The sequence below is a fragment of the Mobula birostris genome, chromosome 6 (assembly GCF_030028105.1).
Source record: "Mobula birostris isolate sMobBir1 chromosome 6, sMobBir1.hap1, whole genome shotgun sequence".
Taxonomy (NCBI): Eukaryota; Metazoa; Chordata; class Chondrichthyes; order Myliobatiformes; family Myliobatidae; genus Mobula; species Mobula birostris.
This window is the reverse complement of record NC_092375.1, coordinates 158,523,953-158,668,131: the sequence shown is the minus strand read 5'-3', so window position 1 is coordinate 158,668,131 and position 144,179 is coordinate 158,523,953. Positions and strand designations below refer to the sequence as shown.

At 39.7% G+C, this 144,179-nt stretch overlaps 1 protein-coding gene across 2 annotated transcripts; it reads right to left on the bottom strand.

Annotated features, from left to right (window-relative positions):
• Nucleotides 1-41,730: 41,730 nt before the first annotated feature.
• On the bottom strand, nt 41,731-136,006 carry LOC140199509 (calcitonin gene-related peptide type 1 receptor-like). Of its 2 annotated transcripts, none has more exons than XM_072261718.1 (13): nt 135,745-136,006; nt 80,216-80,308; nt 79,238-79,388; nt 76,984-77,100; nt 68,484-68,596; nt 68,302-68,393; nt 63,252-63,378; nt 56,596-56,749; nt 54,334-54,394; nt 54,152-54,218; nt 53,793-54,011; nt 46,985-47,026; nt 41,731-45,917 (listed from the first exon to the last, which is right to left on the bottom strand). In XM_072261718.1, exons 2-13 carry the CDS (start codon nt 80,273-80,275, stop codon nt 45,696-45,698), a joined length of 1,425 nt encoding a protein of 474 aa, XP_072117819.1. In that variant the 5' UTR covers nt 80,276-80,308; nt 135,745-136,006; the 3' UTR covers nt 41,731-45,695. The 2 variants fall into 2 exon arrangements, with proteins under 2 accessions (XP_072117819.1, XP_072117820.1); XM_072261719.1 differs by having other exon boundaries at nt 79,238-79,385.
• Between the last annotated feature and the right edge of the window lie 8,173 nt (nt 136,007-144,179).

Below are 144,179 nucleotides of genomic sequence, written 5' to 3'. Positions count from 1 at the left end.
CTGCTGAATCCATTTTACTACTTCGATATTAATGCCTAACGATTGAACCTTCCTAACTAACCTTCCATGTGGAACCTTGTCAAAGGCCTTACTGAAGTCCATATAGACAACATCCACCGCTTTACCCTCGTCAACTTTCCTAGTAACCTCTTCAAAAAATTCAAAAAGATTTGTCAAACATGACCTTCCACGCACAAATCCATGTTGACTGTTCCAAATTAAACCCTGTCTATCCAGATAATTATATATACCATCTCTAAGAATACTTTCCATCAATTTACCCACCACTGATGTCAAACTCACAGGCCGATAATTGCCAGGTTTACTCTTAGAACCCTTTTTAAACAATGGAACAACATGAGCAATACTCCAATCCTCCGGCAACATCCCCGTTTCTAATGACATTTGAAATATTTCTGTCAGAGCCCCTGCTATTTCCACACTAACTTCCCTCAAGGTCTGAAGGAATATCCTGTTAGGACCTAGAGACTTATCCACTTTTATATTCCTTAAAAGCACCAGTACTTCATCTTCTTTAATCATCATACTTTCCATAACTACCCTTCTTGTTTCCTTTACCTTACACAATTCAATATCCTTCTCCTTAGTGAACACCGAAGAAAAGAAATTGTTTTGAAACTCCCCCATCTCTTTTGGCTCTGCACAAAGCCATCCACTCTGATTACCTAAGGGACCAATTTTATCCCTCACCATCCTTTTGCTATTAATATAACTGTAGAAACCCTTTGGATTTATTTTCACCTTACTTGCCAAAGCAGCCTCATATTTTATTTTAGCTTTTCTAATTTCTTTCTTCAGATTCTTTTTGCATTCTTTATATTCCTCGAGCACCTCAGTTACTCCAAGCTGCCTATATGTATTGTAGATCCCTCTTTTTTTCCGAACCAAGTTTGCAATATCCCTTGAAAACCATGGCTCGTTCAAACTTTTAACCTTTTCTTTCAACCTAACAGGAACATAAAGATCCTGTACCCTCAAAATTTCACCTTTAAATGACCTCCATTTCTCTATGACATCCTTCCCATAAAACAAATTGTCCCAATCCATTCCTTCTAAATCCTTTCGCATCTCCTCAAAGTTAGCCTTTCTCCAATCAAAAATCTCAGACCTGGGTCCAGTCCTATCCTTCTCCATAATTATATGAAACTAATGGCACTGTGATCACTGGACCCGAAGTGCTCCCCAACATATACCTCCATCACCTGCCCTGTCTCATTCCCTAACAGGAGATCCAACACTGCCCCTTCTCCAGTTGGTACCTCTATGTATTGCTGGTAAAAAAAAAACTATCTTGCACACATTTTGCAAACTCCAAACCATCCAGCCCTTTTACAGAATGGGCTTCCCAGTCAATGTGTGGAAAATTAAAATCTCCCACAATCACAACCTTGTGCTTACTACAAATATCTGCTATCTCCTTACAAATTTGCTCCTCCATATTGAATTGTGTAAGGTAAGAGAAACACGTAGGGAAGTTATGGAAACTATGATGATTAAAGAAGAGGAAGTACTGGCACTTTTAAGGAACATAAATGTTTTTAAAGTCTCTGGGTCCTAATAGGATATTCCATAGGACCTTGAGGGAAATTAGTGTAGAAATAGCAGGGGCTCTGACAGAAATATTTCAAACGTCTTTAGAAACGGGGATGGTGCCAGAGGATTGGCGTATTGCTTATGTTGCTCTATTGTTTAAAAAAGGTTCTAAGAGTAAACCAAGCAATTATCGGGCTGTGAGTTTGACGTCAGTGGTGGGTAAATTGGTGGAAAGTATTCTTAGAGATGGTATATATAATCATCTAGATAGACAGGGTCTGATTAGGAACAGTCAACATGGATTTGTGCGTGGAAGGTCATGGTTGACAAATCTTTTTGAATTTTTTTGAAGAGGTTACTAGGAAAGTTGATGAAGGTAAAGCGGTGGATGTTGTCTGTATGGACTTCAGTAAGGCCTTTGACAAGGTTCCACATGGAAGGTTAGTTAAGAAGGTTCAACCGTTAGGTATTAATATTGAAGTAGTAAAATGGATTCAGCAGTGGCTGGATGGGAGACGCCAGAAAGTAGTGGTGGATAATTGTTTGTCAGATTGGAGGCCGGTGACTAATGGTGTGCTTCAGGGATCTGTACTAGGTCCAATGTTGTTTGTCATATATATTAATGATCTGGATGATGGAGTAGTAAATTGGATTAGTAAGTATGCAGATGATACTAAGATAGGTGGCGTTGTGCATAATGAAGTAGGTTTTCAAAGCTTGCAGAGAGATTTAGGCCAGTTAGAAGAGTGGGCTGAAAGATGGCAGATGGAGTTTTATGTTGATAAATATGAGGTGCTACATTTTGGTAGGACTAATCAAAATAGGACATACATGGTAAATGGTAGCGCATTGAAAAATGCAGTAGAACAGAGGGATCTAGGAATAATGGTGCATAGTTCCCTGAAGGTGGAATCTCATGTGGATAGGGTGGTGAAGAAAGCTTTTGGTATGCTGGCCTTTATAAATCAGAGCATTGAGTATAGGAGTTGGGATGTAATGTTAAAATTGTACAAGGCATTGGTAAGGCCAAATTTGGAGTATTGTGTACAGTTCTGGTCACTAAATTATAGGAAGGATGGCAACAAAATAGAGAGAGTGCAGAGAAGATTTACGAGAATGTTACCTGGCTTTCAGCACCTAAGTTACAGAGAAAGGTTGAACAAGTTGGGTCTTTATTCTTTGGAGTGAAGAAGGTTGAGGGGGGACTTAATAGAGGTATTTAAAATTATGAGGGGCATAGATAGAGTTGACTTGGATAAGCTTTTTCTTTTGGGAGTAGGGGAGATTCAAACAGAAGGACATGAGTTGAGAGTTAGGGGGCAAAAGTTTAGGGGTAAAATGAGGGGGAACTTCTTTACTTAGAAACTGGTAGCTGTGTGGAACGAGCTTCTAGCAGAACTGGTAGAGGCAGGTTCGATATTGTCATTTAAAGTAAAATTGGATAGCTATCTGGACAGGAAAGGAATGGAGAGTTATGGGCTGAGTGCAGGTCGGTGGGACAAGGTGAGAGTAAGCGTTCGGCATGGACTAGAAAGGCCGAGATGGCCTGTTTCTGTGCTGTAATTGTTATATGGTTATATAGAGTGACAAATGTCTAGTAACTAGCATCAAAGGACTGGAAAAGATGGACAGATGGCAGGGCAACATGTTCAGCTCCTCTTATACTCCATAGGTAAGACACATTTCATTCAAATTTGTAGATAAGAGTTATCAAATCAGATTGCTCCGCTTCAAATAATACGATACTAAGGAACCAGAGGCAGAACTGTGACCACTAGGGGACATACTGAACAATTGCATATACATCCTGTGATCACTAAGCATTTACATGTACAGAGGTAATTATATAAATTACTAGCAGGCATTAATTGTTAAACTGCAAAGAAAATAACAATTTTATTGTCTAATCCAACATTCCCCCCTTTGATTCTAAATCACAGATTACATCTGAAAATTCAAAGGCAGAAAACTTGTGATTTCTACATTAAGTATAAAATTAATCAAAAATTATGGAAAGTTATGGAAATATCAAAGGGCATATATTCTTCAAACTATTCATAGAATTATGTCATTGTTAAGCAGATTAATAGGCATATTTACATGAGTTTGAACTACTCTATTAATGATCGCCTTTATACAAATGTAAATTATGATAAGGCATATCAAGACTATTAATATGACTTGCAATATTGTGTAACCCCAGCTTCTGAGACTTAAATAAATCCAATCAAAGGAATACTGTCCATCAAATTGATGCATTTTAGCTGCTTCTTTACGAATATGATTAGTCAATTCAGTTATGTCTTCAGACTCATCAGGTATGTAAGTACGACACTCCATGCCTATAACTGCATGTTACTTCCTTAACTGCTAAGGAAAGATCTAATGTCAAACAATTTTGAAGATCTGTCTTACGCATGGCAACTACTTCTGTTGTTACTTTTCCCAGGGCATCATCAGTGACATTGCAGACCCTTTCTAAAGCTACAGCAACATTTTTAATCTCTTTCATACTCCTTGCAACACCATTAAACAGAAATAAAGTTGATGCAAAAGGAGCTCCTTCTGAAATGTCTCACTTATTTCTAGACTCAGGAGGTAAAGATAAAGTCTGACATTCCCCTACGTGGAAGAGAGGTATAACCCCTATTCCACATATAAATTTCGTATTGTTCTTTGACTTTGATCATTTCATATTCATTGACAGGAACTTCGTTGAACTGTAATTTTTTTTTGACAGATATCGCCATTGAAAATGCCAGAGTCATTATGCCATTTAGGACAATATAAAGTATAATTGCATAAAATATACCCTACTGTGATAGTACCTTCTGAACTCAGGCAAAAGGTAGACACTAAACACTAGAATACTACAGCACAGTACAGGCCCTTCGGCCCTTGATGTTGTGCCGACCCATATATTCCTTAAAAAAAAGTACTAAACTCACACTACCCCATAACCCTTTATTTTTCTTTCATCCATGTGCCTGTCCAAGAGGCTCTTAAATACCCCTAATGTTTTAGCCTCCACCACCGTCCCTGGCAAGTTATTCCAGGCACCCACAACCCTCTGTGTAAAAACTTACCCCTGATGTCTCCCCTAAACTTCTCTCCCTTAATTTTGTACATATGCCCTCTGATGTTTGCTATTCGTGCCCTGGGAAACAGGTACTGGCTATCCACCCTATCTATGCCTCTCAAAATCTTGTAGACCTCTATCAAGTCTCCTCTCATCCTTCTATGCTCCAAAGAAAAAAGTCCCAGTTCTGCTAACCTTGCCTCATAAGACTTGTTTTTCAATCCAGGCAACATCTTGGTAAATCTCCTCTGCACCCTCTCCATAGCTTCCACATCCTTCCTATAATGAGGTGACCAGAACTGAACACAATACTCTAAGTGTGGTCTCACCAGAGATTTGTAGAGTTGCAACATGATTTCTCTACTCTTGAACTCAGTCCCCCTATTAATGAAGCCTAGCATCCCATAGGCCTTCTTAACTATCCTATCAACCTGTGCAGCGACCTTGAAGGATGTATGGATTTGAACCTCTGTTCATCCACACTCTTAAGTAACCGACCATTAACCCTGTACTCAGCCTTCTGGTTTGTCCTTCCAAACCAGAAGGCTGAGCACAGAGTTCCTTTATAGTGGACACATGAAAAGATCTAATAGCTTTGCATGAACGTTAGATGCAGGTATAGAGATAGCACAGGATAAGACATAAGCAAGGTCTGATATGATATGATTCCCTTCATCGTGCTGATTAAATTTACATAAATTATCTTGTTCATGATGGTATGTGTGGGGAGGGGCATGATCATTGTATCTTTATATCTCCCTTGAGAATAATGAATCATGGGCAAAATGTCATTATCAACATTGCTGGAATGTTTAAGAAAGAGGGTTAATATTTGTTCTGGATCTGAGGGAATGCTCTAGCATTGGTAAATATTTTGAAGTGTATGGTATATGTTGAAATACACAACAGCTAGAGGCATTAACAGCATCAGCAAATTCATATGATACTCGCAAATACACATTGTCAGTCATCTCAGCTGGAACATTGTGAGTTGGGAAAACTGCAACAATATAACAACAACTAGTAGTATTAGAATAAACTTCATAATGTCCAGTGTCCGCTGTGCTTGAAGTCTTCTGGCTGGTTAGTGATTTGCTCACTGTAGTCCAGCAGTGTAGACACTGGGCCAGAAGTTACTAGTACATTAACCAGGGTACTTGTCCTCATCAGGAAACATTTTAGATTGCTTGCACATATCCACTTACTTTTCCACCAAATTAGAAACTAACAGCGCCTGATCAGGACCTTTCCATCGAGCTCCCAGGAATTCATTATGGGGTTTCTTAATCAGGAGCCACTCACAAGGAATCAAGTGTCCTCCTTCTGCTGAGTCAGTCCAGGCAGCAGAAACCTGTTGAGAAGCAGACTGTACAGTTTGGGTTAATCTCACATGATGGTTAACTAAATTGTCTGCCATTATGCGATCAAGAGCTCCTGGCAGTTCATCGAATACCCTGTCACTACCACAAATGGTCTTAATTTAATTTTCTTGTTTGGTGTTGCTCTAATGCTACATAACTTTATAGGAGAAGCCATAGGCCATAATACACTCCTTCATTATACTTAGACAGTTGTTGTCTGATGGCTCCATTCATTTATTTGACTTGACTTGATGACTCATGACAATCAAATGTGATGTGGACAAGGAAAAGACTTCTCAATGTTCATCAGTCAACGTAATTCCTAACAAATATTCCCAGTTAACTGTGTCTTTTGGTCAGAGTTGATGTTACATGGTAATGCCTATCTAGAAATATGGTCTTTGATCAGAAGTTTTGCTGTGTGTGTTACAGTGCCTTTCCTTGCTGGACTAGATTCCACCCATCTTGAAAATGTGCCCACTATTACTAATATATCTGAGTATCCTTGACAACTTGACAAAGTAATATAGTCCACTTGTAAGTGTCATATGCATATGTATGTAAGTACATACGTGCATAGGTGCAATGATACAATTACATGAAGCAGCATCACATAGCGTCGGGTAAGCACTGTTTACAAGAAAAACATAAACTGAACATAGATTAACTAGTTTTAAAAGGGAAAAGACAATTAGAAAAAAAAAACAAGTCATAGTGTTTAGGTCTGTTCTAGTGACTAGGGCTGAGTTGGTTTGTTCAAGCACTGAATGGTTGATTAGAAGTAGTGGTTCTTGAACCTGTGCATGCTGGTGGTTATGGAAAGAAGGCATGGGCTGGATGGAAGGGAGCTTTGATGATAGCTGTTGCCTATTGAAGCAGTGCCTCCTGTAGATACCACAAGTACTATCCCATCACATAAAGGAAACCAAAGGGCTCTGTACTATATGAGCTGTAAGAAAAAAGTGAGAACAAGGCATTGGCAGTTTCTTCTATGAACCCATGTGATTTTCCCTATTGACATGAGACCAGAATACCATAAAACCTAGGAGCAGTATTAGGCCATTTGGCCCATCAAGTCTGCTCCTTCATTCTATCATTACTGATTTATTTTCCCTTTCAATCCTAGTGTCCTGCTTTCGCCCAGTAACCTTTGATGCCCTTATTAATCAAACCCTGCTTTAAATCTACCCAATGACTTGGCCTCCATAGCTATCTGTGTCAATGAATTCCACAGATTCATTAAGAATTCCTCCTCAACTTTGTTATAAGAGGATATCCTTTATTCTGAGGCTGTACCTTCTGGCTCTCATGTTAGTGGAAACCTCCTCTCTATATGCACACTACTGAGGCCTTTCAATAATTGTGGGTTTCAATGAGATACCCCCTTCTGAGCCCATAACCTTTTAAGGTTTTTAACAGTACCCTTGAGATTTTTGAGAGGTTCCTTGTCATTCTTACCAGTAAAAATGACGTCATTCTGCCTGGACAGCCTTGCAGCTCATGGTCTGCAAGTTTCTGCCAGAGTGCAGGTGCAGATGTTACACCAAAAATAAGTCTATTTCAGCAATAAATCCCTTTGTGAGTGTTTATGATGAGAAGCACATAGGATTCTTCTTCCATCTTCATCTGTAGGTAGGCCTCAGCTAAGTCCGCCTTGCTGAAGCAATTCCCTCCAAAATGGTTTGCAAAGATGTCGTCTATCCTGGGCAGAAGATATTGATCTACATTCAGTACTGGCTTCATGGTGACATTAAAAACACTATAGATCCTGACAAACCTATTCTCCTTGGTTATTTGGACCACTGGCATTGCCATCGGCTGCACTAAACCTTGGAAAGAATTCCTTCAGCCTCCATGCAATCAGGCTCACAGGTTGCGTTATCATAGATGGTATAAAGAACCGGGCAGGCTTTGTAAAACTTGGGTGTGATAGTCTCATTTAACTCTATTTTACCCTTGATGTGATTGAGTTTTCCACTGTCTTCCTTGAACACTGCTGTGGCATCATCTAGTACCTTCCTTAATTTGCTTTCAGTTGACTCTATTGCGATGGTTCTGGCATGCAAATGATGGATGAATCTCCAATCAAATTGTAGTTGTCTCCGCCAATCATAACTCCACAATGCTAGCCCTCCTGTTTAGGCTGCATGCAAGCCCAATGTGGCTTATTTGTTGTTGTATTATGAATGTCATTCCCATAGGAGTTACCATTTCTCCAGTATAAGTTCTTAGTTAGATATCTGTTGGCTTCAGTTTAGTATCCTTGAGATCCGTTCAATGACTGAAACAGCAGAGCAAGTGTCTTATCTCACTCTAATTAATTTACCATTCACTTCTACTGTAAGTCATATTGTTTGCTCATTGTTAGTTTTTACAGTGTAAATCTTAAGGCTTCTCAGTCTTGTAACAATCTACTTATTATCAGATTTTTCATCAATAGCATGCAGATTACTGCACATTTTGAAACTGCAACTTGATTTTTTATCCTTTTTCATCCCCGTGCAGTCCATTTATTTTATCTGCCCGACATGCACTTTGTATGTGCCCTGTACTGTTGCATTTATGTAAGTCTCACCTTTAAATCTGCATTGGTCTGGTATATGTGAACCCCTGCCACAATGGTAACACACTTGTTTGGCCAGGCATATTTCTGTTTAGACGTTGCAATTTTGTTCACACTCACTTTCATTCCTGACTGCAACTCAGTTGCATCTCTCCCTACTGTTTCCATTGATACAGTGATTTCAACTACTATTTTATATGAAAATTCTGCTTCAGTTAGAAGCTGTTTTTGAATGCTTTTTTCTACGATTCCACAAACTAAACACTCTCTCAGTGCATCTTTAACTGACAGTACTCAGATAATCTCTTCAATTCAGCCACATACACTTCCTTTTGATTCCACTTAGGAAACATAAAGTATTCTGAAATCAACAATGATTCTAGTTCTAAATATTCCTGCATCACTTTCAGTAAAGCTCATTTTGGTTGGTTTGTTTAGAGCACTCAGCAAAGAGCTTTTCATTGGCTATTTCATTTGCTTCAAAATACTGCTTAAGTCACTTAGTATACAATATCCAGTTACCCCTTGTTCAATTGATCACGTCTATCTTTCCAATGTAACCAACCATCTCTGCTCTTTTATTTATTTATGATTATTATTACCTGGTACTCATTGTTTATTAACCTGTCTACTTGTCTGTTTTCTGCTTTTTTTAACTTGAATGGCTGTCAAGTGCTGCGTTGTTTTTTAAATTCAGTTGACTCGCCGTGTTTTTTTTTAAATTCAAGTATCTCACAGTGCTTCATCAGGTAGGTAGTCATCTTAGGTTTGTTTAAACCTTCCTTGCTGCCACTGTTATGTTTTGTAACTTCAAAATATAAAACTAATTGTAAGAAAAATATAAAGCCAGGAATATATCTTAGTTTCATTTTTACTTTAAGCATATGACTTGGTGGTGTATTGACATAAGCTAATCACATACTTTTACATATAACCCTTAATGAATTATTTAAATGAACAAGAATGCTTAATCAAACAATATATTTACAATATTACTGAAATATTAAATACACAGCAAAAGGCATTCTGAAAATCCAAGTAAACAACATTTATTAACTCTCCTTTGTTTATCATGACTATTATTTCCTCAAAGAATTCCAAAATATTTGTCAGGCAAGAATACTCCAGATGGAAACAATGCTGACTTCAGCCTGTTTCATTGTATGTCTCCACATGCCCCGACAACTAATACTCTAATGGACTCTAACATCTTGAAAACCACTGAAGTCAGCATAGCTGGCCCATAATTTCCTGCCTTTTGCTTCCTTCCCTTCTTAAAGAGTGGAGTGACATTTGCGATTATCCAGTTCAGAAGAACTGTTTCAGAATCTTGTGATTCTTGAAAGATCACTACTAATGGCTTCACAGTCTTTTCAGCTACCCCTTTCAGAAATCTGGGGAGTAGTACATCTGGTCTAGGTGACTTACCTACTTTCAGATATTTCAGCTTCCTCCTCAGTAATAGCAACTACTCTCATTTCTGCCCCTTGACACTGTCAAGTTTCTGGCATTCTGGTGTCTTCCACAGTGAAGAATGACACAAAATACTTATTCAGTTCATCCACCATGCTCTCCATTACTACTTCACTATCATAATCTTCCAGCGGTCCAATGAACAGTCTTGCCTCCCTTTTTCTCTTCATATATATGAAAAAACTTTCATATCTTTTTTATTATTGACTAGATTACCTTCATATTTCATATTTTCTCTTCTTATTGTTTTTTTGTTACCTTCTGTTGGTCTTAAAAATCCTCCAGCTTCCCACTAATTTTTGTTATATTATATGCCCTCTCTTTTGCTTTTATGCTCTTGTTGACTTCCCTTATCTTGTCTTCCCTTTGGGACATTTCTTCATTGGAATGAACCAATCTTGTTTTCCAAATCACTATCGGAAGCTCCAGCTATTGCTGAACTACCGTCATGCCTGCTAGGGTCCCCTTCCCACAACTTTGGCCAACTCCGCTCTCATGTCTCCATAGTTGCCTCTTTTTCCACTGCAATAATGATACATCTGATTTTAGCTTCTTCTCAAACTGCAGGGTGAACTCTTATCATATTATGATCACTGCCTCCTGAGGTTTCCTTCACTATTAGTTCATTACACAACGTCCAATTCAAATCTGCATTTCCCTTATGGAATCAATCACTAGGTGTTCTACAATTTCCTTCCCTTGGGATCCAACGTTAACCTGAATCCCTAATCTACCTGCATCTTGAAATCCTCCATGACATTTGTAACATGGCCTTTTTCGCATCCTTTTCCATCTCCTGTTGTAATTTGTATCCCACATCCCAGCTTCTGTTCTGAGGCCCATGAGTTGTACAGATATGACTCTGAAATTTATATGGCAGTAACAACCTGCACTCCAGAAAATTTGGATTAATCCCAAACAATTTTGGAAATGCTAATGGTCAGACCATTATTAATATGTAAACCCATTTATCACACCTACAGTAACCGAGTTAGGTCCAGCTAAGCACTCTTGAATGACGGTAAGTTTCTGACTTTAGGACAAGAGACTGGCTAACTTAGGCAATTACAAAAAAAAATAATAAATAAATATGATGGGATAGGATGAGGGAAATGGTGTAAGTGAATTTCACTGCTGAAACATAACCAGCTGAAACTGGGTAATATATTGTTACTGCATTTTTCTTCTTAACATTTGATTTGTTTGTGAATGCTTAAAAAAATAATAATAATGAGGAAGGCTTACATCATCTTCATCTACACATGGGATGGGAGAATATCAGACCAAGTCTGAAGACCTTTGCTAATCTACTCTTACTGGGTCCCCTAAAGTGTCAGATGTCAGACATAGACAACTAGATGGACTGTGCAGTGAGACTGTCAGGAAGGACAGGCAGATGATAGGGTAAAATTGCAGTCAGTGGATGAGTTGCAGTGTAACATGGGCACAAAATTGAAAAGGGTGATGAATACAGTACTGAAGGTGTTATATTTGAATAGACACAGTGTGTGGAATAAGGTAGATGACCTTATAGCACAGTTAGAGATTGGTAGGTATGACACTGTGAGCATCATCGAGACAGGGTTGAAAGATCATAGTTGAGAGCTTAACATTCAAGGATACACATTGTATTAAAGGAAGGGCAGGTAGGTAGAAGGGGTGGGGTGGCTCTGTTGGTAAAAAAAAATGAAATCAAATCCTTAGAAAGAAGTGACATAGAGTTGGAAGATATAGAATCCTTGTGGTAGAGTTAAGAAACTGCAAGGGTAAAATACTCTGATGGGAGTTATATACGGCTTCCGAACAGTAGGCAGGATATGGCCTACAAAAAACAACAGAGGGCAGCACTATGATGGTCATGGGGGATTTCAATATTGAAGTGGATTGGGAAAATCAGGTTGGAGATGATTTTGGATCCCAGGAGGGAGTATTTGTAGAATGCCTATGAGATGTCTGTATAGAGCAGCTTGTAGTTGAGCCGATGAGGGGATCAGCTATTTTGGAATTTAAGGTAAACAAACCCTTTGGAGGCAGTGATAGACTTCACCCTGCAATTTAGAAGCATTAGAGAGGAGATAGTCAAAATTGATTGCAAGGGGACACTAGCAGGATTGATGGGAGAACAGCAATGGCTGAAGCTTCTGGGAGAAATTCAGAAGGTACAGGATAGATACATCCCAAAGATGAAGAGCAAAAGAGAGGGCATATAAAAGAGCAAAAATTACTGGGAAGTTAAGAGACTGTGAAGCTTTTAAAAACCAACAGAAGATGACTATAAAAACCATAAGGATGAAAAGATAAAATATGGTAAGCTAACCAATAATATCAAAGAGGATGCAAAGAGATTTTGCAGACATATAAATAGTAAATGAGAGGTGAGAGTAGATATCAGATTGCTAGGATATGACACTGGAGAGATCATAATGGGGGACAAGGAAATGGCAGATGAATTAAGTAAGTATTTTTGTCTTCATCTTCATTCTGGACAACTCTAACAGTATGACAGGTGTTCGAGCGTGTCAAGGGGCAGAAGTGAGTGTAATTGTAATTTCTAGGGAGAAGGCATTTGAGAAGCTGAAAAGTCTGAAGGTAGGTAAATCATTTAGTCCTGATAGACTAAACCCCAGGGGTTCTAAAACAGGTAGTTGAAGTGATTGAGAAGACATTAGCAATGATCTTCAAGAATTACTAGATTCTGGGATGGTTGCAGTGGAATAGAAAATTGCAAGTGTCACTCCACACATCAAGAAGAGAGGGAGATAGAAGAAAGGAAATTACAGGCCTGTTAGCCTGACCTCAGTGTTTGGGAAGTTGCTGGAATCTATGTCAAGGATAAGGTCTCAGGGTACTTGGGGATACATGATAAAATAGGCCAAAGTCAGCATGGTTTCCTTAAGGGAAAATCTTGTCTGACAAATACGTTCTTATTTTTTAATGAAACAACAAGCAAGATAGATAAAGGTGAATCAGCTGATGTTGCATACTATGATTTTCAGAAGGCCTTTGACAAGGTGCCATATATGAGCCTGCATAACAAGATAAGATCCCATGACGTTACAGGGAAGATACCAACATTGACAGAGGAGTGGCTGATTGGTAAGAAGCAAAGATTGGGAATGAAGAGAGCTTTTTCAGGTTGACTACCCATGACTAGAGGGGTTCCACAGTGATCTTTGTGAGGACCACTTCTTTTTACTTTGTATGTTAATGAATTGGATGACAGAACTGATGGCTTTGTGGCCAAGTTTGCAGATGATACGAACATATGTGGAGGGGCAGATAATATTGAGAAAGCAGAGAGGCTGCAGAAGGACTTAGACAGATTAGGAGAATGGGCAAAGAAGTGCCAGAATAAATAGTGCTGGGAAGTAAATTATCATGAACATTAGTAGAAGGAACAAGCGTATAGACTATGTTCTAAATGGGCAAATAGTCAAAAATTCAAGGTGCAAAGGGACTTGGGAGTCCTTGTGCAGGATTCCCTAAATATTAGCCTGCAGGTTGAGTACGTGGTGAGGAGGGCAATGTTAACATTTACTTTGAGAGGACTAGAGTATAAAAACAAGGATGCAAAGCTGATGCTTTATAAGGCACTGTTGAGGTCTCACATGGAGTAGTTTGAGCAGTTTTTGACCCCTTATCTAAGAAAGGATGTGCCAATGCTGTAGAGATTCAGAGAGTTTCACGAGACTGATTCCAGGAATGAAAGGGTTATCATATGATGAATGTTTGATAGCTCTGGGCCTGTACTCGCTAAAATTTAGAAGAATGATGGATGACTTCATCGAAGCCTATTAAATGTCTAAAAGAGAGGATGTGAAGAGGATGTTTCCTATAGAGGAGTAGTTTAAGACCAGAGGGCACAGCCTCGGAATAGAAGGATAACCATTTAGAACTGAAATGAGGAGGAATCTCTTTAGCCAGAGGGTGTTCAATCTGAGGAACCTCATTGCCACTGGCAGCTGTGGAGGATAGGTCATTGAGTGTAGTTAAGGCGGAGGTTGATAGGTTCTTGATTAGTCAGCATGTGAAAGGTTATGGGGAGAAGGCAGGACCATGCAGTTGAGAGGGAAAATGGATCTGTCATGATGAAATGGCTGGGCATTGGGATGGGCCAAGTGGCCTAATTCTGCTCCATTCCCTTATGGTCTTTTGGTCTTATATTGTCAAATGCCAGCCTTTGAAAATAAAAATAATTGTATGCAAGAATGTAATATTTCCAAGAGCAGCTAACTCTTCAAGATACTACTTTTCTGTCATCCTGTAGCATTTCTTTGGGTGTACTCATTCATCTTACAATCAGGCAGATAATGATCCTGGTTCCATTTGTTAGAGTGATTTTCCAGCCTCTATTTTAAGATATTCTTAATCACTCTGTAAATACTTCCCTCTGGGGCCCAGGAAGTACCTAGCATCCAATAAAGTATTTTAATAGTCCATGTGCAGTACAATTAACACTGAACTCTCTTTAATCAGCATTACATTTATCCCAAACCTATTTTTCTCAGCCTCTGTATAAATAGTTTACTTTAAGCATTTATATTACCAAAGTGAGACTAAGAATATCTTAAAATAGAGGCCAGAAAATCACTCCACCAAATGGAACTAGGATCATATTACCAAAGCCTTTAGATACTTACATTTTTTTGTCAAGTCTGTTAGACATACCTCCAGGGTTAAGCACATTCCTTTACAAAATGCACAATGAGGTGGTTAGCATGTTGTTAGCTCAGCCTGGCCAAATGCATGAGATACAGAGGGCATGGTGGAATCCACCTTCCGCCCCGCCCCTCCCCAGGCCTTTCAGAATTGTGTGCAGAGCCAGGAGGTCATGAAGTCAAGCACATTCTCTTGCAAAGGTTCAACAACAAGCATGTAACACAGTGCCAACTACTTCAGGTGCAACCTATCACAGAGCTACTTCCTAATGGCCCATGCACACTTTTTCTGTGCAATCTGACCAGATCTAGTTAGAGATCCCTGCCACATGGGAATAGCGTGAAGTTCTTCAGGAGCAGCTGTACGCCACCGGGGAGCAGCTTGATATTTTTATGATGGCATTTGTGAGGAGATTACTGCATTCATTGTGTATGGGGCTGCCAACTGTGAGCAGTCTGTGGCTCTGCACAAGCAAAGAAATTTTTTTTTGTGTGTAAGCAGGCAGCTGTTCTCCACGGAACAGAGAGATGCTGCTCTTCAGCGGACTGCTTCCTTTAGAAGTGCAGATGACCTTAGTACTCTCCTTTGGGGCAGAAATGAGGGATATATAAATGTATGCATCAGAAGAAGTTCAAGAAAGGTTTGCTATACTAATACCTGATCTACTCACTTTATGACAGACTGCAGGGCTAAGTACAACTCCAATGCCATATTTAAGTTTGCTGATGTTGGCCAAATCAAAGATGGTAACAAACCTGCAAAGAGGAGGTAGAATGAAAATATGTTTAAATAATATCAAAGCAACAACCTGTCACTCAATGTTAGCAAAACCAAAGAGCTGATTATCGACCACAGGAAGAAGAAACCAGAGCTCCATGAGCCAGTCCTCACTAGGAGGTCGGAGATGGAGCAACTTTAAATTCCTTGGTGTTATCATATCAGTGGATCTGTGCTGGGATCAACATGTAAGTGTCATTACAAAGAAAGCATGAAACGACGCCTCTATGCCCTTAGAAGTTTGTGCAGATTCGGCATGTCATCTGAAAGTTGACAAACTTCAGTGGATGCAAGGTTGTGGGTATTCTGACCGGTTACATCATGATCTGGTACGGAAACACCAATGCCCAAGTAAGGAAAAGCCCGCAAAAAGTGGTGGATACAGCTCAGTCCGTCAGAGGCAAAGCCCTCCACTGAACACAACAACAAAAAGCACCATCACAAGGCAGCGGCATCCATCATCAGGGTCCCCCACCACTAGGTCATGCTCTCTTCATGTTGCTGCCAGCAGGAAGAAGATCCAAAAGCCTTAGAACTCACACCACTAGGTTCAGGAACAGTTATTATCCCTCAACCATCAGTCTCCTGAACCAATATGGATAACTTCATACTCTGAACTTACTCTACAACCTATAGACTCACTTTCAAGGACTCTACAACTTATGTTCTCAATATTATTCATTTATTCTTCACTTTTTTGTATTTGCATAGTTTGTTTTCTTTTCAACATTAACACTGGCTGTTTCACAATCTTTGTATGTAGTTATATCATTGATTCTATTGTGAACGCCAGCAAGAAAATGAATCTCAGGGTAGTATATGGTAACATATGTACTTTGTGAATAAATTTACTTTGAACTTTGAAGATTTGAGCTTTGAAATTTGTAGGTGTTGACGGGGTGAATTTGTGGAGGATATTGAACTGAGGTCATAGTTTAAAAATAATGAGTTGTCTTTATAAGTTACCGATGATGCTAAATCTTTTTCTCTCAGAGGGCCTGGGTCTTCAAGATGCTATCCTTCAAAGGATGGTGAGTCCCAGCATCAACTCAAAGTTTCAGCTTGAAATGCTGACAATTACTTTCCTCATATAAATGCTGCTCCTGCTGAGTTCTTCTAGCAGGATGTTTGCTGCATGTGGTAATGCTGCATCCAGTTTGGTGGTTGGCAAAATTTCACCTATTTCAGTCTCATTTTATGTTGTGCTTAAAAAAAAATGTTAAATAATTGAATCCACATAAACATAATGCTGGAGGAAGTCAGTAGGCCGGGCAGCATCTATGGAAAAGAGTAAACAGTTGACGTTTTGGACTGAAACCCTTCATCAGGACCTGTTTACCTGTTGACTATTTACTCCTTTCCATAGATGCTGCCTGGCTTGCTGAGTTCCTCCAGCATTTTGAGTGTGCTGCTTGGACTTCCAGCATTTGCAGACTTCCTCGTGTTTGTGTTAAATAATTGAATTTCTAGACTTTAATGTTATATTTAGTTCAATTTTACAAACAACATAAAACAAATTTGCAAGTCAAATCATGAACTTCAAACTCAATGATAGATAGATATTTCTTTACTTCTTTTCTGCCCTTTCATAGGTAGTCCACTATTAATTTGCTCACAGAAACTAAGTGGGTGTAAAGATAGTCTGTTTGATGACTCATGTGAGTTCAAACAAACAAGAACGTGAGCCTGCTTAGGGCTATTGTGGAAAAAGGGAATAGTTTGTTTTTACCTGAATAGCATAAATGCAGTTTATTTGGGAGTTCAAACAGGGATGCCAGCGAATATATTACTGATATGAAAGACAGAGGTCCAGATTTCTTAGTAATAGTGTCATCAAAACTGTCAGCTTCACAACCCTCGCCCTGTGAAATTGATAGGAACTTCTGGGGAAATTCAGAAAGCTGCTGTCAGAGAGATTCTGCTCCTTCCGAAAATGCAGATGGAATTACTTTTTGCAGTTATTAAATTGATGAGATCTTGTGTAAGTGCCAGGTGTCCTTCAATTGGCAGCACACCTGACTCATAGACATGGGCATAAAATTCCATTCTGTAACATCAGTGGAATACTGAGGGTGTTCTCCACTGTTCAAGACATTACCTTTTTGTTGAGATATTCACTGGATGTCCTGGCTGCTTTCTGGTGGCATGGAAATATCCTGTGATGTTGATAGAGGCTGAAAGCACCTTTGTGATCATATAGAACATAAAACAGTATAGCTGGTCCTTCAGTCCATAATGCCTGTGCCCGACACAACGCCGAAATAAACAAAATCTCTTCTGCCTGCACATGATCCATATCCCTCCATTCCCTGCAAATTCATGAGACTATCTAAAAACCTCTTAATGCCACTATTGTATCTGCTTCCACCTCTACCCCGGGAGACAATTTCAGGCATCCACCTGATTTTCAGTGTGAAAAACGTATCTCCTTTCTCTCCTCAAATGCATGTTCTCTAGTATTTGATGTTTCTACCTTGGGAAAAGATTCTGGCTAGCTACCTTATCATAATCTTCTTATCTTCTGTAATAATCTTCTAATCTTCTATCAGGTGTCTCTCAATCTCCTAAGATCCTAAGAAAACAACACAAGTTTGTCCAACTTCTCCGTATGGATTATACCCTGTAATCCAGGAAGCATCCAGATAATTCTCTTCTGTACCCTTTCCAAAACTTCCACAGCATTCCTGTAATGGAGTGACCAGGATTGTATGCAAAGCTGTAAGTGCGGTCTACTCAAAGTTTAATATAGCTGCAATGTGAATCTGTTACTTTTATACTCAATACCCCAACCAATGAAAACAACTATATCTACTTGGATGGCCACTTTTAGGGAGCTCTGGACTTGGACTCCAAGATCTAGCTCTATATGAATCCTGTTAAGGATCCTGCCATTATACTTTCCCTTTACATTTGACCTCCCAAAGTGCAACACCTCAGACTTACATGGATTAAACTCCATGTGCCATTTGTCTGCCCATATCTGTAACTCATCAGAATTCTCTTACCGTCTTTGGTTGTGAAAGCTGTTGTTTGGCAGCAGGAGTACAGCAGTTTGAGCTGTGCCTCACCGATGACACCACTGTTGTCACTGACAATCAACACAGGCACACCTCAATGATTCTCAGCCCACTGCTCTACTTCCTGTACAGTCACCATCCTTGAGATACGCCTGTGTCGATTTTCAGCAATAAGAGATGTCATTACTGATCTACATTGACTGTGTTCTCCCAATAAAGAAGTCAAAGGTCCAGTCGCAGAAGAACCCAGGTTTTGAAGGTTTTTATTAGTAATGTAGGGATGATGGTGTTGAATGCTGAGCCAATAAGATACTGCCCACTTTAGACCTAATGTGCAGTGGGCCAGGTCTTTGCTCAGGTAGGAGTTAATTTGAACCATCAGCAACCTCTCAAAGCATTTTATCACAGTGGATATGAATGCTACCAGGCAATTGTCATTGAGGCAGCTCACTTTGTTCTTCTTCAGCACCAGTGTGATTGATGCCATTTTGAAGCAAGTTGGAACCTCCTACTGTGGCAGTCAGAGGTCGAAGATATCCTTGAACACTCCAGCCAGTTGATTGGCACAGGTTTTCAGTACTCTGTCATGTACACCACTGGGGCCTGACACCTTGCAATGGTTCACTCTCTTATAGGATGTTCTGATGTCAGGTTCTAATCTATATCCTGCTAAATTTTTTGGCAACCTTCTTCACTGTCCTCAGCTCCACCAATCTTTTTGTCATTTGCAAACGTAATAACTCACCCATCAACATTTCCATCCAAGCCACAACACAGAGACCCCTGCAGAAAACCACTCATAATGGACCCCTAGCCAGAATAACATATTGTATCACTGCCCTCTGTCTTCTACAGGCAGGCCAAATCTGAATCCAAACTGCTAAATCACCATGCATCTTAATTCTCTACCTTGAGGGATTTTGTCAAATGTCTTAGTAAGATCCATGTAGACAGCATCTACTGCCTTACCCTCATCAATCACATTGGCACCTCCTCAAACAGTCAATCAAGTTATTAAGACATGACCTGCCTCACACAAAACCATGTTGACTGCCCCTAATCATACCATACCTTTCAAAATGCATGTAATTCCTATCTCTAAGAATCTTCTCCAAACTCACCAGTCTATAATTTCCTGGATTATCCCCATTTCACTTTTTGAACAATGGAGAAACATTAGTTATTCTCCGGTCCTCTGGGACCTTGCCTACTGCTAGTGAGGATACAAAATTTTTCATCAAGGCCCCAGCAATATTCTCTGTTGCCTCTTTCAGTAACCTGGGATTTATCCCATCAGGCTTCAAGGACTTATACATCTAAATGCTCTTCAAGAGACCAAGAGACTCAAAATGCTCTGGCACAACAGTACACCCAATGTTGCTCTGCTGGGTGAATATGAAATTACTCAGGTAGTACCTCACCCACAACCTCTGACTCCAGGCATAAATTGCTTCTTTTCTCTTGAGTGGTCCTATCCACACCCCAGTTACCCTCTGGTTTTTACTGCTAGTATAAAATGCTTTGGTATTTTTTTTAACCCTTCTTGCCAAGGACATTTAATGCTCCCTTTTGGACATCCTAATACATTACTTCACTTCTTACCTGCTTGCTTTATATTCCTCAAGTTCAGTTTCCTAAACCTTACATACGCTTCCTTTTTCCTTCTTGACTGCATTTACAACCTTTCTCATCATTCAAGGTTCCCTTACCTTGCCCTACTTGTCCTTACTCCTTACCAGAACATGCCAGCCCTGAACTCTGATCAGCTAGTGTTTGAACAACCCCCACATGTCAGATACCAACTTGCCTGATAACAGCTGTTCCTAATTAAATCTCTCCTGCTCTTGTCTAATAATGTCATAATTTGCCTTCTCCCAATTTAGTACTTTCTCACAAGGTCCAGACTTAGCCTTATTCATAACTATCTTAAAAATTAAGAAGGTGTGATCACTGTTCCCAAAATACTATCTACTTAAAGGCCTGGTTTTAAATAGAAAGTTCCAGGAGATCAGCTTGGCTGGGCTGATCTCCTGGAACAAATTCCAGTATGATCCAAGTATTATCCAAGTACTGTTTCCAGAAACGCTTTTGAATACACCTAAGAAATTCTGCTCCATCTAAGACCCTTGACTCAAGAAGTCCCAGCCAATATTATGGAAGTCACCCACTGAAGCAACTCTATTGCTTTTACATCTTTCCATATTCATCTGCATATCTGTTCTTCTTTCTCCCAGTTGCTATTGGAAGGTTTACACTAAAATCCCATCAATGTGATAGCATCTTTCTTATTTTGGAGCTCAGAGAGGACATACTAGAGGGATCACCCACTGAGATCCACCTATATTACCTCAGTGCATGAGTCGTTCAGTATGTTTACTGGGAGAACAGCAAGGCATTCTTCCAGATTAGCAATGTAACTGCTCCACCTTTTTTACCTCCCTCTGTGTCACATCAAAATGAGGAAAAACACTGCCAGGCCTATTGCTCTTGCCACTTTGTAATGACCACAACGTCATAGATCCATGCAGTGATCCAGGCTCTTAAATCATCTGCTTTATCTATCTCACTCCCTACATTGAAATAAGCACAATTCAATCCATCAGTCCCACTGTGTTCTTTAACCTCTTCTTGCCTGTCCTTCCTTTCAATCTACTGGCTATAATATTGAGCTTCCCCTCAACTCCTCCACTTGTTGACCTGCTGCTCTGGGTCCCAACCCCTGCCACTCTAGTTTAATCCGAAGTCCGAAGTAGCACTAGGCAACCTCCCTGTGAGGATATTGTAGTCCCTTAAATAAAGTACAACTCATCAACCCAAAACATTGTTTCCATTCCAAATTTGAATGTACCCTTCCATTCCTGTTAACCTCCTGCATTTATCTAGTTCAGGGGTCCCCAACCTTTCTTGCACTGCAGACCAGTTTAATATTGACAATATTCTTGCAGACTGGCCGACCCGGCGGGGGTGGGGGGGAGTGGTAGGGTTGCTAACGGATAAGAGTAGCAGTCAAATACGTTGTGTTTACCCCGAGAAAGAATACAACGACCATGAAGCCTTGTGCAGGCACCGGTGCACATGCGTGTACGTGCCAATATTTCTTTCTACAAATCATTTCTGGCAATTCTGTTGGGGGGGTGTTAATCACAACTGGAATATAGATTGTAATTAGCTAATACACTCAATTTCGTTTCTAAAAGGGTTTATCTAACGAATTTAATATTAAACACACAGCGCATATTTTCCTCGCATGAATATAGTGATAAGTCAATTATCAGGGGAGCTTGAAGTAAGTGTTGAACGAACTTCCAGTAGAAGTGGTATAGGCAGGTTCGATATTATCATTTAAAGAAAAATTGGATAGGTATATGGACAGGAAAGGAATGGAGGGTTATTGGCTGAGTGCAGGTCGGTGGGACTAGATGAGAGTAGCATTTGGCACAGACTAGAAGGGCAGAGATGGCCTGTTTCCGTGCTGTAATTGTTATATGGTTATATAAGTAAGTCAATAGCATCATAACATTTTAAGTAACGTTTGGATATTAAACACACAGCATATATTTTCCCCGCATGAACATATAAAATCATTGCAACACACCAATATCGCTGAATCAGTGGGAGCCCTGGGCTTGTTTTCCTGCAACAAGATGGTCCTATCGAGGGGTGATGGGAGACAGCAATACTCGAAGGGGGTTCCTTACGTCCAGTCTACTCCTCAGTTTGGTTTTCGTTGCATTCATTGCACTGATATGTTGGAAATGGAAGCAACGTTTTCAGTGCTTTCGTGGCTATCTCAGGATATTTAGCCTTGACAGTGATCCAGAATGCCAGCAGAGATGTTATTTCAAACATACTTTTCAGCCCACCATCATCTGCAAGCTCCAGGAGTTGATCTCCTTCCGCGCTGACATGGATGACGTGTGGGTAATGACTTCGCGTGCCTTCAAGTTCAACAGAGGGCGTGACAGGGAATGAGGAAAGGTGCAGCTGACTCTCATATTGTTTCCTCGCGGCCCGGTACACATGCTTTGCGGCCTGGTACCAGTCCACGGCCCGGTGGTTGGGGACCGCTGATCTAGTTGCTCCTTAACAAACCTGACATGCTATTCCACTTAGTTACTCTATGTGTATCAATTTGTACATTCTAGATGTCATGTAGGTAGAGAAAGTTCTCCTGAAAATTATTCTGGATCTATTAATATTTATGCCATCTATTTCAGGTCTTTTTTATGTTCACTTTGTCCACTGTTGTAATTGTATAGCTCTCCAGATACTGGGCTGGTGAAAAGGTCATTGCAATAATATTGACATAAGGTATCCAGCCAATTCAATCATTTTTATGTACTTTAGTGCACCAATATCTTTTTTTACATTATGGTCTGTTAGCGGCATCATCTGTTCTCTGATGAAGCTTTTATATGTGTTTGGGAAGGGGGAGCTGAGGGGGTCTTTGGGGTTCTAACATTTAACTGTCATTCATTCTTTGGGGCATTCCTCTGTTTTTGTGGATGTTTGCGAAGAAAAAAAATCTCAGAATGTCTGTTGTATACATTTTTCTGACATTAAATGTACCTATTGAAACTTGTACAACTTTAAGATAACTTCCAAATTGTGATCTATCCCCATAGTAATTTACCCTATTAAACTTTATTCTCATTTTTGCTTGCAAGAATTATTGGCATCTTTGTAAATAACCAAATATCAATTAGGAACTAACAACTGAAATTTGGTAGTAATAAGAATATTAAAGAACAAAATGTGTTATAGTTTTTGAAGTAAATATCTGTGCAAGTATTATAAAGTTTTATTTTGGAAGAAATAAATTTGTTTCCAATCTCTCCCACTCTCACAAATTTTGAGCTGTTATTTAATATTCTCCACAGAAAGCCAATCTCAAAATTTTTTCACATTTAGTACCGCTATCTAAAGACTTCATGATGCAAGTTAAATAGATACTCAGATATATTACATTTCTAGATTAAAACAGTTATTCAGAAGATCAGAAACACAATATGCTCTGTATTAACAACCTTAATTTAAACCACAATCTCCAAGTATAAAACATGCAGGAGAAGACGATTGTTGTGTATTTAATTTTTCAGTAATATTGTAAATATGTTGTTGATTAAGCATTCTTTGTTGTTTATATATTTCTTACAGATTAGTCATAGTCATACTTTATTGATCCCAGGGGGAAATTGGTTTTCGTTACAGTTGCACTATAAATAATAAATAGTCATATAACCATAAATAGTTAAATAGTAATATGTAAATTATGAAATAAGTCCAGGACCAGCCTATCGGCACAGGGTGTCTGACCCTCCAAAGGAGGAGTTGTAAAGTTGATGGCCACAGGCAGGAATGACTTCCTATGATGCTCTGTGCTGCATCTCGAAGGAATGAGTCCCTGGCTGAATGTACTCCTGTGCCCACCCAGTACATTATGTAGTGGATGGGAGACATTGTCCAAGATGGCATGCAACTTAGTCAGCATCTTCTTTTCAGACACGACCGTGAGAGAGTCCAGTTCCATCCCCACAACATCACTGGCCTTACGAATAAGTTTGTTGATTCTGTTGGTGTCTGCTACCCTCAGCCTGCTGCCCCAGCACACAACAGCAAACTTGATAGCACTGGCCACCACAGACTCGTAGAACATCCTCAGCATCGTCTGGCAGATGTTAAAGGACCTCAGTCTCCTCAGGAAGTAGAGACGGCTCTGACCCTTCCTGTAGACAGCCTCAGTGTTCTTTGACCAGTCCAGTTTTAAAAAATCATAGAAGTATGTGAATGGCACACATCATTATGTCATCATGTCACAAATGGGCAGCTCACTTAAAGACAAAGTTTATGAAATCTGTCAGGCTCTCCTGTTTTTCTTTCAAATAGTTTTGGGCTTTGAAGTCCAGAAACATAACAATGGCAATGAGGAAATTTTAAATGAAACTGAGATAATTGCCTACCTGTTGAAGTGTAGTGAGACATTTGAGTTTTTTTTAATGTGTAGCAAGAAACATTTGAGTAAAAAACCAATGCAGCATTTGCTTCTTCAGGAAGGAACAAAGACAGTCAATTTTTTTAAAAGGCAAAAAATGGATGAATTCATAGCTTTGTGAACAGTAAGTACTGGATTTACATAATTTTTTAAAAAAGCAAAAATGGCTAGCTGCATCAGAAGGATAGGTGCACTTGATTGCACATGAGGTAATTGAAATTTCTATACAGAACAAATTGAGCAATATTTTCAAGCAAATGAAATGGCTAATGAAAAGTGAATTTAACCCACTACACTTCAGTTTAGTGGAGAGCTGTGGGTTTAAAGGCATACTGATTGCTTAGATGTTTGACTGTTCCAACAAAACAAGCCAAAATGAGCTTTGTTGATATCATAAAAGTAAACAAAGGAGCTGGTTGTAGACTACAGGAAGAATGGAAACAGGCTACCCCCTATTGACGCTAGCCCCTAGTGACATTAACGGATCTGGGGTTGAGAGGGTGAACAGCTTTACGTTCCTCGGCATAAACATCACCGAGCATTTCATGTGGTCTGTACATACCGGATGTGTGGTGAAAAAAGAACAACAATGTCTCTTTCACCTCAAACGATTGAAGATATTTGATGTGGGTCCCCAAATCCAAAGAACTTTCTACAGGAGTACGATTGAGAGCATCCTGACTAGATGCATCACTGCCTGGTATGGGAGCTGTACATCCCTCAATCGCAGGACTCTGCAGAGAGTAGTGTGGACAGCACAGCGCAGCTGTAGATATGAACTTCCCACTATTCAGGACATTTACAAAGACAGGTGTGTAAGAAGGGCCCAAAGGATTATTGGGGACTCTATCACTCCAATCACAAACTGTTCCAGCTGCTACCATCCGGGAAACGGTACTGCAGCTTAAAAGTCAAGACCAATATGCTCCGGGACAGCTTCTTCCACCAGGCCATCAGACTGCTTAATTCATGCTGACACAATTGTATTTCTATGTTATATTGACTATCCTATTGTACATACTATTTATTATAAATTACTATAAATTGCACATTTCACAATTAGACGGAGGTGTAACATAAAGACCTTTAATCCTCATGTATATAAAGGATCTAAGTATTAAAGTCAATTCAATTCAATTCAATAACATAAGAAAATTTAGAACCAAACCCATTCTTCTGGGCATATTAAGGTGTGGGAACAGCTACACTTTGGTCATCCAGGCATAGTCAAAATGAAAGTGTCAGCTTGAAACTTTGTCTGGAGGCCTGGGGTAGATCAGCAGATGGCATGAACATTAACTTCTCTAACTTCTGCTAATTCCCCATCTCCCCCTTGTACCCCATCCATTATTTATTTATATACACACATTCTTTTTCTCTCTCTCCTTTTTCTCCCTCTGTCCCTCTCACTATACCCCTTGCCTGTCCTCTGGGTTTTTCCCCCCTCCCCCTTTTTCTTTCTCCCTAGGCCTCCTGTCCCATGATCCTCTCATAGCCCTTTTGCCAATCACCTTTCCAACTCTTGGCTCCATCTCTCCCCCTCCTGTCTTCTCCTATCATTTCAGATCTCCCCCTCCCCCTCCCCCTCCCACTTTCAAATCTCTTACCAGCTCTTCTTTCAGTTAGTCCTGACGAAGGGTCTCGGCCGGAAACGTCGATTGTACCTCTTCCTAGAGATGCTGCCTGGCCTGCTGCGTTCACCAGCAACTTTCATGTGTACTGCATGAGCATCTTATCATACGCTGTTCAGGATGACAATGCATCCAGAGGAAATATGTCCAGAGCTGTTAGAAACCACTTCCTGCAGTCCCAGAATCAACTCCTTCAACCACTATGGAAGAGGCCCCAGAAATGAGTTTGCTTCACAGCCACATCTCACCTGCCAAGCACAGTGACCCCTTTTGTCAACAAAGATATTATCCCACAAGAATAAGAAATCCTCCACATAGGTTAAATTTTTAGGCCAGAATGGAACAATTTAAAATTTACTATGCTGTGGATGTCTATATAGTAGTTGTATTATATACGTGTTATATTTAAAAGTATGTGAATGGCATATGCCACAAAGTCATAAGTGCACTTAAAGTAAAAATGAAGTTTACATGCATCTCTTGGGCTCTGTTGTTTTGTTTTTCCTTGAATTAGTTTTATGCTTTGGAGTTACATAACGTAACAATGGTGAATAAAAGTACTACATGATATGCTTGTTTAAGATCATGTAAATCTCATTAGAGCCTTGACCATTCTACTTCTGCCATGTGATTTGATACACTAAGTGGATTCATAATTTGTACTTATGAAATAACTCCCTTACCTACCATTCAATTCATCTCCACTTTATATTTCCTTGAATTCACTGTGCAATATTTTATAGCACTTTAATTTGACTGGGAATACAATAAGCACTTCAACAAATTGATTTTGAAAATAAGCTGAATACAGTAAATATTTGCTGAGTGTCCTGGCTGCAATAGGTACCAACTTGTAGCCAGCATAAAGCATCAGGGAAGAGCAGCAGCACAGCTTCAATAAACAAGTACATTACACCAATTAGCCTTGGAAATTTTGGTCTGTTCTCATCAGTTTTAATGAGTCTAGGAGCCCACTTCCTGGATATCATCAATGTTTGCCAGAAATAGTATAAGATCATGTGCGCAAAATGTCACTTGTGTAGACTTTTGCAAATATGCGTCAAAGCTAAGAAATTGTATACAAAACAATCCCTGTTCAGATTATCTTTAAATTTTCTTAATTTACAATAGATTAAAATGCACATTGTGGGTTAAGTAGCTTGCTCTGTTTACAAATGAACCTTCTCTGGAATGGGGCATGGAAGGGAAGTGGGGTGTTACACAATAGCTCAAAGCAAAATGACCCTTAGGAATCACCTGCAACTTGCTTTATTCAGCAGAATATAAAGCAGAGACTGGAGATCGATCCAAATGTGTTACAGTGAATGCAGAAGCTTATGGCAAATCTGATCATTGTTGCCCTGGTAACATACATAAGAGTAAACTAACTCAACATTAAGTTGAATTAATTTGATGACTTAAAATATATTGTTTTATCTTCCAGTTTATCCTTAACCAATCCTCTCACGAAGGTATTGATTCTCCCTGAACCGTGAATATGTAGATTGCCCTCTGATAGTTTGAACATCCTCCACTTCTTAAGTGAGTCTAGACTCCTTTTATCAAGCACTTAAACCAGAATGTCAGGAGATGTGTGGTGCAGGAGGACTGAAGCAGTTTGAGGTTTCTCTGTTTAGAAGTCAAAGTCAAAGTAATTTTATTGTCGAAGTATGTATATGTTATCATATACCACCTTGAGATTTTTTGCTTACAGGCATTTACAGGAAAATTAAAAAATACAATAGAATTTATGAAAAACTGCAAAAGAAGACAGATTGTGCAAATAAAAAATAAATAACAATGAGGACATGAGTTATGGTGTCCTTGAGAATATGTCTGCAGGCTGTGAAATCATTTGGGAGTTGTGGTGAGTTAAATTATCCATGCTAGTTCATGAGCCTGATCTATGTAGTTTAATGACTGCTGCTGAACCTGGTGATGTGGGGCCTCTACCTCCTGCATGATGGTAGTAACAAGAAGAGAGCATGGCTTGGATGGTGGGAACCGTTGATGATGTATCTGTTTTCTTGTGGTTGTGCTCCATGTAAATCTGCTCAATGGTGGGAAGGGCTTTGCCTGTGATGGATTGGGCTGTATCCAGCACTTTCTACAGACTTTTCCATTCCTGGGCATTGGTGTTCCAGCACCAGGCTATTAGTACACTCTCCACTACGCAACTACAGAAGTCTGTCCAATGAAGAGAAGACAAAAGGTAGAACCCAAAATCAAATACGTGGCCAGCATGCCAGCATGACTTTGTAAAACAAATTATGAAATAGTGTTTATTTTGTTAATAGAAAATTCACTGCCTCATCAAAGCAAAATTGGAGGACAAATGATTTCCTTCTCTTAAAAGGAAAATAGAACTGCACAAACCTGAGGTGTGGTCTCACCAGTACCCTCCACAGTTGTCGCAATACTTCTTCGTTCCTAATTCCCTTGCAATTTGTCAACCTAAAAATTTGCTGCACCTGCCTGCTGATTTTTTGTGATACATACACAATAGCACCTGAATTTCTCTTTACTCTACTCATCTGCACCATCAGTTCACTTAGATAATAATCTTTTCAAACGCACATGCCAATTATTTCCTGAAACACAGACGGCAATCTTCTCTGCAATACACACTCCAGAAGTCTTCACCTCCACCACTAAAACTGCCCAAAACTCTTCCTGCTAGACACTCCAAATGCGTGATACCTCCACAGTCATAGACTTGGCCACCACCTGCTGGTGACCATGTCTGCTTTCTTGCTGTATCCAATATATACTCTCTAAACCTTTTGAGGTAAGGCAGTACTGTCTTGTGGGAGCAAGCCTGATCTCAGAACACTGAGATTGGAATCGACACAGAAAGAGATGTTGCAGTGTCATGAAAAGCTCCTGGACAAGTTATACTGTTGAATGATCAATCTGATGTATTAATAGTGATAGGTTTCAATACTGTTAATATTCTGTAGTGTATATGATAACAGGCCTATTAAAAATCCTAGCAAAATAGTCTTTGTATACTTCTGTGAAATCTTTTGCACGTACTGTGCTGGTTTTGTTGTGCACCAGTTTTACTAGATTAAAGGATTATATATATTGACTCAAGGGATTTCATACAATGGTGTATTATTTCTGTAAACAGAAATAAGCTAATGACAAGGCGGGGCTGTGCGGGAGAGGGCACAAAACATTATTGTACAGACATCTGTGATAGTCATTAACATAAAATGTGCACGATTGTGCATAGGGTGGAAATACCTGCAAATTCCTTGCATATGAGATCAGAAAATCAACCATTAGATTCCAAAAAAACTGAAAGAATTTGTTGGGCTGGTCTGCATGCTGAAAACTTGCACTTAAGAATATCGTCTATGTATGCTATCTCCAAATCATTAATTTTCAAATCTTGAATGAATCAGTGAATGTGTTTAAATGAAAGCTGCAGCCTATTAATATCTGATGTGAACATACTTTATGCCTTAAGTTTAGCCTCAGTTTTAAAACGAATCTGTATAGCTTTATAGAGGGAGGGGAGGGGAGGGAGCATTCGACATTCCCTCCCTTTATAGGGCAAAATGGTCCTGACCACAGAAAAGTCAAGTTCAAATCTTTGGGTAAGTCATGATGACAACAGTTATAAATTGATTTCCATTGTCCTCTGGTAAGATGTATTTTACGCAAGTAGCAGCCTCAAGGATGTTGCACACTGGGTGACTATTTGTCTAATCACTTCTAATGGATTTCAATGTACTGTCTCCTCAAGATGTCAGATAGGATGTTTGAAAATGTATCTCCTTTAAAAAACAGTGTTCTTCAAATTAAGGACCTGTCTTCTTATGCAGACTACACGTCCATTCCATTATACCACACGTTGCACAATTTCAATAAGTACCACTGTTACATAAATTATTTCAGCTTCCGTTGATTCTTGCCTTCACAACTAAAACTTATTTACTTCCTGCCTGTTAGGCCGCTGGCATTTATGGAGATGGAGATGGTTCTCCATCTCTGGTGCAGTCTGGGCTTCCTTCATTATGTCAGTAGCTTCCATTCGGTTTTCACCACTGTCCGTCACACAAGTCCCAGCTGGAGTCTCAGGAATACCGTTGCACTCAGATTTAGAATTCTTCACTGCTGTTTCTGCAGCAATTTTGCTTTAGCACTCAAGGTTGTTAGCCCTGAACTGAACTCCCGAACCTGAAGGACCAGTAGACCACTCTTAGTCTGCCCTCTACCCTTTGACCTGTTTGGCATGACTCTATCAAGAGCCAAAGCATAAAACCCTGACTCCAGCCAACATAGCTCTCCAGGTCTTTTTAAGTATGCAAGTCTCCAAACCACGACAAGATTGTGGTCCACTTGGAGGTTTATCATTAGAAGTTAAACCAAAAAAAAGAACAAAATCAATGTCAAGAAATTGGACCTATTCCTATCTGTTCATATGTGCAAATTATATGCTAGTTTGTGCTAGCAATCTATTTGGATAATTAGTGGATGAGTGATGAAGGACCTGAACTTGGTGAGGTGAATTGTCTCCTAATATGTTATAAGAAATATGGCATTCTCCTTGTAATAAAGGCCAATTGAGAGAATCCAATTAAGAAAGCATTGGACTAATTAAATCCAGGCTTATAAAGGGAAAGACAAGTTTTTCCAGGCAAGGCAGTGTTGGAATATGACCATAAGACCGTCAGCAATAGGAGCAGAATTAGGCCATTTGGCCCATCAATTCTGCTCCATCATTTCATCATTGCTGATCCATTTTCCCTCTTCGCCCCAATTTCCTGCTTTCTCCCTGTACCCCTTCGTACCCTGTCCAATAAAGAACTTATGAACCTTTCCCTTAAATATACCCAATGACTTGGCCTCCACTGCTGCCTGTGGCAATGAATTCCACAGATTCACCACTCTCTGACTAAAGAAATTCCTCCTCTATTCCATTCTAAAAGGAAGCTGCTCTATTTTGAGATCGTGTCCTCTGGTTTTAGATTCTCCCAGTATAGAAAACATCCTCTCAACATCCACTCTATCAAGGCCATTCACCATTCAATAGGGTTCAATGAGGTCACCCCTCATTCAGTGAATAAAGTCCCAGAGCCATCAAACACTCCTCATATGACAAGTTGTTCAAACCTGGAATTATTTTCGGGAAGCCCCTTTGAACCATTTCCAGTTTCAGCACATCTTTTCAAAAATAAGGGGCCCAAAACAGCTCACAGTACTCCGTGTGAGGCCTCACCTGTGACTTATAAAGTCTCAGCATTACATCTTTGCTTTCATATTCTAGTCCTCTTGAAATGAATGCTAACATCACATTTGCCTACCTCACCACAGATTCAACCTGCAAATTAACCTTTAGGGAATCCTGCATAAGGACTCTCAAGTCCCTTTATGCCTCAGTTTTTTTGTATCTTCTTTCCATTTAGAAAATAGTCAACCCTTTCATATCTTCTACCAAAGTGCATGACCATACATTTCCCGACATTGTGTCCCATTTGCCAGTTTTTGCCCATTCTCCTAATCTGTCTAGATCCTTCTGAAGTCTCTCAACTTTCTCAAAACTACCTGCCTCTCCACCTATCATGGTATCACCTGAAAACTTTGCAACAAAGCCTTCAATTCCATCATTCAAATCATTAACATATAACGTAAAAAGAATCGGTCGTAACACCGACCCCTGTGGAATACCACTTGTCACTGGCAGCCAGCTAACAAAGGTACCCTTTATACCCACTCTTTGCTTCCTGCAAATCAGCCACTGTTTTATCCATGCTAGAATATTTCCTGTAATACCTTGGGCTTGTAGCTTGTTAATCAACCTCATGTGTGGCACCTTGTCAAAGGCCTTCTGAAAATCCAAGTGCACAACGTCAACCAATTCTCCTTTGTTTATCCTCTTCAAAGAATCCCAACAGATTTGTCAGGCAAGATTTTTCCTTGCCGAAACCATGCCAATTATAGTCTATTTTATTATGTGTCTCCAAGTACCTCAAAATGTCATCTTTAACAATCGACTCCAATATCATCTCAACCACTGAGGTCAAACTAACTGGCCTATAGTTTCCTTTATTTTGCCTCTCTCCCTTCTTGAAGAGTGGAGTGGCATTTGCAATTTTACAGTCTTCCAGAACCATCCCAGAATCTAGAGATACTTGAAAGTTCATTTCTAATGTCTCCATGATCTCTTCAGCCACGTCTTTCAGAACACTGGGATGTACACCGTCTGGTCCAGGTGACAAAACCAGTGACTAGACCACAGGGGATCTCATAGAAACATTTCGAATGTTGAAAGGGTTGGACAGAGTAGATGTGGAAAGGTTGTTTCCCTTGGTGGGTGAGTCCAGGACAACAGGCCATAGTCTTAGAATTAGAGGGTACCCAGTTAAAACAGAGATGAGGAGAAATTTTTCTAGCTAGAGGGTCGTGGATTTGTGCTATTCGTTGCCACATACAGCTGTGAAGGCCAGATCATTGAGGGTGTTTAAGGAGGAGATTGACAGATATCTAATTAGTCAGGGTATCAAGGGATATGGGAAAAGAGCCGTAAATTGGAACTAGATGGTGAATAGCTTAGCTCATGGGGGAGCTGCGGAGCAGGCTCAATGGGCCGAATGGCCTACTTCTGCTCCTTTGTCTTGTGATCTTGTGACTTATCTACCCTCAGACCTTTCAGTTTTCCAAGAACCTTCTCCCTAATAATGGTAAACACATACTTCATGAGCCCTGACACCTGTAACTTCCACCATACTACTAGTGTCTTCCTCAGTGAAGTCTGATGAAAAATACTTATTCAATTCATCTGCCATTTCCTTGTCCCCATTTACTACCTCTCCTAAATCATTTTCCGGTGGTCTGATATCCACTCTCACCTCTCTTTTACACTTTATGTGTCTGAAGAAACTTTTGGTATCCTCTTTAATATTATTAGTTAGCTTACTTTCATATTCCATTTTTACCTTCTTAATGACTTTTTCAGTTGCCTTCTGTTGGCTCTTAAAAGCTTCCCAATCCTCTGACTTCCCACTAATTTTTGCTGTATTATATGCCCTCTCTTTGGCTTTTATGTTGGCTTTGACTTCCCTTGAAAAAGTATCTAATGTTTAACCAGTATATGTGACAAATAAACTCTTCTCAGGTTTCCAGTCGCATACAGGTATCAATTTTAACCAACTTTCTGATGATAAACTCTGCCATCTTCATCAGAGATGATGCCTGGGCATGCCTAATCTGGTGGTATTTGTACACCTGCAGTCCATTCTTCCTGATTGTTTAGATCTCATCCAGTCAGGTTTCTGCTCTCCCACCTTGCTTCCAATTAAATTCCAGTTCTTACTTAGAGCAAGACCTTCACCTTTATTAAAATTCTTTTCCTCAAGTTTTATTTCAATGGAGGAAAAAAACCAGAGCACCTGGAGGAAACTCAGATGGTCACAGGAAGAATGTACAAAATCCTTGTTGTGCATTTAATACTTCAGTAACATGTGAGTAATCTTGTAAATATGTTGTTGATTAAGTATTCTTTATTTGTTTAAATAATTCCTTACTGGTTATATGTAAAAATACGTGAAATGTATATGTCATGACACTACCACATGATAAGTGCATGCCTCATTTGAAGTATGATCTGAAGTGCACGGCTTATCTCCTGGCTCTCCTGTTTTCCTTTGAACTAGTTTAATGCTTTGAAGTTACAAAACATAACAGTGACAATGAGGTATTTTTAAAACAAACCTGAGATGACTATCTAACCATGGAAGTGCAGCAAGACATTCAAGTTTTAAAAAAGTGACACAGCACATGTCTTCAGAAGGGAGAGAGACAAACAATTGAATTAAAAAAAACAGCAGAAAACTGAAGAATTCATGGATTCATAAATGGTGAGTACTGGCAATAATAACCATACATAAAAGTAAGAGCAGAAATGACTAGCTACATCGGAAATATTGATGTGTTTGAATAAATAAAAGATAACTGGATTTTGTATACTGAACAGATTAAGCAATATTTTAAAGCAAATGAAATAGCTAATGAGAAACAAGTACCAATTTTGATGAGTACATTGGGTTTAAAGGCATACAGTCTGTTTTGAAGTTTGACTGCCCCAACTAAAGCAGCTGAAATTAGCTTTGCTGATATCGTGAAAGTAATGTAGGATCACTTAGAACCAAAACCATTGCTGATTGCAGAACACTTTAGGTTTCATAAAGGAAAGGGATTCCATTTCAACATACATGGGTGAATTGAAGTAGCTGCCTAAGCATTGTCAGTTCAGTAATGAGCTTAATGTTGCAAAGAGAGATTGTTTAGTTTGTGGAATCTTACAAAAAACATTCAAGAATGGCTGCTAACTGAAGTACAACTTACATTGAAAAAAACAGAGCAGTTGAAATAGCTTTGTTAATGGAAACAGCAGTCAGAGACACAACTGAGTTGCAGTCAGAAACAAACGTGTGTGTGAACAAAATTGCAATGTCTGATCAGAAACTAGCCTGGCCACATAAATTTTGTTACAGTTGTGGCATGGGCTCACATACACCAGACTAATGCAGGTTTAAGGGTAAAACTTGCAGAAAATACAACAAAGTAAGACACATACAAACAGCATGTTGAGCAGACAAGAGTAAATGACTGCACAGGAAAGAGAAAAAGATAAAAAGTTAAATTGCAGTTTCAAAAAGAGTATTAATCTGTATGTTGATGATGAAAAATCTGATAATGATGAGAGTGATGCAGGACTGCATAGCCTTAAGATTTACAATGTGAAATCTAATAATAGACAAGCAATATGAGTTACACCAGAGTTGAACGGCAAATTAATTAAAATAGAATTTGACACTGGCACAGCTGTTTCAGTAATTCCACAAAATGAGTTTGAGAGGCATTTCAAAAAATACTCAACTGAAGGCTGCAGATATCCAACTAAGAACATACGAGAGAAAAAATAACTCCTGTGGGAATGACATTAGTAACAGTGAAATACAACAAGCAATAAGCCACATGGGCTCGTATGTGGTAAAAACAGGAGGGCCTGTATTGTGGAGGCATGAATGGCTGAGACAACTACAGCTTAACTGGACATCCATACACCACCTGCATGTCACTTCCCATGCAACAGTCAGCTGAAGGCAAATTAAGAAAGGTACTAGGTGATGCCACAACTGTCTCCATGGTATACACTATGAACCATTGCCCAACAGATGGCAAACATTATATTGGTGCCAATCTCTATGACTCTGTTTGGAAAGCATATTAGACAAAGGACCATGCTGCTCAGAAGAAGTGTGAAAGTGATGAAAGCAGTGGTCCAATTACAACAGTTTTAGAAGGTAACATATCTGAGAAAGCCTTTGATATGCTAATCAGACAGTTACTTGCAAAATGTGGCTTTATTTTAAGCTGCAATAGAGCTCAAGGAGCTTCAAGAAATTTGCAAGTATTCGGCTTTTGTGAGTATAAAGAACTTAAATCCTCTCTGTGTGCATTAAGGTTATTGAATGAACTTCAAGTGGGAGACAAAAAGTTATTTGTCAAAGTAGGTGCAAGGTCCAAAGCCCGGCTAGATGAACGTAAGTTCAAGGAGAAGGAGTCAATAGAGATACAAAAACAGAGGATTCATCAGGTAGATGGATAGATAGATACTTTATTGATCCCAAAGGCAATTACAGCGTCACAGTAGCATTACAAGTGCACAAATATAAATATTAGAGGAGATGTAGAAAGAATAAAAAAATAAATTACCACAAACAGTCTAACAGGAGGGCGGTCATCACATCCCTGGCTATAAATTGACTCATTATGGAGCCTAATGAGCGAGGGTAAGAATGATCTCATCCTGCGCTCTTTGAAGCAGCACGGTTGTCTTAGACTATTACCAAAAGTGCTCCTCTGTTCAGCCAAGGTGGCATGCAGAGGGTGAGAAACATTGTCCAGAATTTCTAGAAGTTTCCATAGGGTCCATTGTTCTACCACAGCCTCCAGTGTGTCCAGTTTGACTCATAAAAACAGAGCCAGCCTTTCTAATCAGTTTAGAGTTGTGAATAAGAAAACCAAGAGGAGAGATCAGATCATTAAAGGAGCAAAAGAAGGATTAATAAGAGAAATAAATACACCTTCTCAAGATCAAGATACACAAACTAGAGGAAGAAAAAGGAAGCAGAAGAAAGTTATCCAGAACTATCAAAACCACTTCCTGCAGTTCCAGAGTCGACTCCTACAACCACCACAGAGGAGGCCCCAGGATCTGAGATTGTTTCCTTGGCCATGTCTCACTGCCAAGCAGAGTGACCTCCTTTGTCAGGAAAGATGCTATCCCACAAGAGTAAGAAATTTTCCACAGCAATTAAATGTTTAGGCCTGATGGAGCAATTTAAAATTTACTACGCTGTGGATGTCAGTATAATAGTTGTATCATTAATGTGCATGCAGTCAGTTGAGATGCATTCTATATTGAGTTGCAGTTTATAGCTAAACTGGGAGTAGTGTTGTTTATTTAATATTTCAGTAATATTTGCGTAATCTTGTATATATGTTGTTGATTAAGCACTCTTTATTTGTTTAAATAATTTATTATGGTTTATGTGTAAAAACGTGAATTGTATATGTCCTGACAGTACCACATGATAAGTGTGTGCCTCATTGAAAGTAAAATTGACGTACATGTCTTATCTCCCAGCTATCTTGTTTTCCATTGAATTAATTTAATGATTTAAAGTTACAAAGCATCACAATTCTCACAGAATCAAACATCAATCAATGCCCACTGGAACCATAATTCGATTGCACTAACCGCTATGCTACCTTGAACCCTGTACTCTACCATACCACCCTAAGTTTTACGTTGTAGCAGCACAAAACTTCAGTAAAGCCACATTAGAATACTGTGTATGGTCCTGGTTGCCACGCTATAGAAGGGATGTTGAGGCTTTAAGAGAGGGTCCGAAGGAGACTCATCAGAATGTTGCCTGGATTAGGGAATGTTTCCTGTAAGGAGAGGTTGGACAAACATGTTTACTCTTCATTGTCAGAGGCTGAGAACAACCTGATAGAAGAATACAAAATTATGAGATGAACAGACAGAATAGACCCTCCAATTTTTCCCCCTAGGATAGAAATGTCAAATAGAAGAAGGCATAAGTTTAACGCAGGGAGGGTAAGTTTGAAGGAGATGTGCAAGGCAAGTTTTTTCTTTACAGAGCAGTAAGTGTCAGGGAAGGGGGTAGCAGATTAATAGTAATGCCTAAGGAGCATTTAGACAGTCATGTGAAAAGGCAGGGAATAGAAGGACATGGACCAGATACAGCCAGAGAATATCAATTTAGATTAGCATCATGCTTGGTACGGACATGGTGGGTTGAAATGCGTGTTACTGTGCTGGACTGTTGTATGATCCATGCACTTTGGCATTTCCATGCATTATTTTCACACAACATTTAATTTTTGATTGAACTTTAAAACTTAGAATCTGAGTATTTCCGGGCAAGGTTTAATGGAGTCCAAAATCACTATATATCAAATCACTAGTGGCTTCCTGTTTAGAATTCTGATGAAAGCACGGAAATTCTTTTCAAAGTTTACCAATTTTTATCGATGTACCATAGAAAGCACTCCATCTGGATGAATGATGGCAACTGCTCTGCCCATGACCACAAGAAACTGCAGAAAGTTGTGGATAAAGCTCAGTACATCACAGGAACCAGCTTTCTCTCTATGGACTCTGTCTATACTTCTCACTGACTCAGTAAAGCGGCCAGCATAATCACATGACCCCACCCACCCTGGACCTTCTTTTTTCTCCCCTCTCCCATCAGGCAGAAGATACAAAAGCCTGAAAGCATGTACCACCAGGCTCAAGGACAGCTTCCATCCCACTGTTATCAAACTCTTGAACAGACCTCTTCTTTCATAGGATGGACTATTGACCTGAAAATCTGCACCATTATGATCTTGCATTTTATAATTTACCTGCACTGCACTTTTTTGGCAGCTTTTATACCTTATCTTGCATTATTATTGTTCCACCTTATTCTAGCTCAATGCATCGTGTAATCACTTGATCTACATGAACAGTCTGCAAGAGAGGCTTTTCACTGTATATGACAATAATAAACCAATTAGCTAATAAATAAATAATGTATTAAAACTGATTCTGTGCCTAATGTTGCCCTTCCAGGCGTGACATGCATAATTGACCCAGCAAGGAGTGAAGCCACTCTTCTTAGCTATTTGTTTGATGAGGATGAAATCCTGTTGCTTGTATGCTGCTGTGTGACAACAGATGTTAGTTTGTTAGAAGACTGGCCTTGTTCAGAAGAGGGAATTTAGCAGTAATTGGTACATGGAAATTAATTGTTCGCTGAAATCAAAATTACAAACTTAAAAAATTAAAATTATTCTAAGTTGAAAACAGATTTTTAAAATTACAGTGGTAATCACCATAAAAAGGTAAGGCAGGTTTTAATAGGGCATTTGTAATCCCTTCATAACTCGTTTCAGCTCTATAATCTTATGTTCTCTCTTCCATTTTCTGTATAAAACTTGCAGAAGTTTACAAAATGGTTTTTGTACCAAAAATGGAAGAGAGAGCATAAAATTATAGCGTTTTGCTGTAATATTGCCCAAGGCTTCCTCCACAATATAACAGAATATGTTCATGTGCTTATATTAAGTGAGGTTTGATATTTCATATTCAGTCTTGAATGAATCTTTCCATGCATAACATGTTTGTTTAATGATTATTAATTAATTTTAATGCCCAACAGTCATTGGTTCATCTAAGTCACTGTTGCTATGGCTGCTGTTGCCTGTGAATGTTGCATTCAATATGCTCACCTCATTACAAGGATGTGCAACTTCCCAACAGAAGGAAGAATAAGCCATATAGCTTCTCAAACATGTCCCATAACTCAATAAGATCATTCATCACACTTCATTTTCTTCCCTGCTCCCAATAAACTTTGATTCCATTATATGCTGGCCTTGGTAATAACTGCCCTAGCTATAACTGTGAAAAAGTTACTGGGTGTGTACTCTTATCTATGCCTTGCATAATTTTATGATCTTCTATCAAGTGTTCCCTTAGCCTCTGCTGTCCTAAAGCAAACAGCCTTTGGTAAACCTCTGCACCCTCTTCAAAACTTGCACATCCATATATTGAGGTAAGCAGATTGAATGCAATACTCTGACTGTGCCCTAACCAGAATTTTGTAATATTGTATCATAATTTTCTGGGTTTGGAACTCAGTGCCTCAACCATAGAGTTCTCCAACTTCCGGTAATTCCCTCCTCCTCCCTTCCCCTATCCCTATGTCACTCTGCCCCCTCCCCCAGCTGCCTACCTCCTCCCTCTTGGTTCCACCTCCTTCTACTATCCATTGTGTTTTCCCCTATTCTTTCTTCACTTTTCCTGCCTATCACCTCCCTGCCTCCTGTCCCCCTCCCCTTTATCTTTCCCCTTACTGTTTTTCCTCCTGGAACCTACCAGCCTTCTCCTTGCCACTCTTCCCCCACCTTCTTTATAGGGCCTCTGCCCCTTCCCCCTACAGTCTTGACGGAGGGTTCTGGCCCAAAGTGTCGACCGATCTTTTCCACTGATGCTGCCCGACCTGCTGAGTTCCTCCAGCGTGTTGTGAGTGTTGGTTTGACCCCAGCATCTGCATGATTATTTTGTGTTGCCTCAACCAATGAAGGCAAACAAGCCGTATGTCTTCTTTACCACCTTATCAAACTATGTAGCCACTTCTCGGGAGACATGTACAGTACCTGGACTTCAGAATCCCTCTGTTCATCAACGCCCTTAAGGATTTTGTCATTTTCTTACACAAAACGATGAGGAGTAGAGATAAGTTTAATGCAAGATGGCTTTTCCACTGGGGTTGGGTAAGACATAGATTAAGGGTGAATGGTGAAATACTTAAAAGGAACCTGAGGAAGATTTTCTTCACTCAGGCAGTGGTACAAGTGTGGAATCAGCTGCCAGAGGAAGTGGTCGATGTGGGCTTAATTTCAATATTTAAGAGCAGCTTGGATATGTAGGGATGCAAGGAATGTGGAGGGCTATGGTTGAGGTGCAGATTGATGAGTCTAGATAGAACAGCTTGGCACAGATTAGATGGGCCAAGTGGCCTGTTTCTGTGCTGCAGAGCTCTATGAATATATTCAGTGATTAGGCCTGTACATAACAATGGTTCATAATTGAAATCCAGAGATTTCAAAGTTCTGTTTTCATTACCTGTCCCCGTTGGAGAAAGTGATCACCACACAATCATATTGACATTTCCCTTCAGGGCTTCTCTGACTGATCAATGATGATGACATCTTATTTTCTAACACTGGTTCTTTATTGGCAAACAAATTTCATTGAAATTTTATTTCATTTCATGTTGCCAAGGCCACTCTTTTGGAACTGGGTCTGCAGATAGCCAAAGAGCCTGCTATGCATTTAAATATAGAACGAAAGAAGTCCTTCAAGTAATTTATAGCGCAGTTCCAAAAATTGAACCATGCTCAGTGTAAATATCTTAATAATACTTTTATCTCATCCTAAGCTTTGGATACTAAAATTAGCAAGTAAAAGTACCCTGAGCTCAGGAATATTTTGTAATGACTGTCAATACGGTCAGGTGTAATGTAGCCATTGCAGTTAAAATTATTTCAATATGCTATGGCAAAAATGTTGGTGAGCATAAATCATGGCCATTTGTTAAATTTAAATATTTTGAACCATATACTATATCTTTTTATACATTCATATTCGAAATGCTTAACATTTAGAAACATAGAAACTTAGAAATCTACAGCCCACCAAGTCGTGCCGACCATGTAACCTACTCTAGAAACTGCCTAGAATTTCCCTAGTGCATAGCCCTCTATTTTTCTAAGCTTCATGTACCTATCTAAGAGTCTCTTAGAAGGCCCTATTTTATCTGCCCTATTGAGTGCAGAGAAAAGTTGAAAGCACGAAGGTCAAGTGCAATCCACAAATATTAGATTATGTAGGGTGATGTCAAGGTGAAATAAGTCATGGTATTGCAAAAAGCATATTTAAGCTTAACACCTTTTATAGAATGGTTTGCAGAACCACAATGAACGTAGCAAATTATTGAACGGCTCATAATTGTTGGTAAAAGCACAATGAAATAATAATGCTTTAACATAATAATAGTTCAGGGTCTTATTTTTAGGAATTACTGTATTTAAGGTTCAACCGTCATGAGTCTAGTGCCAGCACTCACTGGCCTGTTTGCCCATTTTCTGATTGGCATGGTGTTCCAGTGGGATGTTCCAGTCCTTATATTGGCAGTGTGCAACTTTGGCGGACAGTGTCAGTGATGCTGAAATCCAAGTCGTGCTCATTGTCACATGCACAAGTACAAGAATGCACAGGTGCAAAGATTAACTTCTTCGCAGCAGCATCACAGACACAAAGGCATTAATCTGTGCATCAAAATCGCTAAGTGGTGGAAGTCATGTCCATTTCTTTTTACAGCTTTTTGACAATTATAAACTCTGTTAGATAACCTTAAGACTGGTGAAAAATGTAAATAATCTACAGCAATGGATGAGATATTGTTGTACAGAAAATAGCACCTTTCTGCCTAATAAAAGTAAGAAAAATGCACCACTTTAATTTCATGGAGATATAATCCAACACATACACTTTGAATTTCTATGTGAAGAGAATCCTTTACATATGTTATGGAAGAACTGCATTACATGTGACTGTACGCGAAAGGGACAAGGCTTTAAATTCTAAGTAATTTAATAGATTTTTGCCTGCACAAACATCAATAGCACATTGATTAATATATCATGGATTATCATATATAAAATGGATGATGCAATGCTTACAAAATAATTCATTATTGCTATTCTGAACCCATGTGAATAGAGATGCACACAAAAAGAGTTCCAGCTAGATAAACAACATATGTATTGATATATAGATATATGAAGAATGTAGAACACCCTGATTTTGTGAAAGAACTGCCTATTAAACTTGAATATTAACATTTTTAATTGATAAACATGAGATTCTGCAGATGCTGCAAGTCCAGAGTAAAACATTTAAAATGCTGATGGAACTCAGCAAGTCAGGCAGTACCTATGCACAGGAATAAACAGTTAGCATCTTGGACTGAGATCCTACACAATACCATTTTTAATTGATATGTACATTTAATATTTCCATGCAAACCATTCATTTCATTGCACTCGATTCGTGTTTTCTACAAGTCTACACTGAAGTCAGCAGATATAAAAATATGTTCTCTGCTGTCTACAAAGGAGAGAGTAAGCAATTTATGTACATTCACAATGCTTGCTGTTTACAATCATTGAGGAAGTAATTTCTGTAATTTTTTAATCTCAGTTTGCAGTCAAGACATAATTTAGAAGTCATTTCATGCTGCTTACTTGTAGCTTGTGCAATATTAATAAAGATCCGTGATAGTAATATAAATACTGTGACTACAAATCCACCAGGTCAGAGGCTGGTTATACTACAGTATAGACTCACCTCCTGACTCGACAGCTTCTCCTTTCTTCTTGTCTAGAGTAGTGTCAATCCACCATTTAAGATGCTCATCACCATCCAGAACAATATTTTTCACTTGACTGCAAAAATTGATAGTCCTGATTCCCTCCACCAGTGACACCCAGTGGGCAAGGTACTGTTCATGTGACCCATTTCCAAGACTTCTTCATGGCATGTCCAAAATACTTACCTCTACTGCCATGTAAAGTACGGCAGCATGGTATTGAATCATAGCCATATCTATCTTCTTGTCATTGTTCTTTGGTCAGAAATTAGATACACTACTAACAGCATGAGAACATTCTCATTCTGGGGACTGCAGTGGCTTAATAAAGTGTTTCAACATCAACTTTTTGGGGCGATTGTGAATGGATAATTTATCCTAGCCCTGCAGGGATCTTTTATAATTCCCAGTAAAAAAAAAGAATGGAATCGAAAACAATGGCTTTGCTGAAATTTCAGCATTCTATTATATCATTCCAGATACCCTGAGGATAAGCTTACAAGGATCGATTTTTCATTTCCAGCTCTCTCATCTAGGCTATGTTATTCATATGTCAGCCAAAGTGATTGAGCATAGCCAGGCTCAAAGAAAATTTGGCTGCTGAATTTGAAGATGACAGAAGTTGTAGTGTGAGTGTAGGGCATTAAAATGATCAAATTGTAAGTACTGTCACAAAAGATTAGGATACTTTTGCAAACAATCTGTCTCTTCAGTATCCGACTATATCACAGAAAAGATTATGAATATCATTGCATGAGGCAAATTTAAAACATACTGTCGAAGGATCTCAGCCCAAAACGTCAACTGTACTTTTCTCTATAGATGCTGCCTGGCCTGCTGAGTTCCTCCAGCATTTTGAGTGTGGTGCTTGGATTTCCAGCATATGCAGATTTTCTCTTGTTTGCACACTATTGCTACTGTTTTTCTAAAAATATCCTAAATTTCACTAGAAAATTTGGCTTTAATGGTTCATTTTGCAACCCATGAAAATACAACATATTTTCATATGACATGAATAACTTTATCTTAATTTTCTCAAATACTTAAAAAACAACTTTATATCATTCTTTAAAATGTTATGGTCATAGCACCCTGCAAAAACACAGATTTGCCATCACATTTAGACACACATGCATGTCATTTAGATATGTTATACTGAAAGCACTCTTTTATTAAGAACTTGACTGTAATATTCATTATCACACAAGATTAACAAATTATTCTCTTTGTAACTAAATGAAACATTCAGCTGTGGTCACAAGCATTTCAATGAAAACATTAATAAACATGAAAATCAAAACAGCCAAAAGTAAGCTATGACATTCATATAGCATAATAAGTTCAAGAAAAAAGATCCACTTTGATTTGGATGAAAACTGTATTTTAAAGATTTTAGAAACAGAATATGCTTTAAACTGAAACCTTCTCAAAGATTTACAATCTGTCCACTATTGTTTCATTAATTCGATCCCCACAGTTAATCTCTATAGCAGACAAAATTTTTCACAGAAGATCATTTCTATATGGTAACTATTGTGCAACAGTGGAAAAATCTAGTGGTTTGGAAACTGAAGATGCCAACTGTCAAATAGATGAAATTATGACAAATGTGCCACTTATTAATCTGAATTATTTGTTGCCATTAAATATGAAATTTTGCTTTTTAATATTTCTTATAAATCATTTTTTAAAAGTATCCTCCATTTCAATGGAAAATCTGTTATTGCCAGTATAAATATATATGCATTTATATATACCTTCTTTAATGTAACATATTTCACTTTTTTCATATTGTTTGGTTTCTTGAAGTAAAATCTGATAGAGAGGTAATGATGAAAGTGAAGGTATCATCGAAAGAGTCCACGAATCTTCAAGAAAGATTTGAGGGTAAGCAGCAAATGAGTGGGATTAAACAACGTGTGCTAAGAAACACTAATACAGAATTAATGAACCAGGGAACTGCATCTACACTGGATATTGTATCATCTAGTGAGTAGATAGCGGTTTTAGGTGCTACACATTGTTTTGTTATGCTTGGGATTATTTTTAAATGTAAAAAATCTAATAGAATATGTATTTTTAATTAGCGTCAACTTGAAGAAGATCAATCCCTCATTTTCCTCAAAGATTCTCCTCTCTCTCCACCTACAGATGAATTGAAGTGAAAGATTCCAAGTTGAGATGGAATCTGTGAGAAACTTGGCACATGAGAAAGCAAAGGTTTATTCCCTTTTTGGCATATAACCTCAAACACACATTGCACATGTCAAATATGAAATACAGTCGCACTATCAGGAAAGATCAAAATGTGAAAAGAACACTTTGCACATTTTGTTACAACTTTTCTTCACCAGGCAATAAATACACCAAAAATTTCACAAATCATATTTACAGAGAAAAAAAGAGATAATAATTGAAAACTATTCTATTTTCCAGCATCAAGAAATTCAAAAGTTCAATTCTGCAAGATAGCTATGTTATAAGGGGTTCCTTATATGATAATGATAAGAGGCTGTTTTAATATAAAATATAGAAAACATAAAATTAATATATCATTAGGGCAGTGAGCCTCAACCCTGAGGGAATGTTAAGAAGATTTTATTCTTCACCAGTTGAAGTTACACCAGACACAGAGATTGGAATTGATCAGCTATATAATAATGTTGGCACAAGTGAATGATTGTACAGTAATCAGAATATTAATTCACCCATGTGACAAGGATCAACTTTCTGATCAATTAGAATCAACTATTGCACCTACCTTTGCTGCCTGACAGTTTGTGAGATAATATCAGCTGTTAGTGTGAAGCCCAGAATACAAGAATATTTGCGAGTCTCATATTTCAGTGGAAGAGACTTTCTTCCAACAGTGCCACAGGCCATAGTTTTATCTGTTCCGGCTTTTATTTCATGAGGTGAAATAAATAATTGGGAAGTAACAAGAGGATGGTTGATGAGGAAAATAACTTTCAGTGGAGATCGAATTAGCTCTTCCACTGGAATGAAAGGAGAAAGTTTGTAGTCATTGAAATCCACATCAATGGCAAGCACTCTTCATTTTCTTTAGGTATTCATTTCGCCTGATTTCACACCAATGATTTCAATGTCATGAAAATTCTTTCCATTTGCATATTCGCTGCTGGGATCATGATTGTACAAGCTCCCATGGACTTCCGTGATAGATGTTCCAGTGCAAGAGGTAGATCGTAGACCTTCTGAGTGAGTAAGACTGTTTCCAAACTGAATGTTGTACTGCATCCAGTGGCGTCTTAAAATACCTTGAACCTATCACGAGAAGGGAACAACATTTACCAGCTCTATCATGGCAACTTCTGCCCAGAGCTTTCCATTTGCAATTTTGATGGAATAAATCAGGTAGCAATTGGTTAAGTATTTGTTTCAGAACAGAACAGAGCAGTTGAATTCTGTCCACAACATTTCAAAGTATTTCACAATGGGTTCTCTAATATTATGAATTGTTTTAACATGAAAAATAGGGGAGGAATTCATCTTTGCTAAATAGATAAATATTAGTCATAGAATATTTATTGTTATTCTATGAATATGATTCCACTTAACTCTGGCAACCAAAGACTAACTTTTCTCCATTAAATCTCCATAATAATTCATTTTTTTGTCTAATGATGGAAAATTTAGGTTTTGATTTCATGGAAATTAACTTTATATCCTAGATTTAAAAATTCTCCAGGATTTATACAGCCAAATGTTATAATTCATTATAATTAAGGGTGGCAATTTTTTTAAAATTGTCTACAACTGTGCATGATAATTTCATGGCTATTCAGCAAAGCGAGTTGAACTTTATACATGTCTTTTAACTTCATAAAAGCATTTTGTCCAAAGTTTACATAAAAACTGTATTAAATAGTTTATTTGGGTTGTACCTAGTAAGCTGAATGCAAACCATTTTATTATTTTTACAGTGTTTTTTTATCTCCCAATGATAGAATTATCAGAACGCTTTAATATTTCTGTGTTGTAGACCATATCAAATAACCTACAGCAGACATCGCATGAAAAATTAAGTACTACCTAATGAAATAAGCACATCAGAAGATAAAAACTATGCTGTATCTATACAAAATGTTTAGTTACTCCTGACTAATACTGGTTTTCCAAAGGCTCATAATGCCTGGGAAGCGGGATTTCTAAAAATAAGTTTCTCGAAGGATCTCTTCATATAGAACTTGCTTACACTGATTAAAAGGATTAAATGGCATTATAATGGAAATGATATGCAAAATCAGTTGGAAAAATAAGGAAATGGATAGGCACAAAGGTTTCATCTTAATTACTTTTCTAAAGAAGTAGAATATAAAACAATGCAATACCTCTCCATTGAAGAAGCAGAATATTGTAGCCACCAATAAGCCCTAAGAAAAGGAAAATTACAAGAGTATGAAAAAACATAATTTCATTGCTGAGTATTAGCTAAACCAGCTAAATGGTGTAGCCTCAGCATTTTGCTCAGACATTATCCATGCTTTGAACAGCGCGTATCAGATTGACATGATGAACAAGAGGATGTGGTCAGCCTTACATTGCTATATCCTGATCTACTTCCCCAATACACGTAATAGGTGGGACAGAATTTATACAGAAACCGGCTGCAAATGAAGGAAATGTATCTTTCATCACACTTCCCAGTTCTTGCATTATTTGAAAGTTGGACCCAGCAGGCTGAACTGTGTATTCAATGTCACCAGGTGCCCGGAAGCTTTCACAAGCAAGCCTACAAGGGTGGATAGTCTAACGTTGAAAGAAAAGGCAGTTATATGTATAATTGGATAGAGTCTAGCATTCTTGGATCAGTAAGGCAACATGCATCAGTTCCCTGAGGAACACAATGACTGATTGATGTTCCTACTGAATGAAGCTTAGCAGAAGTTTGACCAACGTAAATGTCATGAAGTAAAACTGCCACCAATAAGCCCAACCCCCCCAAAAATGTTACTGATTAAGTTATTTCATTAAACTGAATCAGAGCAAATATTGATGCCTATTAATGCCTTAATAAATTGTGTGTACGCTGTCAAAGTGAAGAGTAGTGTGCTCATGTAGAGCACAAGTTTCAAGTTACATGAACTTGGATCTGAACTTAAATTTTCACAAAACCAGGCTTGTGTTATTTTTGTGCAAACACAGTTAATTATCAGAAACCTGCAGACCACATAATAATGAAAAATTATGGTTGCTCAGCATCTTTACAGAGGATAGATTTTAAAACTATTTATCAAAAATTATGTAAAAAATTAAACTATTTATTCCTTAACACAAACACGAGGAAATCTGCAGATGCTAGAATTTTAAGCAACACACATAAAAGTTGCTGGTGAACGCAGCTGGCCAGGCAGCATCTCTAGGAAGAGGTACAGTCGACGTTTTGGCCTGAGACCCTTCGTCAGGACAAACTGAAAGAAGAGCTAGTAAGAGATTTGAAAGTGGGAGGGGGAGGGGAGATCCGAAATTATAGGAGAAGACAGGAGGGGGAGGGATGGAGCCAAGAGCTGGACAGGTGATTGGCAAAAGGGATATGAGAGGATCATGGGATAGGAGGCCCAGGGAGAAAGAAAAGGGGGAGGAGGGGAAAAACCCAGAGGATGGGCAAGGGGTATAGTGAGAGGGACAGAGGGAGAAAAAGGAAAGAGAGCAAAAAAAATATATATATAAATATAATAAAACATAAATAAATAGCAGATGGGGTACGAGAAGGAGGAGGGGCATTAATGGAAGTTAGAGAAGCCAATGTTCATGTCATCAGGTTGGAGGCTATCCAGGCAGAATATAAGGTGTTGTTCCTCCAACCTGAGTGTGGCTTCATCTTGACAGTAGAGAAGGCCATGGATAGACATATCAGCATGGGAATGGGACGTGGAATTAAAATGTGTGGCCACTGGGAGATCCTGCTTTCTCTGGTGGACAGACACAGCGCAGACTGGGAGACCGTTTCGCTGAACACCTACGCTCTGTCCCTCTCACTATACTCCTTGCCCATCTTCTGAGCTTCCCCCCTCCCCCTTTCTTTCTCCCTGGGCCTCCCATCTCATGATTCTCTCATATCCCTTTTGCCAATCAACTGTCCAGCTCTTGGCTCGGTCCCTCCCCCTCCTGTATTCTCCTATCATTTTGGATCTCCCCCTCCCCCTCCCACTTTCAAATTTCTTACAAGCTCTTCTTTCAGTTAGTCCTGACGAAGGATCTCGGCCTGAAACGTCGACTGTACCTCTGCCTAGAGAAGCTGCCTGGCCAGCTGCGTTCACCAGCAACCCTTATGTGTGTTGCTATTTATTCCTTGCTACTTTTCAGGAAATACAAAAGTCACTGACTAATGCCTTATATTTTTCTTGCACATTACAAAGTTTCCAATCCACATCCTTAAATGGGGAGCTTAACCTTCATCTCTAAAAAGAACAATATTAAAAGTGAAAGCAGTTACCTTAAAACTCAAGTTCTATTAGATAAAAACATAGAAACATAGAAAATCTACAGCACAATATAAGCCCTTCGGCCCACAATGCTGTGCCGAACATGTACTTACTTTAGAAAATACCAAAGATTACCCATAGCCCTCTATTTTTCTACGCTCCATGTACTTCTCCAGGAGTCTCTTAAAAGACCCTATCATATCCGCCGTCACCACCGTTGCTGGCAGTCCATTCCACACACTCATTATTCTCTGCATAAAAAACATACCCCTGACATCTCCTCTGTACCTGCTTCCAAGAATCTTAAAACTGTGCCCTCTCATGGTAGCCATTTCAGCCTTGGGAAAATGCCTCTGACTATCCAAATGACCAATGCCTCTCATCATCTTATACACCTCTATCAGGTCACCTGTCATCCTCTGCCACTCCAAGGAGAAAAGGCCGAGTTCACTCAATCGATTCTCATAAGGCTTGCTCCACAATCCTGGCAACATCCTTGTAATTCTCCTCTGCACCCTTTCTATAGTTTCCACATTCTTCCTGTAGTGAGGTGACCAGAACTGAGCACAGTACTCCAAGTGGGGTCTGACCAGGGTCCTACAGTATATAGCTGTAACATTACCTCTTGGCTCTTAAACTCAATCCCACAGTTCATGAAGGCCAATTTACTGTATGCCTTCTTAACCACAGAGTCAACTCGCACAGCAGCTTTGAGTGTCCTATGGACTCAGACCCCAAGATCATTCTGATCCTCCACACTGCCAAGAGTCTTACCATTAATACTATATTCTACCATCATATTTGACCCTTGCCAAAATGAACCACCTCACACTTATTTGGGTTGAACTCCATCTGCCACTTCTCAGCCCAGTTTTGCATCCTATCGATGTCCCACTGTAACCTCTGACAGCCCTCCAACACTATCCACAATACCCCGAACCTTTGTGTCATCAGCAATTTTACTAACCCATCCCTCCACTTCCTCATCCAGGTCATTTATAAAAATCAGGATGAGAAGGGGTCCCAGGACAGATCCCTGAGGCACACCAATGGTCACCGACCTCCATGCTGAATATGACCTGTCTACAACCACACTTTGCCTTCTGTGGGCAAGCCAATTCTGGATCCACAAAGTAAGGTCCCCTTGGATCTCATACATCCTTACTTTCTCAATAAGCCTTGCATGGGGGACCTTATCAAAGGCCTTACTGAAATCCATATACACTACATCTACTGCTCTACCTTCAATAATGTGTTTTGTCACATCTTCAAAAATCAGGCTTGTAAGGCATGACCTACCTTTGACAAAGCTATGCTGACTATTCCTAATCATATTATGCCTCTCCAAATGTTCATAAATCCTGCCTCCATCAACTTACCAACCACTGAAGTAAGACTCACTGGTCTATAATTTCTGGGCTACCTTTACTCCCTTTCTTGAATAAGGGAATAACAGCTGCAACCCTCCAATCTTCTGGAACCTCTCCCGTCCCCATTGATGATGCAAAGATCATTGCCAGAGGCTCAGCAATCTCCTCCCTCACTTCCCACAGTAGCCTGGGGTACATCTCATCCAGTCCCAGGGAGTTATCCAACTTGATGCTTTCCAAAAGCTCCAGCACATCCTCTTTCTTAATGTCTACATGCTCAAGCTTTTCAATCCTTTGTAAGTCATCCCTATGATCGCCAAGGTCCTTTTCCATAGTGAATACTGAAGCAAAGTATTCATTAAATATCACAGCTATCTCCTCTGCTTCTATATACACTTTTCCACTGTCACACTTGATTGGTCCTATTCTCGTTGCTCTCCGCATACTTGTAGAATGCCTTGGGGTTTTCCTTAATCCTGCTCACCAAGGCCTTCTCATGGCCCCTTCTGGTTCTCCTAATTTCATTCTTAAACTCCTTCCTGCTAGCCTTATAATCTTCCAGATCTCTATCATTACCTAATTTTTTGAACCTTTCGTAAGCTTTTCTTTTCGTCTTGACTAGATTCTCAACAGCCTTTGTACACCATGGTTCCTGTACCCTACCGTCCTTTCCCTGTCTCATTGGAACGTACCTGCCCAGAACGCCACATAAGGAGAAGAAGGGAGGAGAAGGTGGCCGCGCGCCCGCGTGTGCGCAGCTCTCCGGTGAAAAATGATACTGTATCTGTTAAATAGGGGCCATGGACAATTCTGATTTGATGGAGAATGGACGTGAAAGCACAGAGGAACATCTGGAGAAATTTCTGAAACGCCCGTTTGCTGCTGTCCTTACTGTGTGGTTCGGAATCTTTCAGAGGGTAGGCCTCAAAATCTCCGGCCTTGCCTGCTTTTGGTGACCGAGAAGGAGGTCGAATCGTTCGTACAAAGATGGCGCTCAGTACTCGGTGTCGGAGAGCTGATCAGAGCTCGAAGTTTTCGGATGACTCAGAGTCGGATTGTGGTCGGCATAGCAGGGAGAGTTTTTCTTCCTTCTCCCGTCTGCGTGAGATGTGGGACATTTGAGAAACTTTGAACTTTACTGTGCTCACAGACTTCTTAATTAAGTTATGGTATTGTTACACTGTTTGTAACTATATGTTATAATTATGTGGTTTTGTTAGTTTTTTCAGTCTTGGTTTGTCCTGTGTTTTGTGATATCACACCGGAGGAAATAATGTATCATTTCTTAATGCATGCATTACTAAATGACAATAAAAGAGGACTACGTGTCTTCATAATCATCATCATAAATATCCCCTGAACATTTGCCACATTTCTGCCATACATTTCCCTGAGAACATCTGTTCCCAATTTATGCTTCCAAGTTCCTGCCTGATAGCCTCATATTTCCCCTTACTCCAGTTAAACGCCTCCCTAACTGATCTGTTCCTATCCCTCTCCAGTGTTATGGTAAACACTGAGAGACCTGACACCTGACCAGGTTCATTTCCCAATACCAGATCAAGTACAGCCTCTCGTCTTGTAGGCTTATCTACATATTGTGTCAGGAAACCTTCCAGAACACACCTAACAAACTCCACCCCATCTAAACACCTTGCTCTAGGAAGATGCCAATCAATATTTGGGAAATTAAAATCTGCTCCTCAATATCCCTGTTACAATTTGGTGGTCTATAAAAACACACAGTAGAGTTATTAACCCCTTCCTCTTTCTAACTTCCATCCACAAAGACTCAGTAGACAATCCCTCCATGATTTCTTCCTTTTTTTGTAGCAGTTACACTATCTCTGATCAGCAGTGCCATGCCCCACCTCTTTTGCTTCCCTCCCTGTCCTTTCTGAAACATCTAAAGCCCGGCACTTGAAGTAACCATTCCTGCCCCTGAGCCATCCAAGTCTCTGTAATGGCCACCACATCATAGCTCTAAGTACTGATCCACGCTCTAAGCTCATCCACTTTGTTCATGATGCTTCTTGCATTAAAATAGACACATCTCAAACCATCAGTCTGAGTGTGTCCCTTCTATATCACCTGCCTATTCTCCCTCTCACACTGTCTCCAAGCTTTCTCTATTTGTGAGCCAACAGTCCCTTCCTCCGTCTCTTCAGTTTGGTTCCCAACCCCCAGCAATTCTAGTTTAAGCTCTCCCCAACAGCCTTAGCAAACCTCCACACCAGGATATTGGACCCCTTGGGTTCAGGTGCAACCCATCCATTTTGTACAGGTCACACCTGCCCCAAAAGAGGTCCCAATGATCCAGAAATCTGAATCCCTTCCCCCTGCTCCAATCCCTCAGCCACACATTTATCCTCCACCTCACTCTATTCCTATACTCACTGTCACGTGGCACAGGCGGTAATCCCAAGATTACTACCTTTGAGGTCCTGCTTCTCTACTGCCTTCCTAACTCCCTGTAGTCTTTTTTCAGGACCTCTTCCCTTTTCCTACCTATGTCATTGGTATCAATATGTACCACGACCTCTGGCTGTTCACCTTCACACTTCAAGATATCGTGGACGTGATCAGAAACATCCTGGACCCTGGAAACTGGGAGGCAAACTACCATCCACGTTTCTTTCCTGCGTCCACAGAATCGCCTGTCTGACCCCCTAACTATAGAGTCCCCTATTACTGCTGCCATCCCCTTCCCTTCCCTACCCTTCTGAGCCACAGGGCCAGACTCTGTGCCAGAGGTGCGGCCACCGTTGCTTCCCCCAGGTAGGACATACCCCCAACAGTACTCAAACAGGAGTACTTATTGTGAAGGGGAACAGCCACAGGGGTACTCTCTAGTATCTGACTCTTGCCCTTCCATCTTCTGACTGTTACCCACTTATCTGTCTCCTGAGGCCCCATTGTGACCATTTGCCTATAGCTCCTCTCTATCACCTCCTCACTTCCCCTGACCAAACAAAGGTCTTCGAGGTTTACAACATAGATGTTGTAAATATGCAGTATAACCATTACACTGGTCTTCTAAAATATGGTTCCAGTGATTTAATATAGAAGTTGCTAATATATTACATGTTTTGTGCACTTCAGAAAGGATGTGTTTCCCGCTGAGAGAATCATGCATGGGACAAAAATGCTGCCAAGCTCCTCTAACAACGTATCTATTTTTCTCGAAATATGTTTATTCATTGGCCAGGTGTGGGGCAAGCAGGAAAAAATATTAGTAATCAAGAGAAAATCTGCAGATGCTAGAAGTCCTCAGCCACACACGTGCAAAATGCTGAAGGAACTGGGCTGAGACCCTTCAAGTTAAGCTTGGAAATATTCCTTACCTGATAATGCATTAAAATATGCATCAAATAGTCATAGACTTCTTCAGCTATTCGGCCTTCTGGCTTCCATGGGACCAGGACAAACTGGATCCCAAGCAGTGGGACTAATATCAGGGTTGCCCGCACAGCTTTCATATACAGGTTCGATTCTGTTCGGTGTGTCACTTTCAACTTGGTTATAAGGACACGCACGATATTCAGCAAGAAAAACAAGTTTACCTACAGATACAGAAACAGCTGTTAGGATTTTCCAGATGTAAACACTTTCTTTGCAATTGTGCTGTTTGCATAATAGATATTCCGTTGTTCTACCACCTTTTTTGGTAAATAGATTACACTTACTTCTCATGTAAACTTACCAGTAATGCTGCACAAATAGGACCATGAATGATATATAGCAGATGAGTTTCTGAACTAATCCAACAGCTGTGTATAAGAGATTCAGTTCAAAATGTGAGTAGAATCCTATTTTCATCAAAAGATATATATAATCTTTTTTATTGAAATGCAAAAATACATACATATACAAAAAGTTACTTACTTATCATTGTAATATAAGAATCTTGCTATTGCATGTATCATGGCAGGAATGAGTGGGAAACCTGCAGAATACAGAATTAATTAGTTTCAGTGATCAATGTAACTGGTTGTAACCTAGACTATTTTCACTGATCTGTTCTGTAGGGGTTGCAGTAGGGCAGCCTGTAGTTTCCTTTGTGTAATGTAAAGTTAATAGGGCACTGTATACATTAACCTTCAGGAACACCGCTGGATACAATAACAGTGTCTCCATAGAAACCACTAATGACCCATTTCCTTGAATGTTACCAGGATGTCAATAGAGAAAAAAAAATGAATGCATAGATGTGTTTGATTCCTGATACATCAGACATGCAAACTGGTGGTTTCAAACGAGGTAAAAACTCCCACTGAGTGGATTCTGCTGCCTTTGACTCACCAGAAGAAAAACGTTTTCTAACGCTGCAGACATGGAGGGAAATATATGACCACCACCTTTCAAGGGCTCTTCATCTCCTGTGTCTATATTGCTTCATTTCCTATTTGTTTATTATTTTTTTTTATTTCTGTTTGTACTTGCACATTGTGTTGACTTTTGCATATTGGCTGTTTGTCTCTCTTGTTTCTGTATAGTCTTTCATTGTGTTTCTTATGTGAATGCCCGCAAGAAAATTAATCTCAGGGTTGTATATGGTTACATATATATACTTTGATAATAAATATACTTTGAACTTTGAATGGCCATGCCATATCACTGGGCACCTTAAATTCCTGGGAAAGGCCTCTTTAAAATTCAGAATCTTACCTTAATTGTGCATTAATTGTCCATTGTGAAAGAATGCTGAATAACATGTGAAGTATAACTATGTAAGTTGTTTGTGCACTGCACATAATGCTCATCAGCTGCCAGCAGAGAAAGCAAGGCCACTGATGAGCAAATCACTTCTCCTCATGACCTAAGGAGGAACAGCAGCCTTTGGTCCCACAGCACCACATTCAGGAACTGTTATTACCTGTTAAACATCAGTCTCCTGAACCAGTGTTGTTCAGTTCATTCACCTCAACTCTGAACTGATTCCACAACCTATGGATTGGCTTTCAAGGTCTGAGAACTCATGTTCTCAGTATTATTTATTTACTTAATTATTGCTTTATTTGCACTTTGGTTGTTTGTCAATATTTGCTTGTGTGGAGTTTTTCATTGATTCTATTGTGTTTCTCTTTTCTACTGTGAATAACTGCAAGAAAGTAATTCTCAGTGTAGTATATGATGATATATACATTGATAATAAGTTTACTTCGAACCTTCCACTGGTCCCAGAAGCGCTTCTCAATGTATCCTGAATTGTTCTCCCTTCTGGTTACAAATTTCCCAACTTCTCCCTTTGGCCAGCTTACTTGAAGCCTGAGTTTTTTCCCCCAAGACTTTCAAGTCCAGGATTCTCCCAGCATTAAAGCAGAAAATGTTGGGAACATAAAACAGATCAGGTAGCATTTGTGGAGAGAGACACAGTCTACGTTTCAATTAATGACACGATTGGCCGTTCAGCCAAAATATTGACTGTTTCTCTCCACAGATGGTACCTGACATCAGAATTGTCACTAAAATACATCATGAATTGTGTTGTTTTGCAGCAGCAGTATAGTGTAAGTGTCACTTCACTCACCACAACACTGAACTGATTCCACAACCCATGGACTCACTTTTAAGGACCTGATACTTATTGCTTATTACTATCATTATTATTGTTATTATTTCTGGTTCTCTTGTATTTGCAGTTTGTTGTCTTTTGCACATTGGTTGGTAGCCTACCTATGTCATATGTGGTTTTTCATTGATTCCATTGTGGGTGTATTTTGGTATTTACTGTAAATCCCTGCATGAAAATGAACCTCCCGGTGGCATATGGTGACATATATGTACTTTGATAACAAATTTACTTTGAACTACTATCATTGTGTATCTAATTTCAGATAAAGATGATAATTTTCAGAATGGCAAGCTTTTTCTTGATAAAATTAAAAACTGTGTAAGCATTCCACAAACATTAATGCAATGCAATTAAATAGCTAAATACAGGTCAACCTCCACTAATCCAGCACCATTGCGACCTGAGGAGTGCTGGATTAGTGAAAACGCCAAATTACAGAAGGATCACATTAAGCATAATCAGTGCCGGATTATCGAAGGAACCGGATTAGTGAAGGTCGACCTGTACTATGCTGAATTTCAGAATTTCAAGGGTCATATGACGGACAGTACTGAGCTTTGGAAAGTACTTACCCCATCCAAGAAGATAATACCATACCAAGTGTTGTTTCTCAGCAAAGACAGCAACAACAATCAGTGTGTGAAGGTAAATGCCTTCACACAGCATCCAGAAATAATTGCAGCCCATTAAGTACAAATGGATGAATGTACACACTTTACAGCTGACCTGCAAGGTAAAAGGAAGAAAACTTACATTGAGACTGTGCTTGGGGCACCTCACTCAGCACAAGATGAAACTATGGGAACTTTGAGAACCAAAGTCAGATTCACGCCAGCATTAAATATAGTTTAAGTTTGTGGCAAAGATTTTATTCAAGGTTATATGGTTATATGGCATGGAAAGCAGCCTGTGCTACTCAAGCAATAGTTCTTTCCTTATAATTAAGTAATGTAAAGTAGTGGGTGATAGTTAATTACACCAGTCCAAAACTGGGAACTGTTCTGTAATTAGCTGGGAGGATGACCCGAGCAAACAGCAAAGCACATTTCTCCTGCGTTTCCATGCAGCCTAGCAACACTTGGGAACAATTATTACTATGGTCAATAGAAATTGAGCCTGGATAGAAGAAAATAAGGAAGCTAAGGCAATTTAGTTATGTTGATTCTTCTCCTTTAATTAATCTTGTACCAGTAATACAAGGAATAAACTGTTTGTTTATTATAAGAATGAAATAAAATGCAAAGACTTTAAAAAGTACAAAGGAAATATGGTTGTTCAGGATTACAGAACTCTATTAGTCCTTCCTCATATAACAAAAAATTGTCAGTGACTAGAGAAAATTAACCCACTTCAAAGATCTGAAAATTCATTTCCTCACTGCAAAACAAAACACTTAGAAACTATTTTTGAGAAAGTAAATATATTTGAACAGTAACTCTAAAAAAAAGTTTTAAAGTGAATTCTCCATCGAAAAATCGAATCATCTAATTTGAATGCATTGGCCTTCTGTTGTCACATTCTGCATGCCAAGTCTGCTGATTCAGTATTAACTCTGTCAGTGCAAGCCATAAAACTGTTTGTGTTGATTCTTGTGCATGTGTGTAGGTTCTCATTCCAACCGTGTGAGCTGCCAGGAATGCAACAAATCACTATGAGGCATGGAGAGCTACTAAGATATGCCTTGGTATTATTTGCCTTCTCTCCAACTACACTGAACTTGTGAGCACATGTCAAACACAAGAATCATAATCTATACCTCCCCTTTTGAAAAGGATAATTTTCAATACTGTGCAGAAGCCTTAGGCACATAAGCCACAGTGCCTCAGACTTTTGCCCAGCACTGTAGTAATTTTGTGTATTGCACTGTACTGCTGCAACAAAAATAGACAAATTTCATGACATATGTGAGTGATGATAAACCTGACTATGATATGCATCAGCATTGTGAACTGAGGGGGGAGGAGGGCACGGAGAGGGGAATCAACATTGGGAAAAGGGGAGGGAGCAAGAAGCACCAGGGAGGCATTCTTTAATGATCAGTAAACCAGTTGCTTGGAATCAAATCTTGTCTGGTATCTCAAGGGTGGGTGTGCTTGCACCCACAACTCTCCCTCCCCACCGCCCCTGACATTACTTCTCTGCCACCTGTCGCACAGCCCTCCCGCAATACTCCATCCTCACCATTCCCAACATCCTTTGCTCCCGCCAGATCTACAAACTCACTCTCTGCTCCACATTGATGAATCTGGCACTGTACAAAAGCCTTAGGCATCCGAGCTATATATATGTGCCCAAGACTGTTGCGCTGTGTAGTACATCACAACTAACCACAAGTTTTCAAGATCACTTTGTTCTTTCTCAGAGAGCCTGTGTCATTGGCATTACACTCCGTGGCTACTTTATGAGGTACACCTGTTCATTAAAGCAAGTATCTAATGAGCCAATTATATGGCTAACCTCGATGCATAAAAGCATGCAGGCATAGTCAAGAGGTTCAGTTGTTGTTCAGACCACAAGAACGAGGAAGAAATGTGATCTGAGTGACACTGACCATGGAATGATTCTTGGTGCTAGATGGGGTGATGTGAATATCTTAGGCAGCTGGTATTTTCATGCACAACAGTCTCTAGAGTTTACAGAGAATGGTGTGAAAAACAAAAAAAAAGTCCAGTGAGCGGCAGTTCTGTGGATGAAAATGCCTTTTTAATGGGAGAGCTCGGAAGAGAATGTCCAGACTGGTTCAAGCTGAGAGAAAGACAATGGTAATTCAAATAATCACGTGTTACAGCAGTGGTGTGCAGAAGAGTGTCTCTGAATGCATGCACAACATACAGTAGCAGAAGACCATGATCATACACTCAGTGACCACTTTATTAGGTACAGGGTGTTTCTAATAAAGTGGTGACTGAGTGTATATTCAGTTCCTGACTTACGGGCAATTTCACTTTTTGACTCAATTCAGTAAAAAGATGAATCAAATCTTTCCTCTGTATTTATCCAGAGGAGGTGCAACACTTCTCATTATACCTACTCCCTCACCATCATCCAGGGACCTAAACAGACCTTCCAGGCAAGGCAGAGATTCATGTGCACCTTCTACAAATTGGTCCGTTGTATTCAGTGCTTGTGCTGAGGCCTCTTCTGCATTGAGGAGACCAAATCTGGCTATCCTGAGCTTCTGGTTATGTGTCAGTTCAACTTTCCTTCCCAATCAAAAAACACAAACTGTTCTTAATCTTCTTCACTGTCACGGTGAGGCCAAACACGAACTAGAATAACACCTCATATTCTGCTTGTGAATCCTTCAGCCTAATAGCATGAGTACTGATTTTTCCATTTTCAGATAATCCACTCCACCTGCGTTCTCTTCTCACTCAAACCTGTCCACCTAGGGTGTCTCTTTGTTCACCTTTTCTATTCATCCCCCCACCCTCCATTGTTAATTAGGTGAATCACCCTCCCTCATCTTGTTCCAAGTATTCATTACCTTTATATCTGAGTCTGCCCGCAAACCCCTTACTACCTCCTTCCCCTTTTGGTTTATCTGTCCATCCATCCTCTCTTATCAGCTACCAACCTCTGTCTTGTCCCTCCCTCTCACCTCTATATACTGACTATCCTCCCTCTACACTCTTAGTCCTGTTACAGAGTTTCTTCCCAAAATTTTTACTGTCCTTTTGCCTCTGGCTGACCCGCTGATTTTTCCAGCTGTTCCACATTCCAGTATCTACACCTCTTGTGACTCCATGATTTTGCTGACAGGCTCAGAACACTACTGAACTTAGCTCAGCCAAATATTGATGGAAGAATAGAAGAGAGGTAGCTGAGGTACAAACAAAATTTTGATGCAGCCATGTTAAAAGACATTTTAAACAGGGTAATAAAATTCATGTATAATTTGGAAAGCTGATATTGGAGAGGGAACTGCACAAAAATAGGAGACATAATGAGAAGTGTTTATATTCCACACGAGTGTCCTCAAACCTTTGACATAACATTTCTTTCTTTTCATTGTCTGATAACCAATTGCATATTCAATTTATCTTGTGTTTCTGCACTCTTTCCACACTTCAAGTGAAAATGTTTCTCCCAAATTTCTATTGGATCCTGATATTTATGGTCTCTGATTTTGCTTTCCTAACACCTTACTGGAACAAAACTTTGTCTATTTTCAAGCCCATTATCAGGGGCATCCCTCAGTCTCCGAGTTTAAGAGCCCCGTCTGTCCTGCCTTGGTTTGCTTTACTAGCACAAAGTAACATTTCAGATAACCTATTAGGAATTTCAAAGTCACTTCCATTAAGCTTCAATAGTGCCATAGAACTACGCAATTAAACACAGCTAATCACTTTGACCTCTAAGCAGAAGTTAATAACTATGCTTTTTTTTAAAAAGTTGTTTAATATGTTTTATTGTCATGGCAATGGATGTATGCTTGAAGTGGAAAGGACTGAAAGGGTATGTGAATGTGCAAAGGAATGAGACTAATGAGGATGCTCTTTCAAAGAGTCACATAAACTAAAATGGGCTGAAAGGTCTTTCACTGCACTGATTGGCTCTGAGATAAAGTATACAGAATATTAATCTAACTTAAAGCTGGAAAGATGGGAACAACACGATGACTGTTGTTGGAAATGCTGTATACAAAACTCATTAATTTCTGTCTGATGGGAACATTATTTCCAAAGGTAGGTCATATCTACCAGCAAGATTAAGATCAATAATCATTACTGTCATGAGAGCACAGCAGGTGAAAAGAGTTCAGTGAATATTTGGTGACACTCCAAGCAAGATTAAATTATTTTCATGCTTTTCTGGTAGCTTTGAATTATATTTTAAAGAATATTTTAGAAGTATAATCTTTCAAAAACTCATGTTTATTTTTGACCTAAAGTAATTTGCAGTGTATTAATTCACTTCCATGGAACATTGGCAGAAATTTGGCAGATTAATGGTTTGGCATGTATTAGATGGGTTGAAGGGCCAGTTTCTGTGCTGTGCTGTTTCTATGACTCTATTGCCCAGAATTAGTACGGATATTAATATTGAGAGTCAAATCATTTTGAATTACTATTTTTGTTATAGTAATATTGGGATCAATTGCACGATTAGATTAATATCAAATACACATATTTAACACATATTTCTGATAGAAATTATACCTGTCATTCTTCATTCTAATGGGGTTTAGCAACTGTGAGAAATGTACATGATTACGTACATATGCTGAAAATGGGGACTTGGCTGTCAAATGCATTTTTGTTGTTTAATATTGTGTAAGCAGATATTTCTATCTAATTTCTCAGTTAATTGGGAACTACTGTCAGTAACCTGCACTTCCACAAAAACAGAAAGAAGTTTGAGAACTGTTACCCATGGGAATAAGGCAATTGAAGACTGACAAATGCAATTCACTTTTGCTGAGCAATTCCTGCTGTCATTAAAATAGATGGAAGCAGCTTAAACAAGCTCAGTAGATTCCATAATATTACAGGATTCTGATACACATTTCTCACGTACTGATTAATGGTCTTGCTGCAGAATCACTCATCTGTGTTTACTTCCCTGCCACTCGGGGAGTAACATAAATGTGAGCAGCAAAAGACAATGCAGAAATGTCAGGGCAAGTCTAAAGGTTGCATCAATCTCCTGAAAACTGACCCTTTCATCTTCTCCATGGTCACGGGCCATTTGTTGAAGAGTTCTACATAGTTGTCTATTTTTCCTGCTACTTTGTGGAATGTGTGTAAGTAAAACTGAAGCAGGTTGTTAGCAACATTGGTGGTGAGCTTTTCCCTTGCACTTCCACCACTGTAACTTCATCAGATTCTATCCCTGCTTTAGTTCTTCATGGACAAAGATTATCCAAGGATGGAGGGTTTCAGTAGAGAAAACAATGATTATGTTACACTGCGTGCCAGGCTATCTCCTTCTATCTTTTGTGAATTTGTAGTCATTTGAACCCCACTGCCTGAGTTACAAATTATATGAAGTCCATTAGCCTCATGCTTTCTGAACTACTGTAGCGTGTAGTAATGCAGTGTTTTGATTTTAAAATTCCCAGCCTTGTAATTAAATTGTTCATAGTCATGCATCTCACTCCCCAGCCCCACAACCTACTCACATTTCTACATTCCTCCTTTACTTGACAATTCTTTGATGTAATTGTCCCTGCTGTCAATAATCATGCTGTCACCTACCAAGCCAGAGGCTCTATAACTGTTCACTAAATCTTTGTACTCTTGTTCCACTCTTTGCTCCTTTAAGTTGTTGCAAATTCTTAGACAAATTACCTTGGCCAATTTTTTGGACGTTTGCCGGAATGTTTCTTTATGAAATTGTGTTAAAACCTAACATCAGTGGATAAACAAACCTTTTGGCCCATCAAATCCTTGCCAACTATCAACCATCCTATATTAATTCCATTTTTTATGCCCACATGCTTATCAAAGGTACGTCTCCTACCCAGTGCCACATTCTATCACTCACCTAGGGCAATTTATAGTGGACAATTAACCCACTAGTCCACGGGTCTTTGAAATGGAGGAGGACCCAGTTTCTCCAACCTACTCACAAACAAATCGGGCAAACTCTGAGTTGTGGATTAGACCTGGGTCAAGGTGTAATATTGTGCCACCCTTCTATTACTTGTATTTGGTACCTTGTGATGTTTTGCTACATTACAGGAGCAGTATAAAAATGTTGTTCATTCAGTGACAGTTTTCCTCCACCAGAAACGCTTAGGACTTTGATGTTCTTGCCTCTGTGAAAGGTTCAGGATTCAAGTCTTACTTCAGAAAATGAGCACAGGAATCTGCAGTTATACGCTAATACAGCTATGAGAGTGTTTTGTTATCAGAGATGTCACCCAGAACACAGGACAAGAAATAATGTCCACATTCACCCTTGAAGAAAAATGTGAAAAATGCCCTGGTACAATTTCACAGAAGACCTGTGTCTTTCCTCAGTTCCTCTTCAATAATGTATTTATCTTTCAGTTGTTTGTACCAGAAACAGATTATCTATATATTCATCACTCAGTTGTTTCTGTAGTTTTGTATAAATTTGCATTTGCTACATTACAATAATGACTACCTTTCAATGAAGTGTGAAACACATTATGATATTCTGGAACTGTAAACACCGCAAAGTTTAAAAACAAGCTTTTGCTTTCCTTCAGATATCAAACTAATATCTGCAGTTTACAACAACTGTCTGATAAACTTACCGGATTACTTTCAACAAACTTTTGATTATTTGCCACAGCTGTTAGCGAGATGATGGTGACAATGGAGTTACAAACAAATGAGAAAAATAGATTTTTGTGAAGCGTTATCCTCTGGCAACTTAAACTTCTACAAAAGAAAAATGAAAGGAAACAGATTAATTCAACTGTTTGCTCTTCTCTTTGTTCTTTGAATGTTATCATTAAAATCACTCATTTTGACTCATGTTGGCATTGCCTTGCTTAGAACTGGCAGCTCCTCTATTTCTGTCTGAAATCAAAAGGAGCAAAGTGTCACTTGCAATTCTACAAAAACACCAAGCCTTAGCTCTGATAACATCTCCTTGTCTGAGCCACTGGCTCTAGTCAAGTTAATTGTCAAATTCAAGTTTACCATCATCTGACTGTACGTATACACAATCAACTGAAACAACCTTCCTCCGGATAACTGTTCACCCACAAAGCATATATCACACACAGCACATAAAACAAAAAGTTATGCAAGTTGTTAAAATATATTTCAAAGTTCATGTAGTGTGCAGCACAGGTAAATGGTAACAGTAAGCAGCTTGAGGTCCCAGTGACGGGATCTTAGTGGTGGCAGGGTATTTATTAGTCTCACAGCCTGAGGGAAGAAGCTGATCTCCAATCTGGCTGTCGTAGTCCTGATGTTCCTGTACTTCTTTCCTGATGGTAGTGGATCAAAAAAACTGTGGTTTAGGTGGTAGGGATCCTACGCAATGCTTCAGGCCCTTCATATACAACTGTCCCGGTAAATGTCACAAGTAGGGGGGAAGGAGACCCCTGTTATCCTCTTGGACATTTTTACTCTGTTCTGTAGTGCCTTGTAGTTTGCTGACTTGTAGCTTCCATACCACACAATAGTGTAGCCAGACATGACACTCTTGACGGTGCTCCTGTAGGAAGCTGTTAGAATGGGATGGGGAGATTTGCACACTTTAGTCTCCTCAGAAAGTGCAGAAACTGCTGTGTTTTCTTGCCTAGTGAGAAGTGGTGTGGGTACAGGTTAGGTCGTCCACTGGTGCACATCCAAGAACTTTGTGCTCTTCACTCTCTCCACTTCTATATGGTGATGTGCTGGGGCAATGGCATCAACTTGGGTGATGCCAACAGGCTCAATAAACTGATTAGAAGGGCAGGCTCTGTTATAGGTGTCAAACTGGACACACTGGAGGCTGTGGCAGAACAAAGGACCTTCTGGAAAATCCTGGCTATTCTGGACAATGTTTCTCACCCTCTGCATGCCACATTGGTTGAACAGGAGCCCTTTTAGTAATAGACTACAACAAATGCGCTGCTCTAAAGAGTGCTAAATGAGATCATTCTTACCCTCAGCCATTAGGCTCTACAATGAGTCAACCTATAGCCAGGGAAGTGATGACCCCCTCCTGTTAGACTGTTTGTGGTAACTTTTTTTTTCCTTTCCACTACTCTTCTAATATTTATATCTGTGTACTTGTAATGCTACTGTGACACTGTAATTTCCTTTGGGATCAATGAAGTATCTATCTCAATGGAGAGTGGTCAAACTGTGCTTTCTTGAAGACCATAATCATCTCTCTTGTTTTCATTGAGTCTCAGGGTGTTATACTCACACCATTTGACAAACCTCTCTACCTCCTCTCTGTATGCCAATGCATCATTGTTGTTAAAAACATAGAAACACAATACAGGTCCTTTGGCCCACAATGCTGTGCTGAACACATACTAACATGTACTTGTTGATGAGGCCAGCCACTGTTGTATCATCAGGGAATTTGGTGATATGGTTTGAGCTGGATCTGGCATGAGTCAGGAAGGAGCGTGAAAAGCAGCATACAGCCCTGGGCAGCACCAGAGCTCAGCATGATGGAGCTTGAGATGTTGCTGCCAACTCAGACTGACTGGGGTCTTTCTGTCAAGAAGTCCAAGATCCAGTTACAGAGAGGCTGTTGAGAGCCAGTGAGGGGTTTTGAGTCCCAACAAGGATAGTTTACCTCACAGTCTCTGAAGGACAATGGTATTAAATGCCGAGCTGATGCTGATGAACAGCAACTTGGGGACAGGATGGAGTGAGGAGCTGAGCTAATGGCATCATCAGTGCACCGGTTCAAGTGGTGGGGGAAATGCAAAGAGTTCAATGTAGCTGGAAGGTGGGATTTTATATGATCCATTACCAGCCGCTCAAATCACTTCATGATTCTTTTGGTCAGTGCAAAAGCATTCAGCATAATCTAAATGAGGTACCAACCCATAACACAGAACTGTCTGCACTCTAAACAACAGAAACAACACATCATGGACAAAAGAGACAAAATGCAGGTGATATCTTCCTGATTCACTTATGAATAGCATTGGATAATAAAACAAATAATAGATACAAATCTCCAATGAACATCCCCACCATTATCAATGTCTCAGTCAAGGGTGAAACATCTGTAAGCACTGTCAGATAGATGTACCGAACAGATAATCCATCGTTGCCTAGTTCTGAGGTCCATGTTCTCACAGAAGCTAATCTTCAGCCATTTTGATTCACACCACATGATATTAGGAAATGACTGAGAGCACTGCATACAGAAAAGGCTATGATACCTGACTATTCTAGATGTGGTACTGAAAACTTGTGTTTCAGAACTATCTTGAGATCAAGCTAAGCTGTTCCAATACAGTTACAACATTGGCATGTACCCAAAATATGGGTAAGAGGCTGTGTGTTCTGACCTGGTGAATCACCCACCAAAGCCATCCTACTGCAAGCCAGCATAGGATAGAATGTGCTCTTCTTGAGTGCTGCTCCATCAACGCTCAATAAACTCAACACCATTTGAGACACCACTTAGGATTGGGACCCATCAACTCACTCTACCTCCTTATTCCCTCTAACAGTCAAGTAACTTGATTACACTGTGTATCACCTATAAATATATGCATGAAATCCACCACTGTTTCTTGGACAGCAATTTTCAAACTTGCAACCTCCACAAGAAGTTCCAAATGTGGAAAGGAATGCTGGGGTCTACAAGTACCTTCCAAGCTGCACACTATCCTAACATGTAAAATTATATTGTCATTGGGTATGAAAATTGGAGTTCACTACCTAACAGCAAGCTGATTGCTGTTGTTTCAGAAAGTGTCAATCCCCACCTGAAGTACAGTTAACAACAGCTGTTCGATGCTCACATTGCCAATGAAACCCATTTCCTGATGAATTAGATTAAATTGAGTTTTGTGCTGAAGACTGTAACCCATATGCTGACTATCACATTGCCATGTTCCTATTACCTCCTGCATCTCACTAATTCAGCCCCATGCTGCTGAAATATTCATCATTACTTCACTATCAGATGTAAAGTCTAATGCATCCATAGCCCCATGTCTACAGTACTTGCTAACTCTCATTAATATTGCTTCTCTCCTTGACGATCTTATTAAAGTTCTACCTCAACTTGGGCTGAATTCAAAATCTGTTTCATCATCATTAAATCCTTCCTTAACCTGATCACAAGCCAGCCGGTGGTGTAATGGGATCAGCACCAGGACTTCAAGGCCAATGGTCCCAGGTTTGAACCTAGCTGTGCTTTCTATCCACGCTGGGTTGAGCATCGAGCTAGCAATCCAGCTCATAAAAAACAGACAAATGCTAAGCAAATGGCAAAAAAAATGCCACCCAATGCACCACGAGGCATGAAAAGGAACAACAACAGCCTGATCATTATCATCTTCCGCAGCTACCCATAAACAGCATTTCACATTAGTGTGGGAATCAAGCCTAGTATAATAAGACACCAGTAATCCAGTACTCAGTGACCAGAAATGTTTGTTGAAAAGAGTGTTTTGAGTGACCTGATTTGCAGCAATCTGATGATTGCAGTAAAATATATAATAGGGCTCTCAGAGCACCTCTTCCCTTCAAAGCAGTGGGCCACTAAAGAACTTAAATCCTTGGTGGAAAACATTTTTTCTTTCTACTCTGCAAATGTCAGAAAGCAAATCAGTGCATTAGAGTTTTACAAATGACATGCTACTACATTTCCTCTGTAGATCCACTGCGAGGAAGTGGTGTCGCAAGATAAATCTAAGATAAACAACTATCATTGTTTTCAGCAGGAGTGAGTAATTAATCTCTGACCCTTCTTTGAAATGAGATTACTAACAAATAAATGTACTGTCCTGACCTGATGTCTTTTCTCTTTTACTAATTAGTAACTTGCGCAAAGTTCTAATATTCTTCAGTACCTATCTTGGTGACACCCATGTAAACCCAGCCAGACGCTTTGTCTTGCATCTCCATTTCCTATCTGGGACTCACAGCAACACAGAATTTAGCAGAGAATTTAAAAGTGCAATGCAGCATTTCTGACTCCCAATTAATCTCGTACAGCAAGTGTATAACAGTGATATACATAACAGAAGCCAGCAAAGTACAAATTGGCAATTTTTTTTATTTCAGTTGGACCTTACATTTTCAACACCAGTCTATAAAATGCATTACAGCTCCTGGGATCTGTGTTCAATCCCGACCTCTGGTGCTGCTTGAGCAAAGTTTGCACATGTTTTGTTACTGCATATGATTTCCCCCATGTTCCAGAAGCATTGGTAGGGTAATTGGCTCCAGTAAATTAGCCCTAACACAGTTAAACGGCTTAAGGTATTGAAAGGGGAGTTGTTGGGCATGTGTAAAAGGAGTAAATTGCAGAGTTACAGGGAAATGAGAAGAAGGGAAATGGGACTGATGAGATTGCTCCGCTGGATCAGATGGGATGCATGATCTCTTTCTGAACTGCTATGAGTATATGAAAAATATTCTGCATGTGTACCCATGCTGCATATTTAGCTTGCTATTTAAATAAAATAGGAAAATAACATTCATTGACATTTATGTTACACAAATTTGTTTTATTATTGAATAGTATCAACATCACAATACAAGCATACTCTTTGCTTGGCTACTTAAAGAGAGTCTACTATTCCAATGCATCATATTCAGGCTCAAAGAGCATCCATATAATGGATCAGTAACATAGGCAGAAAAAAACTGTGAAATACTTACTTGAAGTAAAAGAATATGCCGAGAGAAATCAGCAGCGAAGCCACTGATAATCCATGCCCAATCACTGCCAAGTACAATAGATTCAATGCAGTCTGTATTGACATGAAAATAAGGTTCATTATTATACACTTATTCTCTATTAATTTAATAATGAAGCAATGAATTGCAAACTGCAATTCTACCTTTAGCTTTTCCTTTGTGTGTGCATTACACTGTGTGTAGTTTGTCCAGGTTCTGTTACTCTCTGGGTGTCGAAACCATTTTCCAGTTTCATCACAAATCTTTATTACTTTCTCTATATAAGAAATGAGCAGAATAAATATCACCCAAAGTATAATAAACATCGTACCAAAACTTATGTTAAAAGTTATGCTAAAGAGAAATAATAGTTCTACCAGAATGGAAAGCTGAAATTAACTTTAAACAGCAGGCGAACCTGCAATATGAAAAAAGTCTGCAGGTGCAACGAATGTACAGTTTGCCACAACAAACTCCCATTGCATAAATATTAATTACATTCACATTTATTCTTTGCATTTGCAGATACCTATTCAATGAGACCTTTTATTAATCATCTAAAAATGGCCTAAAGCCACAGACTGAGTTTCTTAGGCTGTACATTATTAATGGAAAAGGAAAATATGATATCCTCAGTTTCCGTTTGGTTTGAAATCATAAACAACTTTGTTAATAGTGTGTTTAAATACTTAAATACTAAATATCAAAATTATTTTTAAAAATTTAGCTTTTAAGTATTGTGACAGTTGCTACACTGGCTATTCTTAATATAATAAACAAATATATTTAGTGGTTTAATATTATAGACAAATGTATTTAATAGTTCAAAATTTTAATGAACTACTTTTTATTAATAATGGATTCACTGGTTATTCTACTAAATATTAAGTACAACTTTTCCTAATTTTAGGAATAATGAGAAAAAAATGAGCTACCAATAAAGATTATTTTTATTGGTTACTGAAGCTTACCATTAAGAAATGATATCAATAATATAATTACAAAAAAAATTCATAGTTACAAGCAAATTCCAAGTGCTATTGTAGCACTTAAGTTATTGTCAATCCCAAACAGGACTCCTTACATAAAAGTGGAATAATATGAGTAAACAACAGGAATTCTGCAGATGCTGGAAATTCAAGCAACACACATAAAAGTTGCTGGTGAACGCAGCAGGCCAGGCAGCATCTCGAGGAAGAGGTGCAGTCGACGTTTCAGGCGGAGACCCTTCGTCAGGACTAACTGAAGGAAGAGTGAGTAAGGGATTTGAAAGTTGGAGGGGGAGGGAAAATCCAAAATGATAGGAGAAGACAGGAGGGGGAGGGATGGAGCCAAGAGCTGGACAGGTGATTGGCAAAAGGGATATGAGAGGATCATGGGACAGGAGGTCCGGGAAGAAAGACAAGGGGGGGGGACCCAGAGGATGGGCAAGGGGTATATTCGGGTATATTCAGAGGGACAGAGGGAGAAAAAGGAGAGTGAGAGAAAGAATGTGTGTATAAAAATAAGTAACAGATGGGGTACGAGGGGGAGGTGGGGCATTAGCGGAAGTTAGAAAAGTCGATGTTCATGCCATCAGGTTGGAGGCTACCCAGACGGAATATAAGGTGTTGTTCCTCCAACCTGAGTGTGGCTTCATCTTTACAGTAGAGGAGGCCGTGGATAGACATGTCAGAATGGGAATGGGCCAGTATTATGAAACTATATATTAGTTCCCTATTATTATTACTAGTATCCTGCACGCATGCTGAACTCGTTGACTTTATTAACTTTGCCTCCAACTTTCACCCTGCCCTCAAGTTTACCTGGTCCATTTCTGACACCTCCCTCCCCTTTCTAGATCTTTCTGTCTCTGTCTCTGGAGACAGCTTATCCACTGATGTCTACTATAAACCTACTGACTCTCACAGCTATCTGTACTATTCTTCTTCTCACCCTGTCTCTTGCAAAAATGCCATCCCCTTCTCGCAATTCCTCCGTCTCCGCCGCATCTGCTCTCAGGATGAGGCTTTTCATTCCAGGACGAGGGAGATGTCCTCCTTTTCCAAAGAAAGGAGCTTCCCTTCTTCCACCATCAACTCTGCTCTCAAACGCATCTCCCCCATTTCACGCACATCTGCTCTCACTCCATCCTCCCGCCACCCCACTAGGAATAGGGTTCCCCTGGTCTTCACCTACCACCCCACCAGCCTCTGGGTCCAACAAATTATTCTCCATAACTTCCACCACCTCCAACGGGATCCCACCACTAAGCACATCTTTCCCTCCCCGCCTCTCTCTGCTTTCTGCAGGGATCGCTCCCTACGCGACTCCCTTGTCCATTCGTCCCCCCATCCCTCCCCACTGATCTCCCTCCTGGCACTTATCCTTGTAAGCGGAACAAGTGCTACACATGCCCTTACACTTCCTCCCTTACCACCATTCAGGGCCCCAGACAGTCCTTCCAGGTGAGGGGACACTTCACCTGTGAGTCAGCTGGGGTGATATACTGCGTCTGGTGCTCCCGATGTGGCCTCCTATATATTGGCGAGACCCAACGCAGACTGGGAGACCGCTTTGCTGAACACCTGCACTCTGTCCGCCAGAGAAAGCAGGATCTCCCAGTGGCCACACATTTTAATTCCACATCCCATACCCATTCTGACATGTCTATCCACGGCCTCCTCTACTGTAAAGATGAACCCACACTCAGGTTGGAGGAACAACACCTTATATTCCGTCTGGGTAGCCTCCAACCTGATGGCATGAACATCGACTTCTCTAACTTCCGCTAATGCCCCACCTCCCCCTCGTACCCCGTCTGTTATTTATTTTTATACACATTCTTTCTCTCACTCTCCTTCTTCTCCTTCTGCCCCTCTGAATATACCCCTTGCCCATCCTCTGGTTTCCCCCTCCCCCGCTTGTCTTTCTCCCTGGCCCTCCTGTCCCATGATCCTCTCATATCCCCTTTGCCAATCACCTGTCCAGCTCTTGGCTCCATCCTTCCCCCTCCTGTCTTCTGCTATCATTTTGGATCTCCCCCTCCCCCTCCCCCTCCCACTTTCAAATCTCTTACTAACTCTTCCTTCAGTTAGTCCTGACGAAAGGTCTCGGCCTGAAACGTCGACTGTACCTCTTCCTGGAGATGATGCCTGGCCTGCTGCGTACACCAGCAACTTTGATGTGTGTTGCTATTAGTTCCCTATTGTTATCAATGGAGGACTAACACTGCCAATGAACAAAATCAATGCAAACATCTAGTGTAGGTAATGGACTGCCTTCGTACAATTTTTGACAATTACATCCCTCAACTCTTCATTTTCATTGCAACAGTCAAGATGATTGCTGATACCTTCAACTTTTTCATAGTTCCCAACTTGCTGAAATAGTGAAAATGTTTCACTTTCACTCCTGGCCGATTCTGGCATTTCCAAGCCTGAATGCTTGAAACCGCAGTAAATTGTCTTACTGCTTATTTCTCACCAACTATCAGTGACAAAAATTAATGATTTTTTTAAACACAAGCACATGCAAATGACACTATTTAAAAACTATTCACTCTAAGCACGGTGTAGTGTAAAACGGCTATGCAAGTCCACCTGTCTAATGCTAGTTAGAAATTGTTTGGTAACAGTCTTCTGCCGCTATTAGGTGGCACAGTGCCACAAATAAACAATGGCTATTTTCTTGATAAGTTTTTTTTCTTTAAGAATTGTCCCAAATAAACAGCTGCCCTGTTTAAGCGATGGCCCAATTTACTGGAATCCACTGTACTTTCAGAAATCAGAATATTTACCATAATTGTAATGTTGTTAAATGTTTAAAGAACTGTGTGTATTAATCAAAATGAAGCCCTATAGCTAAAAATGAATAAATAAAATAAATCTGATCCATTTATGAAATGTTCTATCCTTGAGTAAGTATTCAATCTCGATGAATACACAAGGGGTAAGGCACTCATCATCCCTATCTGACAGCATCTGAATGTAACGGTCAATACACATTCAATCTGAATTTAGAATATGCTCAAGGCTATAAAGCTGTAACATTTCTTGATGCAGATTAATGACATTGGGATTACCTTCTCATGTTCCTTTTATTTCAAAATAATGTAATTTAGTCTTCAAAGAAGCTGTGGCCTTATTACAATGAGCAGAACCCATCACACTAACCAATACCTGCTTTGCTTAATTTTATCAGGTTTGGAAATTGCATCTGTAATTCATTTATTTTTGCTTTCTGAGCATCTTCCCACAGAGTGAAAAGCAGTTACTCTATTTAGGGGATCTCAGAGTCATAGCATCATAGATTTATATAGCATGGAAATGGGCTATTCAGCCCAACCCACCCATGCCAGCCTAGATGACTATTTGAGCCAGTCCTATACACTTGTGTTTGGCCCGAGTCTCTATAAACCTTCTGACCAAATACATTTTAAATGGTGTTATTGTACCCATGTCTTTAACCAAGTTCCAGCAAGGAAGCATAATATACTACCTATTTTCATGTTAGTAGATACTATCACTTTTCATGTTATACACCAAATTTACTGTCAAGGCTTTTACTTTAATCATTGGTATAAAGTAAGCATCCATGATTAAGTTTGTTAGATTGGAAGTATTTCCTATTATGTACATTCAGTTTCAATGAAATATGCAAAGATGCTTGAGCCTGAAGGCATATGTACACAAATTATTCTGTCCACAATGGACAATTGGAGCTGCCAGTTGCAAGTTAGCTCAACTTTCATTTCTATGCCAAACAGTCTGCCCTTGAACTCCACGGCTCAGTGAGGTCAAATGCAAAATAGAAGAACATCACCTCATATTGCTCTACAAGTACAGTGAATACTCCAGTTTCAGGAAATCAGCATCCTCCCTGTCTCTTTATTTCCCCTTCTGAGCAATCTAGGTCCTTTCACACACACTCTTCTCCCAGACCACACACACAATCCCCTTTTATGCACTTTTCTTCCTCTCTACCCCTCACACACTGCTTACCCCTCTCCCTGCCCACCCACCTCCCTTATTTGGTTACCCTCTTCATCTTCCTTTTTTTAAGATTTTATAATCTTCTCCCATTTGTCACCTCCACCTATCACCTCCAAGTCTTCATCACTCTCTCCGCCCTTTCCTCCCCACCTAACTTCATCTGCCAATCAACCCCTCATCAGTTGTCTCCACCTATTGTGGCCAGCTCTTGACACACCCTTTGGCCTCAACTATTCATGCTGACTATCTCTGCTCTGCTGTGTCAGTCCAGATGAAGGATCTCAATCTGAAAAATTGGCTGTTTACTTCCTCCATATATTCTGATTAAGTTCCTCGTGTGGCTTTTTTTTTTGCTACAAAAGTATTCTGGTCCACTTATGCCATTGAATAATGGGAAACATATTTACCTTCAGGTACTTCACGGTAAGTAGGGGAAAGAGCAACATATAATGCCATCAGTGTAAAAAGAAGTCACAAAGGATGTTAATGACATGCCTTTTTCACAAGATTCAAACACTCATCCCATCATAATATTACAGCAGTTTCTTTTCAAAAGCAAATTTTAAGGACTAACTTCAAAAGAAGGAATGAAGCAAGTTTTAGGAAGGGAATTTGAGAAGTTATAGTGTAGAAACTCAAAGGAAAGGTGAAATGCAATGAAAAAGAATTTGAGTAACATAGGATTATTGTGTTGGAGGAACGGAGACTAAAAGACAATGGGCCTAATGAGGCTGACAAGAGAAGCAATGCAGAGACTGAAGCAAAAATTCAGGTAAGTCAGAGTAGTATACAGAAAGGTGAAATGCAAAAGACACAAAAGTTACTAGATCCTTAAAGGTTAATGAGTGTAAGGGCGCTCTGTCTGAATGGCCATAGTATTTGAAACAAGGTCAGTGAATTAATATCACAAATTAGTGCAAATGGACATGACTTGTTGGCCATCACAGAAATGTTGCAGGTTGGAGATAATTGGGAATTAAATATCCAAGGGTATTGGGTAATACCGTAGGAAACAAACTTGTAAAAGTCTTTGGTGAGGCCAAATTTGGAGTATTGTGTGTAGTTCTGGTCACCTACATACAGGAAAGATATCAATAAGATGGAAAAAGCACAGAGAAAGTTTACAAGGATGTCATCAGGCCTTGAGGACCTGTGTTATAGGGAAAGGTTGACAGGTTAGGACGTTATTCATTGAAGCACATGAGAATGAGTGTAGATCTTCTTGAGGTATATAAAATTATGAAGGGCATAGATAGGGAGCATACTTGCAGGCTATTTCCCCTCAGGTTGGATGAGAATAAATCAGAGATTAAGGGCAAAAGATAAAATATTTTGAGGGAGCACTTTTTTCCTTGGAGGTGGTTCTAGTGTCGAACAAGCTGCCAGCAGAAGTGGTGGATGCAGATTCAATTGCAACACTTAAGAGAAGTTTGGATAAGTACATGAACGGGAGGGCTATCCTTCAGGTGCGGGTCGATAGGACCAGGCAAAATAGCAATCCAGCATGAACTAAATGGGCCGAAGGGCATGTTTTTGTGCTGCAGTTCTCTATGACTCGATGAAAAGCATGAAGGTAAAGGAGGTAGAATCACGCTGATAATTAACATTAAGATCTGGGTGATTGTGAGAGGTGATATAAGATCTAAAGAGCAGAATGTTGAGTCCATCTGAATATAGACAGGGAATAGTAAAGGGGGAAGATCTCTGGTGGGAATTAACTACAGGCCACCGAATAAAAATATTACATGGCATAGACATAAACCAAGAAATACTGTATCTGATGCATGTAAGAGTGGGATGGCAGTTGACCTGAGGGGCTTACAAATCCCAGCGCAGTGGATTGGAAGACACTGAATGTCACGCTATTGTTTCAAAACAAAAGATGGAGGCAAATGGCAGGTTATTGTAGGTCAGCAGTTTAATGTCTATAGGTGGGAAAATGCTTGAAGTTACCATTAAGAATTAGCAAGACATCTGAATAGAACTGGCTCCATCAGGCTGGCACAGCATGGATTTACGAAGGTCCTATTTGACAAACTCACTGCAGTTTGAGAATGCAATGAACATAGTGGATAGGGGGGGGTACCTGGATTTCCAGAAGGTGTTTGATAAGGTGCCGCATAAAAGGAGCACTATATTAGCACAGCAGTTAGCACAATGCTGTTACAGCTCAGGGCCTGGGAATTTGCAAATCATTTCCGCCACCTTCTGTAAGGTTTCTGTAAATTCTCCCCGTAACTGCGTGGGTTTCCTCCATATGCTCCAGAGGAAGCAATCCCACAGACTAAAGACATACCAGTTGGTAGGTTAATCGGTCTTGGTAAAATTGTACTGTGATTAAAATAGTGTTAAATTGTTGGTTTACTGGGTATGCTGCTCATCGGATCAGATGGGCTGTTCCATCCTGTTGATAGATATATGCATCGGTCAACTGCTTGATTCCAACCTTACCTGAGCTTCCCAAATGCACGTCTATGGAAATGACTACAGTAGGTGTACATAGTACTACAAAATTCTGCAGGTCTCCAAACCTCTTCCATGACCTGAATTACAGGTATACAGAAACTCAGTTGTTGCAACTTCATGAGTTAAGGGATATTATTAAAGTTCTTTGTGGTAAAGGGGGCTTTGTCCCTTTGTCATGAAGATTGTTAAAATTAAATAGACCGTTGAAAAAAAATCTTAAAGGCTTTGAGTGGTGAGTTTGAAATTTACATGAGTAGGATACAAGTTCTTATAAATTATACTGCAGCTAAAACAACTTGTTTGGAGGATTGTGTTCAGTTGAACATCGTGCCTTTGGAAGGATATAGCAACCTTGAAAGCAGAGGAAGTCATAGATGGAAACCATTTGTTCTGATTGTGAGTGCACAAATAGGGGATATGGCCTAAAAATTAGTGACATTGAGAAAGAATACAATACTAAAAACAAAAATGAACATATGCACTTCCTTCTGTAAACAACAGTTGGTTCTTCGCCAGTTGTTAGGTAGCTTTATGCTAAGCAGAAGTATTAAGGGAGTTGGGAAAAAGACAGGTATTTGAAGTAAAGTTACAAAATTGTCATAATCTCAATGAATGTCCGAAAAGGCTTAAAGAGATATAGTGGCCTACTCTGCCTTCTATGTTCATTCTGCAGCTGTTGAATATTCACATCTGGACAAACATACAGGGAGTGATGACATCCTGAAAAAGACACAGCATAGACGTACCCCTGTATACTATTGTGAGCCAGTTAAAGTAAAGTGTCGGAAGGGTGTTACGGTAATAAATAGTGAGCCCTTCAACGCAGGAGAGGAAAACACATGGGTCTTACAACTTTACAATATTTTATGGCAGTTCTCCAGTCAGACTGAGCAATTCATTCTTTTGGACAATAAATCAATTCAGAAGCTGCTTCTTTCAGTTTGCCAGCTCTGAACTAACCTGCCTGTACTGCCACAGAAACAGCCTTCCTGTGATCCATTTGCCAAATGTATTTAAAATCAGGGCCAGTACACTGCAGCTCTGAACTTCCTCTGTTCATGCCTGTCACATACTAAGGAAAAGTTATGAAAGGAAATATGAAGCACAGCTGTTGCTGAGATTAGGCGAAACTAATGGAGATGATTGGTCTTTTAACCTGAACTTTGCCAAAAGTTAGCACGGTGATTACTTCAGCTGAGAATGATGATTTAATGGGTGTTCTTACCTGATGGATCAAAGTCTTGAAAATAATCTGGACATCGTTGGACAGCCACTGTCCCTGGAGGAGTATCATCCCAGCACAGCCAGCCATCCCATGTTCTGTTACAAGCAGTGCCATTCCCTGGTGAAAAGCAAATATGTTTGACATGAGGTAATAAATATTATGGTTGTAATCCATATAATTAATAACTGCAGCATTTTCACAACTATTGCACAGAGACTAGTGGAATTACATCACCTTTTATTCAAAGATTCTGCAAATCTTGGAAATCCAGAGCAACACACACAAAATGCCGGAGGGACTCCAAAGGTCAGGCAGCATCCATGGAAATGAATATGCAGCTGACGTTTCAGGCCAAGACCCCTCATCAGGACCAAATTCTGATGAGACAGAGCCAGCGGCCCATTCGGTGCCAACCCCAAGCTATTTATAAAGTTTTCGTGGCTATAAAGTAAGTATCTAAAAGTTTAAAAAAAGGCTGTGAATAGTGCTAACACTATTCGAGGATGATTGGGACATTGTACTGTTAGCTAAGCATTGCTGTAAGAAATTGAACATGATTTTGTGCACTCAGATCTCATTCAGACAACAAACAAGTTACAAAACTCACGGGTAAGATGGTGCCGAGCTGCGTCACCATCAAGATCCTGGCTCGGACTTGGCTGTTTTTTTTTAAAGGTTCAGAGAGAGCGGGAATTACGGGCCAGTTAGTGATGCAAGGGAGTTAGAAGTCAGAGTAGGGTTTGGGACAGTGACGTGGAGGAACTAGAAGTCAGGCCTCTGTCCTGCGTTTGAAGGCCAGCAATGTGGAGGTCGATAAGGGCCTCTCCTCCATGCTTGTAGGTCAGGGATGAGGATAGTTGATGAAGGACATCCAGTCCCTCTGCTCAGTGTTTGACAGCAACTGACATGGACAGGTGATATTGGGCTGTCCCAAGTTAGTGGATCCTGGGATTGGATAGATCCATGGAAGCAAGAGACATAGGGGCAGGACAGTCATAAAAGCCAGTCTGAAGCATGCCTGGGGCTCATGCCTGGAGTCCAGGGTTCCATCTTTGTTAGTACAGGGGTTGATACCAGATATCTGAGCCTGAAAGTCCATATCAGAAGGTCAGAAGCCCAATGGACAAAGCCAGGAATCTGTAGTGCTGTCCTGCAGTTGGAGGACTGCCCACATGTGTGGGTTGATGGACGGTGGCTGGGAGGGAGGGAAGGAGCTTGTAATGACGTTGTCGTTTTGTTGCTTATTGTGTTCCATTTTGCTGTTTGCTGTGTTACTCTGCCAAGCATCATAGGCGTGCTAGATTGGTCCTGGAATGTGGGCAGCACATGCTGTTGCCGCAAGTACATCCCTAGGTGTGTCAGTTGTAAACACAAATGGTGCATTTCACTGTATGATTCCGTGTATATGTGATCAATAAATCTGAATGAATCTCAGAATCAAAGTAATTGAATCAGGGTTCCATGTCCATTCAGGCATCTGATGGCAGAGGGAAAGACGCTGTTCCTGAAATGTTAAGTGTGTGCTTTCAGGTTCCTGTGCCTCCTCCTTGATGGTATCAATGAGAAGAAGGCAGGTCCTGGATGACGGGGGTCCTTAATGATGGATACTGGGATCTAGTGAGGCTAATGCCCATGATGGAGCTGGCAGAGTTACAACCTTCTGCAGGGTTTTCCTATCCCGTGCAGTGGCCCCTCCATGCCAGACAGTGGTGCATCCCATTTGAATGCTCACCAGGGAACATGTGTAGAAATTTGCGAGTGTCTTTGTTGACATACCAATGCATCTCAGACCCCTAATGAAATATAGCTGCCGCTGTGCCTTCTTTGTAATTGCATCAATACATTGGGCCCAAGATAGATGTTCAAAGATGTTGACACCCAGAAACTTGAATCTGTTCACCCATTCTACATCCGATCCCTCGATGAGGACTGGAGTGAATTCCCTTGACTCTCCCTTCCTGAAGTCCACAATCAATTCCTTTCATTACCGGCTACATAGCAGAAATACTCTGCCACAACAATATTAACTCCTCTTACCCCTTTGATCATGCAGATCCTTCAAATTCTGAGCATAAAGCCAACTGACCATTTGAACTGCAAAAAACGACTCCCTTTGCAGTTACTGTAATAACTGAGAAGCGTCCACTGCATTGGTTGAACAGAATGTGCTGCTGGCTGCGGGGCAGAAACCCGAACAATAAAAGCAATCACTGACACAACAACACAGTTTGCAAGCAGTTATTCCTTGTTTTACCATTTCCAGTGTAAATGGAGCCCTGCATAATCTTTTGGTAGCATTCGTACTGCGCCGTCATTATTTTCTCCCTGGTGAAGGCAAGCCCACGATATCTTTCCACCGGCAAACCCCCTGTTTCATTATCCCTCTGGGCTGCAGCAAATTGCTGCTGGAAAACAAACACAATATTAGAGACATAAAAGAGTTGTTTGTGCTAAGCACCCAGTATACTAGGAACAATGTGTTGTTATCCTGGTTTTGAAGTTCTGTTCTACTAAGTTTAATTGAACTTCACATTACAAGTTGAATTTGATAGTGTTATTTTTGTTGTTTAATGTGAATAGCTGAGAATAAATCTCTCTCTTTCACCTGCCATGCATGCGGATCTGTAGGGTAACCATCAGGTAAATAGTATTCCCAGAAATCATACATCACAACCAGCAAAAAAAAATTGTACAAGAAATGTTATTATTTTCTAAGTTGAGCAAGAAGTCTTTTATGTACCACAAAAAGGGTTCATTAGTTTACTGTTGGAAGCTGTAAGCCATATTCTATAAGCTGTTCACTCAGCTCCCATAGCAACCCCACTACCATCACCTGAACATCCTCATCTTCTGTAAGGTTTACAGTAAAAATCTGCTGAAGTAATTCCCCAGGCATGCTGTGATTTAATACCTCTAATATATAACATGCATCCACCCTGATATAACCACCTCAATAAGTAGTTATTGAATAGTTTTTTTTTACTGAGTAGGTGAGCATGAAGGTAAAAATCCATTTTAACAATAACGGTGAAGCTTAGTGCCATTATAAACAAAGCCACTGAGTGTAGAGTGAGATATACTTGAATCTTATAATAGTAAATCTGGCACATAAATAGTTTGCATCAACACATAAACAATGTGTGTCTTCTACCGCAAATCTGCTGCATTATATGGGTATTACATTTAACTATCTCAACAAATTAGTTTAATTACAGAATTCTTTAGGGCCTACCTTTGCAATTGAGATAAGGAACAGAATCCGATACACCACATTTTCTTTCATTGAAGGCATTGTCTGGAGTAACTCACTATTGAAGATGACAGCCTGTAAAAGGGATAGAAAAAAAAACAGCCTGCATGACAAATGGCAGCAGGAATGTATTAAAATCAGACTCATCACATAATAAAGATTGCACACATTTTGTGCTCGATATCATATATCATAGAGATTCTACATTTCCTGCTTCATATCACAAAACAAAGTGATTGTGTACGTTCCCATGTTGTATTATACATCCAATGGATTCAACAACTTAGTGTGAACACTAAAGAACAATTTGGCAGAAGTACAGCGGATTCTCATTTAAATTCGAGAAAGCTGCCGGCACCTGCCTACTTAAAGACACATCTACATTGAAACTTGCGGGCGAGAAGTGTTCTTCACTTCACATTAATGTAAAAATGACAGTTTAATGCTGGGACAGCTCCAGAAAGAAACAGTATAAAACTCCCTGGAGGAGATAATCTCACGCTACTCATGCCTGATGATGGAATGAATTTACCATGTGGCTCAGTCAATCTGGATGTTAAAGCTGTTCCATATGACCTATTTGACCATTCATGGGAACTTTACAGATGCAAAAATCAAACTGCTGGAGGAACTCAGTCGCTCAAGAAGTGTCTGTGGAGGCAGTGAGATGGGTGACATTCTACATCCAGCCGAACATTGGGACAAGGTGTAGAGGGTAGAAAGCCAGAATAAAGAGGTAAGTTGGAGGACTGAGAAAGATACTGGTAAGTGCTAGGTGAAACCAGAGGTGTTTGGGGATGATATAAAGATGGAGCCAGGTGGAAGAGAGAAGGAGGATGGGGAGTCTTGAGACTGAAGAAGAGGTCGGTAAGAGGAACTTTAAATATACACAGAATTTTAAATGTTCTGTGAGTCCTGACTTTGGCATCTGTACTCTTCCTGTTAAAATTTTAATAGTCATTTGTAATTTTATGAAAGGATACAGCAAGGAAAATTCCATAGATACTTTCCCACTCAACAGAACCAATGCACAATTTTTGACTTCAGATTGCTATCTAAAGTAAATACAGTGGATTCCAGTTAATTGGGATACATTGTGACCAGTACATTTTGGCCCAATTAAGTTGTTGCTCCAATTAGCTGAAGCTTCATGGAAATAGTTAAAAAGGTATAAAAAAGAAAAACTACTGTTCAACTGAGTAACAATTTATGTATTTAAATGAAATATAGAACAAATTAGAGCACTACTAATACCTGTACAGTGCTATAAAACTGTGCAATAGTTCCTAATATTTATGTTCTTTGGTTTGACTATAAATGAACAATATCAGTGCAAACACCTATTGCAGACAATGGACTACCTTCCTACAATGTTTTATTTAGTTACTTCATTCAGAAATTTAACCCTAACCTAATTATGGGATAATTTACAATGACCAATTAACCTCCCAGTAAATTTTTGGACTGTGGCAGGAAATCAGAGCACCTGGGGAAAACCCATGCATTCCACGGAGGACGTACAGACTCCTTACAGATGATGCTGGAATTGAACTCCAAACTCCACTGCCCCAAGCTGTAATAGAATTGGGCCAAGCACTACATTATACTGGTACCTAGATGATTACTTCAGGTGATTGCATCCTCCAAATCTTCATTTTCATTGTAACATTCAAGATGATTGTTAATACCTTCATAAATGCTGAAATAGTGAAATTCCCAGCTACTTCTGGCATCTCCAAGGCTGAATGCTTGAAACCACGACGATCAAAACAGTTTCAAATCACCTTACTGCTTATTTCTCACCAACTATCAACGACAAATAACACAAACACACGCTTTTGACACTATTTAAAAACTGATTGCTCTGAAGACGGTGTAGCATCTATTGGCCACACGAGTACACACAACTGATGCTAGTGAGAAGCTGTTTGGCAACAGTCTCCTGTCCCGGTTAAGTGGCATATTGTCCCAAATAAGCAAAGGGAATCCCAGTCATTTTCTTAATTTAGTTTTTGTTCTTTAAGAGTTGTCTCAATAAACGGCTGCTCTGATTAACTAATGGCCCAGTTAACTGGGGTTCATAATACTTCTATGCAAACATAATAGAAGAGTAATTGTCATTATTATCTTGAAATTATTTTTCCTTGGTGGTTGGAGTGGTACAGCAGAAGAATACAAATTCAACACAGAGCAGTAATCTTAGTGATCTAACTATCAAACTGGGATTGTTCATGTTGCAAGCACGCACACATACATGCACCTGTTTTGTCTTTCCAAAGATTACTCCCAAATACTTTCAGACATTTGACCTAACATAAATATCATTAAATCCACTACATAATCCACAACTCCTGGAACTCCTCATGACCAAGTCTATAATGTAGACACCAGAATGTTGGCCTACCCTTGCTGCTAAGCAGCAAATCACCCAACTCTTTTATTCATGTTACATTCTAAATATATACACATAACCTGGAAGTATGCCAAAATAATTTTGCACATTCAAAAGAAGAATATTTGAAGCATTTATAAATGCATGTGCTTATTTTACATAGTATCCCTCATTTAGAAAGTATTTTTAAAGATATCTTTCTAAAGCACAGAGGATCAATGGCATCTTTTTAAATAGGAACTATAACATGTCAGAGAACACTCCAAAATGTGTGATTAATATGCCAAGGGCTAAAGGTCTTTCCAAGCATGTCTGCTGTAAACAAGTAACATTATTTATAAAGCTCCTTAAAGAAGTGCAACGGTGCTTTTTTTTCCCCTCTGTCCCAGAAGCAATGAACTTCAACATTTTCCATGTGGGATATACCAATTGTAATTCAAATTTTACGTGGATTCAGAAACAACACCAGAGAAGGATGCAGATTAAGAAATTCTGATCCAGAATTTCTGCAGAGAAACATTAGAGACAATTTTCTAAAAGACTGAGCACAAGAGACTCTGCTGCTGCTAGAAAGCCAGAACAACACAGACAAAATGCTGGAGGAACTCAGCATTGGCGGAAAGGAATTAACACTGGACATTTCAGGCCGAGACCCTTCATCAGGACTGGAAGGACAGGGGAAGGAGCCAGAATAAGATAGTGTGGGAAGGGAAGGAGTACGAGCAAAAAGCTGATAGGTGAAGCCAGGTGGGTGATGGGGGGTGGGCGGTGAAGTGAGAAACTGAGAGGTGATAGAAAAGGTAAAGGTGGAATCTGGTATGAGAGGAGAGTGGACTTTGGGAGAAAGGGAAGTAAAGGGGGCATCTGGGTGGAGGGGTGATAGGCAGGTAATGAGAAGGAAAGGGAAAAGAGGAGAGCCAGAGTGGGGAATGGGAAAAAAGAGGGAAAGGGGAGAAAGAAATATTACCGGAATTCAGAGAAATCGATGTTTAAGGTTGGAAGCTACCAAGATGGACGATGAAGTGTTGCTCCTCCAACCTGAGAATGACCTCATTGTGACAGTAGAGGAGGCCATGGACTGACCTGTCGGAATGGGGGTCAGGATGGAGCAAATGCAGATTTTGTCATCGAACACCTTTGCTCCATCTGTAACAAGCAGCATTTCCCAGTGGCCAATCATTTTTATCCCAAGTTAAATTTCATTACATCCTTGATTTTTTTTTCCATTTTCCTGCCTAACAAAGTTTCCCTGACAGAGCAATTGATGTGGATTATGCAACATAGCTGGATGCAAACAGGGCCTTAATATGAGCAATGAGAGCACACTGTCGTTAGTTTGCTTTTCCTTCCAATCGATCTGGATAAGTTTGTTTAGAATATTAGCTTTATTTAATACATTGTTTGCGTCAACAGCCTACACAGTCCGAGGATGTAATGGGAGCAGCCCGCAAGTGTTGCTACGCTTACAACGCCAACATGGCATCTCCACAATTCTCTAACCCTTTCGCCTTTGGAATGTGGGAGGAAACTGGAGCACCCAGAGGAAACTCATGCAGTTGTGTACGATGCTGTAATGTGGAAACATACAGAATTCACAATCACCGACATTGGCTGGGGTTCACTTTAAGAGGCTGGTCTGACGTGATGAGATAATTATGTAAAGGACTTTTACCGTGCTTTCTGTTCAGTATTTGGTGTTCAATTAATGAGTTGCTATGGCTTTTCTTTAAACATAAAATGTCTCCGCTGTTTCATTTGTGGAAAAACTACATGGTCACAGGGAAAATGCATAAACTCCTTACAAATAGCAACTAGAATTGAACCCTGATCGATGGCACTGTGAAGCATTATACTACACATTACATTACCACTGCTGAGCCAACATTGGTGGTATTTTTCTAGGACCCTCAAATGCCTGCTGCTAGCTAGTTCAAGATTCAGAAGTATATAAGTGAGAAGGGATTGCCACTACCAGTTAGTTCTAGGTGTCTTCCTTCGTTAAAGTCCAGTTAAACTTTATAAATAGTGCTTATTTGGGGCTGAAGTCCTTAGGTCTGGCAGTCCAAGGGTCAAAATGTCATCCTCTCTCACCTAACTGAACACAATATGGATTAAGCCTCCCTGATCAAAAGAACAAGCAAGGCTGGGATTGACACCTAGTAGAGTAGGGAACTGTGACTACAACACTCAGAAGCAGCTTGGTTATTGTCTTCAACACCTCTGGTGGCTTACAATGGATGGAGGCTTTAACAACCCTCAAAAGATATCAGTGAAATAAAGTATCATGCTTTAAAGATGCCGAGAATATTTTAAATTTGCATGAGAAAGGAATAGTTTGCAGAAACCGCAGCATTTATTTCAGAATCTGAAGAATTAGTGCACTTGGGACTTGGGTTGCAGGAAGACAAACAATCGCTCGTGTGGATTAGGAAAGAGGAGTGTGACATCAGGATGAACTTGACATTGAATAAGATCTTTTTCATTCCCATAACTATATTTTCATGGAATGAATGAACCATTATGGTGAAGGATGCTGAAAAACAAAGCTATAACTTTCCTGTGATATTCTATTGCTTAGTCACAGCCTATGAATTTAAAAATATTGCATTAAATCTCTTGAGAATTATTATTTTCCATAGCAGAAAGGACCAATTGTAAGATAAAAAAAATGCCTCAGCTCTCCAAAAGCAGCTTTCCCACTGTTATGCAAGGGGTGATTGATAAGTTCATGGTCTAAGGTAGAAGGAGAGGAGTTATTAACTTCAAACTTTCTGCATAATCACTCAAAGAGTTGACCTGCATGTGCATGTAACGAGCTGTATGATTCACTTCTTTCTACCTTAGGCCACGAACTTATCAATCACCCCTCATAGTATTTTTGTATGAAGACAGATATTATGGATGCCAGAAGTGATACTCTAAATCTTAAATGATCTGGCATTAAACGGTCTTAAATGTTTTATTTAATAATTTTATTTATTTAACAGAACACCTTACTCTAGGGGTACAAACTGTTAGCCATTGGGTGGATGCAACATGCAACCAGTTTGCCTAATATTATGTAATTTTGTGACTCTCCTTCAAGAGAAAGCAAAATCAGCTCTTGTCCACAGCAGACTTCACACTGTGCAAGGGGTAACTGGATTAATAGATGATATTTGGCAGAATCTCACAAAGTGAGAGAGACACACCATGAAAACCGACCCTTCAGCCCATTTAGTGTGCGCTCACTGTCAATCACCCATTTACACTAATCCTATATTAATTCCATCTATTTTTTTATTCTTATCAACTCATCTCAGTTTCAGTTATTCACACTATCTGCAATTTTCAATGGCCAATCAACCTGCATGCAGTCTGCATGCCTTTAGATATGTGAAAAAACTAGAGCAACCAGAGAAAACCCAAGCAGTCACAGGGAAACCGTGCAAGAATCAACATTCAAAGTCAGAATTGAACCCAGGCCGCTAGCACTGTGAATCAACGCTTTACTAGTTGAGCCATTGTGAACTAGTTTGAATTGCCTGGGGAACTTCTGAAGAAATTTTCCACTTGTCATTCCTTGCCTTCACTCAATCCGGGTTTCTTTGCAAGTTTCCCCATTCTTACTTGATAACCAGGCGACAAAGGAAGCGGAGAGGGATATGAGAATGTAAAGCATTACTTTATCATGAAGACCAAGAGAGTGATGAAAACTGCTTTTTTCCTGCTCACAGTTTTTACTGTGCTCCTATCTTTAAAGACAATTGACAACAATTGAGATTCCAAATACTGCTTTGTTTAATAGGATTACAAGCCACAGACAAGGCATTTCCCTGCTCTGCATATGTTCCCAGATTCTCAACACCAAGCTAATGATCTTGAGGAAATTGGAAGCTGACATTCAAATGATAAATATGTAGTTATTCAGTGATGACAGAGTTCAAGTCCAAGTTTATTGACACAGCCATACACACCCAAGCTGTACAGTTAGTGCCCAGAAAATTACCTTTTTGCAGCACAGTATATTACAAGCACGAAAAGCATAAATTACATAAATTTAAATTAACATAAATTATGCATAACTTTACAAAACAAAATAAACATAACATTAGTGCAAGTTGAGGAAAATATAGTTCGACATACTATTAAGGTTTTTCAGCTTGGTACAAGAACCTGAGTACAGTGGAGAAATGGGTCAGAAATGATTCAGTCCATTGGGTATATTAAAATGGCAGCTGCTGATGGCTAATTTAAACAGCAAACCAAAATGACTCCAATCCCTCCAAGTGGCTCTGTTATTTTACTGACAGCCTTTCTCCCTCTAGACTGCCAAGCTATTTGTAGTGAATTGAATATTGTACATCAATGTTGTTTTAATAAAGCCAACGGACAACTTAAATCAAAGTCCTGCCATCATCCTCAGTAGATGCTGCACTGCAGTCATACCAGTTTCAGGTGCAGATTATGTTCTCACAGCTAAAATTGTACGTTATTTGGTATTGCATGTTATCTGTCATTTGTCTTTACATTGCAGAAAATACAGCATCATTCATGATATCTTAGATTTTCTAAATTAGTAAGACATTAGATGCTGCATTTTGATTCTATTAATAAATATTCAAGTAAAAGGAATCTATGCTAATTAAGTATGCACAATGTGAATTGTTCCCTTCTGAGGTCTACTGGCAAGACAGCATAATGAGTGTATTTATTAGACCTGAGCAAATGATAAAAATTTACAGTGTGGAAATTTTTACCCTTTTTTTTGCATAATTGTAAAGAATGTGCTGTATTGCAGTGATACTTTTAAGGTTGATTATTTGACACAACAGCTTACTGACACTTGTGTGACTCCACAGAGTGGTAGGTCATGACATTGGACTCCACCTTTCTGCTCCAGGAAAAGCACATAATCTCCCACAGGATGGGAGGGATAAATAGGAAATGGATCTGCTGGCTTAGACTCATTTACCACTTGACAGCTTGTTTGGGAATGGTATTAGCAGAGACAAGAATCCAGATTGCCTACCACCAGTAAGGTATAGGAATGGTGAGGGATAACAGTGGACCAGAGACAAAATGCCATATAGACTTTCCCTTCTGGGGCTCTCAGCATCTCTTAGTGCCAAAACTCACGTTAAGATTGACACAAACGCTATAAACACTAGAGTTGCAAATCAAAGCAAGAAAAATACAAATATTAGCAATAGTTTAATATGGCTTTTAAAGCTATTCTGCAACTGCAAGAAAGTTATTAAAAACGCCCTTTAATACTATTTACTGGTATTACACCAATGCTTCACTGGATCGTTATTAAAGTTATTAAAGATGTCCCTTAATGTTATTTGTTAGTATTACTCCAATGTTTCAACAGATTGTTTGCCCTTAAACAGCTATAAGAACCATCAAGACAGTTAAAAAGATAATCAATATTAAAGAAGAATTTGCTCTATGTGTTCATTATTGTCAAGTCATAACTGTTTTTATAAAGAAAGCCTTATAATTTTACTGCACCCAGAGGACTGAAGAAATCTTGCCACAGTAATACTGAAAGACAGCTAGAGCACAGAGTGCTGAATTTTGATGGGTAAGAGTATATAGGTCATTTGGAATAATTACACAATGTACAATCATGAAATAAGGTACGTGTATGAGTCTGAATGCATTGCTTTAATATTCAAATGACATAATTGATATTGAGTGCAAACATTAATATAAGACTATCATCCATATCTTAGTCATTTATTCCAAAGATTATGGAAATTTACTGTATGTTATTATGATTAATCAGCTAAAACAGATTACATCCCAAGCATTCAAATTACATTTCAATATAATTTATATTTAAGCTCAGAGCACAAATGTGGTATATACATAACTCTGATAAAATAACTGACAATTCACCTAAAGCTAAAATATACCTTCACATAAACTCTTTAAATATCATAATAATGAATAGTTTTCCTAGATAGCTGTGCTGTACTAATCTGAATTAGAATAGTTAATCACAATTGTACACTCAGCCACCACTTAATTAGATACACCTTCTCATTAATGCAAATATCTAAATCAGCCAAACGTGTGGCAGCAACTCAATGCATAAAAGCATGCATGACATGATAAGGAAAAGAAACTTGATCTAGGTGACTTTGACCATGGAATGATTGTTGGTGCCAGACAGGGTGCTTTGAATATTGCAGAAAGTGCTGATCTCCTGTGATTTTCATACACACCAGTCTCTGGAATTTATAGAGAATGGTGCACAAAACAAAAATCATCCATTGAGCCGCAGTTCTGTGGTTGAAAATCCCTTAATAATAAGAGAAGTCGGAGGAGAATGGCCAGACTGGTTCAAGCTAACAGGAAGGCAACAGTAACTCAAATAACCTGGCATTACAACAGGAACAGGTGTGTGCAGAAGAGCATCTCTGAATGTAGAACATGTCGTATCTTGAAATGGATGGGCTGCAGCAACAGAAGACCACGAATATACACTCAGGAGATACCCCATAAAGTGCCCACTGAGTGTCCACTTAATTAAAAAAATTATCCAGGCCATTCTTAACGGAAAAGAAAATATAGCAGAACCTGGTTCTTTATGTGTTCTCTCTAGCACAGCCACATGGGATTTGATCAGATGACTTCATGTAGAATGAACTTCATAAATATCTTATGCACAATGCTATGTTATTGTAGATATCTGTAATGCTACTTTTTATATTAAATAACACTAAATGAAAATCTAGTTTATTATCACTGATGTACATCCTGAAATTTGTTATTTTGTGACAGTACAGTGCAAGACATAAAAAATCTGTCATAAGAAATGATGTAGAAAAGTTGACTAAAATCAATGACATTACAACAAAGAGTGTTGATGGGGACGAGTGCTGATTTTGCTCATTCTCCATGATGGCCATCTCCATGGCACTGAGGCTATGAAGACTACCCTGGCTGCTGTGCTCTGTGCTTGCTAACATGATGAACTGATAAGTGAGGCTTTGGGCCTACTTGGGGCTGCTCCAGGGTTTAGATCAGAGGATGCGTTTTTGGTTCAGAATATTGCTGTTCACTTCATTCATTTGCATGACTTGTATTTTTTTTCTTTCCCTTGTGCATCGAGTGTTGGTCTTTTTTATTTTTATTCTTTTTTTTCTTTAATTGGGTTATTTTGGGTTTCTTGCTTTGTGGCTACCTGTGAGTAAGCAAACCTCAAGGTTGTATAATTTACACATTCTTTGATAATAAATGTAATCAAATCATAAATCATAAATCATGATTCTTGAATCTTGATGTATGAATGACAATGTTTCAGTGAGTATGTTCCATTTTATCTCATCTGTCAATAATGTCTACTTTTCAATAGTCTGGGCCAATTGCATCACAGTACACTGGCTAAAAATATTGGTTGAAAAACTGCACAATAGACTATTTACTGATTGTTTAAAATTGTTTATTCTCATGATTAATCAGCCAAAATTATCTCAATTCATATTGACACATAAGACGGTAACTGATGAATTTACTTTTACATACTAAAGATGCCACAGACTTGTCAATGACTGACCAAACAAATTCAGCACAATTTTGCTTAAAATAATTAATTGTGTTTTTATGTTGCTGCTGTATACTTAAAACCAAATTTGAAGCTCTTTGATTTGTGCTTAAGTAAACCAGTAAAAACATCAATTGCAAGAATCTTAACACTACTGCATCATGAAGATTTTTTTTTGGCACAGTAACAGTTAGCATTTTTGGAGCGTTAGTGTTTGAGATTGCACATAAATCAATTAGAGAAGTATGACATTCAAAGATCCATAACTGGAAAACATTGGAAATACAGTAAATAAGTTGCTACTTTTAGCTATAAACTGGCTTCACTTTCCATGATGGATTATAAGTTAATGCAATAGAAAGTTTGATTTTATTAAATGCAATATATCAAATTTTAAAATCTTATTATAACAAAAATGTTATAAGTAAGGATAACAGCGTCATGAAATATTGAATGAATTATTGCTGAGAAATTCATGGCCTCTTAGGAGTATTTGCTAAAACATGACTGTGCGTGGGTTCCTAGTTAGCTTCATCTCATATCGCTGCGGAATATTTTGTGGGCGTACATCAAGGCGCTGTATACGTAAGCAGCATATTTCTCACACAATTACGCCCAGTGGCAGGTGTAATTTCAGGAGTCACAGACTAACCTGTATGATGTGACACAGGAGCTTGAGCTCTTAAAGCTACAATGCTAAATCTTAGAGTAATTTCAGGTGAACTGATATTGGTTTGGACGACTACTTATCTAACACAGAACTGGAGGTCAGGGCATAAGAAATAAACATCAATTCCCAAGTTCCCAGACCCAAAAATTATATATGTCTTCACCTAAATAATGATCAGAAATCTGATTTCTTATTTTACACACCAAAAGGGATTGCTAATTCCACCACCCCTCCCCCATACCTTAAGCACCGTATGCCTGATTCCTTCTGATAGAGCAAACCGTTCTAACCACCATTTGATCTGGAATTTTTGATGTACTGTATCTGATTGCAATTATGTAAATATTACAAGTTCAGAAAACAAAATATGACCATAAGATATAGGAGCAGAATTAGGCCTTTAGGCCCTCCTAGTCTGCTCCACCATTTCACCATGGCTGATCCATTTTCCTCTCCGTACCAATCTCCTGCCTTCTCCCCACATCCCTTCACGCCTTGATGAACCAAGAATCTATCAACGCTGCCGTCCAGCAAAGGCTCAGGGCACTAAAAGCCAGAACAAATAGACTGAGGAACAGCTTCTATCCCAGAGCTGTGGCCTCCATCACACCACTCCCACAGAACAATGACTGAAACTGTGAGCACACACATGCACACACCAGGGCTCAAATACTTGCACTAACGGCACTTTGTGCATTACTGTGATATTCTGGTGCTGCTGCTACTTATTTTCTGCTACTTATCTATTTAATATTGTTTTTCTATTACTGTCTTGTTTTTATCTACTGCTTTATTTAATTGCCTGAGAGGAAGCCAAACAGGTATTTATATTCTAGTCCTCTCAAAATAAATGCTAACATCGCATATGCCTACCTAACCACTGACTTAGTGTGCAAATTATCCTTTAGGAAATCCTGCATGAGGATTCTGAGATACCTTTGTACTTCAGATTTTTGAAGTTTCTCTTCATTTAGAAATTAGTCAACCCTTTCACCTCTTCTACCAAAGTGCATGACCATACATTTCCCAGCAGTATATATCCATCTGCCACTTCTTCGCACACTCTCCCAATGTGTCTAAGTCCTTCTGTAGCCTTTCTGCTTCTTCAAAACTACCTGCCCCTTCACCTATCTTTGCGTGATGCCAAAAAGCCATCAATTCTGTCATCCTAATCATTGATATACAATACTAAAACAAAAAGCGGTCCCAACGCAGACCCGTGTGGAACACCACTAGTCACCGACAGCCAACCAGAAAAGGTTCCCTTTATTACCACTCTTTGCCTCCTGCCAGTCAGCCAATGCTTTATCCATGCTTGTATCTTTACTGTAATACCATGGGCTCATGGCTTGTTAAGCAGTCTCGTGTGTGGCACTTTGTCAAAGGCCTGCTGAAAAGCCAAGTACACAACATCCTCTGTCTATCTGCTTGTTATTTCTTCAAAGCATTCCAACAGATTTGTCAGGCAAGATTTTCCCTTAGGGAAACCATACTGACTACAGCCTATTTTATCATGTGCTTCCATGTACCCCAAGATCGCATCCTTTATGATTGACTGCAATATGTTCCCAGCCTCTGAGGGTAGACTAACTGACCTATAATTTTCGTTCTTCTACCTCACTCTCTTCTTGAAGAGTGGAGTGAAATTTGCAATTTTCCAGTCCTCCAGAACCATGCCAGAATCCATTGATTCTTGAAAGATCATTACTAATGCCTCCACAATTTCTTCTGCCACGTCTTTGAAAACCCTGGTCCAGGTGGCTTATCTACCTTCAGACCTTTCATTTTCCCAATAATCTTCTCCCTAGTAATGACAACTTCACCCACTTCTACCCCCTGCCATCCTTGAACTTCCGGCATACTGCCAATGTCTTCCATAGGAAGACTGGTGAAAAATACTTATTCAGTGCATCCACCATTTTCTTGTCTATTACTTCCTCTTCACCCTCCACCATCATTTTCCAGCAGTTTGACATCTACTCTCACCTCTCTTTTACATTTTATATATCTGAAGAAACTTTTTGTATCTTCTTTACTGTTATTAGCTCGCTTACCTTTGTATTCAATCTTTTCCTTCTTTATGAGTTTTTATTTACCTTCCATCGGTTTTTAAAAGCTTCCCAATTCCCTAAATTCCAACCAGTTTTCATTCTGTTATATGCATTCTCATCGTTTTTTATGTTGGCTTTGACTTCTCTAGTCAACCAAGGTTGTGTCATCCTGCCTTAGCATACTTCTTCTTTGAACCGAATCTATCCTGTGTCTTCCAGATTGCTCCCAGAAGTTCCAGCCGTCAACCCCGCTAGTGTCCCCTTCCAATCAATTTTAGCCAGCTCCTCTCTCGTGCCTCTGTAATTCCCTTTACTCCATGGTAATACTGATATATCTGAATTTAACTTCTTCTCAAACTGCATGGAGAATCCTATCATATTATGATCACTCTCTCCTAAAGGTTCCTTTACTTTAAGCTCACTGATCAATTTCAGTTCCTTGCACAAAACCCAGTCGAATACAGTTGATCCCCTAGTGGGCTCAACCATGAGCTGCTCCAAAAAGCCATCTACGAATTCCACCTGTTGGGATCCTGTACCAACCTAATTTTCCCAAACTGCTTATTGAAATCGTCCATGACTATCATCACATTCCCCTTTTCATATGCATTTTCTATCTCCTCTTGTAATTTGTAGACCACATCTTCACTACAGTTTCGAGGTCTGTATATAACTCACATTGGGGTCTTTTTACCCTTGCAGTTTCTTAGCCCCACCCACAACGATTTTACACCTTCTGATCCTATGACACCCCCTTTTTCTACCTGCCTGTCCTTTCGATACAAAGTGTATCCTTGGATATTAAACTTACCACTATAATCTTCTTTCAGTGATGCGCACAAAGTCATACACTCAAATCTATAACTGTGCTATATGTTCATCTGCCTTATTATATATAGTGCATGGATTCAAATATAATATCTTCAGTCCTGCATTCATCACTCATTTTGATTTTGTCCGCCTTTTACACTGCATCTCATCTTGTTAACTGCAATTTTGCCTCTCCTTGCTAGCAATCTCACTACAAAATACCTCTGTTTGTAAACCAACTACCCCATCCTCAGTCCTCTCAGTCCAGTTCCCATCCCACTGCCAAATTAGTTTAAACCCTCCTGAACAGCTCCAGCAAACTTGCTTGCAAGGATATTTGGTCCCCCTCAGGTTCAGGTGTAAACCCTCCATTTTGTACAAGTCGTACTTTCCCCAGAAGAGACCTCGATGAACCAAAAATCTGAAGCCCAGACCCCTGCACCAGTTCCTCAGCCACAGATTCATCTGCCAATTTATCCTATTCTTACCATTACCGGCGTGTGGCACAGGCAGTAATCCAGATATTACTACCCTGGAAGTCCTGCTTTTCAATTTTCTACCTACTATAGCTCCCTAAAATCTCTCTTCATGACATCCTCGCCTTTCCTACTTATGTCATTGGTGTCAATATGTGCCAAGACTTCTGGCTGCTCACCTTCTCCCTTTAGAATGCTGTGGACCCAACCTGAGACATACCTGACCATTGTATCTGGGAGGCAACATACCATCTGGGTGTCTCTATCACATCCACAGAATCCCATCTCTATTCTTCAGACAATGGAATCTCCTATCACCACTGGAAGTTCTCTTCCCCTCTCTTTTCTTCTGAGCCACAGCATCAGACTCAGTGCCAGAGACCTGGTTGCTGCAGGTCCTTCCATTGTGGATTGTCCCCTGTCAAGAGTACCTTAAGTGGTACACTTATTATTGAGGGAAACGGCCACAGAGGTACTCTGCACTGCCTACCATTTCCCTTCCTTCTCTTGACAGTCACCCAGTTACCTGCCTCTTGCAATCTAAGGGTGACTACCACCCTGTAACTCCTATCTTTAGCATCCTCAGTCTTTTGTGTGAGCCAAAGGTCATTGAGCTGTAGCTCCAATTCCTTAACACAATCTCTGAGCGGTTGCAGCTCGGTGCCCTGATGCAGGTGTGATTACCTGGGAGACTGGAGGTCTCCCAGAATTTCCGCATTTCACGCACGGAACAAAACACAGCCTCTGGAGTCATTCTCACTGCAGTAACTGTGCCCTAACAGATGAGGAACGTAAAATAAAGAGGAAGAAGAAACTTACCAGATAATTAACCTTGATCAAGCCTGACAAGCCAAGGCCAAGGCAACACTGACCCACCCACACAATAGCTGCTCCGCTTGCCTCTGCCTTATTTTTATTCACCCTTTCTAATGAATCGAATTCACCGATTGGGTGCAGTCCGACTCCAAAAACCGCTGCAAATTGCCGCCTTTTTAAAAATTTCAGCCGCAGAGGCTAAATGAAATTGTTGCTTCTTCTCGTGCTCCCGCTCACTGATTGGGTGCAGTCCAACTCTGAAATGACATCATCATGTACGTGTATTGATGATGTAAGCAGCAGTGGAGTGAGTTCTTTGCTGGGAAACGGTTGACTTAAGCAAACATTCTTGCTCAAAACTCCTGGGTCCTGCAAACTTCAGCAGAGCTCTGTCACAATCAGCAATTTGTGACGAGGATCATGAAAGTTAAAAAGATAAGTGCCTGGAAAATAAAGTGGAACTACAGCACTGAGTTACTTAACTCAGTATGGGAATTCTATGCAGGTTCTTTTGGGTCTGTTCAAAACTATTTTCCCAGTGAATACCAACAATTATTCCTAAAGCTACACGGACTGACGAAAGCAGAATTAAGCAAAGAACACAATGCAAGTCTGTATCTGTAAGAGGAACTAAGAGGGTAAATGTAAATGCACAAAAGGCTTGCATGCTGCACCATTGTTTTAGTGGAAAGCGAAGATCATAGCAGCTCCAATAAAAGATTTAATGGGTAGGCTGGGTGTATGAGCCATTATATACTACAGGCAGGGAAGAGACATGTTTCTCACAGCCAGTAATATCTTTGACTTAGAATGCAGTCATGAGTGGGGGAGTTGGAGAAGAAAACAATATTGTTAATAGAAATCAATCCCAATGTGTGTGGTACATTCATTAATTTCATAGCTCCTTGGGAAGTTTGATTGTGGAAACACTCCAAAACAATCTGAACTGTTTGAGATCACAGAGCGCTATAAATATGACTCATGCAATCAAAACCTAGGAGAGTCAGTCGGTGATGACCTGCGAACCAGGCACCAAAAGTGCAACTTGCTAAATTCACTGACAACGCAAAGCTGGAAAGTAAGTTGTGGGAGAAATATAAAATAGAAAGGGATATAGAAAGGTATCATGAGTGCACAATGATCCATTAAATTAAGGATCGCATGGGAAAACATGAAATCCTATATTTGGCAGGAAATATGAAAATCATTTTATGGTTACATAGATTTGAGATGCAGAGGGATCTGGTTAACTGACTGCATGATTCATAAAAAGCTAGTATGAAGGTAGACAAGTAAATAAGATACCTAGTGGAATGCTATCACTTACTGTTAGGGGAAATGAATGCATTCTTAGATAAATTAACAGAAGGATCCAATATACCATTTTCATTACTTCAGTAGAGAATACCACTTAGAACTATGAAGCCTCTGCAAATCCCAAACAGAATAAAGTTGGTAATGAAATTCATATTGCTGTTCTTATTGCGAATGAGGGAGGTTACTCTTCAGTTGTACAGACCATTGGTGAGACCATATCTGGAGTACATTATGCAGTATTTGTTTTCTTATTTAAAGAATGATGTGCTGGCTGGGGGTGTAGTGGCATTTGTACCAGACGTCACAGCAGCCGGTTCCAGGTTCGAATCTGGCCAGCTTCATGCATACTTACCATCCCTGCTGGGTTGAGCGTCAAGCTAGCAACTCGGCCTCGTAAGAAACAGACAAATGCTAGAGGAATGGCATGGTTGCCACCTGATGTGCCATGAGGCACGGATCAGAACAAAAACAATGAAGGAATGATGTTAATACATTGGAAGATTGACTGGACTAAAATGTGGGTAGTGGGCTCACTAACAAAGAGAGTTTGGACAGGCAAGGTTTCTATGCAGCAGAACTCAGCTCAACTGAAACATGCAAGATTCTAAGAGGCCATTTCAGATAGATAGGGAGGGAATGATTCCTCTTGTGGTTGAATCTAGAACCAGGGTCACTCTTTGAAATAAATAGAGATCATAGAACAGGACAACATTGCACAGGCCATTCAGCCCACAAAATTGCTTTGATCTTGATACCTATTTATGCTAAATGTCTTCTTCCTGTGTTTCATCCACACCCCAATACCTTTCATCTTCATGTGTTTGTCTAAAAGTCTCTTAACTCCACCAAATTGCCTGCTTCCACTACTACCTTTGGTAACTCATTCCACATATCTACCACTCCGCATAAAAGAATTTTTTCCCACGTCACCTTTAATCTACTCCCCCCACCCCCGACCAACCTTAAAGCATGTTTACCCTGGGGAAAATATTACTGGAAGTTTGAGAAATTGATTTTCATGCTTGCAGGTTGGAGGCTGCCCAGACGGAATATAATGTGTTTTTCCTCCATCCTGAGCGTGGCCTTATTGCGACAGTAGAGGAGGCCATAGATTGACATATCAGAAAGGGAACAGGAAGTGGAATTAAGATGGGTGGCCACTGGGAGATCCCGCTTCTTCTGGCAGATGGAGCATAGGTGCTCTGCAAAATGGTCTCCCAATCTACGTTAGGTCTGTGTCTTGCCCTAGGCCTCTGGTTACCTCTATTAGCATGAAGGAAGCCCATTGAGCTGGTGAGTCCTTAACCAAGATACCTTCAGATTAAGCACATTTCTTGGCACAACAAGATTAAGCACAACAGCGCCTCTTTCACCTCAGATGGTTGAAGAAGTTTGGTATGGGCCCCCAAATCCTAAGAACTTTCTACAGGGGCATAATTGAGAGCATCCTGACTGGCTGCAACACTGACTGGTATGGGAACTGTACCTCCTTCAATCGCAGGACTCTGCAGAGAGTGGTGCGGACAGCCCAGCACATCTGTAAATGTGATCTTCCCATTATTCAGGACATTTACAAAGACAGGTGTGTAATAAGGGCCTGAAGGATCCTTGGGGACCCGAGTCATCCCAACCACAAACTGTTCCAGCTGCTACCATCCGGGAAACGGTACGGCAGCATAAAAGCCAGGACCAGCAGTCTCCAGGACAGCTTCCTCTACCAGGCCATCAGACTGCTTAACTCATGCTGACACAACTGTATTTCTATGTCATATTGACTATCCTGTTGTATATACTATGTACTATAAATTGCTATAAATTGCACATTGCATATTTAGACAGAGACGTAACGTAAAGGTTTTTACTCCTAGTGTATACGAAGGATATAAGTAATAAAGTCAATTCAATTCAATTCACATTTCCACTTAGCCTGGCTCCCGTTCCAGTATGTGTGCTTTCAGGGTCTTAATTGCCGCAAAGTAATTCCTCAAAACAATTTGCATTTCAGAATTCTATCATCAATCAGTCCTAAACAACTTATTCAATCATTTTCAGCCTTCTTGCTTTGTAGTCCCTTAATGTTCTCTGCAAACTTCTCAGACCATTAATAACTCTCATGTAACTGCCTCCAGATTTTTGTTAAGGCTATAGGCAAGCTTTGTTTATCTTCACCCTGATGGTGCTTTTAACCCTCTGACTTCAATAGTTAAGACCTACTGAACGAAGAGTCTAGTCCATATCGCAATTGAAATTGTACAAATACTTATTCTGAAACTATGCTTCCCAGTTTGAGATCAATCATGAGGGGAAGCACCCTTTACTTCTTTTCTATACACTCCAGAATTCCTATCATTCAATAAGACAATCTTTCTCATAAATCAGTCCATCTTCTTTTCAGGTTTTAACCTTTGCATTCCCAAGAATCAATCCAATGAACCTCTTATGCCCTGTGTCCAAAGCAAACACATGCTCAAATACAGAGACTAAAACCATGGACAGTAAGCCAGGTATGATCTCATTCTGTAAATCTGCATCATAGCTTTCCAATATTAATTTTCCATGCTCTTACAACTAAGGCTAATGATACCATAATCTCCTTACTTCCTTTCTCTACCTGCAACTTTTGAATTCCATGCACTAGGATCCCTCTGTGCCTCAACATTTTGCGATAGAAACATAGAAAACTTACAGCACAATACAGGCTGTTTGACCCACAAAACTGTGCCGAATATGTCCTTACCTTAGAAATTACCTAGGGTTACCCATAGCCCTCTATTTTTCTGAGCTCCATGTACCTATGCAAGAGTCTCTTAAAAGACCCTATCGTGTCCGCCTCCACCACCGTTGCCGGCAGCCCATTCCACGCAATCACCACTCTCTGCGTAAAAAAACTTACCCCTGACATCTCCTCTGTACCTAATTCCAAGCACCTTAAAACTGTGCCCTTTCCTGCTAGCCATTTCAGCCCTGGGAAAAAGCCTCTGACTATCCATGCGATCAATGCCTCTTGTCATCTTATACACCTCTGTCAGGTCACCTCTCATTCTCCGTCGCTCCAAGGAGAAAAGGCCGAGTTCACTCAACCTACTCTCATAAGTCATGCTTCCCAATCCAGGCAACATCCTTGTAAGTCTCCTCTGCACCCTCTCTATGGTTTCTATATCCTTCCTGGAGTGAGGTGACCAGAAATGAGCACAGTACTCCAAGTGGGGTCTGACCAGGATCTTAATCAATTTAAATAATGACTTTTTAAATTCTTCCTCTAAAATTGATAACCTCACACTTTATTCACTCCAACGTTATACTCCATATGACAATTTGAGTCCACTCATGCAACCTATCTATAGCTCTTTGCAGCCTCTTTGTGTGCTCTTCACAAATGTCTACTCCACCTAACCTTGCATTATATCGCAAAAATGGCAACAGTAGACCTGGCCCCTTCTTCCACTCATTAGAAATTATTGAAAGTTATTGAGTCCCTGGCATTATGATATTCCACTAGTTTCAGATTGCCAATCCAAAATCCTGACGAAGGATCTCGGCCCGAAAAGTCAAGTATACCTCTTCCTAGAGATGCTGCCTGGCCTGCTGCATTCACCAGCAACTTTGATGTGTGTTGCATGACCCATTTATCCCAACTTTGTAAAAACATGGGAAACAGGTAGACTTTATTAAAGTGGTTTTAGACAAGTGTGTCCCCACAAAATCATTCAGAATCTTCTTCAGCTGGAAGCATTGGATGAACCATGAGATCTGCAGTCTGCTGAGGGCCAGATCATTGGCATTCAGGTCTGGAAGCCAAGTAGGGTACTAGAGGTCCAGGTCCGCTCTCAGGAAAGCCATCCCAAATGATAAGTGGCAATTACAGACTAAACCTGGAACAATGACGAATGCTTGACAGCTGTGGTAGGGCTTGCATACTATTACCTCTTCAAAATGAAACCAAGTGACATAGGTAACAAGAAGACTTTGCTCTCAGATGAGCACAATGCCTTCTATACTCGTTTTGTCCATCAAGACATGGAGGAACCTTAACAAACTCCCACAACACCTGATGACCCTGTGATTTCAGTTTCTGAGGCTGACGCAAGAGCATCCTTCAAGAAGGTGTACCCATGGAAAGTATTTTGCCCATTGGGGTACCTGGCTATGTACTAAAGACTGTTCACTGTCGCCTTTAACCTTTCGCTTTGGCAGTCTGAGGTACCCAACTGCTTCAATCGAGCTTCATTTATACCAGTGCCTAAGAAGAATGAAGTAATGTCTCAATGACTATCATCCAGTAGCACTTACATCCACTGTGTTGAAGTGCTTTGAGAGGTCGGTGATGAACCATATCCACTCCTCCCTGAGAAGCAACTTGGACCTGCTCCAATTTGCTAATCGGTGCAACAGGCCCACAGCAGATGCCATCTGACTGGCTCTTCACTCAACCCTGGAGCATCTGAACAGCAAAGATGCATACATCTGCAAGCTCTTCATCGACTATAGCTCAGCATTCAATACCATCAGCCCTCAAAACTAATCAATTAGCTCCAAGACCCCTTTGTGCAATTAGATCTTCACTTGCAGACCCAGTCAGTTCAGATTGGCAACAACATCTCCTACGTCAGCACAGATGCACCACAGGTTCTGTGTACTTATCTCCCTGCTCTACTCACTTTATTCTTATGACTGTGAGGTTAAGCATAGCTCCAAAACATTACTTAAGTTTCCTCAGTGTATCATTTCAGAGGATCTGCGCTGGGCCCAGCACGTAAGTGCAATTATGAAGAAAACAGTCCCTCTGCTTCCTCAGAAGTTTGCAAAGATTGGGCATGATAACTAAAATGTTGACAAACTTTCAAAGACATGTGATGGAAAGTATATTGCCAGGTTGCATTACGGCCTGGTATGGAAACACCAATGCTTTTGAATGGAAAATCCTACAAGAAATCGTGGATATGGCCTAGTCCATCATGGGTAAAGCCCCCCCAACATTCGCTCTATTATTTTTTTAAAAACAACTGCACAGACCAACCATTGCTCTGAGCAGGGAATTTTTACACAGCCTGAAACCTACAGGCCACTTTAAATTTTCTTTTGCAATATCTGTACTATGAATATTTAGAATGAAAACTGAAAAATCACATACTTTTGATTTTATTTATTAATTGAAGCGTACAATGACATACAGTACAAAGAAAATCATTTATGTTTCATATACTTTTTCTCATCTGTCTTTATTACAAATCCAGAGTCTATGAACACTGTCCGGATATGTTTCTCATCAAGATGAAAAAATCATCTTAATCCTTATCACCTAAATGTTCCACTTCGAGTCTGTTTCTGGATTTACATTTGACTGAATTCATAAGACTGAATCCACGTTCACAGTCTGCACTAGAAGGCTGAAATATTCCAACAATGTCAACAAGAAATAACAGTTCTTCAAACTCTTCATTTCTAAGCACATAGTTCAACATATCAGTAAACATCTTAATTGAACCAATTCTAACTTTCTCAGAAATAACAAATTTGGAATCAGAATATTGCTGCAATATTTTAGAGGTAACATTTTTGTCATAGTTTGTATTAGTAGCCAAGTATGTTTTTGTCAGTTGTACAACATTCTCTTTTAACAAATTTAAAATTGGTTGTATTTGCAATAGGAAAATGGTCAAAAGCTTGTCATTCTCTTAATTCATCTTCATGTAATCTGTTATCCAAGTAATTACACACATGTTGAATGAATCAAATAATAGGTGCAGTATCAATGTCAGAATTTATAGATGCAAACATCTATAAGTTTCATTTTTTCCACTCCAGTAAACGGTATTGCTAAGATAAATTGTTAGCTTTTGTTTTTCACACTGCAATGCTTCAATTGTATTCAAACAGCTTTTCTGAAGGAACTTACAGAGAGATGCCAGATATTCTAAAACATTGTTAAGGACAGTGATTGCTACTCGATATTGTGGATCGGTCAAACTCTTCAGGCAGTAGTTGCTGACTGGATCATAACTTTCATTAACGTGCTCTTTACAATACTGGATCAAATCTTCATAATTTCTTATTAAAGCAGTAACAACAAAATGTCTTGGCAGCCATCTTACTTTGTTTAGTGGTTTAAATGACACAACACCATATTCTGTCATTCTGTAACATTAGCTAATTCTTCTAGTTTTCCTTTTTTAACCAATGACCTGCTGTACATTGCATGCACTGTTCATAGCAGTGTTTCTATATCCTGCATAATTGATGCTTTTTTCCATGTGTCATCCAATTCCAGGTCTTCTCTGTGTGCAACACAATGTTACTCAGACAGTTGCTTTATTTATAGTCGAAGAATTGCTGCCACACCATTATTCTTTCTGAGATTAACATTTGTCCAGTCTGACATAAATATCACAATTTTTGAATACCAACACCGTTGTTGATATAATTTTTTTTTACAGATTCAACAAGTGATATTGTCATATGTAGTTAGCTTCAAATCACCCACAAACATAGCTATAAAGGAAATTTCATTTTCCAGTCAAAACTTAAAATATAGAAAAACATTTTCTGTACAGAAGTATCGGTAACTTCTTCAGCAATTAGTGTACGGAAAGCAAATTTCCACAATTTTTCCATTAGCTGTTCTGAAGCACAAAGCTGATGCACTCAACAAATTCAAATGCATAGTTCTTGCTGTGCCAGCTCTCTGGTATATTTACATATTCGGCCATGTGCATGAATTTCTTGCATGAAGTGCATAGAAGCATTAATAACAATTGTTAAGATAATGTTATCAATTACGACTTTGACCGTATCAAAGTTAGACATTTTTCACGCATATTGTTTCATTCTTGCTTCACACTCTTTTGAAGTTTAAGTCAACATGCGCAAAATTCCACATTTCCTCTGGTTGTACAATTTGGTAACTACACAAATTCTCTGGTTGTTTTAAGAAACTAACTTCTATTCTTCCCATTTCTTTCCACTGCTGAACAGGCCCTCAAACTTTCAGTTCAGCATAAATAATGCATACAACATCATCAGTATCTTGATATGTAAAAATATCTCCTTTTTTTGTTTTTGATACGAAGACTGCAGTTCAGAATCTACAAGTTGCAAAAGCCATTCTGTCATAAGTTTTGTACAAGTTTTGGTCTTCACTGCATTTAATTCTTAGACCATAAGAGCTAGGAGTGGAATTAGGCTACTCAGTCCATTGAGCCTGTTCTGTCATTCCATCATGGTTGATTTATTATCCCTCTCAACCCCGTTCTCCTGCCTTCTTCCCGTAACCTTTGACACACTGATTAATCAAGAACCTATCAACCTCAGCCTTAAATATACCGTTATATTCTTCTTCTGCTTTTCTTTCTGATTTGCTTAAGATACTGAAAATGATAATAATTATTTGAGAATACTAAAAATAATCATTTTTGAATAATTCAACAAGTCAAAAACTTTATAATTTTAATAAAATAACCAGTCATGCAAACACTTTTATGGAAAATTATTTTTACTTTGTTCTAACAAATTATTAATTTCAATAATCTTATTAGATGGTGATTTTTTTGGAAGATTGCTTACCAAAGAAGTCAAAGTACAGAATCATTCTCATCAAACAAATACTCACAACACAAGTAAATTATGTCAGGCAGTCAAATCATAACAGGCACAATGGGAAAAGTAAAATATTTTGACTAAACGGCATCCGTGTTCTGCGGGCCGGTGATTTATTAACATAGAGCTACCTAATTCCATTTTCTGTTTATTGTTACAATTCGTAACAATATTGTAACTTAAAAACACTGACAATGTACATAGGTTGAAGCTCAAAAGGTTCTGATACATTTATTATTTAGAATATTTATGGATTATATTCATTCACACAAAATTAATTATATGTTATTCACAATCATTTTAACATATATTTCAAAATTATATTTGCATAATTTTGAAATTATATTAACATTATTTCAAAATTATATTAACATTATATAAAAGAAATTTCCAGCTAGCCATTGCCAGATGGGGTGATTTGAGTGTCTCAGAAACTGCTTATCTCCTCAGATTTTCAAGCACAACAGTCTCTAGAGTTTACTGAGAATGGTATGAGAAACAAAACACTATTGAGCAGCAGTTCTGTGGTCGAGAATGCCTTGTTAATGAGAGAGGTCAGAGAAGAATGGCCAGACTGGTTCAAGCTGACAGTAACTCGAGTAACCATGTTTTGCAACAGTGGTCTGTGGAAGAGCATCTCTGGATGCACAACACGGTGAACCTTGAAGTGGATGGGCTACAGCAGCAGAAGACCTCAAACATACACTCGGTGGCCACTTAATCAAGTACAGGAGGTAGTGAGTGTACTTATGCCTTAGCATCAGACAAAGTGACCCAAGTTTTGTACAGTACTGTCCAAACGATTTTGGCACATATATATATCGAGGGTGCCAAAGACTTTTGCACCGAATTGTACTTGTCAACGTGGAGTGAAGAGCAAGTTTGTAAATCTGGTGGGAGCAAAGGACGTTGGAAATGGTGAGGGTGGAGCGCTCCAGGAGGGGTGTGCAATAGTTGGCAGAGAAGGAGTGCTGGGACAGGGGTGGTGCAGATGCAGACACACCCAGCCCTGAGACACTAGGCAAGGTCATTTAATTCCAAACAAATGGGTTATTTATCATTATAGAACGTCTCTCTGGTGCTTCCCTCTCCTCAACCATGATTCCCCACTCCCTGCTCCCTTCCCACTCTCAATCCACAATAGAGAACCGTATCAGATTCAGGTTTATCATCACTCTCATGTCACTAAATTTGTTTTCTTCTTGTGGTAGCTGTACAGTACATAAAATTACTACTGTGCAAAGGATTTAGGCACCCTAGCTATATATATGTACCTCAAGTCATTTGAACAGTACTATAAGTAAATGCCCACAGTTTGATACTGAACTTCCAGTATTTCTCAAGGTAAGTTTGTGTGAATCAGTACGTTCTAAACTCACTGGTTAATCTTCAAGTGTCATATTCTGACTGCTGTTCACAACATGCATATCTGTAGAGTCTTGATGAAGAATTGGATCTTACTAAGAATCTACAAAATTCATGCTGGGAAATTTGCCCAATTCTAGAATATTCTAGATAAACAAGAATGGAATTCTGAATTCAGCTAAAGCAAGTTCAAGGGAACAGCTGTGTGAGCTATGGCACTATGGTAGTAAAGTCCAGGATTCATGTTTTTTCAGCTACATAATATATGCAATTTAATATCTTCATCTCTCACCTCATCTAAAATTCCAATCTTCTATGATTCTTGTTCCTATTCTCCAAAACAATAGGCATTTGTCTCCACGATGCCTGTTGTTCTAGAGAACATAAACATGTCAAAGTTACTTCTTCAACTAGACTTCCACACATACTTCAAACCTTTACCTTCTGGACTCTACATCAATTTCCTTGTATCTATTTGTGAAGCACCAACTGCTACTCCTTTACGAGAAGGGTGCAAGACAACTTACTCGCTTCAGATACAGGTTGTGTACCCCCTATCCGAAAGGATTAAGGCTGGAAGTGTTTCAGATTTCAGATTTCTGATGTTTTTCGGATTTTGGAATATATAATGAGAAAGCTTGGGATCATCATCATTTCTGACTCTGAATTTATGCGCTACTGGTAAACAGTCTTCATCTTACACTTGTTCATCACACATATGCACTTAACAGTAAAAATTATTGCATACCATTAATATAATAAAAACATTCTGTGTGCTGGGTAATAAAAGCAGCACAGCAGCATCGGGAGAAACCCTGAATCAGCTGTTGGACAACAACAACAAAGAAAGGCAGGCCTTCATTCTCCACTTACAATGCCATGTTTTCATTAAAAGGTTACAGTACATTATATTTGTATTCTATTAGGATTATGTAAAGTATAAAAACAATCAGCATCGTAAACTTATTCTGGTGTTAGATTTTCATCAGCAATAATCTTGGCAACCTCATCAACAAATTTCTTTGCTGCTTCATGATCAACAGAGGCTTTATCACCACAAATATTTAAAAATTTAATGCCATGCCTTTTTTAATTTCTGAAAGCAGCCTACAAATAACCACAATTATCTTCAATTTTCTGTTCATTGTGATAGATCTTTGCTTGTTCTATGATCAGCATACCATTAAGAAGCATATGGTCACTCCAACACTGACAAATCCACTCTTTCAATACACAATTGAGATCTTATTTTTTGCTTGATGCAGTGTTTTTATATTTTTCATTAACTTCTGTTCATTACATATGTGAGGTCACTTCTCAGAACTGTCTGTCGTGCGCAGAGACCTGTGCGTTGCCTGGGAATATTTCCAGTGTCTTGTGAAATCTTCCATTTGTGATGTCATGTCAGTGCTCAAAAATAAACTTCTGATTACAAAGGCTTTTGGATTTTGGAATTGTGGATAAGGAGTACTCAACCTGTATAAAATATTTTTTTCAAAGCCATATTACTTCTTACACACATTACGTTGCCAAAAGGAAGTTCTGACTGTGAATAAACAGAGCATTTGAATAAAACCACTGTTTACATGCTTGATTGTTTCAGCCAAAATTTCGTTTACCTGAATTCAAATGATGCATTCAGAAGCACAAGTTCTACATCAGTTGGATCTAACAGCTGGTAAACAGGTTATTGTTCACACGCATGGTTTAGTGTTATTCAAACTCATCAGTGCTTAGCATTTTTGCACTTGAAATGGAGATTGAAATCTAAGTCAAATAAAATAATGGCTCTGAAATACAGTTAACTGGGGCACATCTGGACCTGTACATTTTGGCCCAATTAAGGGGCTGCCCCGATCAGCTGAAGTTTCATGGAAATAGTTTAAAAGTGTAAAAAAAAACAAACTGCCATTTAACTGAGTAACAAATGATGTAACTAAATTAAATGTAGAACAAATGAGCACACTATCAATATGACTACAGTACTATCAGACTGTGTATTAGTTCCTAATAGTTATCGGTGCAGGATGCAGTGTTCTTTTCATTGACTGTAATTGAGAAAAATCAGCTCAAGTGACTGGTGTAGATAATGGACTGTCTTCATACAATGCTATTGATGATTGCTTTTCATTGTAACATTCAAGATGATTTTTTATACCTTCAAATTCTTCGTAGTTTCTAACTTTTTGAAGTAATGAAATTATTTCACTTCTACTCCTAGCTGTTTCTGGCATCTCCAAGCCCAAACACTTGAAACCACAGTGAGCAAAACAGTTCTGGATTGTCTTACTGCTTATTTCTCACCATCAGTCAGTGTCAAAAATCATTCCTTTTTGAATACAAACACACACAACTGACGCTGTTTAAAATCTGCCCGCTCTAAGCACAGTGTAGTATCCAGTGGCCACACAAATACACGTGTCTAACACTAGTTAGAAACTGTTTGGCAACAGTCTGCTGCCCCAATTAAGCAGCATAGTGTCCCTTAAGGTTGTTATAGCCAGGAATGGTAGTAGGGGACAAGCACCCACTACCCACTAAATGCTCCCAATGACATGTGATTCAAATAGCCTCTGACAACCAAGTCCACCTCCTGGCCTTTAGGTGTGGCTTAACTACTAAGGCCGGCGGAAACATTCCAACTGACAGGAGAAGGTGTAAAGGCAGGCTACTGACGCCTTAAAATCAGTTGCTTTAGGCAGGTGGGGCTTGTCAGCCATGTTGAGCAGCTTATGCAGGAGAAGGAAAACCCTGATCTCAACATCCCCTGCTTTGCGGCTCTACCCACTCATGGAGAAGGCTCATGAGCGAACTCCAAGGGAAACGTCAGGAGTTGGATTCCCTAGGGCAGTCCTACGTTGAGTTCAATGCTGACTGGCAACTCCTGCGATGCTGCTGGTGCCAAACTATGTCGGTCTCTGCCGTTCCTTTGGACTCATCAGATGTGTGGGGAGGGTGTGTTTGCCACGTGAGCAACAGTTTGCTCTCCATATTGTACTATCCCAGCTTGCGTATCTAGACAGCTAGGGTGGTCACACCTGACCACCAGAGGCCTCATCAGGGTCCCAAATAAGTCGAGGGACTCTCGGCTATTTTCTAATGAGTTTTTGTTCTTCCAGAGTTGTCCCAAATAAGCAGCTGCCCTAACCAACCAGAATCTACTGTATATCATTCTATCATCTGCCCTGGATCAAAATTAGAACCAAATGGGTTTTTATGAAAATCTAACATTGCATTGCAATTGTATAAAGAAATAAGTTTTTGAAGTCAGTATAGCAAAGCAAAAATATAATAAAAAAGATAAATAAGTACAAAATGAAACCAGAATGCTGCAGACAAGAAATCCTAAATAAAATTTGGAAATACTGGAAGTGTTCAGCAGGTTCACAGGTCATAATTCAGAGTCAAGAATACATAACCCATGGTCATCGCTGACTTCTTATCTTGGCCAATTCAAACAGTGACAGCTTGTGGTAGAGGGCTGAAGCCTGGCATGACAAAACAGCCTTCCACATGGTGATGTGATCATGTAGTTGGGGACTGAGAAGAGGTAGGACAAGTCCTATCCACCATAAAAATGGAATACTTTTTGGCAGCAGGGTAAGCTTTGCTCCCTCACTTACCCAAAAGCATAATGGACTGAATATTTCTGCTAATTAAATACATAAATATCATATAATTTCTAGCAATTTTAAAATAAAACCAAAATCCAAAAAATGCTTAAAATACTTACATATTCAAATAATTTTAAAATACCATAAATTCAAATACTTTTCTCAGTCCCTCGTCTCATTGGCCTCATTGAAGTGGATGGAGAAGCTACCAATGTGCTCGGTAAAACCTGATGCAGAAACTTCTTGCAGATTCCCCTCAGCAATTTCCCATTGCATAGTGAACTCCATAGTGCCTGACACTAGTTAGAACAATCACAGAAAATGGCTGACTGTAATTTAGGGTTGTCTGTTTTCATGTGTGAGGTCACAAAGTCACTGGCAAATGAGAAATGCTGACAATTTTGTGAACACATCCTCACCGAATTCTGTTTAAGAGTCATCAGATTCACCATCTTTGCTTCTCTAGTGCTTGGCCTGCTGGTTGAATTTACTGGTTACTTTATGAAAATTGGTCACTCAACTGACTGTTTTAATTTTAATGCAACCTCAGTTTTCACAATAGAGAAAATGTTCATCTTCACATTTTTTGATTCTTTCCCATGAAATGCTTGGTATTTTCTGTTAGTTAAAAATAAATATAACTAGCAATTAAATGTGCAATATCAGGTGGGTGAAACATATTGCACAACATTTTTTTGAAAGATTCCCTGTATTGGATTAGTGTTCTTACAATATTAACCTCCAGCTACTGTGATGAGGCAACAAGTTAATTAGCATTGGATTGGAAAATCAGCTTTGAACTAGAAGCCCTCAATTATTTTTTTCAGCTCCAATTTCAAAGAAACCATCTAAATTCCATTATTTAGTTATCATGAAAGTTCTTGAAGATAGCATGATTTTAATTTATGATTGTCTCAGTATAGATTTGGATATCATATAGATTTGGATATCATTTGGATCTTAGACCCCAATGGGTATTGATCTACAACAGATTTTTTTTTCCGAATGATAAACATGTTAACCTCCTCTGTTGCATAAACCTAACAATTTTCATTCACATGAAGTGAATCTCACTCAGTTTGGCTGAAATACTTATGGTCTCTCAGTGCAACATGTAGGAATACGCTCATTTCCGCAAAACTGGAATGATTTTCATGGGTATGTCATGGAACAGTAGCTAAGAAATTGTTGGAAAGACAATGTCAAGGCGATCTGGTATAGATAGCGATTTGATGAAGAAAATGGAAAATTTATCAATTGCTGTTTAACGTCATCCCGAGGAACTTTACAGACAATGGAACACATTTAGAAATGTTGTTTTGTGGGAAATGGGGCAGTCAATCTGAGCTCAGTATAAACCAATAAACAAACGTTGATAACAAATTTTTTTGAAAGTGTTGCTTCCTCAGGTTTTTTTTTGTTTATTATAGACCATTTGAAGCTGAACACAAATATAATTTCAAACTATTTGTATCACGTGGGGATTTGGAGAAACAAGAAATTAACTTTTATTGAATATAATGTGTTTAATTGCATAATGGTGCTGATGCTTTGCAATAGTTCAACTTAGCTTAAAATGCTTATTAGATGATTTTCATTCAGGCTCAGTTTTGGAGACTTCTCACTTAAGTGTCCAACAATAACCAGCCAGCATTGATTCCAGTTGCCCTGATATTGTTTCTCCATGACCACAATGTCCTGGTGAAACCTTTCACCATGCTTGTCACTGACAGCACCAAGATTTGCACGGAAGATGTCTAAATGGGAATGCAGAAAATTAACCTTTAGTGACATGTGGTACTTCATGGTTTTGTATGTTTGAAGCATGTTGTCAACCAGCTGCACATAGTTTGGTGCTCTGTAGTTGTCAAGAAAATTTGCAACAACATTCTTGAATGACTTCCATGTGATTTTCTCCGGTCCCTCTAGAAGTTCTTTGAATTGCCTGTCGTTGATGACCTGTTTGATTTGTGGTCCAACAAAAATGCTTTCCTTAATTTTGGCTTGAATTATGAATTGAAATAACAAGTATAGGCAATTTCATAAAATGGTGTGATAGGAAAATTCCGTTGTGATTTTCATGATAAACAGCCCAAAATCTATAAGATGCTCCCAGAAGTATTCAAGAAGCAAAATCATAGTTGTCCAGCGTAATGAGTGATGGAGAAATACTGTATAGAAAATTTTTAGTAACTTCCTTGCTCTTCTTCCATACAGAGCCATAGAAGCTATTTAGGCAATGTGCAAGAGTAAATGGGCATCTCATTAAAAGACTATGGCAGTGCAGTACCTTCTTGATATCACAATGAATTGGCAGCCATGATGACAGAACCAGCAAGGCTAGTTCAGGACTGAAGGCACCAGGATAAATGTGCTTATGCAACAAACAAGAAAATTCAGCAGTAGTAGTAGTTTCGTATTTTGCCATCTTGATTGCCTTTCTAACTTACAAATTATTGTCACATGGGTAACAATAAATATCACTTCACAGAACACGATCAAACAGTTTATATTTCTTAAAACAGAGCAGCTGGCTTAATATCTGTATATTTTTTCTGCCCTTATGTCTTTCCTGAGTAACCACAGATTGCATCTGGTGAAAGTTTAACATTTAAAGTTTTTGGTTAATTTGAGAAGAATCATTACCAGATGGAAGTAAAAAGAATCATATGATAACATTTAACAGGGAGAGACTTCAGAGTTTCCAACACATGAAGATTCTGAGTCTGCCAGCAACAGTTACTGTGTTTTTTCCTATACCATTATTAAATTCAGATCACTGTGGGTATTGAGTTAGTATGACACTTCTACTGTATGCATTAATTGTATTATTTCAATCCAAACTAGATTGTCAGGTTGCTTTTAATTGCTTGTGGATAATGAGTGAGCTATACATTAATTCAAAAATTAGATGGCGGTTCAAGCTTTGAAGAGCAAGTCTTAGATGGCTTGAAAACAAATACACCAAACACAGCATTATATTTCCATGACTGCTTTGCATATTTTAAGGTCGTTCAAATAGTCTGAAATGCTTGCTAGTAAAAATATAACATTTTCTTAATAATCTTTGTAAGTTGATTGAACATTGATAATATTCAGACTCTCAGTTTATTAAATTTAAGAGAAATTAAGTGCTTGATATTAATGAAAATCCACTTTATTAATGTTGTCTTTCTTACCAATTTTGATAAGTTAATTCTGTCCATTCAATAAAAAAAGCTTATTCTCATTAATTAGTTTTCCTCAGTGTATTAGCTTATTATTATTTGGCCTGCTAAGCATTCATTGATGAGTTTGATAATACGGATACAAGCATAACCTTCTATTCACAATCTAGTTAAATATGAGTCAACTGTTGTCTACTATATGTGTTTCCAAAGGTGTATATTCCATTGAACCATAAACCCAAGTATCCACAGCAGAATACTGTGTCCTGTATTAATAAGGCTGCTGTTTTATTCTGGAAATCTGGCATTACTGTGTTCTGCAATATGTTAAAACAATGTTTCACATCATTTAGCAGCTGGGGAAAAACAGATCCCACTGACATCTGCAAGTCAGTGAATATGTAATAGCTGCAAACAGACAAATTAAGTTTAAGTATTCCCTGATGGTCGATAGGATTGCAGTCATTCTCCCTGGTGTAAAACTACCCCTGAATTATCTCACAACACTTGGCTATCTGGTTGTATTAGCCTCACTATCAAGTCGCAATGCGCAGTTTGTATTGACATCAAACGTATCAATGCTAGATATACAGTTGTGCCTGAGTCGTTGACGAGTTTACATTCTTGTGTCATTAGCATTTGGAGTCAACATACTGGTATCGTTATCTCAAATAACATCATGAAGAATATGCCATTCCAAACAGAATGATGTTTGTAATGAAAGACTGGATTTATGTTGCAGTTCTTTTCTCATTACAAAGTACAGCAGTTATGCTTCAATTAAATAGAGCAATGGTGAGGGATCTTGACAAGGAGGATATAGAGAGGGTATTTTCTCCTTAAAGGGAAATTAAAAAAAGGAAAAGGATGATAGAGGGGGTCTATTTGTGACTGGAAGCCTATGATCAGCAGTGTAACACCTGGATCGGTGCTGGGAACCTTGCTGCTTGCTACTTACATTAACAATTCACATGAGCGTGGAGCAGTTACTGATGACATGGGAATTGGTGATGTTGGTGACAGTGAGGAGAGAAAGCTTAGTCTATGGATTAGTCAGCGGCAAATTGAGTACAATCAAAGCAAATAGAATTTAACCCTGTAAGAGTGAGGGCTATATTTTGGGAGTATCATTTATGGGTGGGGCCTATCCCTTAAATGATCAAACCCTACAGTGTATTGTGGGAAAAAGGTACCGTGGTGTACAAGACAAAGATCCATTAGGTGGCAGTGCAGGTAGACAGTCTGATGAAGAAGATATAAAGGATACTTGTCTTCATTAACTGAGACATAAAATAAAGTATGAAGTGGACTTGCTAGAACTTCATAGAATATTGGTTAAACCATAGCTGGAATATGTCGTGCATAACACTCCAGGAAGGATGTGATTGTACTGGAGAGGGTGCAGAGGTGGTTCACCAGGATGTTGTTGGCTTGGATGGAATAGTTTAGTTATGATGAGAGACTGAGAGTGTGTGTTTGTTTTCCTTTGAGCAGAAGAAGTCTGAGGGATGGGGGGTTGGGGGGTGTACCTGATACAGACAGGCAAAATTATGAATAGGGTAGGTAGAAATATTTCCTGTGACAGAGGTGTCTAGGACCAGACAGCTTTGATTTAAGGTGAGTAATAAGATGTTTAGAGGAAGGATTTTGACTGAGAGGCCTGTTTTAGTTTCTGTTCTATATGACTTCATGACTCCATAATAATTGGCCAGTGTTAAAAAATAAGGCATTGCTGAACAAAGGTAGAGATTAAGTTCTTTGTCCTTCTACAAGCCCACTCCTGATTCTAAATCGTGCGCTTGCAGAATCCTTCTTGGATTTGGCAGAACTACACTTACTATAGATTAAAGAGAGAGATTAGATAACCTTTGTCACATGTACATTGCAATATACCATGAAATTTGCCATTTGTGTCAAATCAAATCAGGGAGGATTGTGTGCCCACAACTCACTAATCCTAACTGTAAGTCTTTGGAATGCGAGGGGAAACCGGAGCACCCAGAGGAGACCCACGCAGCCACAGGGAGAACGTACAAACTCCTTACAAACAGTGGCAGGAATTGATCCCCAATCAGTGATTGCTGGTACTGTAAAGCCATCTGCTAACTGCTTTATTGCTTTACCCTGCTGTGATAAAGTCATTTGCAGTTATATAGACCATACACAGCACTGGAGCTACTAGTCATAATCACTGATAATTTAAATTTTGATTTCAGGGACCTGGAGGCAGCAGTCTGAATCAGGCAATGTGAAAAAGGCAACAATAAAAGCATAAAACACTGCAACCACCCAGCAGCTAGGGCAGATTCTGTGGAAAGTGATACAGTTAATGTTTCAAGACAGAGACCTTTCATCAGAACTGAAAAAGAGAGATGCAAAAAGAAACTGTTATGTTGAGGAGAGGGCAGAAGGGATTGATAGAACAAAGGGAATATCTGTGATAGGTTGTGACCAAGTCAAATGAGTAAATGAGATTAACTATGTTTATATGTCTGTATTATGTGTTACTAATGGCAGGAGTGGCGAGCAGCTCTGGTTGTGCAAATTTAAAAAGAAAATCTAAGCCAAAATCACAGGTGAATGACTTACAGCTGAACTGGCAGGTATGGTACAGACAAAAAGAGGAAGTTACTTTAAGTTGGATAACTTGACATTGAGTCTAGAAAGCTGCAACATGCCCAGATAGAAGATGAGGTGTTGTTGCTCAGTCTTTGCATGAGGCCTCACTGTAAGAGTACAGGACATGACAGAGATGTCAGAGTGAGAATGAGATAAAGAATTAAAATGGTGGGCAACCAGAACACTAGGGGTGCCACTGTGGATAGAACACAGCTGTTCTGCGAAGCAATCCCCTATTCCATGTTTGGTCATTCCCAATGTAGAGGGGAAAACATTGTCAACAATGAACAAACACAAAAGAGCGTAAATGTAAGTGTAGGATTACTTCACCTGAAAGAAACATTGGGTTATCTAAACAGTGGGAAGGGTAGAGGTGAAAGGACATGTGTTGCATCTCCTTTAAAAAAGTGGCACAAGAGAATAAGTGGTTGATGAGGCAAAAGAGTCATCTAGAGACTTGCAACAGGACAATTTCTTCAAAATGCTGAAAGAGTAAGTGGAGGAATATAAATTTGTAGAGTCATAGGACACTACAGCATGAAAATGGGCCATTCAGCCCATCTAGTCCATGTCAAACCAGTAACATCCCTAGTCCCATTGACCTGCAGCCCGAGCATAGCCCTCCATACTCCTCCCATCCATGTACATATCCAAATTTTTCTTAAACGTTGAAATCAAACCTACATCAACCAGTTGTGCTGGCTGCTCCTTCCAACAGGAACATACAAACTTAGCAGTCTCAAACTTTCACTTTGAAGGCCTTCCACTTACCAAGTGTACCTTTACCATAAGACAATCTTTCCCATTCCACACTTGCCTGATCTTTTCTGATACTATCAAAATTCACCTTTCTCCAATTTAGAATTTTAACCCAAGGACCAGACCCATCCTTTTCCATAATTACCTTGTAACTAATCACATTACAATCACTACATTCAAGGTGCTAGCCCACACAAACTTCTGTCACCTGCCCTGTCTCATTCCCTAATAGGAGATCTAGTATCGCTCCCTCTCTAGTTGGGACTTTTATGTACTGATTAAAGAAACTTTCCGAAACACATTTGACAAATTCTTTCCCATCCAGCCCTTTTACAGTATGGCAGCTCCAATCCATATGTGGAACGTTAAAATCATCTACTTTATCTTTCTTGCAAAAGTCTGTGATCTCTCTACAAATTTGCTTCTCCTCCAGATCCTATGGAATGTTGAATGGTCTGCAATATAATCCCATTAATGTGATTATAGTAGACAAGTTCTCCAGTTTGTCCTGTCTGAGCACTGCCATGACTTTTTCACTAATTAGTAATGTCACTGCACCCCCTTTAATCCTTCCAACTCTAACATGTCTAAAACAGTGAAACACTGAGCTGCCAGTCCTGCCCCTCCTGCAGCCAAGTCTCACTAATGATTACAATGTCACATACTGATTCATGCCCTTAACTCATCTGCCTTTCATACCATAGTCCTTGCAGTGAAATATCTGTAATTCAGAACAACATTCCCACCACGCTTAACTTTTTTGTTCCCTGACTTTGTATGCAGGCTTAGCAACATCTTTCTTCAGAACCATTCCACTCTCTGTTCTGGCACTCTGCTTCCCATCCTCCTGCAACTCTAGTTTAAACCCACCCCACCCCCAGCCCCCTTGCAGCACTAGTAAAATGCCCCCCTAGGATATCAGTCCCCCTCCAGTTCAGGTGCAAACCATCCTTTCTGTAAAGGTCCCACCTTCCCTGGAAGGGAGCCTAAAGATCCAAAAATCTGAAGCCAGCCCTCCTGCATGTGGTCTGGTGGTGGAATCTTCATGGAGTTTGTAGAAATTGTGTAAAAAAGACAGTATCACACTGACGTCCACATCATACATTTTGATCTGATGCGTGTAGTCACATTATAAATATGGAATACTGTACATGAAAGCTTAGAGTGTACATGGAATATCTGCTTATTTATTCAAGAAGAGAGGCTGAACTTTATTGTCTATCAAACACAAGAAACACTTTGAATAATTGCCTTTGATAAATGTAACTTGACCCTAATTTCTAAATGGAAAAGTGGTTCATTCTCCTTACCTTGGTCATTACGTGCAAAAATAAATCAATAAATAACCTGTCGAACTCTACAGGAAACTGCATTTTTAATGAGATTATTCCTTCACAGAAAACACATCTGTGACGCACTTTGAATTTGCCTGAGTCAAACTCAACAAGTTGCAAATGAACAAGCAGTCAGAAGTGTTTTAAAGTTGAATGGCAAATGAACTTAATTTCTGGGCTATAGAGCCACAGATCGTTTCAATATGCAAATATTTTTCAGATATGGAAGATTCATTCTTGTAATACAACATGCACATCTTTAACAGTGTATAAAGAAAGAGAATGGAATTTAAGTGTGTGATAATTTGATTTATTTGAGTGGGTGTGCTCCTGTAAGTCTGATGTAATCTGAAAGTCAACTTCTAATTATTTTCTGATGTAGAGCAGTATTTAAAGTCAGATGGCTATTGCAAATAAAACTGTCCAGCGTGTCAAATGTTTCCCTTTAGTGCAGGTGGTTTGCATTAGCAAATGGGTGTTGAAAACAGCTGGTCCTGGCTGTGAAAGATCATCCTTGTTAACCTGTTGTTAACTTTCACAAATCCTGAAACTAGAAGATTGCTAAATTTGAAGAAGTGAATCAATCCCTGTTGCACATTGTCAAACAAAAAATGTGGAATTAAAGCAAATTTTAGAATCTTCTGTCCCAGTTTTGGCTCATTGACTGAACTTTGACTAGCCAATTGGATGGATGTGAATTCATAATCTAGCCTGATAGGTCAGGGTAGAACTAGATGAGCATGATCCTAAATTGTTGCAAGGCTGTCAGTATGGATGAAAATTAATTAGAAACTGGATGTCTTCTCAAATAAACTTAGAAGATTCCATGACAAATGCAACTTCTCTGAAATCTTGATCTGTACTCTTCTCGTAAGTAGCCATCACTCTAAAACATTTTTTTGTGCTAGCATTGATATATGTGAGACGCTGCTGTATGCAATTTGCTTGTTGTCTTTCTTATATTACAAAATTACCTCACTTTAAGAGTACTTATTCACAATGAGCTTCTGGACATCCTAAGGTTATGAAAACTGCTCTATAACTCTATCTTTTTCTCTTGCCATTTTCCTTCTCTCTGCTTTTCTTTCTCTTTCTCTCACCCCCTCTCTTGGCACATCATTGTGGTTTCCATTGGTCTATTTCTGCTATTAGCTCCTTTAAAAAAATGTGGAGATAATCCTTGAAAACTTGGAAAAAAGAAGTGACTTTCATCATTATATATATTCCTATTTTGTCATAAATGTCAAACTGCAATATTTTTGTTGTATTATGCACACTAGAGGTTTATTTTCATAATGAGTGAAAAGTGCTGTTCTCTCTTCTGATTATTTTTTCTCTTCAAAGTATATACCATACACAGCTGTAAACAAACTTTGAACTTATCCAGTGGATCTGTAAGATAAGAAAAATCACACAGAATCTTGAAAGCTGATGGAACATTTTTAGAGCCATTTCTCAAATGACAAATAAGAAGACACTTCTAAGTGAATAAGATCAGTCTTACTCAGTTGTGCTTCCTTGTTCACTTTCTACTTCCTTCCTCGTCTTCTTTCTTGTGCTGCCTCTCTCTGTTATATCACACCAGGTGTTACAGCCTCATACAACAAGCAACTTGCAGTATACTCTAGGGACCTAGATACCAGCTCAACTAAAACCAAGGAGCTATTCCACAGCAGTCTAGGAAGCAGGAATTTTACTTGAGGAATCCTGTGAGAGGTAGCATGAGGAAGAGAAGGAAGGAAATGGAAAGTGAATAAGGAAGTGTCATTAAAAATGGAGAAACAGGAAGAGAATGGGCCATTTACACCAGGAACTGTTTCAAGATCAAATTATTCACAAATAACTTCAGTAACTTAAAATGACACTCCATTGACCAATGGTCCCAAACTCTTCATCTTACCATCATCATTGTCATCTTTCCAAAGAGAAGAAGCTGCTAGAAAATACAGCTAACAATTTAGTAATGATACAACCATGGTTGGTAGAATCTCAGGTGGTGACGAAGGATATGCCAACTAGTGGCATAATTTTGCAGTAAATGGCAATCTGCATTATGGAAAAGTTCTGCAAATTCATCAGCTCATTCTACTTGCCAGCCTCTGGGAAGGAGGCATGAGGAAAATTCCAGTGCACAAGAATGCAAGAGACTGCCAAGAGTACTGGATACTACCCAATCTATCACCACCAGAGCAACCTCTCCCCCACCACCATTTAATAACTTAAATAAGATGTTGACTGTTTTAGCAAGCATTGTTTTTGTAGCTGTGACAATGCAATGCTTTAAGTATCTAGTCAGCATGTTATAATGTTCCTTGTGGCAGCATTTCTCTTAATATAGCCCTGTTAAGGGATATCCTAAACAAATCAGAGTTCTTTATTTCATTCTGTCGGCTGTATTTTTGTCTTTCCAATCAGTATACTTTCACTCACTAAGTATATATATAATGATGAAAGTCACTTATACTTTCATAAGCTATGGTAACATATCCACTATGTTACGAGTGGATTGCTAACTGGTAACCCTTGATTTACGTCATGGAGAGCGGTCATGCAAAATCACTGCCTGACTCTGCCACAAATAGTAAAGGCTCAAGTGAAGCATGTACAAGGCAATTACTTTGCAGTAAGTGGCAATCTGCATTATGGAAAAATTTTGCAAATTCATCAGCTCACTCTACTTGCCAGCCTCTGGCAAAGGGGTATGAGGAAAATTCCAGTGTAGAAGAATGCAAGAGACTGCCGAGAGTACTGGATACTACCCAATCCATCACCAACAGAGCACACCTCCCCCACCACCATTTACAGCATTGCCTCAGGAAGGGATCACCTATCATATAACAATTTCCACCATCTGGGACATGCCCTCTTCTCACTGCTACCATCAGGCAAAAAGAAGAAAAGCCTGAAGCCCTGCATCATCAGATTAAGGAACAAGTTCCTTCCGACAACCATCAGCTTCTTCGACTGATCTGCATGACCCTAGTCCTAGCTCAACAATGGGACACTACAGACCACATTTTGCACTACTGTGGATTTGTCTCTGATTGCTTTTTGCTCCAACTTCTTTGCACAGTCCTTTACTGCTTATACAGTTTATGTTCTGTGCGTTATCTGAATTTACATGTTTGGGTGATGCTGCAACAAGCAAGTTTTTCCTTGGACTTGCACTTCTCCCTACTTGTGCATATGACAGTAAACTCGGCTTAGCTTAAACATTTTCTGAGCCAAGTGACATCCTGTACACAGCTTTCATCTGCAGCCTGATATTACCCTAATCTCCAACAGCTGCCTTGGAAGAACCAGGTGTACTTTAAGCTAAAAGCTACAGCCAGCTTGCATTGCAGCGGTCAGCAGTATTGCAGTCAATACTGAAAAAACAAGCTGCCAGAGGAACTCGGTAAGTCAAACAGCATCTGTGGAGGTAAAAGGATGGTCAATGTTTCTGGCTGAGATCCTGTATCAGGACTGCGTCACGCTGTGCTTTAACTTCACAGCTGTGCCTGCGGCAGCTGAGGCTCTTTAGGAAGACATTTCCCAGCTTTGGTCATGTTTAGAAATGCTCCAGAAATTTGCACTACTGCACTAACATCTGGATGAAATCCATTCAACAGCTACAGTGATTGCTCATGATCATATTGTACTGCTCTACCATCAGAAGCTTAGAAAAAGGTACATGGAGCTCAGAAAAACAGAGGGCTATCGGTAATCCTAGGTAATTTCTAAAGTTAGTACATGTTTGGCACAGCATTGTGGACCAAAGGGCCTGTATTGTGCTGTAGGTTTTCTATGTTAGAACAACTATCATGAATATGTGTCTATGCAAGTGTTGTCTTCATACTCTTCCTTGACTACTGAGGATGGATGTTGATAGAGGCACATACGTGGAAGAGTTTAATGACAGTCCTCCAGACTAGGACACCTCTACTGAGAAGCTGGTTGGAGGTGAGGTATCATATCATAGCAAGAAACCTTGAAGAAAAAGTTAGTGCCTTGATCCAGCCTTGCTTGACACCAGTCTGCTCTGAGTTTGGCACTTGGAACTGTTACTCTGGATGGTATCAAGAAGCAAAATAAGATGGGACTTTCTCTGGGTAGCCAATTGCCCCCTTCACAGCTGCTACCTATTGCTAGCTTGCCAATGCAAGTGCTGCGGCAAGTTCCAGTCCTGGTTTAGAACTTGAGGCTTCTGCAGCTGTCTCTCCTGCAGAAGAATGGTTGTTTGGAGGGTGTTGTACATCTTCTGACTGAATCATATCTTTGGAAAGGACCAATTACTTTGTTTTGCTAATTACATAAATGGTTGTTGCCTTAAACAGTAATTTGTAAACAAAAACGCATTGTGTTTCTAAATTACAGGGATTTGCAGTCACTGTGTCAGTACATTCTGAAGGCCCACAACCTTGCTGTGACCCTCAGAAAAATCACATAATCGGAGAGTAACATTTAACCTTATAGTTTTTAATGACAACAAGACATAGGAACACAAAAACAGAAGTATGCATTCAGCAAGTTGACCTTCTCTGCCTTTGTGGTAGGAACTTCTGTCAGATCACTGACTTCTGTCCCAAAGCTCTTGCCCTCTAAGCCGACATTGTGATAACACTCATTCTAGACCTCCTAGCCAAAATAAACATTCTCTCCACATCCATTGTGTCCAGCTACACCAGAATTGTGCTGGCTTCCACCAGATCTTCTCTCAGCCTTTCTTAAATTCCAATGAATACTTATAAACCTAGTCAATGTAATTACTCCTCATACAGCAATTCCTCTGCCCAGAAAACAACCTCATGAACCTTTGTTACATTGTCTTTGGAGCAAAATTATCTTTTTGTGGATAACAAACTAAAACTGCTTACAGCACTCTGAGCATGATCACCAAATAAGGCCCTTTTTATTTGTAATGAGACACTATTGATCCTACACTCATTTTTCTTGCAATGCAAGTCAACATAACACTTCACAAAGAGAAAATCTGCAGGTGCTGGAAATCCTCCAGCAGTTTGTCTGTGTGTTACTCAACATAACATTCACCTTCTTGGGTGCTTACTGCAAATACATGTTTTTACATGCACTTGTAAATACAGTTGGAATATTGTGTTCGGATCTGGTTGTCTCATTATAGAGAAGATGCGGAAGCTTTAGAGAAGAGACTTACCTTGAGTCTGCCTGGATTGGACAGCATGTCTTATGAAGGAAGGTTGAGTGAGCTAGGGCTTTAGTCTTTGGAGTATAAGTTTAAGGTGATTGGAGGAATGTATAGTGGGGGATGGTAGAGGTATCTTTTTTTACACAAAGATAATGATGGGTGCTTGGAACGCCCTGCTAGGGGTGGTGCTAGAGGCAGATTAATTCATGGCATAGATTGAGTAGATAGTCTTTTTCTCAGAGTAGAAGTGTCAAAAACTAGAGGGCGTCAATTTAAGGTGAGAGGAGAAGGTGAAAGGAGATAACCAAGGCAAAGAGTGTAGTGTCTATAATGCTCTGCCAAGGGAGATAGTAGGAAGTAGATTCAATGGTAACCAAAGAGGTAGTTAGACAGGCACATGGACAGAAATGGGGTGGAGGGATATAGAACTTATACAGGCAGCTGTTATTATTATAAATTGCTATTATGTTTGACACAGTTGTCCTGTTTAGTACTGTTCTATATACTTTTATGTTCCCTTCGAGTTTATTTCCAAGCTCCATTTGTGCTCTCTTAATCCATTTCTTTGTCCTTCTTTACTGAAATCTAAACTATTGCCAATCCTTCTGTGTGTTACTTTGTATGGCAATTTAATTGATGCTCCTCACATGGTAATCTCTCCATCAAAGGCAGGAATGTATAACTTCCATACGTCCAAAACTTTTATTTAGCAGCAAAGAAAACTCATTTCATCCCTGAATTACAACTGTATGCTTCAAGTGAACTTCCTAATAATGACAGTAAATTTGGGTATTCATTAAGTTAATTGTGAATCATTATAAGCAATTGTATAAGAAAAGATTATTTATAGCTAGAGTTGTTCTGAGAGTTTAACTCGTTCAGCTCATCCAGATATTTTAAAATATGCCAGCCATTACATCACAACATTTTGCTTTGTATCTGTTATGTATTTTGTTAATAAAGGACAAACTTAGAGTGAGTAAAACTAACACATTTATTTACAGTAAAATGGCTACCATTTGATACGAGTGCGTGCAACCAGCTCACATGATGTCACTTCCAGTTCCGGGTGAACCACCTGCATTGTACAAGGGGAATTGCAGTTCTTTATTATGTGCAAACAAAATAACAGTATTGGTTTCCTTGTAAAATTTGAATGCCATTTTTATATATACATGTGTGTGTATTTTTTTTCAGTATGAGTGATTGGGTAAACACTTGGCAAATAGAGTTTAATACCAAAAAATGTGAGGTCATACTCTCTGGTAAGAAGAAATGAAAATAATTAATCTGCTGTGGCTAAACAGTTTTGAGTCTGTTTAGAAAACAAAGGCATACGAGATCCCACAGGAACATGATAGGATATATGTCCAATGATTTTACAAGTGGGGAGTCTTGAAGGTGGAACACAGTTACATTCGAAGGAGAGTCTCATTTAAAATTGAGATGCATAAACATTTCTTTCTGCAGAAGTGCTACATCTCAAAAGTTCTCTACCTTAGAGGTTGCTGGAGGCCATCTTTAGAAGTAGTAAAGATCAATGAAGATATCTTTCTGAAAGAGGAGTTCAGGCCGGCATAGGTCAGCCATGTTCATACCAAACAGTGGGGTAGGTTTGAGGAGCCAGGTGGCCTACCCTTCTTCTTGTTTTCTGAGTTCTTATGCAGTTGGTGGGACTCATTCCTCCCCAGCCACATCTCAGTTATGTCACATTCACAAGTCTTGAAGTTCACATTCACTTCTCCTTTGTGAAGTTATTCGCAGAAGTGGATCAATTTCTTCAAGTGACATTGAGACACATCTCTACCTTCCTACTGCATCTGCTGACCCCCTACTGGCTGCGCTATCAGACCAATTATCTGACATCTGGCAGTAACTTTAATGCAATTCCCTCAACAGAAAGTTAATAGGGCCAGATTAGTCCCAGATATTACTCTCAATTGACGTAGAATGGAAAACATGACCTACATTTTCAAGAAGGTCAACAGTTTTGATAAAAATCTTTTCCCTCTGAGAAGACCTACTTGTCTGGCCTTTAAACTTCAACTTATTCATAATCCTGATGCTCATGTGATATCCCACATAAATTCATGCTTACCAAACACATTTTCCTACCCTAATCCAACATCTCCCTGTTCCTTAGATCTTACCCTTGTTATTAAATCCTCCTTATCTCTGTAATTTCTTTAACCATGTAAGCATCTCATCAAGTCCCTCTGATCTTTTGCATTCAACTTCTTATGTATTCTCTTCACACAAATGTTCCCCAACCCACCAACTATGAATTTGCTAATTATTAACAAATGTAATTTCAAGCATTTAGGCTTCACAATCCACAATTCTCTCCCATGTTTCTTTAAAATTCATTAAAATAAATCACTTTAATCATATTAATTTCACTTCTCCTAACTTCTCCTTGCTTTTCCACATGACATTATGAACTATGTCTTGGCTTTCTATATTAAGGAAGTGTAATAAATTTAAGGTGACATAATTATGTTTCTGTTAACCTCCATCCAGCCTAATATATCATAAAACATTGCCATCCAGTTTGATTACTATTAATAATTAATTAGTAAAATTTTGAAAAGCTATTTAGTTAACAAGACCAGAGCAAGATGCAAACCAGACTTTAAAATATATTCAAGACTTAACCTATGTTAAATATGTCCGCTTTTAAAGGTTTCATTTAAAGATTCATGAAGCTTATTGCAGGATAAATGCCTAAAAGGCTAATACAAAAAGACAGCCTTGCATGCAATTTACAGACCAGAATTAAAGGCTCAAAATTAATTTTCAAATGCATACCCAGACACTAAGATTTCCATCAAATTTGATTAATCATAATTGAAAGCTGACTTACAAAGTATAAGCAAATATTAGGTGCTGCATTCCAAACTAGAGCCAAAGAAGTGGGAGGTAGAATTGGATTTAAAGTTGCATCAAGGAACATGAGGAAAGATTGGTGACTGTATCCAACGTCAATGTGTGCTATTGTAACACAAAAAAGGCTCCTAACAATGTAGAGTGGGCAATGTTACAAATGACAGCTGCAGAATCTGTACTGTACTCTCAGTACACAGAATATAAAAGCCTGAGAATAATTTATCATTCAGTTCACAGCAAAGTCACTCATACCTATCAGATTTCCACTGTGTCCTTTACAAAGATTTACAAGATTCTTAAAATTGTAATACAGTGCAGAATAGGTCCTTCGAGCCGCGCTGCCTGGCAACCCCTGATTTAACCTTAGTGCAATTTACAACGACCAATTAAGAACACAAGATATAGGAGCAGAATTAGGCCATTTGGATCATCAAGTCTGCTCCGCCACTTCATCACAGCTGATCTTTTTTCCTCTCAACCCCAATCTCCTGCCTTCCTCCCGTAACTCTCTATGCCCTGACCAATCAAGAATCTATCAACTTCTGCCTTAAACATGCATAAAGACTTGGCCTCCACAGCTGCCTGTTGCAAAGAATTGCACAGATTCACTACTCTCTGACTAAAGAAATTTCTCCTCCTCTCCGTCCTAAAAGGACACCCCTCTATTTTCAGACTATGTCTTCTGGTCTTAGACTCTCCCACCAAAGGAAACATCCACTCTATCAAGGTCATTCACCATTTGATAGGTTTCATTGAGGTCCCCCCAATTCTTCTGAGTTCCAATGAATACGGGCCTAGAGTCGTCAAGCTATGACAAGCTGTTCAATCCTGGAATCATTTTTGTGAACCTCCTTTGAACTCTCTCTTGTTTCAGCACATCCCTTCTAAGTTAAGGGGCCTGCTCACAATACTCCAAATGAGGCCTCAGCAGATAGATTACATCCTTGCTTTTATATTCTAGTCCTCTTGAAGTGAATACTAACTGACTCAACCTGCAAATTAACCTTTAGGGAATCCTACACAAGGACTCCCAAGACCCGTTGCACCTCAGCTTTTTGTATTTCCACTCTGTTTAGAAATTAGTCAACCCTTTCATTTCTTCTACCATAGTACATGACCATACACTTCTCCATATTGGATTCCAACTACCATTTCTTTGCCCATTCTCCTAATTTGTCTAAGTCCTTCTGTAGCCTCTTTACTTCCTCCACCTATCTTCATATCATCTGCAAACGTTTCAACAAAGCTGTCAATCGCATCATCCAAATTACTGACCTATAACATAAGAAGAGTCAGTCCCAACGCAGACCCCTGTGGAGCACCACTAGTCACCTGCAGCTGGTCAGAAAAGGCTCCCTTTATTCCCACTCTCTGCCTCCTATCAATCACCCACTGCTTTATCCATGCTTTCCTTTAATACCATGTGCCCCTAGCTTGTTAAGCAGCCTCTCAACCAACCGGTCCATTGTTGCACCAAGAGAGGAAACTGCTGCACCTGGAGCAAACCCGCATGGCTGTGGGGAGAACATACAAACTCTTTACAGACAGCAGTGGGAATTGACCCTGGTTTGCTGGTCCTGTAAAGCATTGTGCCAACCACTACGCTACTGTACATATTGGAGTGTACTTTCTCATAAGTGTGATACATTTATATATTTGGGTTTCTATAATTTGCATCTAAGGGAAAGTGGATAATTACAAAAATATGAAATGAATAGAAGCTGTTGATTTGATGAACTAAAGGGAAAAAATAGATTAGCAGGATTCAAATCATCTTTTTCCATGCTGAGCATTCTCTGTGGTAATTTGATGGTTCTGAAGATAGTGCTTCCAGAGACTTACCTTCCAAAAGCACATAGACCTTTACTGCTCAGATCTAACCACTGATGGAGAAAAGACAGTTTGAAGACTGTGGAGTTTGCAAACCCAGTTTAAAAAAAAAAAAAAAAAAAAAAAAAAAATCTCAGATATACCTTAAAATAAAAGATGAAGGATACCTCCATTTCAAGAAATTCATAGTCTTGAAGCAGCTACCCATATCCCAGAATTCAAACTTTCAAAGTGAAGGGAGGAGAACTACGAAATAGGGATGAAACAAAAAGTTGCAATGTTATCAGAGTTCAGAACTCCAACATCATTTCTGCCATGAGAAATACTATTAAGGCATTTATAATTGTCCTACTGAAACTAAGGTATGCCAGAAGTAAGATATTTGTAGACATGGCGATGCTCAGGAGACTAGAAATGTCACAACTGAAAAGCCACTGATTTAAACTGTATAGGTCATGCTGATTATTGTAGATGTTTAAGGACTCTGATGTGATCAGACTTTGCTCAAGTCCTTACAAACAGATTTATCCTTAAGCCCTTTTCCAACAACCATAGAGAATTTCAAATATGCCCTCCACATGTTGAAGTTCCCAAAGGTCACAACTTATTAAATTGATTATGTTTCAAGAATCTCAGTTTCCAAGTTTCTCCATTGTGCCCAACTGCAGAAGACACATTATGTCACAATTCACAAGATAACATCAGGAGCACACTCAAGGGAACCCAAAATCTGTCTGGAAATTGAATTCTTCCTTCTAAGTATTCCAAAGGTATCGAGAACTTGATTCTAAGTGTGAATCTGAGTCTTTTGCGGCTTCTTTTTCTGCTTTACTGGGAGTTCTTCTAAATGCTGTTAACAGCCAGACTAGGATTTGTTACATCTTACCTGAAAGAAACTTCTGCTTCATTCTGGACAGATTGCACAGCTTCTGCATGTCATCTAAAACTTTTAACAAACTTCTAAAGATGCACAGTGGAGAGCATCCTGACTGGTTGCATCACAGCCTAGTATGGAAACAGCAGTACCCAAGAACAGAAAAGCCTACTAAAAATAATGAATACAGCCAAATTCATCACAGGAAAAGCCCGCCCCACCATTGAACACATCCACAAAGAGTGCTGCCACAAGAAAGCATGAACTATCATCAACGACCCTCACCATCTAGGCTATGCTTTGTTCTTGCTGCTACCATCAGGAAGGAAGTACAGGAGCCTTGGGTCCCATTCAACCAGGTTCAAGTACAGTTATTACCCCTCAATCAACAGGCTCCCGACCCAGTGTGGGTAACTTCACTCGCCTAGACTCTGTACTGATTATAGAACACAACTTATGGACTCACTCTCAAGGACTATCCAACTCATTTTCAGTATTGTGTATTTTATTTATTATTTGTTGTTGTTGTTCTTTCTCACACCTTGTGGCACACTGGGCGGCATTTTAGCCATGTCTGTAGCATTTGACTGCCTTTTACGAGGCTGAGTTGCTAGCTCAACACTCAACCCAGCGCGGATGGAAAACATGCAAGAATCCAACCAGATTCGAACTTGGGACCATTTGCCTCAAAGTCCAGTGCTGATGCCACTAAACCACCGGCTGGCTATTAATTTATTTTCCTTTGCATTATACAGTTTGCCTTCCTTTGCATATTGGTTGCTTCTCGGTCATTGTGTGTAGTTTTACATTGATTCTATTGTACCTTCTTTGTTCTATTGTGCAAAATGAATCTCAGGGCAGTATACTTGATGTACTGTAAACACTTCGATAATAAATTGATGTTGAACTGTGAAAGGATAAATAAATTGTGGCAATGTCCAGTATGCTGGACACTGATGGGGCACTGGTCACACTCTTAGGTTTTACATGGTATGAAGATTTTAGTTGCATTGCAATTGCTTTTGTCAATTCAACAATCCTGTTCACTCATTTGTTCTTTTATTAAATAAAATGAGCTAAGTTGTTCTGTGTGCCAGGAAATTGGATGATAGCAGAATCAGACCAGAGCTGGTCAGTATGTTAGCAAGAATAGCTTATAGGGAGATAAGTGGAGGAATATGATTGGCAGGAATTCTCTGAGGGCCAGTGTAAACTTGATGAATCAAATTACCTCATTTAATACCGTAAGGAAAATATGAGATGGGTGCATGGGGATCAGTGATTGATCTGCAGCTGTTTACAATAAGTATTCCTAACTCGAAGAAAGAAAATACAAGTATGTGGAACGACAAGTTGTGAGGAGGATACAAGTGCTTTACAAGTACATATTGATAGGCTAAGTGAGTGGGCAAAATGTTGGGAGTACAATATGGAGAAAACGTGAAGTTGTTCACTTTGGAAGGAAGAATAATAAAACAAAGCTGCACCACAAAGGGATTTGGGGGCCTCACACATGAAACATGAAATAAAAGAATGTTGTTAACAGTTTTGATCTGCTTATCTGAGGAAAGATAAATTATGATTGGAGTTAGTTCAGAGAATTGATGAAGAATGAGATTGTGTTATTATGAGGATAACTAGTTAGAGTTTAAAAGACTGATGTGTAATCTTACTGAAGGTTCTTTGGAGCTTAACAGGTTAAATGCTGGGAGGATATTCCTCCTCATGGACAAGACCATGAACCAGAGGGCAGAGTCTCAGAAAAAAGGGTCATCCAATTTGGATTGAGTTAAGCAAGAATTTATTTAGTAAAAGGTACACGTGTCTTTTGAATTCATTGCTCCTGAATGTTGTGCACCTGGAATGCATTGAAATCGGAGATAGATTTTAATTCAGTAAGGCAATCAAGTATTGTGGAATTAGAGGGGGAAGAAGACTTGAGGAAAGTTAGATTAGCCATGATCTTACTGAATAACAGAGCAGGCTCAAGGGGCCAAGAGGCCTCCTCCTATTCTTATCATTGATTTAAAAGGCAAATTGAAAGAAATCTAATTATACAATTAGCTTTTGGAAGCAGATTCTGAAATAAATCAGTTTTTAAAATTGTGTTTAAACTTATATATTTGAGTTTTTTTTCCTCAGTTCAAAATTGGAAAGATTGGGAGACATCCTATGCAGGTGCAAAAAAGTAGAAGTATTTAGTTCATATCATGTGAGCATAGTACTCGTTCAACCTTGAGCTACCCTATAATTAGTCAGGACTAACTGAAAGAAGAGCTAGTAAGAGATTTGAAAGGGGGAGGGGGAGATGCAAAATGATAGAAGACAGGAGGGGGAGGGATGGAGCCAAGAGCTGGACAGTTGATTGGCAAAAGGGATATGAGGGGATCATGGGACAGGAGGCCCAGGGAGAAAGAACAGGAGGAGGAGGGGGAAACCCAGAGGATGGGCAAGGGGTATAGTGAAAGGGACAGAGGAAGAAAAAAGAGAGTGAGAGAGAGAATGTGTGTATATAAATAAATAACAGATGGGGTACGAGGGGGAGGTGGGGCTTTAGCGGAAGTTTGAGAAGTCAATGTTCATGCCATCAGGTTGGAGGCTACCCAGACGGAATATAAGGTGTTGTTCCTCCAACCTGAGTGTGGCATCATCTTTACAGTAGAGGAGGCCGTGGATAGACATGTCAGAATGGGATGTGGAATTAAAATGTGTAGCCACTGGGAGATTCTGATTTCTCTGGCAGACAGAGCATAGGTGTTCAGCGAAACGATCTCCCAGTCTGCGTCTGGTCTCGCCAATATATAGAAGGCCACATCGGGAGCACCTTCCATGTCCCATTAAAGCAGGATCTCCCAGTGGGCACACATTTTAATTCCACGTCCCATTCCCATTCTGATATGTCTATCCACGGCCTGCGTGTCTCTGTCTCTGTCTCCGCCCCCCCCGCCCATCCTCTGGGTCCCCCCCCCCTTCTTTCTCCCTGGGCCTCCTGTCCCATGATCCTCTCATATCCCTTTTTCCAATCACCTGTCCAGCTCTTGGCTCCATCCCTCCCCCTCCTGTCTTCTCCTATCATTTTGGATCTCCCCCTCCCCCTTTCAAATCTCTTACTATCTCTTTCAGTTAGTCCTGACGAAGGGTCTCGGCCCAAAACGTCAACTGTACCTCTCCCTAGAGATGCTGCCTGGCCTGCTGCATTCACCAGCAACTTTCTGTGTTGCTTGAATTTCTAGCATCTGCAGAATTCCTCGTGTTTGCACCTATAATTAGTTATTTGGGAAAGTGAGCCTACCTCACCTCTGATAAAATGCCAGTGATTTTACTGAATACAAGGGAATATCTAAGACAAAATCCTACAGTTTGCAACAGCCACATGAATGTTTTGATTCAAGTAAGAAGCTTTAGAATTAAATTCTCTGAGAGATCAAACAAAAATAATTAAAATTGCACATCTCACAAAAAAATCTCTGAAAATTACAATACTTCTGGTGAATGATTAAAATCTAAAATAACATTCTGATTTCGCCTTCTAAATTCGTAACAAACTGCTCAGTTTTTAGTATTTTGAATGGCAAATAAATCATAAGACCATAGAACATAGGAGCAGAATTAGGCCATTCAGCCCATCAAGTCTGCTCCGCCATTCCATCATGGCTGATTCCAGATCCCACTCAACCCCAGACACCTGCCTTCTCGCTGTATCCTTTGATGCCCTGACTGATCAGGAAACTATCAACTTCTGCCTTAAATGTGCCCACGGAGTTGGCCTCCACTGCAGTCTGTGGCAGAGCATTCCACAGGTTCACTACTCTCTGACTAAATCATTCCTCCTTCGCTCTGTTTTAAAAAGGTTGTCCCTCAATTTTGAGGTGGTGTCCTCTAGTTCTGGGTACCCCTACCATAAGAAACAACCTCTCTACATCCACCCGATCCAGTCCTTTCAATATTTGGTAGGTTTCAATGAGATTTCCACCTCCCCCCCCCGCACATTCTTCTAAATTCCAGTGAGTTCAGGCCCAAAGCTGCCAAATGCTCCTCATATGTTAATCCCTTCGTTCTCTGAATCATCCTCATTACCTCCTCTGGACTCTTTCCAATGACAACATGTCCTTTCTGAGATAAGGGACCCAAAACTGTTGACAATACTCCAAGTGTGGCCTGACTAGTCTTTTATAAAGCCTTGGCATTATCTCCTTGCTTTTATATTCTATTCCCCTTGATATAAATGCCAACATTGCATTTGCCTTTTTTTTACCACAGAATCAACCTGTAAGTTAACCTTCTGGGAGTCTTGCACGAGGACTCCTAAGTCCCTCTCCACCTCTGTTGTTTGAACCTTCTCCCCATTTAGATAATAGTGTATACTATTATTCCTTCTGGCAAAATACATTATCGTACGTTTCCCAACACTATTCCATCTGCCACTTTTTTGCCCACTCTTCTGCTGCGTACAAGTCCTGCTGCAATCACCTAACTTCCTGAACACTACCTACCCCTCCACCTATCTGCGTGTCATCCGCAATCACGATCACAATGAATTCATAAGAAAGGGAAGATGGTGTATTAAAGGCACAAATTTCCAAAAGTCTAATATGTCCACCTAAAAGAGACGTGAAACCCCCTGCATATATCAATCAAGGCCCAGAAAACCACATTAGGACTCTGCTATCAAATTCAGCCAAAGCTGCATGGAATGTGTAGTGTGACGCTGTACTCATTATTTTTCCAGTGCGTGATTCAAAAGGGGCTGGTGAAGTCCACCAACAAACAGATGCTTATGTTTATTAACTACCTGATATAGAACCAGGAGAAGCAAGAATGCTTTGCCGTGCTCCATATCAATGCCGTAGGTCAATGCTGACCCAGTTTCAAACACATTTACCTCCTTTCCTACTTCAGACCTTACCTTCAAGAAGGTTGATTCACACCCACTGCCTGGGGCTCAATTCTTAGCAAGCCTCTGCCTGACATCTTTGAACTTGATCTTGATGTTGCTTATTCAAAGTCAAGGTGAATTTATTATCAAAGTACATGTACTGTAAGTCACCATACACTTCCTTAAGATCCATTTTCTTGCAGGCATTTGCAAGAAAATAAAGAAATACAACTGAATTTACAAAAAACTATACATAAGGAGGAATAACAAACAACCAATGTGCAAAAGAAAACAAATTGTGCTGATAAAGAACTAAATAATACTGAGAACATAAGTTGCTGAATCCTTGGAGGTGTGTTTGTAGGTTGTGGAATCAGTTCTTCATTAAGATGAGTAAAGTTATCCATGTTGGTTCAGGAGCATGATGGTTGTAGGTAATAAACGTTCCTGAACTTAGCAGAGTGGGACCTCAGGCACCTGCACATTCTGCTGATGGTAATGGCAAGAACAGGGCATGTCGTGAATGGTGGCGTTCCTTGATGGATGCTGCTTTCCTGTGGCAGCACTCCATGTGACTCTGATCAGTAGTGGGGATGCTACGCCCCTGATGGACTGGGCTATAGCCGCCACTTTCTGTAGATATTTCTGTTGTTGAGCATGGGAGCTTCCATACCAGTCTGTAGTGCAAGTAGTTGGGATACTCTCCAACGTGCACCTATAGAACTTCAGCTGCAACACCTCATTTTAGGCCAGGCATTGCCTGCACTCCATCTCCTATCTCACTCTGCTTGAACAAGGCAATAACTTCACAAAACTCTTCACAGTGATCCTTTACCCGTTCGCATCCATCTCCTGGGCAGACAATCGAGAGGGAAGATATTCCCATTGACTGGCTGTGGTGTTTGGCTGTGTTTCCCATTGTCCCCCATTCCTGGGAGAATCTTATTCTCTGCCCTCTCTAATTTCACCCTGTCCCTTTGCTCCCTTGCACCAGTCCTGTCCACACATCAACCCCAAGCTCTGTAATGGGTGCAATACAAGTTCCCCAGCATGTACTCCCCACCCACCATGCCCTCCATCGACATACACAATATAACGTTCCTATCCTCATGTTGGAAACTTGTTATAGTCTCACCCCTTCCTCAATGATTCATTCCTTCTGACAATTCTACTTTCCCCCATCACCCACCCCGTCCTGACTCAGATCTTCCAGCCTGCATCCTCTTTGCTCACCAAGTTCTTCTGTTGTGTCCCTCCACTCCTACTCTTCCTTGCTTAAAGCCCAGAACTTCAACTAATTTGTTTTATTATCTTGCCTAATTTATTCTTAGGCTCGGCAATCAGTTTTTTTTACATTAAACCTCCATGAAGTGCCTGGAAACATCTTATTATAGTAATAGCATCAAGCAAGTTATTTTTATATGTAATTATATAGTTTACACTACTGTTCCTGTGCCTTGCTTTTGTAAACAGCAATTAGCAGATTGTAAATTTAGTTTAATTATGAAGCAACAAACAAGCTGTGGGGGGGGGCACAGTGGGTCAGGCAACATCTGTGGCAGATTATGGACAAGTGATTTCCTACAAGTCCATACAATTTAATACCTTCCAAAGATGCTGCCTGATCCACTGAGGTTTTCTTTTTGTTGCTCCAGATTCCAGGATCTGCAGCCCCTTGTGTCTTGGTTTTAAACATAATGAGCAGCATTACGGCATGAAAGGCATCTGGTATACAATTACTTTCATTTTTCTCCTTAAATAAGATTTTTTTCCACTTATAGTTGTAGGAGTGCATTAAGTGTGAATCCTCACTAAGACCGGGTGTGATTATCACCAACAAAGTACATGTGTCACCATTTCAAAGCTACAGACGGAAGACGGCAATAATGAACAGATATTTTCTTTCCCTGCATACAACTTCAACAACTTCTTCACATGTTATGTGAATAAATAACATAAAACAATATCGATGGTATTTCCGTAAAACAAACCTTGCGGTTCCCCCTTGAGGATGTACGTTGTACTGCATCACAACTGGGAATGCTGGTAAAGAGTTAAACAGCTTTTCCAGGCAAAGCTAATGCGTATTTATATCATTTGAAATAAGTCAATTGCTAATCCTTGCAGATTGCATTCTAGTATACCCGACTTATTTCTGCAAAACTGCTCTAATCGTGAGAATGACTATTTGTTTCAGCTAATCTATCAACCTCTTTTTCACGGTATTGTAATATTCTTTTACTCCCGTTACGTAAATAAAGAACACTCAAAATGCTGAGTTCCTCCTATATTTTGTGTGTGTGTAGCTCCGGATTTCCAGCATCTGCAGATTCTCTTCTCTTATGTTTATGTAAATAACGAAAGCTCCCAAAGGGCATCACTAAAGTGTTGCCGATAATTATACGAATAAGTTAAAATATGCACAAGTTGATTACCAAGATTGCCGAACAGTTGTGGAGTCAATACTGTATTTTACTCCGACATTTCAAAATTTTATTCCTATACAATTAACCCTCTCCCGATCCCTTGCTAGATGGTCTTACTTTCTATCTGCCCGGCAGTTACTAACTTAATCCGAGCGTTTTTTTAAGTGCTGAGCCAAGAGACTACATCCAACTTTTTAAGAATATATAATTGGCAGCGTTAAGCACGGTGCTTTCTTCTCTTCACATAACTACTTCAGACTTCGCAGACTGCAAAATCAATGTTATTTCAAATTATTTTTGTATTAATGTTTAATTCAATGTAAAAGTGACAGTCGCCTTCACCCCTACAGACTCATTTAAATAAAATACACAAATACGTGCAATGTATGTACAGATTTTGGCGCATCATTAGTTAAGTTTAATTAGTATATTCAGGGGAAAATGTTTGTTAGGTTTACTAGAGCGTTTTATTTTTGTTAACAATGGACGGGGAGGGTGTCCACTGCTGGTGTTGTAGGTTGCTGAAATCTTATTCTGCCAGAACAGATGGACATGAGGTCTGGGGTCTAAAATAGAAAGGTATGCTACAATCTCAAACTGCTTTCAACAATTAATGCCTGCTTCCTTTGCAACCGAAAACAAAACACAAAACATGAAGCCCATTTACTCCACAGCCTAAAGAGAGCGGACTAACGCTATAATCTGTCCGCTAGAAGTCAAACGCCAAACGTGAGGAAGCAGCTTGTCGGGAGTCGGAGGGCGAGTTATGAGGACGCGACTCATTCTGCTAACACTGGCGACTGCAGTTATTTTTACAGATGCTAATTCCGCTGTGGAAGATCAACCAACATACACTGTATAATATATCAGGACATGGCTTTCGCGAGAGATTCTAGAGCTCCGGATAAATCTGGTTTTAGGTGACAGAATAAACAACTGTATGTTGTACTTACCAACCAGAGCAGGAGTGGGTCGTCAAGAATGGGAGGGGGAAGGGGGCGGGGAATCTCTCTGCTTCTTTCCAAGCTGCAAATAACTGGTCCTTCTGCTTAAGGTTAGAAAGTGAGGGGGTGCCGAAGGGTAATCCAGTAAGAGATTGCCAGTCACCGTGCCGTACACTCTCAGAGTGTACAGCAGCTCCTCTTGGGCTGCCTGCTTTAAGTTTAGTGCTGGAAACACTGTCAGGAGAGTGAGTGATCAGGACAAGGGCATCATCATTAGCGGGCAAGCCTCCGGCTTCCTGTTACATCATTCTCACCCCGCCTTCAGCTCACCAGCAGTCCTGGGGGGTGGGGTGCTGATCTCTAGCTTTACTCGGGAGCACCCCTGCACCTGAGGTGCAGTCTGCCCCACTCCACTCCCGGTGAAAACCGGCGGTGGGGAAGCTTGATCCGCGACAACTACTGCTCCGTGCCAATAAACTTCACGAAACACAATCAGTACTAAATAATGAAAGGCCGATCGCGACCTAAAGCCTGTCGGCGCACTATACACAAACACGCACACAGCGCCGGACAGAAATTAAGTTGTCCGAAGAGTGGGGCATACATAACTTGGATTCGCCGTCATTCCCGCCGGGTAGAAATATTAATTTCGGAGTAAAGGGACATAAACAGAAAGGCGAGGTTACAATTGGGGGGGAGTAGACTGCGACCGTCCTCATAGTTAGGTCGTTTCAAGCGTTATTGAACGTTAAGGTTGCTTAAGACTATAAGGCAAGAGTGTGTGAAAAATCCGCAGAACCTCAGGACAGCTACGGTTCTGGTTTGTTTTACTCAGTAATACAAACACGGTCCCCAACAGAATCAGAACCACCGGCATGTGAGGTGAAATTTGTTAATTTAGCAGCAACAGTTCAATGCAATACATAATCTAGCAGAGAAAGTAATAATAAACAAGTAAATCAATTACAGTAGACGTATATTGAATAGATTTTTAAACGTGCAAAAACATAAATGCTGTATATTTTTTTAAAAAAGTGAGGTAGAATCCAAAGATTCAATGTCCATTTAGGTATCGGATGGCAGAGGGGAAGAAGCTGTTCCTGTGCCTTCAGGCTTCTGTACCTCCTGCCTGATGGTAACAGTGAGAAAAAGGCATGCCCTGGTTGCTGGAAGTTCTTAATAATGGACGCTGCCTTTACCGAGAAAGGGATCACCTGGGCTCCTAAACCAGTGGTTAGCAGCGATAGCGTATTTCAGTGCAGACCCAGATTCGGCACGATCAGTGCCGGCTGACAGGGGATCGGTGCCAATGTGTTGCCAGTTCTCTGACACGGACCCTTGTAGAGAACTGTAGAATCTTATACCAACCACTCACATCTATGACATTCAGTCTGGCATCGTCGAAACCACTGAAGTCAAGGACTGACCATTGGAAGGCCAATAAACCAACAGTGCATATCACCCGAATTTCGAAACCAGACCAATAGATCTCCAACGATTCTCGATATCGAGATAATATGAATACAAAAATGAGCCTGGTATTCGGGTTGCTATCGCTGCTGGTGTCCACCTCTGTTTCTGTCTGTATTGCCGGTGTCTACCTTAGCTGATATCCACTTCTCCGAGTGTCTGTTACTACTGGTGGCCATCTTTACTATGCCAATGTCCATTTCTGCCCGTTCCATAGAGATAGAGTCCCACTCCGTCCTTGTTAATGTCCATAATTACTGGTATCCATCTTTGCTGGAGTCCACCTCTGCTGGTGTTCACTCCTGCAGATGTCCATTCTGTTGCTGCCTATATCTCCTGGTGTCCATTTCTGTTAGTGCCCAGCTCTTCTGACCATATTGCTGATGCCCACTTCTGGTGTCTATCATAGCAGGTGTCCATCTCTACTAGTGCCAGTTTTCCTAGTGTAGATTTATTTATTTATTCTCTTTCTCTCTGCCTATTTTGCTTGTGTCCGTCTCTGCTAGTCTCCCATTCAGTCTATTCCCACTTCTGCTGGTGTCTATTGCGGTTGGTCTCCTCCTCTGCCAGTGTCAGTCCATTGCAGTAATCATAACCATCATGATGGTGGCATTATCTGCTGTTGTCTATATTGTTGACAACTAACTCTACTAATATCCTTCTCCACGGGTGTCCCTTTCTGTTGTTTTGCATCCCTACTGGGGCTTTCCAGCTAGTTTCCACCTCTGTTGCTGTCTACTTTTACTTGCGCCACATCTGCTGGTTTCCATCTCTGCTAGTGTGACTTTCTGTTGAAGAACTCAGTGGGTCAAATAACATCTGCGGAGGCAGAGAGAGGGTCAACGATTCGGGATAGTCCATGAATCGTCTCAAGACCCTCCATCGGGACCCTAGACTCCAGCATCTGCGTTTCATTTCTGTCCATCGCTTCTTGATAGTAAGGCAATCTTTACCTCACAGAGAAATGCAGATGGTTTTCTCTGAATAGCCTGGGCATTCAAAACATCTCGGGAGAGCTCGCTGATCCCGCCGTAGTGCAGGCGCAGCATCGGACAACAGACGAGATACCAGAAGCGAAATGTTACCCGTTCTACAGTTACAGTTTGACCAAAGTTTGAGCGGTTTATTTGATCTATTTTCAGATGTCTTTTCTATACTAGACTGTCAGTTACAATTTCAGTACAGTATCAGAATTAGTTCGACCAGTTGGAATATTTCCTCCTACAAAGGATGCTATTACTCTCCCCTGACTCTATACCCAACCACCCTGGTGTCCCGGTACTGAATGATAAATCATCGTTAAGTATTGTCTTTCTCTGTCGTTTCGTACTGCTACCTCACTGGCTGAGTGTCCCTAGTATTTTCCGTTTTTATTTAAGGATACACTGGCTGGATCATTATCTGCTCCAAATTTTTCATCAGCGGCAGTTTTCAAACACCGGCTGGTTCGCAGAATTATGAGGAGCCGCTCGGCAGGGTGCAAATGGACATGCTTTTAATTGCAACCTTTGTTCAAAGAAATCTGATTCAGATTTGGAAACTGCAAAGCGTAATCCGGATTCCCCAAAAGAGCGCATAATTACCCTGGTTGCATTCCATTCGTTTATTGTTAAGAAAAAGGTTGTATTTAACAGGAAAAATGAAGGTGCTTTCATCTGATTTTAATTTTAAAAATCCTGTTACATAGTTGATCTTGACAACTTGCTAACAGGTGGAAATGTCACAAAACTTCACCAACCCCCCCCCCCCCCCCGGGCCGCCCAGACCCCTCCCCCACTATTTTACGGGTACGTGGCGCCCCCCAGTGTCACTGGCTCAAAGCTGTAAGAAGCCCTCGGCTGCGTATCCGGTCGCATTCCCTCGTTTATTTCGGAGGGTTTTGCTTGCAGTTATCTTGCTTGAAGGCAAGCTTTACATTTTGAAAGAATCAATTACCACTTATTCTTTTTACGAAATATTTTGTTTGTTTAGATTTTGCCTTTGATTTACTGCCGACAGTTAATGGGGAGCTGAGTACCGTTAACTTCATTGGCGATCATTAAAACTGATCTGGGTCGGATGGAGAAGGGGTAATTCAGTGAGATTGCACCGAATCGTGTCCAAATCATTTGTGGTTTACAGCTTCTTTTGGGCATACTGGCGTAAAGGAGACAACGGAGTGATGACTGAGAGAATACATTGTGGAAATAGACAAGAAACACTTCCCGCTTGAATGAAAAGAAGTGTAGTCTTTAGAAGAAGTTCTCTCCAAATGTTTCTGTTTCGAATACCATATTAAAACTTACTGCACTGACGCATTAAAGCAAACTACTTCCATTCCTCACTTTCCTAAAATGCCGAAGACAACTAGCTGAGTAGCTGAATTTCATCAAATCTCACTAACACTCTCCCATATCTTGATCTTCAAATAATCCATTTTGACATATCTTCGCCATTCTTATTTTCATAATCAAATCTCCCCGGTTGTTTTAATGGTTTTTTAAAGTATTTCCATGGAATGATATTTTCCGAGCTTCTCGCATGGACCTGTCCCCCTGGTGTTCATACTGAGAATGTAAGATTGTGAGGCAGGTCACTCCCAAATTACAATTCGTCCTCTTTCCAAAGTCCTGATAGCTATTTCCTGATTTAAGGAAAGGAGTGTTGTGCATTTTTTTTTCCTGAATCCATCACATGCTGAAACCTCAATCAATGTCATACCCACCCTCAATACTTCAGTTATCTTCAGACTGATCATCATCAGGCTGCGTGGTCAAAAATGCACAACAGTGCCTCTTCAAAGGTATCTTTAATATCAGAGATATGTATACAATATACATCCTGAAATGTTTTTTCTGCACCTAAGAAGTTTGAAGAAGTTTGGTATGCCACCTCCCCCAATTCCTAAGAAATTTCTACAGGGGCATGATTGACAGCATCCTGACTGGCTGCCTCACTGCCTGGTATAGGAACTGTACCTCCTTCAATCGCAGGACTCTGCAGAGGGTGGTGCGGACAGCCCAGCACATCTGTAAATGTGATCTTCCCATTATTCAGGACATTTACAAAGACAGGTGTGTAAAAATGGCCTGAAGGATCTTTGGGGACCCGAGTCACCCCAACCACAACCTGGTCCAGCTGCTACCATCCTGGAAATGGTACCACAGCATAAAAGTCAAGACCAACAGGCTCCAGGAAAGCTTCTTCCACCAGGCCATCAGACTGCTTAATTTATGCTGACACAACTGTATTTCTATGTTATATTGACTATCCTGTCATACACAATATTTATTATAAATTACTATAATCGCACATTGCACATTTAAACAGAGATGTAATGCAAAGATTTTTACTCCTCGTGTATTTGAGGGACGTAAGTAATCAAGTCAAGTTAATTCAATTCATCATCAGCCATTCTGCTGAAGGGGCTTGGCCTGAAATGTTGACTGTACTCTTTTCCATAGATCTGGTCTGTTCTGCTGAGTTCCTGCAGCATTTTCTGTGCTAAAGCTGTACCATAGCTGACATCATCTGTTCACCCCACTCTTAATCTACGTGAGCTCCTGTGAACCCTGCATTTAAAATTCTCAGTAACCTCCACCAATCTACATACCTCTATTTGTTGTATGTATGGCATTGAGGATAAAGAAAGGGTATGAGATGGATACTGCAGGTAAGGTTAAGGAAAATCCCAAGAGATTCTATAGCTACCAAATATAAAAAGCAAAAGCGTTGCAGGGGATAGAATAATTGCTTTAAGTGATCAACAAGGCTGCCTAGTCTCAAGCCATAGGAGATGGGTAGGATTTTTAATTAGCATTTTTCTTCCGTGTTCACTGGGTGAAAATCATGGTTGCTCAAGGGATAAGTGAAACAAATAAAGAAGTTGTCACCAGGGAGGAGGTGGTTGCAGCCATACAGAACATTAAAGTGGATGAATCCACAGGTCCTGACTGAGCTCATACGTCCTTAGACTCTGTGGGTGGCTAGAGAGTAAATTGTGGAGGCCATTGCCAAGATATCTGCTTCATTGTCAGTGAAATTCCAAAAGGCTGAAAGGTGGCTGATGTTGCTCCATTGTTAAACAGTAGCAAAGACGTGGCATGGAACTACAGGCTAGTCAGACTGACCTCAGTAGTGGGGAGGTTGCTAGAGGGATTTCTGCAGGACAGAAATAAAGCATTTGGATAGATGGAGTCAACATGGCTTTGTGTGTGGGAAGATGTGACTGACAAACCTTTTAGAGATTTTTCTCGAAGAGGTAACCAAAGGTGAATACGGGACCTGAGAGGCAGAGGCTGGTGACTGTGTGGATGAGCTGCTTGAGAAAGTGTTTAAGGCAGGTACAATAATATCATTTCAGAGCACTTGCATAGAGGGACATGGAGGCACAGGGCTTAGAATGCAGGAAATTAAAACTAGCTGAATAGACACCAGCATGGAGTCATTCATGTGAAGGGCCTGGACTGTTGCTGCATTGCTCTAGCACTCTACAGTGATGCTAAATGGAATAAGCTCAGTGCAGATAGCAGGCATCCATGTTTACCACCCCAATCTGTAACATCATGGTCTGCCATATCCTTCATTCTATCAATACTGTCAGCTTAGGGGAGCAGCCTGGTTAAATGAACAACGCAGAAGTGCATGCTGGGAGCAGCACCAAACATATCCAAAGAATGACGAGGGGCCAGCCTAGTGACCAGCCGAGGTCCTTTGAAGTCTGTAAGAAGAATCTCAGCAGTAAGTCATTGCTCTCCTGCCCCAGTAGAGCATTCAAGTTAGCATCTAATTCCTGAATTATGGAAATAGCATGGTATTATTCCTGTAATGGATGGTGGAACAGAAATTGCTTTCAGAATGTTGATTGCCCTGTTACCATTAACCCACAGAGCATTGCCCGCCAATGAAAATTCCATGCCAGATATATTATTGTGGTTTCCCTATCAAGGTAGACTTGCAAGGTCAGGTAGTTTCCTCATCTGCTTCCAACTAAGTTTCTCATTAACTATCACTGTTCATCATGTTGATGATTTTCTAATTGTGGCAATAGACTTTACTTGTGCAATCCTGAACGATATAGTAGTCACATAAGTGTGAAGGTACGCTTTACATAGGCAGACTGATAATGATCATTGCCTTCAATGAGAATTACAGCTGATTCTCAGCAAGTCATTTCAGCTCTCAGTCAATCTGGTGTTTTTGGCATGGGGCCATCATGTCAAAAGAATCAGCCCACTGTAAACGCTATAGGCAAAATCAAAGACTTTGTGCACTGGCCTTGACATAGAGCATAACCTGGGAAAATTAGCAGTGGGCTGCACTTTTTCAGCAGTGCACACCTTCAACCAATGACACATCCAGTTCTGGAAATGGAAAACCAGATTATTTTAGTACACATTGATTATTGTCAAGGAGTGGGTGTTAGAGTAAATGTTTTTACTTTGATAGACTCAATTTCAAAAAGCAAAATGACAACCAATAGGAAGCTGGCAAATGACTCAGAAACTATATTACTGCTCAAATAAAATCAACTGTGATATTAACTTAAATTTCTTACTGCCATGGTGAAAAGTCAAAGTAAAATTTATTAAAGTATTATATGTTACTGTATATTGCCTCAAGATTCATTTTGCTGCAGGCATTTACAGGAAAATAAAGAAATAAAATAAAGACTGACAAACAACCAATGTGCAAAAGAAGACAGGTTGCTCAAATAAAAAATACTGCAAATACGAGCTGTAAATAGTCCTTGAAAGTGAGTCTGTAGTTTGCAGAATTAGTTCTGAAATGCTGGTTCAGGAGTGTGTCAAGTAAGAACTGTTCCTGAACCTGGTAGTGTGGACCTAAGTCTTAATTGAAATTGTGGCCTGAATGGTGGGGATCCTTGATGATGAATGCTGCATTCTTGTAGCAGCGCTCCGTGTGAATGTGCGCAGTGGTAGGGAGGTCTTTGCCTGCTGAATCCATCACCTTCTGTCGACTTTTCCCATTCACACCTGGCCAGGATGATACTCTTCACTGTATGTATATAGAAGGTCGGCAAAGTTTTTGCTGACATGCTGAGTCTATGCAAAACTTCTGAGGAAGTAAAGATGCTGACCTGCCGCCTTTGTGATAACGCGTGCTGGTCCCAAGATAAATCCTCTGATATGAAAACACCAAGGAATTTAAAGTGACCATCCCTGTCCACCTCTGATCCATTGATGAGGACTGGCTCATGTACCTTCGGTTTCTTCCTCCTGTAACTGATGATCATTAGCTCTTTACATTTACTGACGTTGAGTGAGAGGTCAATGTTGAGGCACCAGAGAAGCATAGAAACATAGAAATCTACAGCACATTACAGGCCCTTCAGCCCACAATGTTGTGACCTACGCTAGAGACTCCCCAGAATTACCCTACCATATAGCCCTCTATTTTTCTAAGCTCCATGTACCAATCTAAGAGACTCTTAAAAGACCCTATTGTATTCACTTCTACCACCTTCACTGGCAGTGCATTCCATGCGCCCAACACTCTCTGTGTGAAAAACTTATCTCTGACATCCCCCTTGTACCTGCCTCCAAGCACCTTAAAACTATGCCCCCTCGTGTTAGCCATTTCAGCCCAGGGAAAAGCCTTTGGCTATCCACACGATCAATGCCTCTCATCATCTTATACAGCTCTATCAGATCACCTCACGTCCTCTGTCACTCCAAGGAGAAAAGGCTAAGTTCACTCAACCTATTCTCATAAGGCACGCTCTCCAATCGAGGCAACATCCTTGTAAATCTCCTCTGCACTCTCTCTATAGTATCCACATCCTTCCTGTAATGAGATGACCAGAGTCGAACACAGTGCTCCAGGTGGGGTCTAACTAAGGTCTTATATAGCTGTAACATTACCTCACGGCTTTTGAACTCAATTCCACAGTTGATGAAGGCCAACAGCAGCTTTGAGTCTCCTACAGACTCAAACCCCAAGTTCTCGCTGATCCTCCACACTGTCAAGAATCT

Coding starts and splice junctions, on each gene's coding strand:
- LOC140199509 (XM_072261718.1), bottom strand. CDS start 80,275: ATGCCTTCAATGAAAGAAAATGTGGTGTATCGGATTCTGTTCCTTATC. Junction 56,750..63,251: donor AGTTTGTTGAAAGTAATCCG/GTAAGTTTATCA, acceptor TTTACCTTGCAG/GTCAGCTGTAAAGTGTGTAC. Junction 54,395..56,595: donor GTATTATCTTCTTGGATGGG/GTAAGTACTTTC, acceptor TGTATTCTGCAG/GTTTCCCACTCATTCCTGCC.